This window comes from Haliotis rufescens, unplaced genomic scaffold, assembly GCF_023055435.1.
Source record: "Haliotis rufescens isolate VD_foot unplaced genomic scaffold, xgHalRufe1.0.p SCAF_43, whole genome shotgun sequence".
In the NCBI taxonomy this organism is placed as follows: domain Eukaryota; kingdom Metazoa; phylum Mollusca; class Gastropoda; order Lepetellida; family Haliotidae; genus Haliotis; species Haliotis rufescens.
The window spans coordinates 2,190,013-2,301,756 of record NW_025964146.1 but is presented as its reverse complement, the minus strand read 5'-3'; the positions used below and the strand labels follow the sequence as shown (position 1 = coordinate 2,301,756).

Here is a 111,744-nt window from a genome sequence, read left to right as displayed (position 1 = left end):
CTACACTGCCATTCTCACATTTCCAAAACATGAACATTGTTCAAAAGACTAAAAAAATAGCTGTGTAACTTATCTAAAAGTAATTCATGAAACATTTCCATAAATATTAGAAGAGTATTTGTATGAGATATGCAGACATGATCAATGTGTGTTATGAGCCATATTTTCATCAAGTCAAAATTGATATTGTTCTCATCCATTTGACCTCGCTCTGTCAGATAGGTTATTGCTCCAGGGAACACAAGTGACATGGTTGTATTCAGGTTCTGGTAACTCCCATGACAGAAATGACATTGAAAAAGAGTCCTTTTGGGAAAAAATAAAATCTTCTTAAAAAAATCAAAAAATGTATGTGTCCTCTTTAGCAATTTTTTAAATTCCCAGTTCAAGACCAGGAAGTCATTCTTTTAAATGCCAAATCTGTTAAATCTGCTGATCGAGGGCTGGTAAAAAAGTTCTAAGCCTGACAAACAAAATTAACAATTGTAAAAGTGTTTTTAATTTTATTTTTCAACATAATCTCCCTGCTTTTCAAAAAACTTCTCATATCGATAATGCCATATTTGTTAAATCTGCTGTATTAAGAGTACTTAGTTTTTTAAGATAGGTACTCTAATTTTTTCTCCTTTGGTCCTACTCTCCAAATGAAAAGGAGGTTAGTGTACATTTAGTTATGCTCACCACACTTGATAACTACTGCTCCAGATTGACACTGTACTACATATAGGGGGATGTACAGAAATAAACTGTGTTCAGTGTTACACATAACTAAATGGTTAATAGTATTAACTTTTCAATATATTTAATCACATATGTATAATTTGGTTTATGCATAAGAAGACATAATATGTATGTTAGGGCTGGGATGAGTCCAAATTTACGACCCGGGTACCCGACACCCTATTACCCGGCCCTACCCGGATACCCGCTACAGGTCTCAAGAGTTGGGTACAAAATGTCCGAATGGGAATTGTTTTACCGCAGCCCTGGCAAAAACTATTGATACATGATCATGTATACACTGCAGTTGATAGACCCTTTATCCTTACTCGAACATATAAAAGTCAGAACGAATGCCTGCATAGTGAGTAAGAAATGTGAACATGAGCTATACGCGTAGTGTAACCATTGAGTTTTATTGTTAATGTCATTAAACAGTATGTCACGTGCCTAACCACGGGTCCGGGTAGTCATGTGGGTACCCGGGTCCTACTCAAGACCCACCTGACCTGAGTACGCGAGTTACCCGTCTAAGCTCTAATGTATGTATATATGTAAGTGTTATTTTTATGATTTCCCTCAACTTCTAACAGGCAGTCATATCACATTCTATTTATAATGCCCATCAGTGGTATGGCACCCTCAACAGTGAGTGAGTGAGTATGGTTTTACGCCGCTTTTAGCAATATTCCAGCAATATCACGGCGGGGGACACCAGAAATGGGCTTCACACATTGTGCCCATGTCGGGAATCGAACCCGGGTCTTCGGCGTGACGAGCGAACACTTTAACCACTAGGCTACCCGACTGCCCCCACCCTCAACAAAGTTACAATGCAATGTTGTCATAGTTTAAAGAACAGTGTGGCACGTCTTTCATTTGTCTTTGCTGTGATTGTGTCGGCATCACAGCTTCACAGACTGTTTCGTTGTTAGAACACTCCCATACATAAGCATTAGGGCTGGGACGGGTAACTCTGTACCCGGTTCGGGTGGGTACTGAGTAGGACCCGGGTACCCACAGGACTACCCGGACCCGTGATTAGTCATGTGATATATTGTTTAATGACAAAGATGATCTATAACTCTATGGTTACACTAAAGTCGCTAATGTTCGCATTTCTTTTTGACTATCCACCCATTCCTTCTGATTTTTCCTATGGTTAATATGACTTAATTCAACTTCAGTGTATGAATGACCAGATTGTTTAGTACATGTATCTAAATACGTTTTGCCAGGGCTATGCTAAAAATGTTCCGAATCGGACATTTTGAGACATCCCCTGAGACCAACAGTGGGTACTCGGGTAGGGTAGGGTAATAGGGGGGTGGGTACCCGTGTAGGGTTGGGTTATAGGGGGGTGGGTACCCGGGTAGGGTCGGGTTATAGGGGGGTGGGTACCCGGGTAGGGTCAGGTAATAGGGGGATGGGTACCAGGGAAGGGTAGGGTTATAGGGTGGTGGGTACCTGGGTAGTAAATTTGGACTCGTCCCTGCCCTAATAAGCATCCAGCAGTGACTTCACCATCCATTCCAACATACATGAGTATAGATAGGTGATGTTTAGGCTTACACAGTGTATGTCCTGTATAGAGACTGGAATTGTTGTGTCAAGTACATTTAGTCAGACATTACAAACAAGACATCCGATTATCGATGTAGCACCCATGCTTGGTTTAAGAGGCGATTAAAGGGATCGGGTGGTCATACTTGTTGACTTAGTTGATGCATGTCAACTGAAGATCGATGCTGATGGTGGTAATCACTGGATTGCTTGGTCCAGACCCGATTATTTACAGACCGCTGCCATATAGCTGGAATATTTCTGAGTGTGGTGTTACCCAAAAAACAAACAATAATAATTCTTTGCTCTGAATCTCCTCAGATTTGTTCCAGTTTAATGATAAAACTGTGGTATTCCAAGATAGACATTAGAAACACTGATTGAGTTTAATGTGTATACATTTTGACTGAAAGCCACAGTTTGTCTGTACTGGTAGAATTTAACACAACTGAAATCCTTCACCAAGGTTACTTATCATTCCTACTCATGCCAGATTAATATATTTTTGTATTAAGTATTGTTCAAAGGATCCATACATTTTTTCTAGAAAATGTCTGACTGATAATACATGTATGTGTTTTTCAACATTTTGTGTTTGTATTTTTGTGAAATCTGTTGTTATTGTCTGTAAGAACTTTTAACACCTCCTTAAGTTTGGTGTGTTGACATGATTATCTGTAAAGACATTAGAAGACATAATGTGGCTGAGGCCTTGTATTAATACTGAAACACTTTAAAAGTATTGTGTCTATTTATGTAGATATACCGTATTCGACGTAATAAGCTCCCTCGGCGATATTTGCTCATATATTGGCTAATGAACAATCCCAATTAACACCCCTTCTGACTGATCAATGTACACAAGACTTATTTATGCACCCTTAATTATGGGCAATTAAATTCTGGAAAAATACATCGGTGGAATATAAACATTTCAGGCTGTCAGCGTACACCACGAAATTTATCTTTCAACTCAAAATTCTCTTTTCAACTCTTTTTTTAACCAAAATAATATTCTAATAAGAGCACCTTATTTCTAATTTTGAGAGCGCCCTGGGTGCTTATTACGTCGAATACGGTACATGTAACTTATAATAAGGTCTCATTTGTAACACAAGTGCCCCCAATCTTTATACTGTCTCTCCCTCTATTCATAACCATGTTTAGATAGAAATGTTCTTTAAAGTAATTTGTATATTTATATATTTAACTTATAATGTGGTCTCATTTGTAAAACAAGTGCCCCCAATCTTTATACTCTCTCTCCCTCTATTCATAACTATGTTTAGATAGAAATGTTCTTCTTTTAAGTAGTTTGTATATTTATATATTTAACTTATAATGTGGTCTCATTTGTAAAACAGGTGGTCCAGCAAAAAGGTGGCTGCTTGTTCTGCTTTCAAAATGAAATGGTTTTGGAGCACATTCCATATAAATGTTTGCACAAAGCAGCATACAGTTAACACTTGTTAGTCTGGAACCTGTTGTTTTGGTTCAGAGCATAAGTTCATGAAAGTACATCACTCAACATGCTCAATGATGAAATTGGTTTAGCTGGACGATGTGAATGATGGATTTGTGTTCACTCATCAGTTTGAGTCCATGTAACCATTTCACTATATACCATTTGTTATGTTGTTACAATCCAAATATACTAGCAGCACTTTGGAGCCAAGTATTTACTTCATTATCTTATACTCATTAAATCAATGTCATGTGTTACCATCTGCACAGATCTTCATTTCATTGGCACGACCGCCTCGTGGTCTAGTGGTAGAGTGTCCACCCTGAGAGCGGAACGTCCGGGGTTCGATCCCCGGCCACGTCATACCAAAAGATGTTAAAAGATGGTACTTGTTGTTACCCTGTCTGGTGCTCGGTGTTAAGGGGCTAAAACAAGGACTGGTCGGCTCGGAGTCAGTATACTGTGTCTGAGTGGGGTATTCATGTTAAAGTGCAGCATGGTATCTCAGTGTGCTAGCACTATAAATTGGCATCAGTCCGGACTAGTACAAGCAGCCACACACACACACACACACACGTACATGCACGTCGCTATATAAGAGCAATAATCTTGGATGCGATGTTAAACCTCATATCACCTCACCTCAACATTTCATTGGACAATCATTGTGACGTGTACATGTATATCTATCTACCAGATTCTATGATTCTATGGAGATTATTTGTTGTTTTTCATCACACAGGTTCTTGTTATCTCCTAAAGTGGTGGGTCATTTGATATTTTAAATAAATATTTTATATATTTTCTGCAAAGACCTATAAAAATTGTCATAGTTAATTGACTATTGACGTCATGAAATGAGATGTTTAACAAACGTGATTTTCATTTTAACAATTGACTTACAGTGTTCGAAATTATTCATAAGGTCAAAGTGTCTTTGCCATGGTTGAAATATGAAAAGTAAACGACAGGGGTCCCTAGATCCCGTTAACTTCGAACACTGGCTTAATTCAAATTATAGAGTGTTGAAAAACAGTGTCATACATTTGGTGTAGTTATTTGGGGAGGGTTAGTTTTTGTCGTGTGACAGGTGACACATACCATGATCACAGATCAGTTTCTAACAACATGTTAATGTTATCCCCCTGTCAGCTGAAGCTTATGAGAAAACATTCTGTGACAGCCCTATCATAAAATTCCTAAACATGAATTATTATTTTTTGTTTACATCCTCTTTAGCAAATGACAAACATAATATTTTATATTTTATATTTTTATAAATATCTCATATTTGCAAATGTGTTGAATAAATTGTTTGAGAAATGTTTACATGTTCCTCAAAATACATGAAAATCTGGTTTGGCATACTCCCATGTACCATCAACCAAAACAACTGAAAGGAACACAGTTTTATTTCCGAACTTTGATAACGCAAATAAAAAAAATATAAAAAAGTAGTATTTGTATCTTTTGTTTGCGTGTATTCTGTATTTCACTGAGTTTGTTTGTTGTTTAACGCAGCACTCAACGATATTCCAGCTGTATGACGGCAGTCTGTCAACAAACCGAGTCTGGACCAGACATTCCAGTGACTGACATCATGACCATCGATGATCTACGCAATATGTGTGAAATTAGTCTGGGATGTAATAGAAACTCATTTGGGGATTATTAACTAACAAACCTGATGGGTTTAACACTGAAGGGGCCCGCACAGAATCTACACGACTTTAATGTACTGTACAGGATCAGTCGCACTACTGGACGTGCGATGTACCCCTTGAACGTTCGATATTTTCTCGTGGCGTTGTTAAATTAAAACTTTGAAGCCTAAAATTTCATATTCATGTAACTCCCACATGAAAATATATTGAGCCTAACAAAACTCCCAGTACGTATTACAAGACATTACAATCTTACAATTATGACACGTGCAGGTGTTAGTTTGGGTTTTCTTGATACCAAGGATAATTCGTTAAAGGTAAGATTCTGGTAATCTTTATAAAACGAAACTTGATCAGTCATAACCCATTATACTGTAATGTAAGACAAATTATGCCGGTTAGAATTGGTCTTCAGTAACCCATGCTTGGTTGATGCGTGTCTATTTCCCAATTGCGTAGATAGATGCTCATGATGTCAGTCACTGGTTTGTCTGATCCAAACTGGATGATTTCACAGACCGCCGTCAGATAGCTGGAATATAGCTGAGTGCGGCGTTAGATAACAAACAAGCCTAAACATGGAGATAGCCCTCAAGTGAGTGAGGGAGCGCGTTCGTGAACGTTGTACGTTTGGGCTCCGCCCCCGCCACGATCACTGTCAGGAACGTCTACACATTCACAATGAACATAGCTCCGTAATTCGATCCCTCGTTAATCAGGACGGTGTCACTAGGAAGGGTAACCGGGGTGTCACTGTACCTCGAACAGTGAAGCAGTAGTGACGCGCCACTCAATGTGTGGTGTGGTATAAGGGAGGTAACTCCTGTCACCTTCCTTGTTTCCTGGCATCAGTTGGTACATGTTCCGTTCGAGTGCAGTTACAGATGTGTACAGCTGTTCGTGAAAACGTGCATATCTAGTAGTTGATAGTTACCAGATACCAAGAAAATTAATGTTCACCAAACTTCCCGAAAATGTTGTGGCATAAAGCCACTATTCTGTCGATTATATTTTGCAGTTATCACAACATTTTCATTGGTACCAGTGTAAATAGAGTATTCACACCCGCCCGTCGGAACTTTATATCTCGTAGTTTTATGCCACGGGAACCATTTTTACCTGAGAATGTTTTCAATAAAACTCATTTGCTGGTTAGATTTATGCCTGTCTAGACTAAATACTCAGCGGAACTGATTATCGTTTACATCAACTGCGTTCGTGATGCCAGGGTCCCCACTGCTGATAGCGTGAGAGGTTACTAGAATGGTTCTGGTCGCCAGGCGTGACATGGCTGTGTTATCGTGACGGATGGCGTGGATATTTGTCATGTTTTCAGCGACTATGGGCATGGCTTGCCTGGTCACTCCATTATGATTACATACAGGTCGCCGTGATGCCGATTGAAGATACCTGGCACCCATTACAAACTCATTCGTGACCACTCGTGTCATTCCGGGACAACCGTGGCATAATTCGTTACCACTCGCCTCTTTCCGTAACCACCATTCAGCTTGTCACGGAATGACACGAGTGGTCACGAATGGAAGGTTCTGAAAGACGGCATTGCGCATACACCACTGGTTTGTGAGGGCCAGGTTCGAACCTGTCTTGTCCAGGTGGTAATATTTCGAACGAATCCGCGTGAACCCACTTCACTGAATGAAATGTACATTCACAGTGCTAATGTTTGTTGGCGAAGTGAATGTTTGACAGTCAATGTCACAATGAAGCACCCACTTTGACATGAAATGAAAACATGGCCTAATTGACATGTCATCGTGAATAACATCAAAATGTGTTAACATAATTCATGAATAATTAGGATTATTGAAATTCATGAGTCAAGTATGAACATATATCAGTACTTAAAGATCATTTCTATACTCAACAACAAAAGTTCCTGTGACACCAATATTTTCATACAAGTAAAGTTTGGTTTTCAATATTGTAGTACATGTATGGAATCAAGTCACAAAAACGCAACTGCTACAGAAAAGCATCCATTCCATGCAAAAGTTGACTTTTATGCAAGCCCCATGCATTTCACTACCCAAAAATGGGTATAAAAACGTGCGTTAACGGGATTCCATATGCATTGTTTAGCATCGTGCTGACAACAACCACTCAGAAAACAACAAAATTACGCAATTATTCAACATTACGAAATGCCACGCCTGTCCGAAAATGAGCGTCTGCGAGCCATTGGTATGCTTGAAGCAGGATCGAGTCAACGTGATGTTGCAAGACAATTTAACGTCCACAGAAACACCATCTGGTGTTTATGGCAACGTTGGCAACAGACGAATGCAGTCAGAGACCATCCTCGGAGTGGCAGGCCACGCGTAACCAAAACTCGACAAAACAACTGGATTCGAACAACACACCTACGAAATCGATTCCAGCCAGCAACAGTGACTGCAAGAAGCATCCCTGGCCTTCGACGAATATCTTCACAAACCGTACGTCGTCGCCTCAGATGTGCAGGGATTGTCGCCAGAAGACCCACCAGACGTCCAATTAGGCTGGACGGCCATGCAGTGGGGACAAGTTCTATTCATTGACGAGTCTCGTTTTCACCTCAGCCACTGCGATGGACGGATTCGAGAGTACCGACGTCGAGGTGAACGTTACGTCAATCATTGTGTCATGGAAGAAGATCGGTTCGGGGGCGGTAGCGTTATGATATGTGGTGGGGTTACAGCAAGACAGAGGACCCGTTTGATAGTGGTAGAGGGAAGTCTCAATGGACAGCGCTACCGCGACGAGATCATCGGCCCTGTTGTTCTACCGTTCCCCTCCATATCAGTGTTTGCACAAAGCAGCATACAGTTAACACTTGTTAGTCTGGAACCTGTTGTTTTGGTTCAGAGCATAAGTTCATGAAAGTACATCACTCAACATGCTCAATGACGAAATTGGTTTAACTGGACGATGGATTTGTGTTCACTAATCAGTTTGAGTCCATGTAACCATTTCACTATATACCATTTGTTATGTTGTTACAATCCAAATATACTAGCAGCACTTTGGAGCCAAGTATTTACTTCATTATCTTATACTCATTAAATCAATGTCATGTGTTACCATTGCACAGATCTTCATTTCATTGGCACGACCGCCTCGTGGTCTAGTGGTAGAGTGTCCACCCTGAGAGCGGAACGTCCGGGGTTCGATCCCCGGCCGCGTCATACCAAAAGATGTTCAAAGATGGTACTTGTTTTCACTCTGTCTGGCACTCGGTATTAAGGGGCTAAAACAAGGACTGGTCGGCTTGGAGTCAGTATACTGTGTCTGAATGGGGGATTCATGTTAAACTGCAGCATGGTATCTCAGTGGGCTAGCACTATAAATTGGCATCAGTCTGGACTAGTACAAGCAGCCACACAAACACACACACACGTTGCTATATAAGTGCAATAAACATTAAACCCTATATCACCTCATCTCAACATTCATTGGACCATCACTGTGACATCTACATGTATATCTACCAGCTGGTGATTATTTGTTGTTTTTCATCACACAGGATCTTGTTATCTCCTAAAGTGGTGTGTCATTTGATGTTTTACAACTATTTTATATATTTTCTGCAAAGACCTATGAAAATTGCCATAGTCAATTGAAATGAGATGTTTTAACAACATGTGATATTCATTTTAACAAATGACTTACAGAGTTCGAAATTATTCATTGACTTCATGAAATGAGATTTATTACAGACATGTGATTTTCAGTTTAACAAATGGCTTACAGAGTTCGAAATTATTCATAAGGTCACAGTGTCCTTGCCATGGTGGAAATATGAAAAGTAAACGACAAGTAAAGGATAGGGGTCCCTAGATCCCGTTAACTTCGAACACTGCTTTAATTCAATTTATAGAGTGTTGAAAAACAATGTGTAGTTAATTGGGGAGGGTTAGTTTCTGTCATGTGACAGGTGACACGTACCATGATCCCAAATCAGTTTGGACGTCTGGGGTTACAGCAAGACAGAGGACCCGTTTGATAGTGGTAGAGGGAAGTCTCAATGGACAGCGCTACCGCGACGAGATCATCGGCCCTGTTGTTCTACCGTTTTTGAGTCGTCATAGCCCAGACACTACCTTTTAACATGACAACGCCCGGCCTCATATTGCTCGACTTGTTCAGGATTCTCTTCAACAAAACAAAGTGAATGTCATCCCCTGGCCGGCTCGCTCCCCTGATCTCTCACCAATCGAGCACATGTGGGATGAGATGGATCGGCGCCTTCGACGTCAACCACGTGTTCCACAGACTCCAGGAACTTCGAAACATGCTCCAGCAGATATGGACAGATATCCCACAGGACTTTGTGCGACGCCTGGTCCATTCCATGAGACGCAACCAGAGGTGGACACACACGCTACTGATTTGTAAATTGACATTTTGGCATGTTCATGTTTTTTTTTTATGAAATCACGCATTTTCTGAAGTCAGTATGGCAAATTAAACCATTTGAACACGCACAGGAGTCTTTTATCTATTGCAAACCGAAATTGTTACAGATTTGGTAAAAAACATAACTTTGCATTAAATCTTATTCAATGTCACAGGAACTTTTGTTGTTCAGTATAGATTGAGTAATACCGTCGACTGAGTATGGAGTACAGGTTAACCATCGCTACGTTACCAACAGACGGAGTGGTCAGAATCTGGTATATTCTGGTATAAAAAAGTTCAGGGTTAAGAGCAGGAGAACTAACACAATACTGGATGCCCAGCATCCACCATCACCACTGACTGCATCAACACCACCGACAACATATACACCACCGACAGCACCACTGACAGCATCATCACCACCGACAGCATCAACACCACCGACAGCATCAACACCACTGACAGCATCAACACCACCGACAGCATCAACACCACCGACAGCATCAACACCACTGACAGCATCAACACCACCGACAGCATCAACACCACCGACAGCATCAACACCACCGACGACATCAACACCACCGACGACAGCATCAACACCACCGACAGCATCAACACCACTGACAGCATCAACACCACTGACAGCATCAACACCACCGACAGCATCAACACCACCGACAACATCTACACCACCGACAGCATCAACACCACCAATAGCATCAACACCACCGACAACATCTACACCACCGACAGCATCAACACCACCGACAACATCTACACCACCGGCAGCATCAATACCACCGACAGCATCAACACCACCGACAGCATCAACACCACCGACAGCATCATCACCACCGACAGCATCAACACCACCGACAGCATCAACACCACCGACAGCATCAACACCATCGACAGCATCAACACCACCGACAACATCTACACCACCGGCAGCATCAATACCACCGACAGCATCATCACCACCGACAGCATCAACACCACCGACAGCATCAACACCACCGACAGCATCAACACCACCGGCACCATCAACACCACCGACAACATCAACACCACTGACAGCATCAACACCACCGACAACATCTACACCACCGGCAGCATCAATACCACCGACAGCATCAACAAAACAGACAGCATCAACACCACCGACAGCATCGACATCACTGACAGCATCAACACCACCGACATCGACATCACTGACGACATCAACACCACCGACGACAGCATCAACACCACCGACAGTATCAACTCAACCGACAGCAACAACACCGCCGACAACTTTGTCACCACCGACAGCATCAACACCACCGACAGCATCATCACCACCGACAGCATCGACATCACTGACAGCATCAACACCACCGACAGCATCAACACCACCGACAGCATCGACATCACTGACAGCATCATCACCACCGATAACATCGACATCAGTGACAACATCAACACCACCGACGACAGCATCAACACCACCGACAGTATCAACTCAACCGACAGCAACAACACCGCCGACAACTTTGTCACCACCGACAGCATCAACACAACCGACAGCAACAACACCGCTGACAACTTTGTCACCACCGACAGCATCAACACCACCGACAGCATCATCACCACCGACAGCATCATCACCACCGACAACGTCATCACCAGCTGTACAGGGACCCATAACCACTGTACTGAGGAGCATCAGATAAATGTTGACGAGTTTTTAGTCCTCATGAAGATGAAAGTCCGAGAAGAGTCCAGATCAGCCTCTGCTATTTACCAGGAGGAGATGCCAGGTGTGTCATACAAACAAAGCAGGCCTTATTAAATAATATTAAATGAGGTTATATGAAATAAACGTTATAGTAAAAAAAAATACTTTAGAAAAACGCGAAATTGGTTTATTCATGTGGAAATTAGTGTGTAATGCTGTTTTTTTATTTGTTTACCTTTACGATTCCCGACTTCCCTATCGTCATCGCCATGTATACAGTCCCCACTCGAGTATTTTCCGGCCCTGGGTCAGGAATCTGCCACCATTTCCTCAACGTCGTCACGCCACAAAAGGCTAACGTTTCATCTGAGTTTTCAAACTAAAAGCCCGGGGGCGGATTCGACCCTACCGTAAATGCTCGCATATAATCGCCAACATCTTCATCAACACCGAAGTTAGGAAGGATGTCGTAGACTTTGAGATGGGTGTCGTTTCGAGATAAGAGTCTAATCGTGATAACCGTCATTTCAAAATATTACATCGTTTCGAGATGAGCAGTGAAAGGGGCGTTCATTCGAGAAAACCGACACGGATAACCGTTATATCGAAATATGTCGCCTCAGACGACTGGGCCCCCCATGCTCCGTGTTGATTGGACGAAGCGTCATCTTATAAAGGTGACAAACTTTAATCTTCATCAAAATTGGTGCATTAAATTGTAGGAAAAAGTGTATGTCAACATCGTTCTAGAAAACTTGGTATACATTCCTGAGAAAAAGAAGAAAACTTAAATTTTGCGACAATCATTGTCCACGAGACTGAAGATAAATTCAGATCAAGGGACGCAACTCTGCACAGCGAATTGCGTCGTCGTCTTCCCATTATGCCTACTGTTTCAATACCTATACTTGATGGTTCAGTGACTGCTAATTACTAGTTATCACCCCTGTTTCGAGGTTATGTTGGGTACGGAGTGTAAACAGTCAAAATCGGAAAAAGACAACAACGATTCCTTGTAGTATTCCCTCGTTTCAACTTTAAATTCAAGTTACAAGTGCTGTTCAAGGTTCAATTTATTACTCGATAAACGCACCAACGGTGGTACATGGGGATACATCTACACATTCGATAAATAATACATGCAGGATGACATGCCTGGAAATTATGTTTCAGTGTTTTAAACAGTACAGTAACGTTTTAAGAAGATTTGGTTATTTTCTTTCGCTTTCTGGGATGAGAACATTCTTATAAATGTGTACGTATTTGGGTATTCATAGATTGATTTTGGAATTACAAACTTTGATGCTGCAGAGTTTTGTGTGAGAAGGGATCCTTTTCAAAAGATAAAGTTTCTTTACATTCATTGTAGTACAAATGCCTTAACTTTCCACAAAATAGTTTCGCCAGTTTTGAAGATATTCATCTTTATGTATTTCTACGTTTGAAGCAAGCCATTGTGTAGAATATATAGACGGGCTGTCAAACAATTCAGTAAGTCCACAATAATTAAGTTATTTTTTAACCAAAAACATCCTTGTGAGTTAATCAGCAATATGGATTCCATTAAGAGTGAAAAATTGGATTAAAATGTTTGTTCATTTGGGGATTGCCTTTTTTGTCGCTGTTCTATCCTAAAATATGATAATCTATTTATGCAGTGGTTCATTTTTCCAAATTCACCATAGACCATGACATGTGGTGTTGATTAAGACCAAATTTCAAATATACTCTATATAAAGTTCGTATTTTCAAATCCCCAAGTTTCCATAAATAAATCGAAAGGCTGGTTAATATTTCGTGCTACCGTAAATACTATAAAGAATACAAGAACAAATAACACGTCGAAAATAACATCTCTCATCAGACATTGTACCATGTACACATGGGCAGATGACGACTGGAGTAGTCCATTATTCTATAGGTAGGCTCCTTTCACCCTGTTCTTGTTTCAGTAGCCATAAAGGGAATGGTCATAATGGGAGTGAACCATTGCGGCGCCTTTGACGACATATAGCATACGCTTAAAACAAACATTATACGCTCAGAAACAGACATCCCACACTCAAAACTGACATCCCACACTCAAAACAGACACCATACATTCAAAACAGACGCTTAAAACAGACATCATACGCTCAAAACAGACATCATACGCTCAAAACTGACATCCCACACTCAAAACAGATATCTCACACTCAAAACAGACACCATACATTCAAAACAGACGCTTAAAACAGACATCATACACTCAAAACTGACATCCAACACTCAAACAAACATCATACACTCAAACATCATACACTCAAACATCATACACTCAAAACAGACATCATACGCTCAAACATATATCATACTTTCCAAACAGATACCATACACTCAAAACAGACACCATACATTCAAAACAGACACCATACGCTCGAAACAGATATCATACACTCAAAACAGAATGTGACTGAGCAGTGGGTGGAGAGAGATTCATGTGGAATCATTTCGACACTGTAGGTCCAAGGACAACAAACCATGTAGAAGGATGGCATTCGAAGTTGTCCAAACTTGCTGCTTGTCACCCCAACATATTTTAGTTTGTGAACCTGATCAAGTCCGAACAGAACTTTGCAGAGTTGACGGTGATGCAGCTGAATGCAGGTGGAAGTGTTAGACCCAAGAAGAAGGTGTACCGCCAGCTAGAGGAAAGGTTAGAGCAGCAAAAGAGACTACTTGTGACAGGTGTCACCACCCCCCTCATCTATGGAGACAATGTCTCACATCTTGTCGGACTATAAATTGGATGTTATGTTTCATATATTGTTTGACTTTGGAAGCTGTGTGAAATAAAATATGAATGTAAAATGTTGCAAATATCTGTGTGAAATAAAAGATAATTGTAAAACCTTTTTTGGTTAATATAACATATTGACTGTTGAATGTGTTGCAAATAATACTTGAACCTGACATTCTTAGGCTAGATATAGTTCATGGTTGTACACCCCGGATAGAATTACACGGGGAATAAATTGGACCTGCACGCTCAGTCAGGTGTAACCACTAATACCTTCTGTAAACATCAAGCTGCTGGCAAAGTGAGGGTAAACCATCGTACACTCAAACATAAAACATACAAACCGCCATCATACACCCAAACATATTTCATACACACAAACATTCATCCATCCTGTACCCAATTATAATCTTAGGCTAAAACATACACCTATATAGTGAATCATACATTCAAAAAGTAATCATGCAGTAAAACAAACACCATGCATGCAGTAAAAAAACATCATACACCCGAACGTGACCCACTCACAACCGTGTCAAGAACTCAAGCCACGTATTCCTCAATATATCTCCTGTTGCCATCATTTTGTGTATTCGGGAGGGGACAGACAAGAAAATGTTTTTAACATCCGCAAATCATGCACTAAAAAACCTTCAGGCTAAATGCATTTCCCGTTGTTGTGTGTCTAGCCCGAGAATCAATGCTCCCTTTGCAGTGTTATGTACGACGGACGTGTGGTGGTTAACATTTGTCTTTGTGTGGACAATATAATAAGTTATGTGGCATACATTTTCATTATGACTAATGTATCTGTTACATCACTTTGTCTGTTACTATGGCTACTTGGTAATTAGAAACCCATTTTATGTTTTCAGGACTCGTAACCCTGTTGCTAATGTAATCCAATCCGGCGACCCCACTAACTGAAACTGTCTGCGACACAGCCCAGTGCTTTCCCATGCTGCGGCGAGGCGTGGACCGATTTACCGTCAACTCTTATTGCCATCCCAATGTTCATTACGCGACAGAAAATAGTCCGCTAATCGACGCAGGGTCATTGAACCGATCAACGCCTCGCGGTGTATAGTGTGGCTGTAAGCTAACACATTTGATAAAAGGATTACGTCTTCATAGCCTGGTTACCATCGAGGAAGCAGCCTGTCACATATTATGTAATGCCACTTTGACATTTCACGTTGACCGGTGTTATCTTGGGATATGGGCGATTTACCTCGCCTCCAGCAAATGATCAGTTTACGGATATGGCGATTTTGATCACCATAAAGATAGATAATTACGACGGCCGGATGTATGGAGGTGCGGCAACTGGATGGAGTGGGGGGGGGGGGGGGGGGGGGGGGGGGTACCACCTCAGTAAGGTCCGCGTTTGAGGGGATGAGATCTACACACGAACATACGAAGAATCGGGAATTGGAATGAACGGCGAAGTTGAGCTCCTACAGTCGCAACACAAAACCAGAGACCAGATACGGTATAGTCTCTGACAATCCAGATATCATGCATATAACGGTCTGTGGTAAGGCGACAATTAAGTCGTAATGTGACACAGCCATGTCCATACACTTCACACAATGAGGGGATAATCGGTTTAGCCACAAATCCAATCATCGATTCTCCGGGGTATTATACCTCCGTTCTGTTGTGGTAAATACCCCGCACCCTTTCACGACATATACCTGAAATAGACGTTCAATCAAATTGCAGTCACGTGAGACGTTCTGGGCCGTGTTAGTGATGGGAAAACACACACACAGACACACACACACACACACAGAGACACACACACACACAGACACACACACACAGACACAGACACACACACACAGACAGACACACACACACACACACGTGCATGCACGTCGCGAAAAAGTGCAATATTCTTGGACGCGACGTTAAACCCAATTCCACCTCACCTTATAAACAGAATGAGTCTTTAAAATGTAAAAATAACATATAATCAGGGCATATTCCTTCATATTAACAATTAAACAAACGTCAATGACTAGAATGGAAATACAGAAAAATATTCGGAACACATCAGTGACAAAAAACAATTTTTCTGCATTTATTTTCGAAACGGGAACTTGTCCAGTCTAACATTCTTTATGCAAAACATCAAATTGGTAGTCTGTAAAACACACGTGCATACATAACATTCATGGCACTTGGGACTTCTCCCAGGAGCTCATCCAAAGCCTGTCTAACAGTCCCTCAATCATATTATTTCCCTTCAGCCTAGCCCTTTCTGTAATTCAAAATACAAATAAAGCAAGTCTAGAGTTCACACAGGTACTGGATCTCCCATCTCACTGGGGGACCATTTCAATTTAAATGTAGCTGCTATCAAAATTAACTATATACACACATCTTTACATGGCCTGCAACTTCTCTAAATCCCACGAAGCAACATGCAAATCTCACTGGAATCACAGATCTATCAAGACCCAAGGCTCGTTGCCTTACACTCGTGGAAACTCTAAAACAAACCTATTTTGGCAAGTCTAGATTCCTCCAGCTTAATCTTCTGAAAATGAGGAAATTATCTGGGCTCCTATAAATATGTTACATACCAAAAGACAATTTACACCCAGAAATCTTTAAAAAATACTGTTAGTGTAGCCCGTTTCATAAAGCGACGACTGTGGTCATTGGGATGCTGATTGGTTGTTGTCATGGCGCCCAGTTTGTCCAACTAAGTGTATGAAGCCGAAATGACGTTTTTTGAGAACGTAACTAAGGCCTTAGGTCACATACAGACCTTGAAACAAATATATGTAATAAAGCCCATGCAAGTCTATCAATTTTTTTCTGCCGAATCAGGCCCGTCTTCAGAGACGAAAATGAAGAGAGCCTCTGTGCTCCTTTTTTCATAACTATAATTTAGCAACTGTTTTTTATCTATAGAAAATCGTCATTTCCGGAACTAGATTTTAGTCTTACGCCATCAGAAGCCACTTGTCATGACGGTGACGTCGTTGCCGGTTGTTGTGTGACGGTGACGTCGTTGCCGGCTGTTGTAGTTTATGGCTCTGTGGAACATTACATCATTTCCGTGGGGAAACTAATGTGAGAGCTCATATACCGATTCCTACACGAATATAGTTATTGTATATTCTCTTCCACCAGATGTAGACCCGTGGAAATTCCGGGTTAGAAATTGTTCCCTAGCAACCTATGCATGTGACATGAGGAGACTGAGAGGATCGGCGGTCTGTGTCTCTGTTGTCGTATCCCTACTGCATAGGACTATGCTCATACTATCAATCACTGGTACGTCTGACCCAGACTGCATTGTTTATTTTATTCATATAGCTGGAATACTGAGTGTGGTGTTAAACAACAAACAACAAACAAAGAATTGCATTGATTCAATTCAATTCAATTCGTTATCTTCAAAACTCGATGTTCTTAAAAAGGATTGTACAATCTAATCGCGCACACATTCACACTTTTTGTCCAGGCTCTGAGGCGCTCAATTAGCTTGCAGAGTTGCGTCCCTTATGCGTGGCGGGATCCTGTGACAGTGGGTACGCCCTGATTATGATCCTTGGTTTTCCAGCACCACACTGATGCTCGTATGTTCACCGACGTCGTAAACGTAGACAATCTGCATCACTTTGGACTTCACATTAGGCTTAACAAACTAACGTACTGTCCATAACTGCGTTCAGCCAACTTGTTCACTCACCCGCTCACTCTCACACCTTTTGTAAACACTCTATACTGAAGATCATACCTGCAATACAGTCCCATATCGAAGACTTGTTTGTTTGTGTTTGTTGTTTACCGCCGCATATTCCAGCTATATGATCAATGATTCTATAAATAATCGAGTCTGGACCAGACAACCCAGTGATTAACATCATGAGCATCGATCCACGCAAAATGGGATACGATGACATGCATTAACCAATTTAGTGCGTGTGACCACCCTATCTCGTTAGTCGCCTCTTACGACAAGCACAGCCGCCTTTTACGGCAAGCATGGGTTGCTGAAAACCTATTCTACCCCGGAAGCTGCATTAAGACAAACAATTGGCATTAAGACAAATCCATTTCATTAAGAAAAAAAAAATCTTTTCTACTCCGGATGACGGTCCCCCCCCCCCTTATCTGAGAGCTGAGAGTGACGTGGATGGCGTGTGTGTAGCGATAACACCGGAAGTATGACGATAAGGGGGACATGTTCACCATGACAACCATACTTTATCCATTGTTTTCCTTAGCTGTACTCAAATAAGAATTAAGATTTTTATATAAGTCTAGTAATGAGTGACATGTTAAAAATAAGATCACATATATAATCCGTCAGTAGCGAAAATATGCTGCTCGCAGTTTGCTAAGAATCACCTCTTTAAAAGGTAATACAAATGTCAAATGTATGTCAAATTGTGTGCATCTGTTGAAATAGCCAAAGACAGTATTGCGTGACGACATGTTTAATAAACAAAAGTCTGTTGCCATGTGCCACACAACCAACATCGCCAGTTAGGTCACCCGTCAAAATGAGAGTATCTGACCAAAAGTGAAAAGTAAAAACAAATAACGAAAACAAATTCATTGTCCCCAAAAACAACTCCCAGTAGCGTATGTGATCCACGCGATGTGATCCAGCCTGGTGCCGTCTTCCCATGCTTTCAATAAGTGTCTGAATGCTTGCCAAACTACAATTCGACCACTCTTCAGTAAGAACATTGCCGAGTTCCCGGAAGGATTGGGCGTCATGAGAGCGCGATCTACAGCTTGTGCCACATGTGTTCCTTGGAATATTGAAATCTTTCTCCTTGTCAGCGCCCCATTCGGTCACGACGATCTGTGAAGTCTAGAGATTATCTCCATTCATCGGCACTGTCGGCCGGCCACCTGCATGTCGCTGGGCAACTGAACGAAACGTCTGGTATTGATTCCAAGCCCTGCTGATCACAGATCATAATTGCATTCAGTTGTTGCAATACTCAGTTGCAAACACAGGTTTTAACGCACATATTGTACATCGAGTCAAGATGCACCCCTCTGTCAATTCATTTGAGGCCCTATAGGGGTTACCCAATCGCTGTGTACCGGAACATTTCAATCTTTATTTGTTGGATGCTTTTTTGAGTGCGGCGTTAAACAACAAACAAACAAACATGGTGCGTTAAGGTGCAATGCCACGATATAGTACATGACTACGTGTACACCTCAACGATAGCTACATTAAAAAAATTAGTTCCCTTATTTTTGTCGGTAGTATATACATACGGAATAATTTCAATTAACTTTATTGGGGGCAGGAGTTATTTTTTTATTCTACAACCATAGACTTACCATATGGCATTTTTATTACCTGAAAAAAATCTATGACCTTTTAATAAAGAATATACACATTAGGTATTTCTTTTAAATATTAATGGCTATATTTTAGCTGCAGGTATAAAGTTAATATGTGTTTATATTTCATCTACGTCTATGACGCAAAATGCCAGAATAAACCACTGGAAATCCTTCTGTCTGTCTGCACAGCATCCATGAAATGATGGAAATGCATGAATCATGTGCTTGAAGATCTGAAGGCAATATTTCGAGGTCCCGTGATCCAATCGAGGGAATTGTGCAATACCCAGTTGCGACTTGGCCTCAGCCGTTATGCTGATTACCCCCTGGGGTCCCTGGAGGTAACCGTCCGTGGAAAATATTGTTGAAATGGGGCACGTTCGACCGTGGATTGTATTGATGAAATTGCGAATTTATATATATGAGAGGGGGGGGGGGGGGGGGGGGGGGGGGGGGGCAGGGAGGGAATATACTCACACGGTCGACCGTGGATTGTAATGATGAAATTGCAAAATTATATGAGAGAGAGAGAGAGAGAGAGAGAGAGAGAGAGAGAGAGAGAGAGAGAGAGAGAGAGAGCATACTCACAGTGTATGATAGACTAACATGTAGTGCTGGTAATAAAATAGAATTAAAGTCTCTTTAATAAAAGTATATGTATCTACAATTCTACATCATAACAAACAAAATTCAAAGGGTACCCAAAACTATAGTTAACTTGCCCAATCATCCTAGACTTGAGTTGCGTTTGTTTTTTAACTGTTAATAGATCGCGTGAGAGCTGCACGCACGCGTGTGGACATATTAAGTGCCTATGTTTTGTTCTCTGATCAGGTGGAGCTGTAATGTCAGTGAATCATCCCTGCGTCAGGTGGTGATTCACGACAGGCAATGAACTGAACGAGCTTTGCAACGGCGTTAAGCCGCTATCTCTGTGCAATAATCACGCAGGACGTACATGTCACAAAAACATTTAGTCTCCCAAGTTGATATATTTCAAGATTTAGGGTTTAACTTGTCTTTTAGATTGACTCAATAAATCTACCGGTATTCTGAATCTGTACCAGTAGGCATAGTCCTGCACCATGACCGTGGAATATATTTATTTTATGAAAAAAACATAATCTAGAAATGCATACAAAAGCAAGTCTAGCCCCTCCCCTCTGTTGTTGGCAGATTATCTGAGAAAGTATTTTTTATTATTTTGGACCCCTCCCTTTTACAAATGCTGGATCGGCCCTTGTGCACAGTCGCGTGAGAGTTGCGCTGTAATCTACAACAGTATCAGACGTGAAGCTACCAGCCGGGAGTATAGGGGTGTGTGCAGTCAAGATTTATCATTTATCACACCTATGACTGGGGGAATGGCAAAATGTTACATAAATGGGCGGGTGTAAAATATGATATAGCCCTAAATCCAACGCCACCCACCCACCCTATGGTAATGAACATGGGTAAAACTCGAGCTCATTTTTTAAGAAGCGGCGTAAAACCATACTCACTCGGTGACGTGAAATGAACAACTGGACCATGTCTGATTTAACCACATGAAGTACCAACTATTATCATTATAGATTACCTTCAACCTTTTCATTGTACACATCGCCTTTTTCGCAGTTAGGTAATTGAATAGCTAAGTATAATTACCAACAAACACCTGGAAATCGCGGTTGGTAACACAGACATTAAGACGAGTCGGTCCTCCTGACACTATCGATAGAATTATTCATCCAATCAGACAAAACCAATTAACGTCCGCGTATTGTTTCGTTATTTTTTCATGAGAAGTGTATCGGGTATTCTCTTTGTCTCGTGGTTTAAGATGAATCCGTGATTAAATCTCTTTGCCAGCCCGTTTATCACGTTTCCGTTCAGCCGTTTCTGCTTCTTAAAAATGTTCACTATATCCTTTCATTTATTCCGTAACGGTCGTTAAGGTAACGGTGAGTAATGCTTGAATTTAAATCCCACGTTGTGAAGCTGACCAGACAGATTTGACCAATGAGATTAATGTATCACTCCGCGGTGAGTCAGAGGGGTATAAAAGCCCATATCGCCCATGTGGATGACACAGTCCGCCTGCTCACTTCAGACCATCGACGTCAAAGTGTGAGACAAGTTCGACTAGCTTTTTCTTCCCCAAACAGTATTCTCGCACCAAGGAATCTTTTACAAAATGGTGAGTAGTTTGCTTAATCAGATTCAATTCACAAATACTTGATAAAATTCTTGCATTTATGTACTTTCTCAGAAAATGGCGGAACCGGCACTCCCATGTGCGAGCTGGACGGATGTGTCACAGACATTTCAAAATTACTCATCGCCCAATTTCACGTATTTCATAATATGGACGTATCATGAGTATTAAAAGAACAATGTAACTTTCCCGTGAACATACTAAGAGCGACCGCGATAGAGTCTGGCAACAGATCGGAGCTCGCTTCCAATTAATTGGCGCCAGTCTGGGTTTTCGGTAATTAACATAAATTATGGAAACGGAATTCGCTCTCAGAGAACCGTTTTTAACAACGATATTTTAGCGGTTAATATTTTAAAAGTTGATTTTTGTGTGGTTTCGAGGGATGCATTTCGCATTGAACTGTTGAATTTCGAGACTTACAATTTCCTGCCGTCTGAAGTGTAGCATGATTCATCATAGGGTCAAAGGTCAAACGTCAAACGTCAAGGCGATCGCTTGAAAGCGTTTTTTCCTGTTTTGTGGCAGGTCGTTATGCTATGTATGCCATAGCCTGACCATAATCGCCTGCTATGCAATGGGATATGTAACAATGTAGCAAAAAGACAAAGCTAAGTGTAGAAAGGTACTCTGCAGTAGACCGATCAAAGACCCATTGTAAGTATTCTACCATCTTTGCAACACACACTAACAACTACCTGCACAACGATACATGCCCCGCCCACCTACCCCGCCATACCCTACACACCCTACACACGTCCTCAAAATACGGTTGATACCATTTTAAAAAAAACAAAAAAACTTAGGTTACTATATTTTTACAGTAAACCAAATTCTTTTTTTCTTATATAAATTGCTTATTTTATTCTAACACTGAGAGGGGGCACGGGTGGCCCAGTCGCCTAAGGCGCCGCGATTCGCTGTGCAGAGTTGCGTCCCTTGGGTACGCCAGAAACCTATGATTGTGGGTTCGAATCCCGGTTCACCCCGATTATGTTTCTAGGTTTGTCAGCACCATACCCGTGCTCGTGGGTTTCACCGAAGTGGTAAACGTCTGAGACCTGCATCACTTCAGGCTTTCCTCCCACATTAAGCTGACACGCCGTGATATAACTGGAATACTGTTAAAAGCGGCGTTAAACCCAACTCACTCACTCACTAACACTGAGAATGATGAAATGAAAAATATTTGCACAGGATAACATTTTTTTACAGGTTTTAACAAATGTTTGAACACATTTTATTGAAATTCTAAGGGGAAAATGTTAAAGTAACAGACAACTAAAGTTGTTTTAATAATTGCTTGAGATTTATTTACTTTTGTACAGCTTTAGGCAGCAATTAGGAAAGACAAATTATTACATGTTTATATAGATCTAAATTCAAATTCTGAAGTTGATACCAAGTTATGTGTATTTTCATCTACATATTGTAAGTGATAGCTGTGATGTTCATGAATTACTAATAATATCCATACCTCATGTATATTTTGATTATATACATATCACATATTAAAGCTATGTAATAAATATTTATTTGTTTGCAGAGGGAGTGCATTTCAGTCCATGTCGGCCAGGCCGGAGTCCAGATCGGCAATGCATGCTGGGAGTTGTACTGTCTGGAGCACGGCATCCAGCCTGACGGTCAGATGCCCTCAGACAAGACCATTGGGGGTGGGGACGACTCCTTCAACACTTTCTTCAGCGAGACCGGGGCAGGGAAACACGTCCCCAGGGCCGTCTTTGTCGACCTCGAACCAACTGTAGTTGGTGAGTTGAATCTGTTTCTCTACGCAGTTAATTTGGAAAATGTTATCTTGGGGTTTGGATTGTAAGGTGCGATTGCTCAATTCAAAGGCTGAACTTTTCCATGAGAAATAAGGCATTTTAAAAAAATAATATTTCTTATATTATAATATATATATATATATATATATATATATATATATATATATATTCCATTTATATTATTACAAGTATATGATGGGGTAGCTGAATGGTTAAAGTCGTCACACATCACATTGAAGTCCTGTGTTCGATTCCCTGCATGGATATTGTTGGAATGTTGCTAAAAGCTGTGCAAAACATTACTCAAAGAAATTACACTGGAGTAGCGATTCATTTAATTCCTTTTATCTTCTCTCCACTTGGTGGGGAATATTTACTTGAAAAATGGATGTCCCAGAGAACGGTTGAATATTGAACTATAACAATGTTGATTCAAAAGAAAACATTTTTCCTCATTCTCAGTGTTTGCATTTGAAGATGCTCAAATTGCCACAACAGAAAAGTTTTAATTTCGTTTGGCTATGCTTTGAAACAAACTTGACCTCAAATCAATGTGCCAACAGTCCACTGCTCCAAGTGGGGCAAGATCCTTCTCTTCAGTGATGGCGACCACAGATGGTAGACTCCATTGGTCATATGACTTAAGTCTGCAGCTCATTTCAGACTTTTATGTTTTTGTAAAATAAAATAAAATATTTTGGGATAAAACAACTAGTCCATCTAGATTGTTATTTATCTGTTTTCTCCTGGACTCCCTTTGACATAAGGTTTGTGACAAGGACCTTGACTTAATATTTATTAACATTGCTTAGTAACTGCTCTTATTATAAATAATCTTAATAGTAATCCAAATACTGTTATGATTGACTATTTGCTAATCCATACTGCTTTTTGTTTTAGACGAGGTTCGTACCGGCACCTATCGCCAGTTGTTCCACCCGGAGCAGCTGATTACAGGAAAGGAAGATGCCGCAAACAACTACGCCCGCGGTCACTACACCATCGGCAAGGAGATCGTCGACCTCGTCCTTGACCGCATCAGGAAGTTGGCTGACCAGTGCACTGGACTCCAGGGCTTCCTCATCTTCCACAGCTTCGGTGGCGGCACTGGCTCCGGCTTCACCTCTCTGTTGATGGAGAGACTGTCCGTCGACTACGGCAAGAAGTCCAAGCTGGAGTTTGCCGTCTACCCTGCTCCTCAAGTTGCTACCGCTGTCGTTGAGCCCTACAACTCCATCCTGACCACCCACACCACCCTTGAGCACTCCGACTGTGCCTTCATGGTCGACAACGAGGCCATCTACGACATCTGCAGACGTAACCTTGATATTGAACGTCCCACCTACACCAACCTCAACCGTCTGATTGGTCAGATCGTCAGCTCCATCACTGCCTCCCTCCGTTTTGACGGAGCCCTGAACGTGGATCTGACAGAGTTCCAGACCAACTTGGTGCCCTACCCACGTATCCACTTCCCTCTTGCTACCTATGCACCAGTCATCTCTGCAGAGAAGGCCTACCATGAGCAACTGTCTGTTGCCGAGGTGACCAATGCATGCTTTGAGCCCGCCAACCAACTGGTCAAGTGTGACCCCCGTCACGGCAAGTACATGGCCTGCTGCATGTTGTACCGCGGGGACGTCGTCCCCAAGGACGTCAACGCTGCCATCGCCACCATCAAGACCAAGAGGACCATCCAGTTTGTCGACTGGTGTCCCACTGGGTTCAAGGTCGGCATCAATTACCAACCACCCACTGTTGTCCCTGGCGGTGACTTGGCCAAGGTCCAGAGAGCTGTCTGCATGTTGAGCAACACCACTGCCATCGCCGAGGCCTGGGCTCGTCTTGACCACAAGTTCGATCTGATGTACGCCAAGCGTGCCTTCGTCCACTGGTACGTGGGTGAGGGTATGGAGGAGGGAGAGTTCTCAGAGGCCCGTGAGGACTTGGCTGCCCTGGAGAAGGACTACGAGGAGGTTGGAGTCGACTCTGTTGAGGCCGAAGGAGAAGAGGAAGGGGAGGAATACTAAGTCAGTCTTAATCGACACACCTACAGCCCTGACAACCAAATGTGCAATCAAAACATTATGACAATTTAAAATGCATTCATGACCAAACAACATTAAAGCATTTTGAGAAGATCACATTTGTTGTGTGGTTTATAACATGGGTTTTCTGAGTGAGTGAAGGCCTTCTCATGGGTCTGTCAGTGGGGTAATTATTGAACCTGGACAAGGTAAACCATTTGTAGATTGTTATGATCTGTGCTGTTGGCCATAGCTCCACTCAATCCTCATTTAACCCTTAGGACAGTGGGCGTTGAGGTAGCCTTAGAAATTTGTAATTTTAATGACTAGTGTAGGCCTTATGTCACCAGACCTGAGTTTGTAGACGGCCTTGCTTGAACAAGACCATAATGTTTACTATGTTTACATTTTTGTCAGCTATTTCCAGTTTCAGTTTGAAGCAAAAAGCTTTGAGGACTGGTTCAGAATTGGAGCCCACCAATATTGCTACAGTCAATGAGGACTACATCACTGTGCTGAGGACAAGTAAAATTCAATCTAGTAGTCTTGGGGCAGTGAACAGTGTGAATTTTGAATGATGGCCTGGTTGTTAAGGGATTAGCTTGTCAAAGCTGTTTGCCTAGGTACTACGGGGAGGTGGGGTAGCCTTGTGGTTAAAGTGTTCGCTCGTCACACTGAAGAGCAGGGTTCTATTCCCTACATGGGTACTAGGTGTGACGTCCATTTCTAGAGTCTTTGGCCATGATAGCGCAGGAATATTGCTAAACATGGCGTAAAACAATCCTCACTAGCAGCTAGGATTACCTGGGTGTGCTAAGCTTATTTCCTAGGTTTCCATCCCCATACATATCTCTTAAAGATGTTTCTAATGCACATTTCAGACTGCTAGACTAACATGTAGTCTCTAGATTTATTTTATAAAAAAACAGTTGTATAATGATCTTAACATATAATACCCGCCGTGATATTGCTGGAATATTGCTAAGAGCGGCGTAAAACCATACTCACTAACATATAATAAAAAGGAGTCCAGAGACTTCCAGATACTGCAGTCATCTTGACTTGCTGACTATTATAGACTTGCAAGGGATGTATTTGATATGTTTTTAGCGTCTGTATAACTAACAGCTAGCTTGAATTGCATATTTACTTGAGGATCGTGACTTTTGAAACAAATGCAGGTATTCCAGTCATAACGCAGATCTATGCTTTGTTGTTTAACGCCGCACTCGGCAATATGACGGTTGTTGCGCAGGGCTATAGGGATGAGAAACAAATTACTACGGTCAAAGGGAGATAATCCTACACATTCTGTACGGAACGACAGCTTAGTGGCAAGCATTTTGTTTGACAATAATTTGAAGGAGCTGCTTGGGACCAGTTATCGAAAATATTTTATAAAGTGTTTGCAATCATAATTCATGATATCGGACAATATACATGTATCATACATACATGGAAGTATATACCTAGATTGCCGAAAATCAAACATTCACTAAGGGCCGACAGCCTAGAGGTGAGAAGGAGCCGGGTTCGATTCCCAACAAGGATGTAGACATACACACCCATGCTCATACATATCGTCGCCCCTTACATAGATGCGTGTTCGTGTTGGGGTGAATATGACTGAGGGGTATATAAAGGAATATGTCCAGTCTTTTGATGCCCGTCCTGATACTGATGCTACTCTTGTTCTTGGGTAGTGAGCGTTTTCACACGCCTAAATTTAAGTCAATTAAGTTACAAAGTATACTGGGCCGTAAAAGAAACGCGATTTCATGAAAATGCTTTTCACCTTTTGACCGTTAAATTTGGAAACAGAACAATGTCAATTAGGAGACCCCCCCCAAAAAAAAAAACAAAAAAAAAAAAAGAAAGAAAAGAAAAGAAAAAACACACACAAAAACAACAAAACAAAAAACCCATCCATTTTAGAATGGGAAACTTTCATGAAGTGACGTTTCTTTTGCGGTTCAGTATATATACTGAGGGGGGCGCCTCTTGCAACAAGCATGGGTCCCTGAAGACCAACTTAACCCGCACATTCGCGTGTGTCAGAATATGACTACCCTGGATCACTTCGGGCTTTCCTCCCACATTAGGCTGACACGCCGCGATATAACGGGAATACTGTTAAAAGCGGCGTTAAAACCAACTCACTCACCCACTAGATCCAGGCGTGTCCGGATCAGACAGAAATCGTTCTTTCCAACGAAAAGGTACTTTCGGTTTGGGTTTACCCAGAATCGTATGTTCGCCGCCATCTTGAGCTCTGCTTTCAAAGAGTCCCTGTTGGTTACGTTAACTATTCTTCATTTTCGCTGTCCTGTGCGTCTGTTACGCGGTGTATTTCCTGCATGGATATATATGTACGACAGAAGGATACGAGTGCGGAACATTTTGTGAGCATTTCCTGAGTACAGGGCGATAACTCGTGGTTCAATAATGACTGGATGTGATATGTGAGAGCTTCGGGAGAACTATTCTACACAGTAGCGATCCCTTGAATAAGGTAGGAGACGTCGGACATGTTTCATAATATGCCACTAGTTTGAGATAATGTTGGCATCAGGAGATTCAGCTTGAAGTTATTTGTTGTTGTAACGTCTCTTTAAATCTTAACACCAAACAAATTTAGCTGCGAAATCGTTTGCCTAGAGCCGCGATGGGGTCCCGGGCGTCCAGTCATGATGCACGAAATAGTATATTTAGATCTATTTACTCAGTCGCTCAACTTTAGATGTCTTAAAATTCGTGGGTCGCTAATTTAAGATTATTAGTGGAGATGATGAAAACAGATTAGTACATTGCCGCGATTTCTCAGCTGTAACCAAATGATACAGTGTTGTTTTAGATAATTCATCATTTAAAAAATAATTTGTTTCCATGGAAACAGATTTAGATGAAAAAATGTGTTGGGTTAATTTCTGGACTAACCAAAAACGAATTCTGACTGAGTCTCTTTGTAGCTTTGCACAGGCTCATTCACTTAAATATTACATATATAGTTTGATTTTGTATCCATGAAAAGTTGCCAAAGGAACCCGAAAAGAGAAAATAAATCCCCCCAAAGGTCCTATGTTAAATCTGGCATATATATGTATAGCAGTATTTTGCAACTGGACATGTAATATATCTCCTAAACTTGAACCAACAGCTAGATTAAGAGCTTCCCTTAGGAAGTTACAGTGTCATTTGTATTGCTGGGGTGGTCGGGTAGCCAAGTGGTTAAAGTGGTCGCTCGTCACACCAAAGACCCGGGTTCGATTCCTGACATGGATACAATGTGTGAAGCCCATTTTTGGTGTCCCCCCCACTGTGATATTGCTGGAATATTGCCAAAACCATTCTCTCACTCACTCACTCATTTGTATTGCTAATTATATTGTGCCTGTTTTCATGGAAACCAAACTATTTATATAGAAAAAATAGACTTGTTACTGAGAGTTTTGAAGTTTAGCAGGATTTGACTAAACTTGGTGTTTGCATATGTGGTTGGGAACAAATCAGAGGTGACACAAATGTTATTACTTGTATCATGGGACACAAATGTTATTACTTGTATCATGGGACACACATGATATTACTTGTATCATGGGACACACATGATATTACTTGTATCATGGGACACAAATGTTATTACTTGTATCATGGGACACAAATGATATTACTTGTATCATGGGACACAAATGTTATTACTTGTATCATGGGACACACATGATATTACTTGTATCATGGGACACACATGATATTACTTGTATCATGGGACACAAATGTTATTACTTGTATCATGGGACACAAATGTTATTACTTGTATCATGGGACACACATGATATTACTTGTATCATGGGACACAAATGTTATTACTTGTATCATGGGACACACATGATATTACTTGTATCATGGGACACAAATGTTATTACTTGTATCATGGGACACAAATGTTATTACTTGTATCATGGGACACAAATGTTATTACTTGTATCATGGGACACAAATGTTATTACTTGTATCATGGGACACACATGATATTACTTGTATCATGGGACACAAATGTTATTACTTGTATCATGGGACACAAATGTTATTACTTGTATCATGGGACACAAATGATATTACTTGTATCATGGGACACAAATGATATTACTTGTATCTTGGGACACAAATGTTATTACTTGTATCTTGGGACACAAATGTTATTACTTGTATCTTGGGACACAAATGTTATTACTTGTATCATGGGACACAAATGTTATTACTTGTATCATGGGACACAAATGTTATTACTTGTATCATGGGACACAAATGTTATTACTTGTATCATGGGACACACATGATATTACTTGTATCATGGGACACAAATGTTATTACTTGTATCATGGGACACAAATGTTATTACTTGTATCATGGGACACAAATGATATTACTTGTATCATGGGACACACATGATATTACTTGTATCATGGGACACAAATGTTATTACTTGTATCATGGGACACACATGATATTACTTGTATCATGGGACACAAATGTTATTACTTGTATCATGGGACACACATGATATTACTTGTATCATGGGACACAAATGATATTACTTGTATCATGGGACACAAATGATATTACTTGTATCATGGGACACAAATGTTATTACTTGTATCATGGGACACAAATGATATTACTTGTATCATGGGACACAAATGATATTACTTGTATCATGGGACACAAATGATATTACTTGTATCATGGGACACAAATGATATTACTTGTATCATGGGACACAAATGTTATTACTTGTATCTTGGGACACAAATGTTATTACTTGTATCATGGGACACAAAAAAGTTTGGCATTTTTATATGGTACAATTAATTTGTAAAATGCAAATATAAATTAATGACAAGAAATAGGTTGTTATAAAGGCAGGGTGTCGTTCTGTCCATCTGATTCTGTTGGGGCTTACTTCTTTTGAAGCCATAATTCTGATTAGGGTTTGGAAATGGTTTTAAAATCAAGATTGATAATTAGATCATTCCCACCTATTGATCATAAAAAACTAATCAGCTGGCATCATTTTACTGTTACAAATATTTTCGTTTTATTTTAGAATTAAAAAAAAGGCAGTGGCGTCACTGTTTCTCAGTTTTTGTCTTTGTAAATAGTAAGTAGAGAATAGGCCTTGTAAAACACTATTCATGGTTGAGAGGGAGTAAAATCGTTTGTGTTCCATTATGGAAAATTGTGTTCAATTGCCATTGCTGGGTTATATGGACCTTCTGATAAAATTTTGATTATTTCATCTTTGAATCACCACTAATACAGACTAGTGATATTTAAGTGTTGACTTCCAAGATTTGTTTGGCACTCACTGTAGTGGTAGAAGACATAAGTAGTTTGATCACATTTTCTGTGATCACAGTAGGTTAGAATGAAACCCCAGAGACTCCACCTCCATTTGGGGGGCACGGGTGGCCCAGTTGTCTAAGGCACCGCGATTTGATTTGCTACCCATGCTTGTGGGTTTAACTGAAGTGGTAAACATCTCAGACCTGCATCACTTCGGGCTTTCCTCCCACATTAAGCTGACATGCCGTGATATGTTAAAAGCGTTGTTATAACTCACTCACCACCTCCATTTTCATATAGATTAACTTTTGAGATCTTGTTTAACTGCAATTCTGCAATTCTGCAAAGAATATTATTAAAGTAATCTTTCAGTCTACCTTTTTATGAAGAAAACATTATTCCATATTTGTGAAATTTTGGGTTGGCAGACATGCAGAACATGTGATAACTATACACATTAGTGATTTTTGTTTCTCTTCATGTGCTCTTGTCAAAGGGAGATAACTATGGCAGAATCCCACCCATTGCAGCTATTCAAGCCAATTGTTTGTTTGTTGTTTAACGTGGCACTCGGCAATATTCCAGCTATATGACGGCGGTCTGTAAATAATCAAATCTGGACCAGACAATCCAGTGATTGACATCATGAGCATCGATCCACGCAATTGGGATTCGACCACATGCATCAACCAAGTCAGCGAGCCTGACCACCTGATCCCGTTATCCTCTTCTTACGACAAGCAAGTGTGGGTTGCTGAAGACCTATTCCATCCCCAAATTTCTGACCCCCAAAATGCCTACAATGTGTTAACTTCACCGCAGAAGCACACCGGACCCATCAAACCGTCGTTCCAACTTCAGAGTTACCTCCCTTCCCTGTGAAGTCTTAAAACTTGGATCGCAATCCGAAACAATCAAATCTTTCGGTAACAATGAGCATCATGAGCATCTTGTATAATCCAGTGTAGGGAGGTGTTGTATATATATATATATCACAGCTGGATGCTGGCAGGGACTCCACATCAGCTGTGTATTGTATGTTGTATCCACTCATGTGGTTTGAAGTACAGGGAGTCATCTTCACCTGCCGAGAGGCCAATATTCGGCCCAAAGTCTGCAGCAAATATAATGAAATATTCCCAAATTTAAATTTTTTTTTTTTTAATTCATCATCATTTGTTATGGGTTTGAATATGTGACTTGTACGAGGGGTGTTCATTAAAGATTTCCCCTAAACCACTTAGGGTTATCATATTTGGTTGAAATTTCACATGTGTAATGATACATGTATCTATGGGTTATGTCTGAATTTGCAGCACCGAACTATTAATCTTACCACTTTTACAGGTGTTATAATCGAGTAGGGTGTGACAATGGAGCCAGTAGAATACCGAGCAGTGATTAGGTTTTTATATTTGAAAGGTCGCACACCAAAAGAAACTTTTGATGAAATGAAAGCAACTTATGGGGAAGATGCCCCATCATATGACGTTGTTAAACACTGGCATCGCCAGTTCAAGTGTGGTCGGACATCTGTGGAAACAGCTGCCATTCCTGGTCGCCCCCATTCAGCCATTGATGAGGACACTATCCATCAAGTGGAGACCGCCATTTTGGCAGACCGACGTATAACTGTTGGCCAGTTAGCACAAGATGTCAAGATCAGTGTAGGGTCTGTGGAAAAAATCATCCATGACAATTTGAACATGCATAAGGTGTCTGCACGATGGATTCCCAGGTTGCTCACACCTTTCCAAAAGCAGGAACGAGTCAGTTGCTCAAAGGATCTTTTGGACATGTGCCAAAAAAAACAGGCAAACTTTTTTGACAGACTTATCACACAGGATGAAACATGGGTCCATCACTATGATCCTGAGACTAAAGTTCAGTCGATGCAATGGAAGCATGTGTAGTCACCACCCCCAAAGAAGGCACGTGTCCAACCCTCTGCAGGCAAGGTCATGCTCACGGTGTTTTGGGACAAGCACGGAGTAGTGATGATGGATTTCTTGGCAAAGGGTACCACAATTACAGGAGCTTATTATGCTTCACTGCTGCGGAAATTGCGGGACGCTATCAAGCTTAAGAGGCGTGGCATGCTGACCAAGGGTGTCCGTCTCCTTCAAGACAATGCTCCAGTACATAACTCTCATCTTGCCCAGATAGAAGCGCGGTCCTGTGGCTATGAAATCCTTCCACATCCTCCTTACTCTCCTGACCTTGCACCATCTGACTTCCACCTCTTTCCAACCATGAAGTCATTTTTGAAGGAAAAAGTTTCACAGATGATGAAACACTGATTTCTGAAGTCAAGTCCTGGTTTGAGACGCAAAATGAGGGCTTTACAAGCGAGGTCTCCATAGTTGCATAAAAAGATGGGAGAAGTGTGTAACTCTTGGTGGTTCCTATGTGGAGAAAGACTAATACCTATGCCAAGTTTCATTCCACTAGGTCCATCGGAAGTGGGTCAGGGGAAATCTTTAATGAACACCCCTCGTATATCACTGTAAATAGGACCAATAGAGAAAGGCTTAAGGCTCTGTTTTACATTATCGCATTGATAATGGAGTAGGATAGGGAGTACCCATTTGATTTTCTGGGAAATGGAATTTTGGTTTGAGATCAGCATTGTGCCAACAGAAATGGTAATGAAAACATGGTGATAACAAGGTGATGATAACATGGTGGTGATGATAACATGGTGGTGATAACATGGTGGTGATGATAACATGGTGATGATAACATGGTGGTGATGATAATATGGTGATGATAACATGGTGGTGATGATAACATGGTGGTGATGATAACAAGGTGGTGATGATAACATGGTGATGATGATAACATGGTGATGATAACATGGTGGTGATGATAATATGGTGATGATAACATGGTGGTGATGATAACATGGTGGTGATGATAACAAGGTGGTGATGATAACATGGTGATGATAACATGGTGGTGATGATAACATGGTGATGATAACAAGCTGGTGATGATAAAATGGTGATGATAACATGGTGGTGATGATACGATGGTGGTGATGACAGGGTGATGATGACATTGTGATAACATGGTGATGATAACATGGTGGTGATGATGTCAATGTGATAACATGGTGATGGTAACATGGTGGTGATGATAACATGGTGGTGATGATAACATGGTGGTGATAACATGGTGGGGATGATAACATGGTGGTGATGATAACATGGTGGGGACGATAACATGATGATAACATGATGGTGATGATAACATGGTGGTGATGATAACATGATGATAACATTGTGGTGATGATAACATGATGATAACATGGTGGTGATGATAACATGATGATAACATGGTGGTGATGATAACATGGTGGTGATGATAACATGATGATAACATGGTTGTGATGATAACATGGTGGTGATGACATTGTGATAACGATAACATGGTGGTTACGATAACATGGTGGTGATGATAACATGGTGGTGATGATAACTTGATGATAACATGGTGGTGATGATTACATGGTGGTGATGATGCCAATGTGATAACATGGTGGTGATAACATGGTGGTGATGATAACATTATGATAACATGGTGGTGATGATAACATGATGATAACATTGTGGTGATGGTAACATGGTGGTGATGATAACATGATGATAACATGGTGGTGATGATAACATGGTGGTGATGATAACATGATGATAACATGGTGGTGATGATAACATGGTGGTGATGATAACATGGTGGTGATGATAACATGATGATAACATGGTGGTGATGATAACATGGTGGTGATGATAACATGGTGGTGATGATAACATGATGATAACATGGTGGTGATGATAACATGGTGGGGATGATAACATGATGATAACATGGTGGTGATAACATTGTGGTTATGATAACATGGTGGTGATGATAACATAATGATAACATGGTGGTGATGACATTGTGATAACGATAACATGGTGGGGATAACATGGTGGGGATGATAACATGATGATAACATGGTGGTGATAACATGGTGGTGATAACATGGTGGTTATGATGACATGGTGGTGATGATAACATGATGATAACATGGTGGTGATGACATTGTGATAACGATAACATGGTGGTGATAACATGGTGGGGATGATAACATGATGATAACATGGTGGTGATGATAACATGGTGGTGATTACATGGTGATGATGATATGGTGATTATAACATGGCCGAACCTGTTTACCGTTATTGTATAGACTGTCCTGCCAATGAAAACAAAAGGAAATTAACTAAATATTTAATACGAAAAAAAACACCTTAATGTGTAATACAGGAAACATCTCAGAATATGAGATTCTTGGTATAAAAGCGTGACTGCTTTAGTCCAAGTATATTCTTTGAATTTACTGATGGTGCCAACAAACACTTTTGGTGCCACAGTACAACCTGACCAGTGTGATTCAGTGTTAATATTGAGTTTTGTTTGATTAGCTCACTAGACCAACAGACACTCTACTTGACCTAGACTAAGGCCTAAACTGCAAACATTGGATCTTGATGACCATCCTCGAGCGGCGATGTATACCGTTTGCCAAGGGCACCATCTGATTTACAGAGGAACAGAATTCTGATTTGAGATCAGCATTATATGGCATTAACTGTCTCTTTACTTTCTAGTTACAACATCATGTACATCATGAAATTTGTGGGGTAGAATATGTCTTCAGCAACCCATGCTTGCAGTAAAAGGTGACTGTGCTTGTCGCAAGAGGTGACTAACAGGATCAGGTGGTCAGGCTCGCTGACTTGGTTGATGCATGTCATTTCTGAGTGTGGAGTTAAACAAAAAACAAAAAAACAAACAAATATGAAATTAATAAGATTGCTGACCCCTCACCTAAAATTCATCGTGAAAATAATGGGACTACATCTACCATTGAAATTTTAGAACTAATCATTGAACACTGAGACTGTCAACTTAGAACTCCATCACATGGTATTAAGTCACAACAGTCCAGCTGCATAATACTCTGTGTGTTTATTTTCCTAAACACAACCAAATGTTTCCCCATAGATTTCTATAGTAACGTTGTGTTTTTTAAATAAATAATTAAGCATTCAACAGCTATTATCTGTACGTGTGTGCACAGTTTGACCTTAGAGCAGCAATAAAAAAAATGACTAGCTTAGCCAGCTCCTTTTCCAAGAACAGGAAGCTAAACACACCAACCCCAGTTTCGCACCAAATGTCACCTACTTGAAAATAGCTGTGGTCACATTCAGCATAAGTCATCATGTTGTAAAAAACAGTACTAAATATAGAAACACATGGTCAGTTTTAATAACTGGATGGATGTACATTTAAAAGACATAAAAATCTTACACAATATCATCCAATCACAGCCTGCAGATATCTCTCGATCTGCACTGAAGGGTCCTACGAAAACAGCAGTCACAACTGGTCTGGATTTAGTGTAGTAGAACCTTGACATGTGTTCTAAGTTCTTGAAAGTCAAGAGCATAAAATTCCAAAGAAGGTATTTTCAAATGTGATAGATCACATTGATTGATTGTAAGAGGCCCTATATCTGTTTGCCCTGCTGCAGACACTCGACACTAGACTTGGTGAGAGGCTTGATTACACTGTCATCCCGGATGAAGACAGCCATATCTGTTTGACTTGCTGCACACACTCGACACTAGACTTGGTGAGAGGCTTGATTACACTGTCACCCCGGATGAAGACAGCCATATCTGTTTGACTTGCTGCACACACTCGACACTAGACTTGGCGAGAGGCTTGATTACACTGTTATTGGGGTTTTGTTAAGCATGTCAATGTTTCCGTCCATGTACAGTGGACCCGACGTGACAGTTTACTCCAACATGTCCAGAAAACAGTGCTTCACTTTGTTAATGCGAGCAGACATTATTATTCACAGTATTTACAGTATTGATGTTGCTTAACATCAGCTTTAATACTTTAAAAACTCTAAACTGTTCTTTCATGGATCAGCAACTATTCTTGTGACCTTGAGTCAATGTGTTGTCTGCTGTTGTATGCATGCCTTGTGCAGAGTGTTTCATTCATCATTGAAACTTTGCAAATGATAGGCAGGTTAGGACTAGTGGATATCATTTATTTCCAAAGTAATCAAAATTCTATTTATGATTGTAAGCATGTATATGGGATATGGATGCTTGGGATATGGATGCTTAGCTGTATTTTGCTTTTAACCATTGAATGTAAAAACTGTCAAAGTGATCACATTGCAATGTTCTTGTTCATAGTTTGTACTTGCCTGTTGCCATTGACTAAATTTGATCTGTGCTTGTCCGTTTTTTTGTATGTTGTTGTGTAATCCCAAAAAATGGCAGTTAGACCACATTTGTGTCTTGTCTGTGCCATATTGCCTTGCCAGCTAAGTACAACTTGTCTGTGACTACAGAGCTCCAGATAAGATGCGTATCTGCGTAAAATATGCATCGGAAATGCAGTAATACGCAGTAAAATAAAGTCCAAGCGTATCAAATATGCAACGAACATTACAGATACGCTACAAAAATAAAACATGTGCGTATCATCAAAATATTGTGAAGTAACCCTGCATATTTGATTAGCAAATCAGCAACTTGTTTTGAAATTATAAAAGGGCATTCCGTCAACCTTGCCAAACTCCACGATGACAGTTACATCATGATCATTTGCCATCACACTTTCTTGTGGAAGAATCGTGGTATTTTTGAGTACTATAAAGCTATTTGGTATTTGTCTAAATCTGGCTGATAACTGGCCTCATGTTTGAGGCAAATGTTTGTAATAATTCCCAAATTGGAGTTATGATTTTTCCAACCAAATGATTTTGAGCCCCAACCCTGCCCCCAATTTTATGTGTTTGTGGTTATTTGGTTAAGTAATGACTTGATGATGTAATTTAAAAAAAAAAAAAAAAAATTGGGACAAGCTCATTTGCATGATAAACCAACACTGACCTGAATGTGACCATCTTAGTATTCTGGAGGAAAAACATAGTGTTTGTTTGTTTGTTTGTTTGTTGTTTAACGCCGCACTCAGCAATGTTCCAGCTATATGACGGCGGTCTGTAAAAAATTGAGTCTGGACCAGACAATCCAGTGATTGACATCATGAGCATTGATCCATGCAATTGGGATAGAATGACATGCATCAACCAAGTCAGCGAGCCTGACGTCCCAATCCCGTGAACGGCTCTCACGACAAGCATAGTCGCCCTTTACGGCAAGCATGGTTTGCTGAAGACCTATTCTACCCCAGATCTTCACGGGTCGAAAACATAGTGGTCTCCGGTACTTAAAATCAGCACTACATGAAAGTTGAGTGAAGTGACAAGCCCGCACCCACTCCGTGTTCAAGGGGAAGGGGCTTCATTCTCTGTTTAACATTATTGCATTGAATGCACTAGCAAAATACCTGGGTTTAAGAAAATCTGAAATTCTAATAAAATTAAAATTTTGACAAAGTGTTTTCCCAATTTGCCAGCCAAGGGTACTAGAATCTTTGATCAAAGTTACAGATAAGCAGCATATCTGCGTTAATTAAATACCCCCCACCCCCCCCCACCCCCAAATATTCAAAACCCAAATACTTTCAATTAACTTGCATACAGAAACGCATGCATTAAATGGAAAACTCAAATGTATAAAAACAGCATGCATGAATACCCAATGAAGGTTCACTAATTTAGGGAAAAATCCAATAGAGTGATGAATAGATGAGTGAAAAAATATTGGTTACCCAATGGAAAAATGTTATAACCCAATTAATATCGATATCCTTGAGTAAAAACTCAATTGCCCAAAAAGTTATCTGGAGCTCTGTTAGATAAATCACTGTTTAGCTAAATTCCTGGATAGAGTTTGTGACTGACTAAGATATAACAATACAGTTGTGGTTTTGTGTTGATATGTACTTCAATATTTCACTGAATTTTCACTAATTTTCACTGGTTGTTTGCAGATTCAACCCATCTGCTAGACTTGTTGGTAACCAAAGCAATGGCCAATGGATCTCATCTAAGCTGGCCCACGTTGCTGACTCGGGAGAAACTCAGGGAACTTGCTCAGTGGAATGTCTGGGTGTTTTTAACCAAGTCTGCATTGTCTCGAAAGACTTTCCATATTGATTTTATGAACATGTCCTGATAATTATACCAGTAAAATACCATCCTCTAAGTTTGGTTTCAAACAAGAAAATTGTAAATTACAGTAAGCTCATTGCTTCAGAGCATGTGTTGTGAAATGATGTCAAGAAAGTCAACATGGCATGTATTGCCAATCTGTAGGCATCAAACAGCTCCCAGTGATTAACCAGGGACCACAGAAAGTATCCCGGGGATTGCCAAAGACTCGCTGCATCATTGTTTCATCAACTACAAGAACTGATTTAGGGAGTTGGGACATGGCTCAGGACAGTGTCGACATGGAGGAGGAGGAGACTTTGCCACCAAGTGGCGACATTGAGCAAGAGTTGGTGCCACCTGGTGGTGACGTTGAGCATGAGGTGGCGGCACCAAGTGTTGACATTGAGCATGAGGTGGCGCCACCAAGTGGTGACATTGAGCAAGAGGTGGTGCCACCTGGTGGTGACGTTGAGCATGAGGTGGCGCCACCTGGTGGTGACAGTGAGCATGAGGTGGCGCCACCAAGTGGTGACATTGAGCATGAGGTGGCGCCACCAAGTGGTGACATGGAGGAAGAGGAGACTTTGCCACCTGGTGGTGACATTGAGCAAGAGGTGTTGCCACCTGGTGGTGACATTGAGCAAGAAATGGTGCAACCTGGTGGTGACATTGAGGCTGAGGTGGCGCCACCTGGTGAAGAAGAGTATCAGGGTCTGCCCGCCAGTAGGCATCTTGTCCCAGATGCACATTCCGCTCCAGCCATTCCTCTGGTGGTGTCAGAACAAGCTGAAGAAGACACTGTCCCGAACACTACTCAAGCCGACCAAACACACCTTGTATCACGACTGTGCGAAGAACCCAATAGTCTGTCAATCTATATGAGACACATCATTGAGCAAGAAGGTATAAATGTGTCCGAAAATTTAACAATATCAACATCAGAAGGTGAACGAGAAGCCCAAGATGAGGATGCAGAACAACAGCCACTTAACTTACTGTCACAAATCAGTGGGGGAGAAATATCACTGCATGAGCGAACTGATTTTAATCAGTATCATAACATGAGGCTGATAATGGACTCCACTTTGGGTCAGTCATTTATTGGTGGACAAACTCATCCTGCTGAAAGACTGTATCTCATGGAGAGAAACTTTAACATTGAACAGATTGTCACAATATGGGAAATGCCTGATATATATCAGCGAGACCAATTGCTTAGTAGCTTTTGCGAGAACTCAACGTACAGGCCAAACATTGTCCAGAGAGGTGGCTATCTAGCACTGTTACGCACGCTGAGCAACCTTGACGCTGTCATCAGCCAGATGCCACAAGAACTTCACGATGCTGTGGAAGGTGTTCTGTTGAATGTAAAGTATATGATAAGTATTTTTCTTTGTATGGTATAAGATAATATCGTGCCCTAGTTTTTAACATCTGCAAAAATTTTCTCCATAGAAAAAAAAGAACAATGCTGAAGGAACTCCCACGCTTGTTCCCACAAGCCTCTGTTTTTTTATGCTCTACGGTAATAAAAATAATCAAAATCTTATATATGCTTGTCGTATATTTGCAATACCCTCCCCATGTCCTTGTACACTTTTTTCATGACCCTCCTACAAATGTGTGTTTTATATTTTATGACCCTCCCCTAGAGACTGTCGTATGTTTTTTTGACCCCACTCTGATTCCTTTTGACCCCCGACCCCCCTATTATAAATGACCGGTTTGTTAAATGATTCCAATCTGGTTTTATATATCATTGCAAAAAAAACCCCAATTATCCTTCATTTCCGGAAAAAATTAATGACGATTGGCAAATCGTGTGAGGCATTTTGTTTCACTTAATGGATGGCAGCCAGGTGTAGTTTTGGTCATGGTTTCTGAAACTTTTTCATATGATGATATTTAGGGGTTTTGTTCATGGATCTGTTGATCCTAAAAATCAGGAAGCTTGAAAGGTGATTACTATTTTCATATTTGTTAATAAGCCCTCACTATTTATCATGATTTATGCCGAGATATATATGAATATGAATCATGTCAGCGACTTCTGACTACATATCACTCTCATATTATACATTTATTTACCTCACTTATCCAGATACTAGTATCTGCTCAAGTGGATCTGTATGGATTCTAGTTACCATTCTCAACTCCCTGGGGAGTATACAACCCAAGCTGTCATTTCCAGGTGAGCTTAAGTGCTATGAGATTATTATGATTTCTTATTTCAATTTTCGGTATTTAAAGGATGCTTGTTCTTCCAGAATCAGGATCTTCTGGAACCGTCAAACGGTCACTTTGAATATGGCCATGAATACGTCTGTGTACATCAATATAACCAAAGAACCCTCAGGTGCCGTCTACCAAATGGCCATTTCAACTTTATCAGAAAAACGGTAAACTTCAGTATTTTAATAGTCAATACAAACAATTAAGTATTTCTTTTTGGTTCACTTGACTGAAGGTAAATTTTGTCATAAAGACTACACACAGTAATAGGAGTATATGAATACTTGGATTTGTAGGTCGTGGATGTGGATGTAGATTGGTGCAACAAAGCAGCAGAAACAATGATGTCTGTATTCGTCTTGTGCCAATGTACAATAATATGATAAGATAGTATGTACTTTCGTCAATTTTACCCCTCATTTCACAACACATTTTACAATGGAACATCCCAATTCTCTGTTGAAACTGAACAGAATCAACCGCAGTCTACGAGTTAAGAACAGCGATCTGATTGGATATTGCATTTTCATTACAAGGGGCAAAACTCGTGATCTACGTGAGGTGGCGCCAGGGTCAAGCCAAGAAAAGTTGCCTTGATGTGGCAAGGGTAGAAACTAGGCTTTGATATAGGATAGTGAACACGCTTGCCTTGGGCAGATGGGATGTATGAGGAGAAACATGATCAAATCATTTGAAAATATAGAAATAAAAATGACATAAATAAATACATAATTCTAACATTTATCAGAAGTGTATACAAAGTGAACGCAAAGAAAATAAAAACAAATAAAATTTTTGCTCCATTTTCTTGGTATGATCAACAATGATGTCATTATTACCATATAAATCGAGGTTCTGTTGTAGGTATGCGGTAAAGTATATATTTTATGCCATGTGTAAGAAATAGATAACTTATCAGAAGTATCAGAATAACCAGCATGTCTACAAGTGGCCTGCTAAGATTACCAGGATCCTTGACGATTTCTGATATAGTATATGAATTCAGGGACTCACTAAGACTCTAAACCCATGAAAATCCCGGGTAGAATAGGTCTCCAGCAACCCATGCTTGCCGTAAAAGGCGACTATGCTTGTCATAAGAGGCGACTTACGGGATCGGGTGGTAAGCCTCGCTGACTTGGTTGATGTATGTCATCGTATCCCAATTTCTCAGATCGATGTTCATGATATCAATCACTGGATTATCTGATCCAGACTCGATTATTTACAGACTGCTGTCATATAGCTGGAATATTGCTGAGTGTGGCGTTAAACAACAAACAAACAAACTAAAACTCTATCTAACTTAGGGTTATGACAAGGAACCTTTGATTTTAATTCTTAAGTCACACGTGAAAGTGTCTTTTTATTTCACACAGTACTACTTCACTGAATGGTCCAAAGAGCAGATGATAGTTCCGTTCCTGTGTGGCACAAGTGTCGTCAAGCCCCTGGGGCTGACCTGGGGCCAGGGGAAGGTCCACGTCTTCCTGCCGGTCATCGAAGGTATCTACCTTCTTATGTCCTATACTTTTCTATGACTATATGTACTGTAAGTCTGGAAAGTTTTTTGAGCAGGAAAGTACTGTGAAAACTGCGAGTGACACTCACACACAATAGTTTCATGATGGAGTTATTTTTGCAGTTCAACAACAAACAAAACTTTCAGGACAAAGTTAAGGCTATTGTCAGCCACTGGCAAAAACTTCATGGTGCATAACTTTCAATATTTACAATAATCTGTAGACCAATTTTCCAATTTGCCTGACACATATTATGATCATGTTTTTCACGCGTTGCACGAAAGCTTTTATCACCATTTGAAAGCAGGGTTTCTAATGATTGACTGCAAATCACTGTTTTCACTGTTTTTCAAAGAAAAAACTAAAAGTGAAAAATCTACACAATCTACCTGACCTACCTACCCAATCTACCTACACAACCTCCCTAACCAATCTACATACCCAATCTACCTATACAGCCTACCTACCCAATCTACCTACACAATCTACCTACATGGCCTACCTACCCAACCTACCAACACAACCTAACTACCCAATCTACCTACACAACCTCCCCAACCAATCTACATACCCAGTCTACCTATACAACATACCTAACCAATCTACCTACACAACCTCCCTAACCAATCTACCTACCCAATCTACCTACCCAATCTACCTACACAATCTACCTACACAATCTACCTACACAACCTCCCTAACCAATCTACCTGCACAAGGTACCTACCCAATCTACCTACACTGTTAAACCAGCCTACCCAATCTATCTACATGTTAGACATTTTATGTATATTTGAAGTATTTTGTGTTGAAGGTGAAACTCTGACTGATCTGTTGAAACGGGTTGATCGAGGTTTGACGCCACCAGAGGTGATACTCCTGACATACGAGCTGCTGAACATCCTGTCCATATTTCAAGCACACAACTGTCTTCATAGAAACATTACTCGTGAGTTGCTTTCTATTCTGGTGCATGTTAGAATCATTCATAACATTTGTTCTCCTCAACAATCAAGCCTGGAGGATGATTTGACCATGATGTTGGTCCGGGCATGTAAGGGGTTACAATTTGCTGTGAAGAGTTGTCCCTTAGGTGTGAGTTTTTAAATCCTAGAATTACCCGGAGTCAGATGGTTTGGTTAAAATACTGAATGCAAGTATACCATATTTTCTTGTGTATGGTGAGCACCCATGTATAATGCGCACCCCCCACTAGCGGATTCAATATTTTGGAGAAAAAAAAATTTGAATACCAAGCACAGAATTTTTTTTACCTGTACCCCTTTAGCGAAGTCTGGCAAACGAACGGATGATGAGAAACTTGGTCAGTACAAATTCAAAATTTGAGATAAAAAATCACCAGACATGTTGATTTACCGTTTAAATTGTATTTATTGTTCTGCTAGGCATTGTTTTATATCCAGGGATTGAGATTACCTTGTGTATTTTCTTGTAAACTAAGCCGGACACAGCAATCAGCTGTACACACGTTTTCTTGGAATCTACCGGTGATTCGGTCAAGACACACCCAATGATATAACTTTACAGGATTTTAATGCAAGGATCGGCAAAAGTTGTATCTGAAACTATTTTTTTATCAGGAATAATATATTCCAATATCTTGTTAATTTAGATGCAGCTTTTACTAAACATATTTAAAATAATAATAACCCTAAGCGAAGCAGCTGATCGCTATTGCCGGGTATTATTTTTTACATGGAACCAGTCTGACCAGTCACCGTCAAGGCTCCCGTGCACGTGATCGCGAGAATTACGTGTTGACATAGAATCGTCCAACAAAAAGAAATATGACTTTTAACGAGTCACAGTATGGCATTTATGATATATGTATCCATTCTCTGTCAACTAAAGTTCGTTTCAAGGAGTCAATAGCGGTAATCTGACCATGGTTGCTGTTAATAACGGTGAATTGTGCGATCTTCCGATCGCTTCACACACGATTTCGCAGAAATTAATTAAAACAATATTAAAAGGAATTTTGAATAAAATTAATAATATAAGTTACAAACATAAGTCAAGATATACAAAGAACACTTTTTATAGCCAGACAGTGTAATTACATGACTAATTTGCGTACTTCAGTATGGATATTACATGACTAATTTGCGTACTTCAGTATGGATTTGTTGACATCGTATTTCCGGTGTTACGAACTTACGTGCCCGTGGTAATGTCTTTCCATGGGGGAAAAAACATCAAAACTCATTAATTTGTGTATAATGCGCACCCCCTTCTACACAGCTGTGTTTTTTTTTTTAAAAAGTGCGCACTATACTCAAGAAAATACGGTAGTCGGTCTGTTCCCTGTGTATGAACATCTGTCATCAGGATGCCGACAATCATTCTGTTAGTCATTGATCCAGTCAAGATGTCAAAGAAATGGTATTTGTTGTTACCGGGGCTTCCTGGCTCTCAGTATCCGAGGGATAAACCAAGGATTCAGTATAATGGATCTTCCCGAGGCAAGGGTGTTGACAGACTACTATAAGACTCAAGTTTCCTCCCTTGCTGAACTAGGCTGGAATTCAGAGTGATGTTTTGGCTGGACTAATGAGTCTATGCATAGTCCAATCAAAATCGCGAAATGAAATCGACTTCCGGTTTGTAAACTGCCTTACAGATGAAAGTCAATTGCAGGATTTGCGAATCATGTCTTCCGCCAACTCGGCATCAACAGATGTTTTCCAAATTTGTTCATGTTTTTAATCAAGGTGCTCACGTGATTTAATGCACTTTGCGAAATAAGGAATGTTTTATTACAATATAGATCTTTATCATCAATCAGATCGTCTTGACTGGGCACACCATTTTGTTTGAAGCAAATGCAAGTGATATGAGAAGTGGAATCTGATTAGTCAAGGTTGGAAATTGGACTTTTGCAGTCACTTAACTCCCTTGCCTCGGGAAGATGGTATAATGTGTCTGGGAGGAATATCCATGTTAAACTGTGGCATGGTATCTCCATGGGCAAACACAATCCTAAGTCTGGACAGCCATGAGCTGACACTCACAAGAGTGCCTGTGTAAGAATGAAACTCCCTCGGGATAATATTTAGGTAGGATATAATCCTTGCTTGCACATGCATGTTGCTCTAGGAGTGAATTAATCGTGAAAATGACGTTAAACACTAACATCTGAACTAGGGCTGTGATGGGTAACTCGGGTTCCCGGGACGGGTGGGTAACGAGTAGGACCCGGGTACCCACAGGACTACCCGGACCCGTGGTTAGTCACATGATATATTGTTTAATGACAAAAATTATCTAGAACTCTATGGTTACACTACAAGTCACTAATGTTCACATTTCTTTCTGTCTATGCACCCATTCCTTCTGACTTTTCATATGTTTGAATAAAGATACAACTTAATTCAGCTTCAGTGTATGAATGACCAGAGTGTTTAATACATGTATCTAAATACGTTTTGCCAGGGCTATGCTAAAAATGTACCCAATCAGACCTTTTGAGACATCCCCTGAGATCTTCAGTGGGTACCCGGGTAGGGTCGGGTTATAGGGAGGTGGGTACCCCGGTAGTAAATTTGGACTCTACTCTGAACCAATTTGTTATAACTTTACGTGGCATGTTAGAAGCTGTGAAACTGAAGCTGTGAAAATGAAGCTGTGAAAATGAAGCTGTGATAGCTGTGAAGCCAGCTGAGTGAACAACAGCTATCATGTCCTTGTTGATCTCTCAGAACATGCACTGAATTGTTGCATAGCAGTTGAAATCCTCAGTCAGCCCTTTCTACATCAATATTTTGAAAAACAAACAAGTTCAACACTAGTTATGATATTTATTGATTGTTATGTATGGTTTTTAAGAATATTATGTTTACCTGCTGCAGTTATAACAATGGAAACCAAATTTCTCTTTGGATAGGTTTGTTTGTTTGTTGTTTAACGCAGACTCAGTAATAATACAGCTGTATGACTGCTGTCTGTAAATAATTGAGTCAGAACCAGACAATCCAGTGATTGATGTCATGAGCATCAATCAACGCACTTGGGATAAGATGACATGCATCAACCAAGTAAGCAAGCTTGACCGCCTAATTTGTTATTTGCCTCTTACGACAAGCATAGTTGCCTGTTATGGCAAGCATGGGTTGCTGAAGACCTATTCTCCCCCGGATCACGGGGTCCCTTTGGATAAGAACTATAATTATATCCTTTGTCTTCCAGCGGACAACGTCATCATAAGCTGCTCCAATATGCGTGTGAACCTTGTCGGACTCGGAGCCATGTGTCGGCAACAGAATGCGTTGTCATGGATACCTCCAAACCTCAGTTTGTACTCTGCTCCAGAGTTGGCGAGAGGAGAAGGTAAGTAATAGGGCTGTTACGATTTACTCGCATATTCAGTGAATTGAACCGTATCCATTCATGAATTGAGTTCGTTATTCGTGGCAAATAGAATCGAATATTTATGAATATGCAATCATGTGCAGCAAAGTTACTAGACCAGATACTGGCAACATTACAAAGTTACTAGACCAGATACTGGCAACACTGCAATGCTACTAGATCAGATACTGGCAACATTACAAAGTTACTAGACCAGATACTGGCAACATTACAAGGCTACTAGACCAGATACTGGCAACATTACAAAGTTACTAGACCAGATACTGGTAACACTGCAAGGCTATTAGACCAGATACTGGCAACATTGCAAGGCTACTAGGCTACTAGACCAGATACAGGCAACATTGCAAGACTACTAGACCAGATACTGGCAACATTGCAAGGTTACTTGACCAGATACTGGCAAAACTGCAATGCTACTAGACCAGATACTGGCGACATTGCAAGGCTACTAGGCTACTAGACCAGATACTGGCAACATTGCAAGGTTACTAGACCAGATACTGGCAACATTACAAACATACTAGTCCAGATACTGGCAACACTGCAAGGCTACTAGACCAGATATTGGCAACATTGCAAGGCTACTAGGCTACTAGACCAGATACTGGCAACACTGCAAGGCTACTAGACCAGATACTGGCAACATTGCAAAGTTACTAGACCAGATACTGGCAACACTGCAAGGCTACTAGACCAGATACTGGCAACATTAAAAAATTACTAGACCAGATACTGGCAACATTGCAAGGCTACTAGACCAGATACTGGCAACATTGAAAAGTTACTAGACCAGATACTGGCAACATTGCAAAGTTACTAGACCAGATACTGGCAACATTGCCAATTTACTTGACCAGATGGTGGCAACATTACAAAGTTACTAGACCAGATACTGGCAACACTTCAAGGTTACTAGACCAGATACTGGCAACACTGCAAGGCTACTAGACCAGATACTGGCAACATTAAAACATTACTAGACCAGATACTGGCAACATTACAAAGTCACTAGACCAGATACAGGCAACACTGCAAGGCTACTAGACCAGATACTGGCAACATTTAAAAATTACTAGACCAGATACTGGCAACATTGCAAGGTTACTAGACCAGATACTGGCAACATTGCAAGGCTACTAGACCAGATACTGGCAACATTACAAAGTTACTAGACCATATACTGGCAACATTGCAAGGCCACTAGACCAGACACTGGCAACATTGCAAGGCTACTAGACCAGATATTGGCAACATTGCAAGGCTACTAGGCTACTAGACCAGATACTGGCAACACTGCAAGGCTACTAGACCAGATACTGGCAACATTGCAAAGTAACTAGACCAGATACTGGCAACACTGCAAGGCTACTAGACCAGATACTGGCAACATTAAAAAATTACTAGACCAGATACTGGCAACATTGCAAGGCTACTAGACCAGATACTGGCAACATTGCAAAGTTACTAGACCAGATACTGGCAACATTGCAAGGCTACTAGACCAGATACTGGCAACATTGCAAGGCTACTAGACCAGATACTGGCAACATTGCAAGGTTACTTGACCAGATACTGGCAACACTGCAAGGCTACCAGACCAGATATTGGCAACATTGCAAGGCTACTAGGCTACTAGACCAGATACTGGCAACACTGCAAGGCTACTAGACCAGATACTGGCAACATTGCAAAGTTACTAGACCAGATACTGGCAACACTGCAAGGCTACTAGACCAGATACTGGCAACATTAAAAAATTACTAGACCAGATACTGGCAACATTGCAAGGCTACTAGACCAGATACTGGCAACATTGAAAAGTTACTAGACCAGATACTGGCAACATTGCAAAGTTACTAGACCAGATACTGGCAACATTGCCAATTTACTTGACCAGATGGTGGCAACATTACAAAGTTACTAGACCAGATACTGGCAACACTTCAAGGTTACTAGACCAGATACTGGCAACACTGCGAGGCTACTAGACCAGATACTGGCAACATTAAAACATTACTAGACCAGATACTGGCAACATTACAAAGTCACTAGACCAGATACTGGCAACACTGCAAGGCTACTAGACCAGATACTGGCAACATTTAAAAATTACTAGACCAGATACTGGCAACATTGCAAGGTTACTAGACCAGATACTGGCAACATTGCAAAGTTACTAGACCAGATACTGGCAACATTGCAAGGCTACTAGACCAGATACTGGCAACATTACAAAGTTACTAGACCATATACTGGCAACATTGCAAGGCCACTAGACCAGACACTGGCAACATTGCAAGGCTACTAGGCTACTAGACCAGATACTGGCAATATTGCAAGGATACTAGACCAGATACTGGCAACATTGCAAAGCTACTAGACCAGATACTGGCAACATTGCAAGGTTACTAGACCAGATACTGGCAACATTGCAAGGCTACTAGACCAGATACTGGCAACATTACAAAGTTACTATACCAGATACTGGCAACATTACAAGGCTACTAGACCAGATACTGGCAACATTACAAAGTTACTAGACCAGATACTGGCAACATTGCAAAGTTACTAGACCAGATACTGGCAACATTACAAAGTAACTAGACCAGATACTGGCAACATTACAAAGTTACTAGACCAGATACTGGCAACATGACAAAGTTACTAGACCAGATACTGGCAAAACATTACAAAGTTACTAGACCAGATACTGGCAACATTACAAAGTTACTAGACCAGATACTGGCAACACTGCAAGGCTACTATACCAGATTCTGGCAACATTGAAAAGTTACTAGACCAGATACTGGCAACATTGCAAGGCTACTAGATCAGATACTGGCAACATTACAAAGTTACTAGACCAGATACTGGCAACATTACAAAGTTACTAGACCATATACTGGCAACATTGCAAGGCTACTAGACCAGACACTGGCAACATTGCAAGGCTACTAGGCTACTAGACCAGATACTGGCAATTTTGCAAGGATACTAGACCAGATACTGGCAACATTGCAAGGCTACTAGACCAGATACTGGCAACATTGCAAGGTTACTAGACCAGATACTGGCAACATTGCAAGGTTACTTGACCAGATACTGGCAGCACTGCAAGGCTACTAGGCTACTAGACCAGATACTGGCAACATTGCTAGGCTACTTGGCTACTAGACCAGATACTGGTAACATTGCAAGGCTACTTGACCAGATACTGGCAACATTGCTAGGCTACTTGGCTACTAGACCAGATACTGGTAACACTGCAAGGCTACTAGACCAGATACTGGCAACATTGCAAGGCTACTTGACCAGATACTGGCAACATTACAAAGTTACTAGACCAGATACTGGCAACAGTACAAGGTTACTAGACCAGATACTGGCAACATTGCAAGGCTACTAGACCAGATACTTGCAACATTACAAGGTTACTTGACCAGATACTGGCAGCACTGCAAGGCTACTAGACCAGATACTGGTAACATTGCAAGGCTACTTGACCAGATACTGGCAACACTGCAAGGCTACTAGACCAGATACTGGCAACATTGCAAAATTACTAGACCAGATACTGGCAACATTACAAAGTTACTAGACCAGATACTGGCAACATTGCAAGGCTATTAGACCAGATACTGGCAACATTGCAAGGCTACTTGACCAGATACTGGCAACATTACAAAGTTACTAGACCAGATACTGGCAACATTGCAATGTCACTAGAACAGATACTGGCAACATTGCAAAGTTACTAGACCAGATACTGGCAACACTGCAAAGTTACTAGACCAGATACTGGCAACACTGCAAGGCTACTAGAGCAGATACTGGCAACATTGCAAAGTTACTAGGCGAGATACTGGCAACACTGCAAGGCTACTAGACCAGATGCTGGCAACATTGCAAGGTTAATAGACCAGATACTGGCAACATTGCAAGGCTACTAGACCAGATACTGGCAACATTGCAAAGTTACTAGACCAGATACTGGCAACATTACAAAGTTACTAGAACAGATACTGGCAACATTGCAAAGTTACTAGACCAGATACTGGCAACATTACAAAGTTACTAGACCATATACTGGTAACATTACAAAGTCACTAGACCAGATACTTGCAACATAACAAAGTATCTGGACCAGATACTGGCAACATTGCAAGGCTACTAGACCAGATACTGGCAACATTGCAAGGTTACCAGACCAGATACTGGCAACATTGCAAGGTTAATAGACCAGATACTGGCAACATTGCAAGGCTACTAGACCAGATACTGGCAACATTGCAAAGTTACTAGACTAGAAACTGACAACACTGCAAGGTCACTAGACCAGATACTGGCAACATTACGAAGTTACTAGATCAGATACTGGCAACATTACAAAGTTACTAGACCAGATAACGGCAACATTGCAAAGTCACTAGACCAGATACTTGCAACAATACAAAGTTACTAGACCAGATACTGGCAACACTGCAAGGCTACTAGACCAGATACTGGCAACATTACAAAGTTACTAGACCAGATACTGGCAACATTACAAGGCTACTAGACCAGATACTGGCAACATTACAAAGTTACTAGACCAGATACTGGTAACACTGCAAGGCTACTAGACCAGATACTGGCAACATTACAAAGTTACTAGACCAGATACTGGCAACATTGCAAGGTTACTAGACCAGATACTGGCAACATTACAAAGCTACTAGACAAGATACTGGCAACATTACAAAGCTTCTAGGCCAGATACTGGCAACATTACAAAGTTACTAGACTAGAAACTGACAACACTGCAAGGTCACTAGACCAGATACTGGCAACATTACGAAGTTACTAGATCAGATACTGGCAACATTACAAAGTTATTAGACCAGATAACGGCAACATTGCAAAGTCACTAGACCAGATACTTGCAACAATACAAAGTTACTAGACCAGATACTGGCAACACTGCAAGGCTACTAGACCAGATACTGGCAACATTACAAAGTTACTAGACCAGATACTGGCAACATTACAAGGCTACTAGACCAGATACTGGCAACATTACAAAGTTACTAGACCAGATACTGGTAACACTGCAAGGCTACTAGACCAGATACTGGCAACATTACAAAGTTACTAGACCAGATACTGGCAACATTGCAAAGTTACTAGACCAGATACTGGCAACATTACAAAGCTACTAGACAAGATACTGGCAACATTACAAAGCTTCTAGGCCAGATACTGGCAACATTACAAAGTTACTAGACCAGTTACTGGCAACATTGCAAGGCTACTAGACCAGATACTGGCAACATTACAAAGCTACTAGACCAGATACTGGCAACATTACAAAGATACTAGACCAGATACTGGCAACATTGCAAGGCTACTAGACCAGATACTGGCAACATTGCAAGGCTGCTAGACTAGATACTGGCAACATTGCAAGGTAACTTGACCAGATACTGGCAACACTGCAATGCTACTAGACCAGATACTGGCAACATTGCAAGGCTACTAGGCTACTAGAACAGATACTGGCAACACTGCAAGGCTACTAGACCAGATACTGGCAACATTGCAAAGTTACTAGACCAGATACTGGCAACATTACAAAGTTACTAGACCATATACTGGTAACATTACAAAGTCACTCGACCAGATACTGGCAACATTACAAAGTTACTGGACGAGATACTGGCAACATTGCAAGGCTACTAGACCAGATACTGGCAACATTGCAAGGCTACTAGACCAGATACTGGCAACATTACAAAGTTACTAGACCAGATACTGGCAACATTACAAAGTTAGTAGACCAGATACTGGCAACATTACAAAGTTACTAGACCAGATACTGGCAACATTGCAAAGTTACTAGACCAGATACTGGCAGCATTGCAAAGTTACTTGACCAGATACTGGCAACATTGCAAAGTTACTTGACCAGATACTGGCAACATTGCAAAGTTACTAGACCAGATACTGGCAACATTGCAAAGTTACTTGACCAGATACTGGCAACATTACAAGGCTACTAGACCAGATACTGGCATCATTGCAAGGCTACTAGGCTACTAGACCAGATACTGGCAACATTGCAAGGCTACTAGACAAGATACTGGCAGCATTGCAAAGTTACTTGACCAGATACTGGCAACATTGCAAGGTTACTTGACCAGATACTGGCAACATTGCAAGGCTACTAGGCTACTAGACCAGATACTGGCAATATTGCAAGGATACTAGACCAGATACTGGCAACATTGCAAGGCTACTAGACCAGATACTGGCAACATTGCAAAATTACTAGACCAGATACTGGCAACATTGCAAGGTTACTTGACCAGATACTGGCAGCACTGCAAGGCTACTAGGCTACTAGACCAGATACTGGCAACATTGCTAGGCTACTTGGCTACTAGACCAGATACTGGTAACATTGCAAGGCTACTTGACCAGATACTGGCAACATTGCTAGGTTTACTTGGCTACTAGACCAGATACTGGTAACACTGCAAGGCTACTAGACCAGATACTGGCAACATTGCAAGGCTACTTGACCAGATACTGGCAACATTACAAAGTTACTAGACCAGATACTGGCAACATTGCAAGGCTACTAGACCAGATACTGGCAACAGTACAAGGTTACTAGACCAGATACTTGCAACATTACAAAGTTACTAGACCAGATACTTGCAACATTACAAGGTTACTTGACCAGATACTGGCAGCACTGCAAGGCTACTAGACCAGATACTGGCAACATTGCTAGGCTACTTGGCTACTAGACCAGATACTGGTAACATTGCAAGGCTACTTGACCAGATACTGGCAACACTGCAAGGCTACTAGACCAGATACTGGCAACATTGCAAAATTACTAGACCAGATACTGGCAACATTACAAAGTTACTAGACCAGATACTGGCAACATTGCAAGGCTATTAGACCAGATACTGGCAACATTGCAAGGCTACTAGACCAGATACTGGCAACATTACAAAGTTCCTAGACCAGATACTGGCAACATTGCAATGTCACTAGAACAGATACTGGCAACACTGCAAGGCTACTAGAGCAGATACTGGCAACATTGCAAAGTTACTAGGCGAGATACTGGCAACACTGCAAGGCTACTAGACCAGATGCTGGCAACATTGCAAGGTTAATAGACCAGATACTGGCAACATTGCAAGGCAACTAGACCAGATACTGGCAACATTGCAAAGTTACTAGACCAGATACTGGCAACATTACAAAGTTACTAGACCAGATACTGGCAACATTGCAAAGTTACTAGACCAGATACTGGCAACATTACAAAGTTACTAGACCAGATACTGGCAACATTACAAAGTTACTAGACCAGATACTGGCAACATTGCAAGGTTACTAGACCAGATACTGGCAACATTACAAAGTTACTAGACCATATACTGGTAACATTACAAAGTCACTAGACCAGATACTGGCAACATTACAAAGCTACTAGACAAGATACTGGCAACATTACAAAGCTTCTAGGCCAGATACTGGCAACATTGCAAGGTTAATAGACCAGATACTGGCAACATTGCAAGGCTACTAGACCAGATACTGGCAACATTGCAAAGTTACTAGACTAGAAACTGACAACACTGCAAGGTCACTAGACCAGATACTGGCAACATTACGAAGTTACTAGATCAGATACTGGAAACATTACAAAGTTACTAGACCAGATAACGGCAACATTGCAAAGTCACTAGACCAGATACTTGCAACAATACAAAGTTACTAGACCAGATACTGGCAACACTGCAAGGCTACTAGACCAGATACTGGCAACATTACAAAGTTACTAGACCAGATACTGGCAACATTACAAGGCTACTAGACCAGATACTTGCAACATTACAAAGTTACTAGACCAGATACTGGTAACACTGCAAGGCTACTAGACCAGATACTGGCAACATTACAAAGTTACTAGACCAGATACTGGCAACATTGCAAGGTTACTAGACCAGATACTGGCAACATTACAAAGCTACTAGACAAGATACTGGCAACATTACAAAGCTTCTAGGCCAGATACTGGCAACATTACAAAGTTACTAGACCAGTTACTGGCAACATTGCAAGGCTACTAGACCAGATACTGGCAACATTACAAAGCTACTAGGCCAGATACTGGCAACATTACAAAGTTACTAGACCAGTTACTGGCAACATTGCAAGGCTACTAGACCAGATACTGGCAACATTACAAAGCTACTAGACCAGATACTGGCAACATTACAAAGATACTAGACCAGATACTGGCAACATTGCAAGGCTACTAGACCAGATGCTGGCAACATTGCAAGGCTACTAGACTAGATACTGGCAACATTGCAAGGTAACTTGACCAGATACTGGCAACACTGCAATGCTACTAGACCAGATACTGGCAACATTGCAAGGCTACTAGGCTACTAGAACAGATACTGGCAACACTGCAAGGCTACTAGACCAGATACTGGCAACATTGCAAAGTTACTAGACCAGATACTGGCAACATTACAAAGTTACTAGACCATATACTGGTAACATTACAAAGTCACTAGACCAGATACTGGCAACATTACAAAGTTACTGGACGAGATACTGGCAACATTGCAAGGCTACTAGACCAGATACTGGCAACATTGCAAGGCTACTAGACCAGATACTGGCAACATTACAAAGTTAGTAGACCAGATACTGGCAACATTACAAAGTTACTAGACCAGATACTGGCAACATTGCAAAGTTACTAGACCAGATACTGGCAGCATTGCAAAGTTACTTGACCAGATACTGGCAACATTGCAAAGTTACTTGACCAGATACTGGCAACATTGCAAAGTTACTAGACCAGATACTGGCAACATTGCAAAGTTACTTGACCAGATACTGGCAACATTGCAAAGTTACTAGACCATACACTGGCAACATTGCAAGGCTACTAGACCAGATACTGGCAACATTACAAAGTTACTAGACCAGATACTGGCAACATTACAAAGTTAGTAGACCAGATACTGGCAACATTACAAAGTTACTAGACCAGATACTGGCAACATTGCAAAGTTACTAGACCAGATACTGGCAGCATTGCAAAGTTACTTGACCAGATACTGGCAACATTGCAAGGTTACTTGACCAGATACTGGCAACATTACAAAGTTACTTGACCAGATACTGGCAACATTGCAAAGTTACTAGACCAGATACTGGCAACTTTGCAAAGTTACTAGACCAGATACTGACAACACTTCAAGGTCACTAGACCAGATACTGGCAACATTGCAATGTTACTAGACCAGATACTGGCAACTTTGCAAAGTTACTAGACCAGATACTGACAACACTTCAAGGTCACTAGACCAGATACTGGCAACATTGCAATGTTACTAGACCAGATACTGGCAACTTTGCAAAGTTACTAGACCAGATACTGACAACACTTCAAGGTCACTAGACCAGATACTGGCAACACTTCAAGGTCACTAGACCAGATACTGGCAACATTGCAAAGTTACTAGACCAGATACTGACAACACTTCAAGGTCACTAGACCAGATACTGGCAACATTGCAAAGTTACTAGACCAGATACTGGCAACTTTGCAAAGTTACTAGACCAGATACTGACAACACTTCAAAGTCACTAGACCAGATACTGGCAACACTTCAAGGTCACTAGACCAGATACTGGCAACTTTGCAAAGTTACTAGACCAGATACTGACAACACTTCAAGGTCACTAGACCAGATACTGGCAACATTGCAAAGTTACTAGACCAGATACTGGCAACTTTGCAAAGTTACTAGACCAGATACTGACAACACTTCAAGGTCACTAGACCAGATACTGGCAACACTTCAAGGTCACTAGACCAGATACTGGCAACATTGCAAAGTTACTAGACCAGATACTGACAACACTTCAAGGTCACTAGACCAGATACTGGCAACATTGCAAAGTTACTAGACCAGATACTGACAACACTTCAAGGTCACTAGACCAGATACTGGCAACACTTCAAGGTCACTAGACCAGATACTGGCAACATTGCAAAGTTACTAGACCAGATACTGACAACACTTCAAGGTCACTAGACCAGATACTGGCAACATTGCAAAGTTACTAGACCAGATACTGGCAACTTTGCAAAGTTACTAGACCAGATACTGACAACACTTCAAGGTCACTAGACCAGATACTGGCAACACTTCAAGGTCACTAGACCAGATACTGGCAACATTACAAAGTTACTAGACCAGATACTGGCAGCATTGCAAAGTTACTAGACCAGATACTGGCAACATTACAAAGTTACTAGACCAGATACTGGCAACATTGCAAGGTTACTAGACCAGATACTGGCAACATTACAAAGTTACTAGACCAGATACTGGCAGCATTGCAAAGTTACTAGACCAGATACTTGCAACATTACAAAGTTACTAGACCAGATACTGGCAACTTTACAAAGTTACTAGACCAGATACTGGCAACATTACAAAGTTACTAGACCAGATACTGGCAACATTGCAAAGTTACTAGACCAGATACTGGCAACATTGCAAGGCTACTAGACCAGATACTGGCAACATTGCAAAGTCACTAGACCAGATAAAATGTCACCAGTCCAGAATTTCTGGACTAACAAACAAAAATAACAAAAGGGTAAACATAAGAACAGTACTGTTTAATGTTAGTTCTCAGAAAATAACTGTAAACTGTTTAATTGTCAACTTCGTAACCTTATTAAACACCCGACCATCGGGTGTGCAACTTTTACAAACTGACCATCCATCACCAAAATTGATCGTCTCGGAATGTCGGGCAAGTGGGTATTTTAAACACTGTTGGCACTATATCTTGATTTTATTAATGCAATATTCTTTGCATTTCCCGGCAGTATGGAAGCATATTTGTCTTACGCACAGTTGTGGATTGATTGTCATGTAATCTTTTCATCTAAAAACTAGCAGTTTAAAGTCATAGACCCAGAGCTTTAATCAAGGACAAAATCGGCATCACTGTCCCAGAATTTATTATGCACAACATATAAACAACAAACAACAAATACACAAATACCTGCTGTGACAACACAAACACAGTGATGAGCTCACTTTCCAGCTCAGGCATACATGAGGTGGGCGGTCCTCTAGCTCATCCTCGGGACGTTTCCTACAAGCGGCGCATCCTGCTCGAGATCGCCCTTACACCAGCCCTTGGAATACCAAGCTGACTAACAGTGTAATGACAACACATACATAGTAATGAACAACAATGGACAGACAAAGACGTTGCTCTGGACAGGGACTAATGGGGTTGGGGGGATGAACAATTAAAGCAATAAATGTCATACTATAAATAACAGTAATTAACGGGACGTGATACAGTAGCCCAGGTTGGCTGACAGCAATATGCAGTGAAATGTTGGTGAGGATTAACAATGGGGATTAGCGTATGGAGACATACACATGTCATGGCTACAGGGTAATTAGCCTTTGGAATCAAATGTTCTTCAGACAATGGTTGTCCCAAATCAGTCGTTATGAGAGTATATGTATGTAGATTTTTTCATTTCCTAAAAATGAAAGAGTCTTGATGTCTATTTCCTTCCCTGTTCACAGACCATACAGGTAGTGTGGACCAGTACAGTTCAGCGTGCATTATGATCAGTGCACTGACAAGAAGAATTCCCTTCTTTGAGGTCAATGGAACACAGAGGACCAGACAGAATTATTTGTTCAGGGTAGGTAAAACCATGACAAATTTCCATTTTCAGTATGCTTGAAAAGATTTGTTAATTCTTAGGTCCAAGTGAGCTTTTGACATTGTGTATTGCCTGTTGTCCAGTTATGTATGTCTGACCTTCAACCAGGTGAGGTGAGGTGAGGTGAGGTGAGGTGAGGTGAGGTGAGGTGAAATGGAATTGAGTGTCGCGTTCAAGATTATTGCACTTACATAGCGACGTGCATACACGTGTGTCTGTGTGTATATGTATGTCTGCTTGTACTAGTCTGGACTAATACCAATTTATAGTGCTAGCCCACTGAGATACCATGCCGCAGTTTAATATGAATATTCTCTCAGACACAGTACACTATCTCCGTGCCGACCAGTTCTTGTTTTAGCCCCTAAATGCCGAGCACCAGGCAGGGTATCAACAAGTACTAGACTTTATGACTAGACCACGGAGGTGGACCCGTTAACTAGGAATTGAAAACATTGATATGAAAGGTTTAGTGACAAATGTAAGTTCACATTTGCTTCCACCATATTTATAACCATTGTATTCAAACTGTTATAAAATTTGCCTTTTTTGACATAGAGCTGGCTAATGATACAGATCATAGAGATCGATAATTGTTAACTAAATATCGATCAATTATCGATAAATAACAGAAGTATTGTTGAGCAAATATCCAAACAAATCCTAAAGAAATCAACCTTTTACACTTCACTGGTGAGTGGTGGCACATTTATTCAGGGATTACTTTGTAGACATTTGAGATATAACAAGAACAGTTACTTTCCATCTTCAGCAATTAACATGATTGGCAATAACATGTCTGTTTTGGTAAATCTAAACTATATTTCATCACAAAAGTTTATGTATGATTTTATCGATGACACAGTTTCCAAATCGATAAACGTTATTATTTCTTCCCATCGATGATAATTCTGATTATCGATATTTTTTGCCTGCCCTAATATTTGAAGTGTGGTGAGGTGATTTTCTTATTGAAACGAGGGGGTAAACCAAGAAATCATTTGTTCAGAGTGAGTGAGTGAGTTTGGTTTTATGCTGCTCCTAGCAATATTCCAGCAATATCACGGCTACCACTAGGCTATCCTACCCCTCACCCCACCCCATTTGTTCAGAACTGGCAGGAAGTCACTATTTTTAAATAGATATCCCATCCACACTGAGCAAGCAGATAGGATGCAAGTTAGGCCTCCAATTGCCTTCATCTTGCCCTTAGGTAAAGCCAGCCCCCCAGAAACCACCACAACACAAAATTTCAGATCATGTTGTTCATTGAAACAAAGGGAAGTAGCTCTAAATCACTGGTTCCAGAGGCATACAGACCACTAAAATCTGACTCAACTATAAGCTGGCTATATTACAACCACTAGTAATCTACTACCACGTAACAGAAATTAGTGGTGGGACAAAACACATGTGTTCCTCTTTTTGCAATATTTCGTAGTTTGAACTTTGCTTTGACCATTGCACCTTTCACTTCTAACTTCTCCGAAAATTCTTCTCCTTGCACTGTAAACCTCATCTCAGCAATTGCCAGCCTTAGGAAGAAGCTGCTTGTATAATTCTTGTTTTATGACATAATGTTTTGTCCAAATCTATTTTCGTCAAGTGACACTCATTTCAATGTTGATGATATTTCAGATTGGCCAAGGTCTTTACCCGCCACCTGTAGACGACCTTGGCCTTGGCCTTGGCAACTGTCTCTTACGCCTTCTCAAAGCCATGATTCGCTCAGAAGGGGAAATTCTGCCAACTTATTTCTGGAATACAGGGAGAAGTACGTACGGATCTCAAGTGACGCTGCATAAGGCCACATTAAATTTCTTGATAATATTTTGTTTGCTCACCAGATCCAAAGTCACCAACAATAAACATTTAACTTTTACTCCTAATCAGTCGAAGGGATGTACCTTAAAACTGAAGGTATCAAAACTGAAGGTCCATGTGAGATTTCATGTTCCGTTTCTTGGGCCCGCTGCCCCTACAGAAAAGCAGCTTGTCCAAGATAGAAACTAATCATAAAAATATTTATTTTTGTTATGTCTCCCACGAGTAATATAGCCTCTCTTATTCAATATATGATGTTCTATATGAATTCCATGTATACATGTTTTTCAAGTAGGCAGTTACAGTTTTGCACTTCATGGCAGAATGATTTCATAGAAATATATAAATGATTGACATAGGTATTTACTTTTATTTTTGTTTCAACTGACATTGTGTGGAAAAGTTGGACAAATCTGTAAAACATAAAATTAACAAAGTGTGGTCTAAAGCCAATTTGTGGATTGGGTGGTCAGAGTTGGTCCCTTGGTTGACTGTGTGTCACCATACCCTGATGGCGTGAGCCATGGTTCATGAGTGTTATCTGTCGCTGGTTTGTCTCTCTCCTATAGCTCGAATATTGTTGAGTATCGTGTTAAACAAAAAACAAACCAAGTATTCTTTCATGGATTCTGTAATGTGTTGGCTCAAAGTTGAGCTTAACCATTGTCATCATTGGTTTTCTGAACCATGCACTTATGATAGATATTGGAGATGCCATCTATGCCTTCTATATGTCCCTGGGAATCTTTTATGAGCTATGATTCGATGACATTGATGGCCAAGGTCACTTAATACCGGGTATGTGTGCTTGATAAAAATGTGTATGTGAACTTCATAACGTGAGCATTTATGAAAGGAATTTTATGAAATGTAGTATACACGACCCCTCAGGCATGGTCTTGATTGTGAGTGACCTCCGTAAAAGGTCAAGATCACTAGAGATCAAATTAGTACAAATTTAGGATTGATTCAATTCATTTATGATGGATAATTACCTCAATAACTGTCCCATGTCATCCTGTCTGTCACTTTTGAAGGTCATCCTCTCATGAAATGGCTAGTTTTATTCAGGATATATTATCTATATTTTTAATTTTGTTAATAAGGTAGCGACTGGCATAGGATTTCTGTTTTGGGACATGTGTGAGAGCAACTGTCACATGATGGGTACAGTTAAACTGGTTCATGAAACATGTTTCTGATTCGAATTGGTGCAAATGGGTCTTCTGTTTTTGCATTTAATGCAAACGCCTTTCAAGTTACACTTGCCATGTACAAGGATTGGGCCCTTCTTTGAAAGGATTTTGGTCAAGATAAGTCAAAGGCCAAGGCCATTATGTCATATCTACAACTATTAAACTTTATGTGAATGTCAGATTTTAAAATCTTAAATTCATTGCCATTGTTTGTGTTACATTATAATTTTCTACCTTCACCCCCTTGAGTCGTGTGTTTGTACATAGAATACTTCTGTTTCAGGGCCACGGTGGAAAAACTCCTACTTTCAACCTTCTCCTCCGACCATGGCTGACATTACAAGAAGATTGATAGCAGTGTATCCACAGCAGCCTAACCTCAATATTCCCAGTGAAGAGATTCTGTCCTCAGCTTGTGAAGTGAGTGAGGTCACCGAGGAGCAAGAAACCACTGCCGTGAGGAAATATGACCGTGGCAATTCTCAAAATGATAGCGGTCAGTTCACAAGCACATCAAATGGTAAGTGAAATTACATTTACTCAACAATATGTACACCAAGCTCTGACCAGGCACTCTGAAAGTGTGTGAATGGTGTTTGTCGCTGATATCAGCCATCTGTGACATTTTTCACATCAGCCCGATCTGGACCAGGCAGGAGCGGTCGGGTAGCCTAGTGGTTAAAGTGTTCGTTGGTCACGCCGATGACCCGGGTTTGATTCCCGACATGGGTACAATATGTGAAGCCCATTTAAGATGTCCCCCGCCGTGATATCGCTGGAATATTGCTAAAAGAGGGGTTAAACCATACTCACTCACTCTGGACCAGGCAAGCCAAAGTCTGAAAACGTGAACCACTTTCTATCAAATTGTCATACCTCCATGAAGAATCGACCAATATCATTGCTTAGTCCATATCATGTGACAAAACACTTAATATCAATACTGACCTAAGAATCGATAAATGACCTGTAACGATTTCATCATGTGACTGATGCTGAACTCGAATACTGACTCGTCACATGATCTTTATTGACCTGACACATGATCAATACTGACTTCTTCTGCTACAAAACATTCTACAAGTTCTGAGGCTGCCGATGATTCAAAAGAAGATCTTGACTCAATTGTAATTGTATTAAAGCAGATGAATACCAAAACAGGAAGAAATTAAGGACTTTCATTAATTCAACATTATTTCAGTCCTCCTCAGTTTGGACATTTTGATTTTTTACAAAAGAAAACCAACACAGGACCCTTTTAGATTTAGATTCTATAGTTCGAAAAGGGGGCACCTGTTCCCCAGTCGTCTCAGGTGGCGTGATTCACTGTGCAGAGTTGTGCCCCTTGGGCACACCAGAAACCTATGATTGTGGGTTTGAATCCCAGTTTGCCCCGATTATGTTTCTAGGTTTATCAGCACCATACCCGTGCTTGTGGGTTTCACCGAAGTGGTAAACATCTGATACCTGCCTTACTTTGGGCTTTCCTCCCACATTAAGCTGACATGCCATGATATATCTAGAATACTGTTAAAAGCTGCGTTAAAACCAACTCACTGACTATAGTGCGAAAAAATGACAGAGTGTATAAAGTATCCACAAGGTTATTACCTTGCCTATATTATTTACATTCAGAAATGGTTGTTTTAAATCATTTTCGAGAAACAGAAATCTTATGGGCTGGCCAGGCGTAATCATGGAATGATATTGCTGCAGTATTGTTGAAAACCATAGTTGTTCACTCTCCCAGGTGAAGGTGATCAAATTAACGGAAAACTATTACTTGTTTTCACAGAATTCTGTACAGTTGTCGTGAAAGAAGATGGAGTGGAGGTAGTGACATTGTCTTTGCCATGGAATACGTTGACCCGCAGAGTGTATAGCCAACTAAGTGAGCAGGTAAGACTCTTCACTGCACATGTTACACACAGGTTTGACTGATGACTTTCAAATATTTGTACGTGTTGGAAATTAAGGGAGACCCTGGCTTGCTTGAAGTTTTCTCCTTTACTAACTCAGTCTTGGGTCCAACAAACCTTCAACATCTGGGTGATGACACAGACTGTTTGACGTTCATCTTAATTTAACTGCACTTGTACTTTTTATAGATTCTTTTTGCTGATTGGTCCATTGAAGCAAATGAGGTCATACAGGTGTTGGTTTGTTTGTTGTTTAACGCCACACTCAATAATTTTACAGTTATTTTGAGGCGGACTGTAAATAATCGAGTCTGGTCCAGACAATCCAGTGATTAACATCTTAAGTATCGATCTACGCAATTGGGTAACGACGACATGCATCAACCAAGAATGCCACCCAATCCCTTTGGTCGCCTCTTACGACAAGCATGGGTTGCTAAAGACTAATTCTATCCCTGAATCTCCGCGGGACAGGTCATACAGTTTCATTGTGGAGAAATAGTATGCTATGACACTATGCAAATTTCGATGTCACAGGGTGAGGTGACTTTAGTGTATTTTCAGGGATTTTTGGCATTTTATTAAATTTTCTTTATTACCCGGTATCCTCCGCCCCAACGAAGTGGTCGGGGGATACAGAAACGGGCTCCGTCCATCCATCTGTCATGTTTTGTTTCTGGAGCAGAACTCGGAAACCATAAAACTTGGTACACACATTCACCATATGGTGTAGATGTGTCTTTTATCCTATTGTCATAGTTTATATAAATTTTTGAAATTTGAACTGAATGGAACCAGTGGGTTTCATTTCCGGAGCAGAACTCAAAAACTATTGGAGATATCTTTATGAAACTTTTACACACATACACCATATAGTGTTGAGGTGCCTTTTGTTATTTATCATTCCCCAAAATGTCTTTTATTTTATATGAACTTTATCAATTTGGACTTAGTCCCTGAACTGAATGAAAGCAGTGGGCATCATTCCCGGAGCAGAACTTGAAAATGTCACATTTAATTGTCTGTGAAGATTGGACAATGGGCGGGGGCTATAGATGACTTTGTCCTCTTGTTTGCTTTCTAAATTGAAAACTGATAATATACTCCTAGGAAAATGTTAAGCAACAACGATTATTTCTTTGAAAATTTATTTATTGTTCATTTTGCTGGTTCATATATACTACTCAACATTTAGAAGGGATATTTGGAGTGTCAAGATTGGGATTGATTACTGGAAGTTTTCATGCCAATAGTATTTCATATTGCCATATTAGCAGCTTCTTTCCAAAGTAATATTAACATACGTACATACATTCTGTGTGTTTGTATTGTTATGTGTCAATTCCCAAATTGAAACAATATGTTATCCCAGAAACCTGTATGTAAAAGAATTTAGTGTGAAACCGACGAACAACCAAGAAATGGTACACAATCAACAAATGTATTACAAAATTAACTTGGTTTACAAATCAATAAAGATTACTGCACAGCAATTACAGACAGTATGCAATAGAGTGGTAGTACAATGTTCCACAAAACATAATGGTGCTCAGTGATAATAATATTCTCCTACCCGCAACAGTGGTCAAGCTTCCACAATAGGACTAGGCTGGGAATCCGGGGTGGTGAGTGATCTTCACATGAAAGTTGGTCTTGATGTTATGTCAGATGAAATGTGAGATGAACTAGAATATGCCCGCTCCACTTATAAAGTCAAACTCACTTTCAGCATTTTCCACACAGTGCTTGAGCAGTCCAGTGTCACTTTAACATCACAGGATATTCCATGTTTCTGTAATGCTTGACATCCATCCATGCTATTCCAGAAGTTTGAAGATAATTTTAGCATCTGAATATTATGACTTCCTCATCACCGTTTACATTAAATTGCGTGGGTCGATGCTCATGATATCAAGCACTGGTCTGTCTGGTCAAGACTTGATTATTTACCACCGTCATATAGCTGGAATATTTCTGAGTGTGGTGTATAACAACAAGCAAAAAAAAAACAACAAACAAAGCTCACATTAAATAGTACTACATTCCTGACAACTAATCATTGTCCAAATACAATCCAGTGAACATCAACTGAATCTCAATAGAACAATGTAATACAATTAAAGTCATTGTTCAACAAAAAATTACACTGCCATAGAACAGTATCCCTTTCAAATGTTGAGTAGTACGCTCTAGTGTTAGAGATACATGGTCACATGTATTGTGCTTCCTGGTACGTGTAATGTGTATTTTTGTCATTAGTTTTCCTCTAATTAATTTTTGTATTTTTCTACAGATAAAGATAACTGGTAAATATGTTCTGCTATACAATGGACAGATTGTGAGGTTTGACACACTTCTTAACGATTTGCCACAAACACATCTATCCATGCCAGTCCATCTGCGATTGCGAAGAGAAGACAGGGTAGAGGAGCCTGGGCCAGATGACTCAGGGTCAAGGTCAAATCAGAGGTCAGGGTCAAGGACAGTTGTAGAAGGGGCTGCCTACAATGGGGATGACCATGTTGTTTATGATGACTCTGTGCAAGCATGTGACCTCCCCTCAATGGCAGGGGAAAGTGACAGCCAGTGTGATGCTCCTGAAGGTGACAGAACTCAGAGGAGAGTTCCTTCAACACTTGCCTTTACTGGGGCATTTGATGGTGCTAAAACACTTTTTGTAGGACAAGCAGACTCCCAACGGAGGAACCGATCTCGGGGGACTTATACCTTTGAAGATGCAACAAATGATGAAGATGACAAGGATGACATAGCTGCAACTGCCATCTCTCATCAGGAATACAGACTTGATGAAGAAGATGATGAAGGAGACAGGCTGCAGGAGGAAGCAGAGGAAGGAAGGGAGGAAGTGAGTCCTGGAGACAACAGTGATGTACTTGATGAAGAGGAGTCACCAACTACAGATGAAGCAAACGATGTGGAACATGAGAATGAAGCTTGTGATGAAGATGCAGAAGGTCGAGCAAATTCCAGATCCACAAATATGGAAAGACTAATGTCATCTGAAGAGCAAGAGGATACTCTGTCTGATGGGGCTGGAGGCAGTGAGAAGGATGGAGAGGATGTAGGAAGGAACAGTGAAGATGATGAGTCAGTTTGTGGTGACTCACAGACATCTTCTGATGAAATCTTCAGTGAAGATGAAGAAGCAGATGATGAGAAAGGTGGATATGTTGCAGGTCATCCATCAAGAAATCAACAAAGGGTCAGTGTTGAGCCAGAAGCATCAGATTTTGACCCAGATGTCAATGTAGAAAACAATGTTGATTCTGAAGTAAACGTGAATGGTTCCGTGTCTCATGGAAGTGATGATGATGAGGAAAGTGATTCTGGGCTGACGGGGGATGCTCCTGACTCTAGCTCATTCTCTGAGGTTGGTGTGACTGTGACGAATGAGGCTTCAACGCCAATGAGTGAAGAGTGTGGTTCTCTGGAGGACGAAGACTGAAGCGTGTGGTCCTCTGGAGGACAAAGACTGACAATACACTGAACCTTCATCTTGTGCTAAAAAATCAGAAATTATGTCTTAATATTGGTTAAAGTATTTTATAGGTCCCTGGTTAAAGTGCTATTTTAGTATTGTTGATGTTCTGCATTCCATTTAGTATATTGTGTAGAGGAATATGAAGAATATGGAATGCAGAATATGGAAAACCAGGAGTAACCATGCTTTAAAGTGCTTTTTTATATACATATCTTGCTAATTTTTTTGAGCTTTTTTAATATTTTTACATTTACAGCTCTTGGAAACAGTTTGACTCACCAGACATTTTACCTCCCCCTGACCTTGGTCAATTGAACTGATGTTGCTCACTTGTCTGTCGTCTGTAAACATCTTCTTTGAAAACCTGTGCACCGATGAACCTGAAACTGACCGTGTCAATATGCTTGTTCCACCAATATCGGCAGCCCAGTTTGTTCAAGAGGTTCTGATGCAGTTATCAATATGGCCACTACGGTCATACTTATGGCTTTTTCTCAGCCATTATTTTCAGAATGTAATGAAACATATGTTAGTGAGACAAAACACATTTTCATTTTTTTTCAATTTCACAAAAAGTTTAAATCAATTACTGCACCACGATACGGTTCGGTGTCATAAAATTGACAAAATAACAAGTACATTTTTTTACTTTTTTATGGGGGGGGGGGGGGGGGGGGGGGGGGCGGAGTTCATACATTGTACCCATGTGGTGGGCTGGTTTCCGTTGTCGCTTAAATTAATAGTTTAAAAAGCAACTACACCACATATCACTGTTTGTATTGACAAGTGATGGAAGGACAATTCTGTAGTATGGGCGTGTATAAGAAATTGAGATGTTTAACTGTATCACTCTACTTATTGACAGTCCACACAGTAAACAGGCAGCACTGACTAGATTAGTGGACTACTTCACAGTCCTGGGCCAACTTGCACAAAGCGATCTTAGCGTTCCGAATATTGTAAGCCTATGTTAAAGTGTCAGAGGTACAATCACCTTAGCGCTAAGATCGCTTTGTGCAAGTTGGCCCTGTACATATCACTGATGTTCTATATCAGACTTGAGTCCTGAGTTGTGATCAATGGACGAAAGCTCATATTATCCCCCTGCCCCAACGAAGTTGGCCAGGGATATAGAAATTGGTTCCGTCCATGTGTGCGTGCGTGCGTCCCGAAATCGTTTCCGGAGCATAACTCAGAAACCGTTAAATATTTCTCTACAAAACTTTGCATGTGATTCAGACTCATGCTGAACTGGTGCCTTTTGCTATTTAGAAAAATTTTTAATTTTTATTTTTTACATTTCCATGGCAACAAGTTGGACTTAGGTTCTATAAGGGTGCTGTTCGTTTCCGGAGCGTAACTCAAAAACCATGAAATTCTTTCTTACCAAACTTTGCATGTCTACTAGGCACATACTGAACTGGTGCCTTTTGCTATTTAGAAATTTTATAAATTTTAATTTTTTATGTTTCCATGGCAACAAGTTGGACTTAGGTTCTATAAGGATGCTGTTCGTTTCCGGAGCGTAACTCAAAAACTGTTAAATAATTTCTTACAAAACTTTGCATGTTTACCAGACACATACTGAACTGGTGACTTTTGCTATTTAGGAGTTTTATAAATTTTTATGTTTTACGTTTCCATGGCAACAAGTTGGACTTAGGTTCTATAAGGGTGCTGTTCGTTTTCCGGAGCATAACTCAAAAACTGTTAAATATTTCCTTGTCAAACATTTGCATGTCTATATATAAAACACTTACTGAACTGTTGCCATTTGATATTAAGGAGTTTTATAAATGTTTAGTTTAGAATTTCCATTGCAGTTATTTTGACATGGCCTAAGAGAAATGTTGGTTCAGTTACCTGGTTTGGGACCATAACGTGTTACTTCGTCGACTATACGCTTGTTTATCTATTTGTTAAGAGTGTCACTATTCACTGATGCAACACAGATTTAGGCCTGACACTATGTTGCACAATATTCCTACCCAGGGTTCTATTTGTGTTATATATTTTATCTATATTTAAAATGCAATATTTACCATGTTTTACATTAACCCTGGCTGGTAACTACTTGGATTAGTGTAGCATCTGATTACGATACGTAAAACTATCAGAAAAATCCCAGGTAAACACAAACTACAATAAACTATGTTTATAACGAACATGTTTTTGATCCCGGCCATTTGATATATATTTTTTATCATGTAAAGTTGATGGCTATAACGAACACACTTATAACGAAATAATGCATATAGTGAACTCACCTTGTGGTCTCATGTGTACTCTGTCAACGATAATGTTTACCTGTATAACGAACTGTTAATCTCTGAGCTGAGCTCCTCACGTGTCGACAGTCTGCCTTTCAAAACATCCGCGGCCAAGCGCGGCTCTTCAAAGCGGCAATAATCAATTAAAGGCAACTGATTTACTCGTGAATAATGACACCTTGTCCTCAAACAGTGATTGAAGTGGATATCTTCTGTACATGGACAGTGCATACTTTTGTTATTTATCGAGTAACATGATGTCAATTGGCTTAAAAAGATGTCTGACGGTCGAAATGCGTGTAACAAATGACTGATATAACGAGCTAAAATTAGTGGTCACAGTGGTTCGTTATAACTGTGGTTTACTGTAGTTGCCATGGGTTTATTCTTGGAACATGATGCAAAATTGTATAAAAAAGTATATCTCTACATGTTGTGGCCTGTGTATCATGATACAATACTCACAGTTGTCAGGGGAGACGGTGGTGAAGTGATTGAAGGTGCCACGATTCGCTGTGCAGAGTTGTGTCCCTTAGAGATGGCAGAGGCCATGATCATGGGTACAAATTACAGATTATGTTTCTAGGTTTGTCAGTACATGTACCATATCCGTGCTCGTGGGTTTCAATACAGTGTTAAACAGCTAAGATCTGCATCACTTTGGGATTTGCTCTCACATCAAACTGATGCCGTCATATAACTGAAATACTGTCCAAATTAGCAACGTTAAACCAAACTCACGCACTGACAGTTGTCAATAGCTGGTCTTTGATGAAATCAGATGCAATCCATTCAACACGTGGTCAGATTATGATGAATACCTTTGACAAATTTGCCAACATAGGTTAGTTTTGAGCCCAAGGTGTTTGGCGCTATGATGAAAATGGCCATCAATACTCTCCTAAGCAAGAGGAATGCATTGCACAGTGAGAGTTCAAGGCGAAGTGGCTGGTGACATAAAGTGAAGCGGTGGTGGCGAATGAGTCCAGGGGATTTATCATATACAAGTAATACACTGGATAAACGAGGGGGTTAGCGTAATACGCATAATGCAGTAGTACACATAATGCAGTGTTTGCAGTAATACGCATAATGCAGTAGTACACATAATGCAGTGTTTGCAGTAATACGCATTATGCAGTAGTACACATAATGCAGTAATACACATAATGCAGTGTTTGCAGTAATACGCATTATGCAGTAATACACATTATGCAGTAATACACATAATGCAGTAATACACATAATGCCGTAATATGCATAATGCAGTTATATACATAATGCAGTAATACACTTAATGCAGTAAAAGGTATAATGCAGTGATAGGCATAATGCAGTAATATGCATAATGCAGTAATATACATAATGCAGTAATATGCATAATGCAGTAATATGCATAATGCAGTAATACACATTATGCAGTAATACACTTGATGCAATAATATTCATAATGCAGTAATATACATAATGCAGTAATACACTTGATGCAATAATATTCATAATGCAGTAATACACTTAATACAGTAATATGCATAATGCCGTAATATGCATAATGCAATGATAGGCTTAATGCATTAATATGCATAATACAGTAATATACATAATGCAGTAATATGCATAATGCCGTCATATGCATAATGCAATGATAGGCTTAATGCATTAATATGCATAATACAGTAATATACATAATGCATTAATACGCTTAATGCAGTAATAGGCATAATGCAGTAAAACACTAGTGCAGTAATATTCATAATGCAGTAATACACTTAATGCAGTAATATGCATAATGCCGTAATATGCATAATGCAATGATAGGCTTAATGCATTAATATGCATAATACAGTAATATACATAATGCATTAATACGCTTAATGCAGTAATAGGCATAATGCAGTAAAACACTAGTGCAGTAATATTCATAATGCAGTAATACACTTAATGCAGTAATATACATAATGCAGTAATATGCATAATGCAGTAATACACATAAGGCAGTAATACACTTGATGCAATAATATTCATAATGCAGTAATATACATAATGCAGTAATATACATAATGCAGTAATACACTTAATACAGTAATATGCATAATGCCGTAATATGCATAATGCAATGATAGGCTTAATGCATTAATATGCATAATACAGTAATATACATAATGCAGTAATATGCATAATGCCGTAATATGCATAATGCAATGATAGGCTTAATGCATTAATATGCATAATACAGTAATATACATAATGCAGTAATATGCTTAATGCAGTAATAGGCATAATGCAGTAATACACTTAATGCAATAATATTCATAATGCAGTAAATTACATAATGCAGTAATACACTTAATGCAGTAATATGCATAATGCCGTAATATGCATAATGCAATGATAGGCTTAATGCATTAATATGCATAATACAGTAATATACATAATGCAGTAATATGCATAATGCCGTAATATGCATAATGCAATGATAGGCTTAATGCATTAATATGCATAATACAGTAATATACATAATGCAGTAATACGCTTAATGCAGTAATAGGCATAATGCAGTAATACACTAGTGCAGTAATATTCATAATGCAGTAATACACTAGTGCAGTAATATTCATAATGCAGTAAATTACATAATGCAGTAATACACTTAATGCCGTAATATGCATAATGCAGTAATAGGCATAATTCATTGTGGGTATAATACATTTGTGAGTGAGTTGGGTTTAACGCCGCTTTGAACAGTATGTCCGCTTGATGTGGGAGGAAAGCCCGAAGTGATGCAGGTCTCAGACGTTTACCACTTTGGTGAAACCCACGAGCATGAGTATGGTGCTGACAAACCTAGAAACATAATCAGGGCAAACCTGGATTCGAACCCATTATCCTAGGTCTCCCCACATGTCCAAGAGTCACAGCACAGTAATGTATTTAGCAATTGATTTATTATCTTAAAATTGTTTTAGAAAATATTTTGGTCCTGCGTTCAAATATTTTGGGGATACAGGCCTGTAAAACTATTGATTAATTTAGTTGGTGGCCTTATGAAGAAATACTCCCATAGACTTTGACCAGCAATAATTTATGTTTCTCCTTATGCTTAAGATTAGAGAACCATAATTGGTCTTTATTAATATATAAAATTTAAACTACTTAAAAATCGCGAAGATAAGAGGATTTTTTAATACAAATAAGATGTTGATTCAGTGCAGGTTCTTCCGTTAAAAAATTAAATTATTGTGAAGATGTTGTACACTCAATCATCAAATCATGACAACATTCTTCTGTGATATGAAGGAACTAGCTCTGTTTTGTTTTTTGGAGTAAGTTATGTTTGTATTTATTGTTATGATTTTATTGCAATTGTATTATAAATTTTGTATTAAATAATATACATACCAACTTTCATGAAATGTTGGTGGCATCTGTACATTCATAGAGAGAAACATTATTGTGGATTATGTATTTTTAGAATTTATTATATTATCATCAAAGTGTTTATGCTTCTTGAGGTTCTCCTGGCCATATGATAAGTTAAGAAAATAGAATATCGAGCATCTCTAGTCTTGGGTAGGCACTGGCGCGTGTGTCTGTGCCTGTGAGTGTGTTAGTATGTGTGTGTGTTAGTATGTTTTCGTCTGTGTGCATGAGCGTGTGCCAATGTGTGTGTGCGTGAGCGTGTGCAGGTGTCACTTTTACTGTTAATTGGTATTATGTGCATCCCTGCTTTTTCAAGATCCTGGGTTCCAAATAATTATACAAAATAAGGGAACAATGAAAAATATCGGGAAATAATCTTTACTATCTGTATAACTGATATATTGCTTAGAAATTCAACACATGTCAGAAAGAAATGTTGAGGTCTGTGTGTGTGCATTGTTTTCAAAGCGTATTTGGTAGACAAGGCTGGGAACCTATGATGTGTCTAAAAAGTGAGTGTTCCCTTATTTATTTCCATAAGTATATATTCTTTGGAAGTGGGGGCCAAAATATGTTTTGGGACATATGAAATATTATAGCAGGTCCAGTGACATTTATTTTTCTTTCACATAACCCTCTTGCTTGACAACGGGAAAGAATCAATACCGAAATGTCACTATTACAGTATAATTAAGAAGTTGTTATTCATGACACATTCTTGTCTACTTTGTCTTCCGTCAACTTCTAAGAAATGCCGATCAAACAATTTATATTAACTGAAGTCAAATAATTTTTTCCAGTTTTTTCTCATACAAGTTATAATTTTATATAATTAATCCCAAGGCCGTTAATCACAATTGTGATACTACTGTACATTGTTTACATGTCCGCCATTGAATTGTTGATAGGCATTTCTTAGGAGTTGACGGATGACAAATATAGACACAATATATGGATATCAACATCTTCTTTTTGCCGTAATAGATCCTTATACACTTGTCAAGCATTTATAATGTATAAGGATCTGTACCGAATCATCACCATAACCGTAAAATAAAGAAGTTGTTATCCATTAATTGTGTCTACTCTGCCTGCCATTGCCTACGTTCAGCAGAAGGGGATTAAGGGAGGGAGTTGTGTTTGATATGAATTATAGAACTTATTTTAAAGGATACCAGGTCTCTTCATACAAGATGTATTTTGAATAAAATGGATCTGTTCATGATTAAGAATATGTTGTTATTATTTGTTCTCTTGATACTGCCAGTGGTATTTCACAGCGTCAGTGTTAACTATTTATGTTTATCCCCTACCAAACAAAGTTTTGGCGGATATAGAAACGTGCTCCGAAACACGTCTTTCTGCAACTTGCAGATCATCCATAGGCTCTATTGTTGCGACCAACTGACTATCATGCTGACTACAAGCCAAATCCGGAGAATGACAATCAAGACACTTCTCATAAGTACACTTCCGCTGAGAACAACGTGACATCGCATCCGCTTTCTGATGCTTTCTACCAGGCCTATACTGGATCTCGAAATCATTGGTTTCAACAACACTAAGCCACCTTGTTAATATTCCTTCTGGATCCTTGAAGTTTTGCCGCCAAATCAAAGGGGCATGATCACCATAGGAGAAGCGATATCCGAGAAGTTTGGTACAAACGGCCTGTAGTAACATACAAGACCTAAGAAACTGCGAATATCTGACCGGGTTTCCGGTCTAGGCCAACTTTTGACAGCTTCTACCTTTTCTGGACTACATCTAAGACCATCTGCTGAGACTATGTGTCCTTGAAAAGCAACTTCAGGTTGAAGGAGCGTAAACCCAGCTTTGATAAGTAAGGACACCTATCACGAAAATGACCTGGTTGATTGCAGACACAGCATGTATTGGGCCTAACACTACGTAAGTAACGTTTGAACCTTTCCAAGCGATCATCCATCAACTTGGCAACTACCTTACGTGTCACCAAGGTACTACCAACTGGTTGAACAGTTCGATTGATTCCTGCTACCCTGTCTAAAGTTTCAGGTTTCTATTTCCTGCTACCATCGACAGCTTCAAACTCCATGGCTTATTAAATAGCATTTTCTAGTGTTTGTGGATGGGCAATTGTGACATGTTTCCTCATGTCAAAGCTATGCAGGCCAGTTAAGAACTGATCAATTAAATGTACCTCTAGTGCTGAATAAGTGCTGGTAGGGTAAGCTAAATTTGCTAATCTACGGAGCTGATACCTATAATCCGAAACGGTTTCGGCACGACCTTGTCGACGATTTCGGAATTCACTTCTATAGGCTACATTACGTTCTTCTGGATTGATGTAAGAATATTTCCTGGTGACATTTCAACTTTCAGACAGGATACATGGCGCCACACACAATGTAGGAACATTTCCTGGTGACATTTCAACTTACAGACAGGATACATGGCGCCACACACAATGTAGGAACATTTCCTGGTGACATTTCAACTCACAGACAGGATACATGGCGCCACACACAATGTAGGAACATTCCCTGGTAACTTGTCAACTTACAGACAGGATACAAGGTTTCGAGGTATTTCGTGATCTGTCTGTTTTCCTCCATTGTTGAGCAAGATGTCCGTGCAGATGTTAGCATTTCTCTTTTGCATCTTTCCATTTTCCATTCCGTGTGATGACCTGGTAACACGAGCTGCCCAACTACACAACATTCTTCTGACAAGTCACCACTCCTGTATATGAGGAATGTGAACCCACGAATGAATTAAAATTCCAAAATTATATCGGCGTAATGATCTAAAGGCGAGATCGTTTACGTCACTTCTAAAAAAATGTTTGTTTGGGATGGTTTCATGTAGTCAACAAGTCTTTGTATCACTTTACAATCTCTCTCGTCACATCGCCCCTTTATCCCATCCCTGACAAAACTACCCAACTTACGAGCCGTGCACCACACACCATGGTGGATCTGATACAGCCAAGGGAGTTTATGATGAGAAACGAAGAACTCAAGGACCACTCCAATGACAATACAGTACTTAAGGGTAATATTTCCGTCATTATGTATCCAGATACGTTAAATACATTAAGATATTTCCATGAACCTTGCAATGCTAATGGTAAAAGTTTTTGGATTTGTATTCAAAATGTATTGATCGTGACAAAGTTCGTCAGTGTATAGATAGCTGGAATTATCGCGCATGGTCTGAACTTCTGCATGTGGGAAGTGATCAAATATCGTTTACTTTCACGTGTTAGTGTTCTATTTCCCGGTCTTCTGATGATTGTTCTTTTGTTTAACTCCGCACTCAGAAATATTACAGCTATATGACGGCGGTCTGTAAATAATCGAGTCTGGACCAGACAGTAGTGAATGATGTCTTGAGCATCGATCCACACAATTGGGATAGGATGACATGCATCACCCAAGTCAGCGAGCCTGACCACTCGTTCCCGTTTGTCGCCTCTTACGGCAATAATGGTTTACTGAAGACCTATTCTGACCCGGATGTTCACGGGGCCAGTCTTGTGATGTCGGAGCAGACTTCTGAATCTATGTTCTCCGTTGTTCAACACCACGCAAAGAAATATTTCAACTATATGACGGCACCATGTTAATATTTGCTTCGGGACCAGACAAGCCAGTGATTGATATTATTAACAACATTCCACGCCTGCGGGTGTGATAACACGCAAGTAACCAAGTCACCGAACAGGAACACCTATCAATCCAAGCATTCATGTTTTAATACTCTTCCTAACTTCTTTGAGAGGCATTTAGAAGTTGGAGTATTAAGTAAGGAAACGATATAAGGATAACGGTGTTAGAACCTACACTGAAACGTCGCTCCTAATTGTAATAGAGAAGTTGTTCGTCCATAGATCCTTTCTTACTCTCCCCATCTTGCATTTGCAGTGTTTCACCGACTGTTTTCACCCCTTTAACGTTATCATTATGTTTGTAATATTTTGGCAAAATCCAATTTCAAGTATATTCTTTCTTTTTTCCGACAATTTATGAAATGTAAAGACATTTCAGTCGGCTTTCCTCCAGGGCAATACACGATTTGTCGTCGGTTCGTTCACATCAATTTTTATATGATGCCAAATATTTGACAATTAATCCCCAACAAGTTGTTTGTCACATCTTGTTAAACTGCTTTGGAGAGAATGGACAATGGTATCTTCATCATCGTCTCTAGACCTGTTTGTTTCTGAGAACATGTTCTTCTAATGTTTCAAACTTCATTTTAGAAAAAGAAGTGATGATGGTAACTTGGTGGCAATGTTTTGGTTGACACGTATGAGCATAGACTTTATCAGAAACCCCTAAGGGAAATTAGACAGAGCTGTCTCTCCGGACATGATGATGATGATGATGATGATGATGATGATGAACATTTCATATTCAGTGTTCTGTATGCTTTTGTGATGAGGTGCTTGCAAACTGCACAAAAAACAACATAATTAAATGAACACACTGGTACTGTAAAATCAGTCTTTATTCATTCAGTGTAACTTAGGGATGTGACAACAAACGTCAAATAATTTGTCAATCGGTCACCAAGAGTATTGTTTACCGCCCATGACACACCCAAAGGGTATTTTGCATCAGTGAACTACACGAACAGGGAAGTGGTTAGAAGAGTTGGTTCGTTGGTTTGTTGTTTAACGCCGCACTCAGCAGTATTCCAGCTATATGACAGCGGTCTATAAATAATTGAGTCTGGACCAGACAATCCAGTGATTGATATCATGAGCGTCAATCTTAGCATTTGGGATCTATGACATGCATCAACCAAGTCAGCGATCCTGACCACACGATCCCGTTAGTCGCCTCTTAAGACAAGCATAGTCGCCTTTTACGGCAAGCATGGGTTGCTGAAGACCTATTCTACTCCGGATCTTCACGGGTCGGTTACAAGAGAAGCAGAGGAAACAAACTCACATATTAATTAAAAGTAACATGTGATCAAACAGGTTATATTGCAAAAACTAAACATAGTTACTATTTTAGGACAAGAAAATGCATTAAAAATTAAATTCATTTGATAAACGTCGCAAGGGATAATTTTTTTAGTGTAAAGCTGCAATTTTGGCAGACAAACAGATTTATTTAAGTCTAACATTAGGTACAGGTATATTATAAACAGGTTAAAACATTTACAAATGTAAGCAGCTAGAGACGAGTATATACCAAATAAAATAATACCTTTCTTTACAATAAAGTAAAACCATCTGTATAAAATATGCACGTAAAAAGATCACCAAGTATATAAGGCACCGATATACATTTCCATCAATAATATAATAATGCGCGACAGCGACACAACATATGCTAGAGAGTTTGGGCAACGTTGAAACACATGTTTCATTTGACGTAACAAAGACGTATTTCTGTTCATGTGTTTAAAAAATAAGCTAAATATTCAAGATTAGAAGATGGCATGTAGAAGGTTTGGTGAACGACGACAATGCTTGAATGAACACCCATATCTACGCTGTTCAAATAGTAACAATAAGCCTTTGTTATAAGAGACTGGAGCGTGTACGAGCCGGACGTTATATTTAGCTAAATATCTACCACTAAGCACATGCAAATCAAGTGCAAATAAGTACGTTTGTTTAAGAGCCTATCCGTTTGAATGTAACTGATGTCACACGTGAGGAGGCGTCTTAAGATCCTGACGCATATATAGATATCGTATCGGGGTTAAATGACATTGACATGTCTGATATTCAGTTGAAAGCAGTGCTAAGGTCACAGATCTGAGAACGTTAAAGAAACTCTGGTTGCGGGAAGGAGATGCATGGGTGACTGCAGTGGGCAACCTTGAGAGTTTCTAAGAACGAACCAAGTGGTAAAACCAGAAACCAAACCCTTTCCATAATCATAAACTAAACGTGACCAAACCCTTTCCATACTCATAAAATGAAAGTGACCAAACCCTTTCCATAATCATGAAATAAAAGTGACCAAACCCTTTCCATAATCATAAAATAAAAGTGACCAAACCCTTTCCATAATCATGAAATAAAAGTGACCAAACCCTTTCCATACTCATTAAGTAAAAGCGACCAAACCCTTTCCATAATCATAAAATAAAAGCGACCAAACCCTTTCCATAATCATGAAATAAAAGTGACCAAACCCTTTCCATGCTCATTAAGTAAAAGTGACCAAACCCTTTCCATAATCATGAAATAAAAGTGACCAAACCCTTTCCATAATCATGAAATAAAAGTGACCAAACCCTTTCCATAATCATGAAATAAAAGTGACCAAACCCTTTCCATAATTATGAAAAAAAAGTGACCGAACCCTTTCCATAGTCACAAGAAATTTCTGCTAAAAGCAGAATTCATTGTACATCTTCGACTATATCATAAGCAAAAGTGTTTATGAATCACTATCAAATAGTATCCTGTCCATCTTAACAAACACATGCAAAGGCATGTCCACTGAAAACACACGGGAACACATGGTACAAATCTTGTTCAGACTTGATTATTTACAGACCGTCGTCAAATAGCTGAATTATTGTTGATTGCGGCGTTATACAACAAAGAAAGAAAGAAACAAACAAACATGATACAAATCAGGGCCCTTACTACTCTGATAAATATAAAACGTCAACACCAGAGAATAACCAGTCCCGATTATCTGACGAAACAGACTCCACTGAGACTGAAAGTCAAAATAGTGGTGAACATACATGTGTATTGTAAATGGCTCACTACATACCAATCAATGCATGGTCGCAATATATCCCAGGATGCAAAGCTCACATAAGTTCAACACTACAGTAAACTACGGTTATAAAAAAACACGCTTATAACGAACTGACGGATATAACGAACCTACTTATTAAGTCCCGACTATTTGCTGTAGTTATGCTTTATATATGCTTATAACGAACTACGGTTATAACGAACTAAAATTAGTAGTCCCTATGAGTTCGTTATAACCGTAGTTTACTGTACATCATTTATCAACATAACCTAATTTCTTATATATACATCACACATCAGTGCATCACTCCGTACATCTCTACAGCTTGCATCACTTCACATGGTTTAATATCACAAAACCAAAGTGCTTACGCTACACTTGGAGGCACTTAGCAGATTGATGATAGTTTTTGTCCGTAATAACGCTGCAGGGGCGGTGGGGTAACATAGTGGTTTAAGCGTTCGCACGTTACGCTGAACAGCCGGGTTCTATTCCCATATAAGTACAACATGTGAAGCCTATTTCGGGCGTTCCTCGCCCCGATACTGCCCCGGTGTTGCTGACATTTTGCTAAAAACTCACTCACATTAACATTGCAGCATCGTTTTAGCAAATTTGGACCAAACACTCCAGTCTGTGGCAATCAAGAAAGTCAAGGTGCCTAACCACCTGATCCGCTTAGTCGCCTCTTACAGGAACATTTAACTCTAAATAGCTGCAGAACGTCAACTCACCATCTCATCAGCACCACCTGCACACATGGGTCACCCCAATCAAACCTCAACTGGTAGTTAATTTGATTTTATGAGTGTATCACTTACTGGAGGTTGTATATCCAGGCCAATACTGCTGAATTGGTCACGTAAAATCACAGTCTCTTTAGCACAGAGCTGTGTGTGGTTGAAGTGTTTGAAACAATCGTTCGTCATGTTGAAAACCCATTTCCCTCTGTCTGGGAATTGATCTGCGTTAGATCAATCACACTCAACGTCTCATCTGTTAAATTGATGAATTTTCTATGGCCCCCATCTTTATAACCAAGTGGCCCATAAAGAACTATTGTCTGAACTTTCCAACAATGTGTCTGTCTCAGGACAAAAGCACTTGATAGCTTCTTTCATAGAAGCAACTGATTGCAGCATTTAACCAGCGCATGTGTCCATATGGAGGAACGGTCTAAGTGCGGAGGATGAGTATTCGTGGTACATATCCTTCCTTTAGAAATACATGGGTTTTGTATCACTGACTTTTCTCGTCCTCGTCTCCCAAATGGATTTCCTTACCGTAACAAGGTGTTTTCAGTCACAGACTAAGCGTGACCTACCGTTATGATAGGTTATAGTATAAAATACCAAAAGCATCACACAATACGATAGCAGTCACACATGGTACCACAAATCGTGAAATATTCGCATTAATCATCCCACATTGTTGGTGAAGACTGCTTTCCAACTTCTCATCAAACTTTTCTGCTCTTTTAGTTTTTTTCTGTTGAACTTTGATCTCTTTGACAATGCTCCGATGTCTATTCGCATGAGCTAAGTCACACGCAGTTTTGTTGTCTTCATCTACCTTCTGAGTGGGAACGTTTTCCCTAAGAAAGAGTTTTACAATCTTTAAATGTCCTTCCTGGGCAGCAATATGAAGTGGTGTCCTCCCTTTCCTATCAGACAAACTAGGATCAGCTTTGTTTTTCAGAAGGGATTGTACTGTTTCTATGTGATCACCCTGAGTTGCTAAGTGCAATGCAGTTTCCGATTTCTCAGTCCTGAGGTTGATCTCACACATGTTCTGCAGAAGTCTTCCCAATACATATTCATAACCCCACATTGCTGCATAGTGAAGCGGTGCCATGCCGTGGATATCTTTAAGATCCACAGACATGCTCCTGATTATAGGCTTTCCATGTTTTCCAGAACTGGCTGACTTTCTTTCTATGCTGAGAAGAGGAGCCACAACTAAGTATTTTCCACTTCTCGCTGCCATATGGAGAGGCGTCATCTTGTCCACATTTACTTTTTGGATGTCAAAATCTTCTTTCAGGAGCAGTTCTATAGCATCTGTTTGACCTTTCATTGCTGCCAAATGTAAGGCAGTGTTTTCCATGTTATCACGATGATCTATATATCTGTGATCTGATTTCAGTAACCGTTTTAGAATAGGCACAGATCCGACAAGTGCTGCTATCAGAAAGCTTGTCCGACAATACCTATCTTTAAGCTGTGTATTGGCTCCAGCCTCTATCAGGGCTTCTGCCACCTGTTCATGCTTACAATACAAAGCCTTTGACAATGCTGATTCCTTTTTGTTATTCAGGAGATCAACATTAATCCCATCCTCATCCAAAAGGAGAGACAACAGTTCCAAGTTATCTGAGCTGGCAGCATAGTGGAGGCATGTGTTGCCACTCCTACTGACAGAGTTAACATCCGCATATTCCAGCATAGCCTTGCAACCTTCCGTATGATTCCACTTAGCACAGGTTATCAGTAAGTCTCCAACTTTGTTCTGTTGCTCTTGCAAAATGCGCGCCTTCTTCTCGAGAAGTAGTCTCATGAGTCTTACATTACCATATCTGCTACACATACGAAGGCATCGCATTGTGCAAACACCATCTAAGGGTATTTCCAACAATTTCTGTTCTAAGGTGGGTATGTGGCAAATAGGAATAAGGGATTGTATTTGTTCCCCTGACTGTGCGTCTCTAATTTTGAAGGTCTCTCTATATTGCAGCAATTGTTGTACTGCTCTGAACACGACTGGATGTTTCAGTGAAACATGGGACAAAACAAAATGAAGATGACCTTTCCGCATTTCGTTAGAGAGGCGTTCTGCAAGAACTTTTGCTGACTTATGGTTGACAATTATGGCATAGTCAAACTCTGCAAGTTCACTTGGCTCCAAACGTACATGCTCTAAATATTTGAGGCTGCAGCGGACTATAAAAATAGTTTCATCATGTTCAGCTAAGACTTTCGCAACTATCTCTGAGGTCCACGAGTGTGAAAAAATGAAACCATTTACTGTCGTTTTCAGGATGTAGGCCTCCATCTGAGCAAGTGCCTCTGAGAGTTGTTTACTTCTTATAGCAGATGCTCCTGCAGAAGTGCATAGTGTTGCTAGTTCAACATTCGAGAGCTCAGATGGATTTGGAATGTAGTCCTGATGGATACAGATTTGTAATGTAGACAGAATCCGTTCATTGAGTATCAACTCCTGAATCATCTCACGACAAATACTTTCCCTGTCTGTGGTCATAGTGTTAAATGTTTCATCTTTCCTTTCTTTCATCATACACAACTTGCGTAAGAGGGGCGACGATGTCGTTGAGCAGTCAGTGACAGAATCATTTAATATATCATTTCTCCTGTCAGTTGCTTGTGTTTTTTCTCTTTCTGCATCATAAACTGTTTCAAAGTCAATTCGCTGACGTTCAGAGAAAATTATGTTTTTGAAAGGAGTGATGTGTTTGATTGCTGTTTGAAAGACATTTGTCCTGAACAGAAATATTGAATATAACACTTGATATGTTGAATCAGACGCTTCAAGTTCTTGCGTTATGTCCTCCAAGACAGGAATCCATTTTTGGTACTCCTCAATTTTAAAGTTTGGAATACCAAAAATGTTGTTGAAAAGAATGATGTATTTTTCACTCTTTTGAATCTGAATATACTCCTGGGGCGTTTCCACAACATACACTTTCCATTTCTTTCTGTGCATTTGAGACAAGACTTGGTGGGCCAGAGTAGTTTTCCCATCACCAGGCTGACCAATGATTGTGGTACAAGAATGATCTTTCAGGCATTTTGTCACATGAGGCAACAAAGGTGAAGGCGCTGTCCCTGATATCCAGTCGTTGATGGTATGGCTGGTGCAAGCTGAAATTAGAGAGTCCATTTTGTACAATTATCATATTGATTTTTAGAGGAGATAGTGAAAATGTTAACCATGGTCTGTGTTAAGTGTGCTTAACACTAGTTACAATTACAGCCAATCTTTGAGATCTGTTTCTGAATACAATACCAGAGAATAACAAGTCTCAGTTATCCAGCGAAACATATTCCATTGGGAGTAAAGTGCAAAATAGCGGTACACATTATGCAGACGCAACAGAAGAGTTTCATTTTAGAGAAGTATATTTTTGCAGATATTTGGAATGTGTTATGTATGTCTAAATGTATCAGCAAAATATGATGGTGTTTAATCAGAAGTAGCAAGAGGTATACTTATACAGCGATGTACATACGAATTCCTTGTTTTATTCCTTTAGGATAACAGCAAGTGCCATCCTGCTACGTCTTGATGTATGACACAGCCATGCGATAACATATTTAGGACATTACGCTCCAGTTAGGTACAGTACAACACATATATGGAAATGGATTATGCCCTACCGAGTAGACGGCCAGTTGTGGTCTCATCTTGCAGCTGTATTTCATCAGCTTCTCTTCCATCATCGCTTGATTGTACTGCATCCTTTTCATCACCGTCAGAATCATTCCCTTCCGACCAGTAACCTTCCTCTTTTCTAGAACGGCTCATTTCATCAGCACTTCCATTTGAAGATGTGTCTCCCGAAAAAAGGAGTTCTGAAAGTAATTACATCAACAATAATAATACAAGTGACAAAACACTTTCCATGAGGACCTGGGACCTACCATTCTGGGGGTATTTTTAAATTAAAACTAAGAGTCTAAATATTATTTGATAAAAACGTCTTGTGGCTAACAAATTCAGTTTTTGAAAAGTTATTTTGGTCAGACTGTTTCTGGGACAACTTATTTATTTCAACAAAACTCCATACAGTCTGTCTTATGCAAAGTTTATGGTGTAAAAAACAGAATCATTATGTTTTGATCTAACATAGAACAAGGGAATGGGTTATTTGACCATTATGCATGCAGAGATGTAACTGTATCTATGTCATCAAGTGAAAAGTGCCCCATGGATCAAGGAATGAAGTTTGTGATGTGGGACAGTGGTGTACAAAATAAAGAAAAGTCAATTGTTTTGACATAATTGAACACAGCTCTTTTCTGAGATTCCTTTGAAATTCAAATCCTTTGAATTTTTAAGAATCCACACGGTAATATTTCCATTTGTCTCGAATACTTTCTGTGAGTATATAGAAAGTCCTTCCATGCTTTTATAATTCTTCATGATTAATATTCGAGATGGGGATTTGGTGGCACATATGCTGACCCTGCAATATATCTCTTTGTACGGATTGTTGTGGAGCATACGACAAAACATGAGGCACAAAATATCTTTCTTTTGACATTTTGAGAGGCCTTTTTTGAGTATTGATATATTTGTATTTTTTACAAATTAGTAGTGCAATGTGGCCTACATAAATTTGTTTGACTCACCACTATTCTCGTCACGAAATTCAACTTCAATCTCATGGTCAGGTGCTTCAGCGTGTATGACCTCTTCTGGAGCTGTTAAAACAAAATTGAATATATGAGTTGGATATGCATTTTAAACTCTCTGATTTATTGGGTTTTTTGTTTATTAATTGAATTATGAATGACTATAAGCATATCGAAATGTAGATAAGTTTTAGCATCCAATTTAGTTATGACCTTTACATAAATACCCTCAGAATTGCTGAAAAGCCAAATGACACTTTTCCCACTTCTTTCTCCTTTCGTGTGAAATTTCTTGATGTCATCGATGTGGATATTGGCTGCAACAATGTGTTGTATTTCAGGAAAGTCATCTCCAGAAACATCTTTTAGTTTATCAGAAGCAACTATATGAGACGGAAGACCTTTAGGTTGTTCTCTGAAAGAAACAAAGACATTTTATTTTATTTAGTGCCTGTTTTTTTATGATGAAAACGTCCAATCTTTACAGGTACACTTGGTGCAGTCTGGTAGCCTAGTGGTTAAGCGTGCGCTCGTCACATTGAAGACATCACAATTCATCCAACATAGTACATCCTCACTCACTCACTCACTCACTCACTCACTCACTCACTCACTCACTCACTCGAAGTATACATTAGTATTTGCCAGGTAAGCTATGGGACATGACTTACTGAAGCGTTTTCTGAAGGTCCTCATCTATAACAAGGATGGTTTGTCCCCTTTTCTCAAGCCACCTTGCAACCTCAATCATAAGCTCATACATCTCGGAACATTCTTGTGCACCAGTACATTTGGCAGTGTCAATCATTACTATGTCCTCGTCAATGTTTTCCACCAATATGCAGAACTGTTGTTTGGACAGTAAACGTAGTTCCTGTTTCATGTCGTGTCCTTCTGTGTGATCGGTAACTGCTACTGCAGCAAGGAAGGCACGAATTATATTAATACATTTTCCACTGTTCATGTTGAGTGCATGGAGACTGCATAAAGTGGAGGTTTTGTCTTCAATTAACCTCAAGGCATTTGTGAATAGGTCGTCTGATACTAAATCACTGGCGTCCAGAAGGCCATAGACCGCACTGAAATGTTCATCTGTGTACCTCCGGATTTGATTTATTACTCTCCGGGCAAGACGAAGAACATATTTCCCAAGATCTTCTCTTTTCTCACACACAAAGCAGAGAATCATTGATGGACGGTCAGGAAACACATAGAACACTTCTGATGTCACTCCGTTTGGTGTATCCATCTTTGGCAGATTCAGCATCACTGCTAGTGAACTTGTCACAAAGGATAATCCGCCTTGGAAATGTTTTCCATGAGATTTTATTCTTTTGCGTATGATGTTGTGCATCTTGTTTGCAATCATTGGTGGATATACTGCTAGCTTACCTGAAGGGACAAATCAATATAAACACCTGATGACAGATTAAATGCTTCTTTTGCTCAATCGTAATGATTATTTAATAAGTGATTGGAATGTTAATTTTTAGTAGATTCTTATGTACAAAATACTACTCTGGTATACAGGCTCTGCCTTCTTGACATCACAATAAAAATCACTTCACTTACATTCAGTTACTATATAACAAAATGCACATTCTAATCACTTTGACGAGATCCAATGCTATGAATACGTCACCTGGAGTCAGGACATGACTCTGAATTGCTTCAAATTGTCCGTCTTGTAGTCGGATCCTTGGAAGGAGTGGGGAGTTACTTGGCCATGAAACCACAACTTCTGAACTGCATGCATCTGAAGAGTGAGTGAGTGAGTGAGTGAGTGAGTGAGTGAGTGAGTGAGTGAGTGAGTGAGTGAGTGAGTGAGTGAGTGAGTGAGTGAGTTTAACACCATTGTGTTATAGTTATATCCCATCATTTTGATGTGGAGGAAAACACCCACATGCACGGGTAGGGAATGACAAACCAAGAAACTTAATCATGAAAGAAGTAACAAAGGTAATGTATTGTTTCTCAGGATAACACCATTAATATAAAATTTTCGATGAACACGTTTTCTTATTGATTACTATGCAAATAAATCTTGTTAGATTATTTATGCCTCTTTACTGATGATGTACGAATGTGTACGGCAGGTGGATAAGCGTTTACCTTTGGTATAAATAACACGGGCCATACTGCTTTCTCCTCTGTCACCTGGATGATACAACATCATTTATCAAATAGTGGAATATAAATGACATAATCATTTGGTATTAAACAAGTTTGGAAAGGAATTCGAGGGATCATTCCCAGGGAAACATGCAGTGAAGTGTGGTTCAAATGTTGGAGGAAGTAATATGGTCATGAGAGAGTTATAATCATTGCTTCTGACAAATGCCAATGAACTGTCTGTTTTGTTATATATATCTCGTGAGAGATGAAATCATCAATAAAATACACATAGCAATGTTAACAATAGTAAATACTAGTATACATAGATTGTTGTGTCAAGGGTAAACACATGTCCAATGCAGTGAGTGAGTATGGTTTTACGTCGCTTTTAGCATATTCCAGCAATATCACGGCGGGGGACACCAGAAAAGGGCTTCACACATAGTACCCATGTCGGGAATCGAACCCAGGTCTTCGCCGTGACGAGCGAACGCTTTAACCACTAGGCTACCCGACCGCCCCTACATGTTCAATGCAGTATGACGTCACTAAACCATAGACACAAAAGTTATGTGCTCTCTCTGTCTAAGGGCCTCGAACTACAATTTCAGCTAGTCACACACTAGAACAGTTTCAGTACTTCAACTGCATACAAACCCTTACAGTGACCTTGATCTCAAGCGAAGTTCACTAGGGAAGATATAGACAATGTTTCCCCTGTCTACATGTACAACCTCTTGGGTTATGAATGTTTTTCAGCTGTATCATAATTATCATATATTAGGAATATAAATTACCGCTGCAACATCTGTCTGGTATAATGTTTCCAAGAAGATATAGTATATATGATGGGACACACCCTTGAGTTCAGTTGCCACTTAAGTAGGTCGGGCTGTCAAATATGAAAATGTTTCTCCTGCCACTTTTATCTAATCTGCTTTACTTGACGCCTGGTGTTACTGAGTTGGATTGAGTGGCAGGTTGGAAAGTTTTCACTTTCTCAAGCCACTCAGAAAATGCTACTGTTTTAATGTTATTAGTCCCTTCATCCACGGTGTATACTTCTGGCCAATCATAGAAGACACATCCTGGCGTATACCCTACTGCCACCTCAAGGATGTATAAGGGGCCCTCGCCTTCGCCCTCGCCTTCCCCCTTGCCTTCGCCCTTGCTCGTGCCTTCGCCCTCGCCTTCGCCCTTGCCTTTGCCCTTGCCTTCGCCCCTGCCTTCGCCCTTGCTCTTGCCTTTGCCTTTGCCCTTGCCCTTGCCTTTGCCCTTGCCTTTGCCTTTGCCCTTGCTCTTGCCTTCGTCCTTGCTCGTGCCTTCGCCCTCGCCTTCGCCCTTGCCTTCACCCTTGCTCGTGCCTTCGCCCTCGCCTTCCCCCTTGCCTTCGCCCTTGCTCGTGCCTTCGCCCTCGCCTTCGCCCTGGCCTTCGCCCTTGCTCTCGCCTTCGCCCTTGCTCTCGCCTTCACCCTTGCCCTTGTCTTCGCCCTTGCCTTCACCCTCGCCTTCGCATGTGCCTTCGCCCTTGCTCGTGCCTTCGCCCTCGCCTTCGCCCTTGCCTTTGCCCTTGCCTTCGCCCCTGCCTTCGCCCTCGCCTTCGCCCTTGCCTTTGCTCGTGCCTTCGCCCCTGCCTTCGCCCTCGCCTTCGCCCTTGCCTTTGCTCGTGCCTTCGCCCCTGCCTTCGCCCTTGCTCGTGCCTTCGCCCTTGCCTTCACCCTTGCCTTCGCCCTTGCTCGTGCCTTCGCCCTTGCCTTCACCCTTGCCTTCGCCCTTGCTCGTGCCTTCGCCCTTGCCTTCACCCTTGCCTTCGCCCTTGCTCGTGCCTTCGCCCTTGCCTTCACCCTTGCCTTCGCCCTTGCTCGTGCCTTCGCCCCTGCCTTCGCCCTTGCCTTCACCCTTGCTCGTGCCTTCGCCCTTGCCTTCGCCCTTGCTCGTGCCTTCGCCCTTGCCTTCACCCTTGCCTTCGCCCTTGCTCGTGCCTTCGCCCCTGCCTTCGCCCTTGCCTTCACCCTTGCTCTTGCCTTTGCCTTTGCCCTTGCCTTTGCCCTTGCTCTTGCCTTCGTCCTCGTCCTCGTCTGTGTCCTTGTTCACTTTATGAAACTCTAATGTCACCAGTGAGCTCGCTTCACATGTGAAGGATGGATTTCCACTACGAACTATTATGCGCTCTTCGATTAACTCTCTCAAACCGTTTTTTACAGTTTCATGTAATGTCGGGTCAACTTGAATTCCTGAATAGATATTGGTCTTTGTTAGGTAATTGTAACCGTCAATCTGTATCACACTTTCCCCTATTCCTAGGAAATAGGAACCACCACCTTGAATTTTTGTGAAACACGAAATGTATTCTCTCAGTCTCAGATCCTTCCAAATGTATTCCACCACTTCTCTATGATTGGCAAGTGTTATGATTCCAGCAAATGGAGTCTTGTCAAATGACTTAAATTCAATGTCCCTACTTTCCTGGATGAAAGGAGTAGGGCGTCTTAGTGTAGGAGGTTGTACCTCTTGCTGTTGCTCGCTGAACAACAATTTTTGAATATTGAGGGTTGTTGGGCGAGTTAGGTTTTCATCGGATGTCACCTTAGTCTTGAAATCTGCTGTAGTCAAAGAAGGAGAAGACTTAACAACAAGCAGCAGAAACACTTTGTAATCTCCTCTCTCGGTGTGGTCACTCAACCAAATCTTGCGGTATGTGTCGACAAACAGAAATCCGTCTTCTATCAGTTTTGTTAAAGTGTCATCTACATATTCATTAAAGAATGCTAGACAGCGATCATTGGGTGACAGACCAACCAGATGAACAAACAAGGCCCCTCCTCCAGCGTTTCGCAAAGCCGAAACCTTTCTGGTCAGTTCTTCAATTTTAGCGTCCCTGGCAGCCTTCCTCTCGTACTTATTTTGCTTTTGGGACGGTTGGTTGACCAGTGTGGCTTTGATGTCGATTGTTAGGCGAAATTGCTCTTGTAAAGGAATGTCTTCATCATTAACAACTGTCGCACACAGATCACAGAATTCTGAAACCATGGCATTTCAATTATTCACAAAACAAGAAACGACCAGTGAGATAGCCAATGTACTTAAAGCCCCACCCTAACTATGAATAGCCCGCAAGGTGGCGGCGTTTCAGTTTCGAACAATGACTGACAATGTAAACACAACCGAGTGTCGGGAGGGTAACCTCCCAAAAACCCCTACATCCCATTTCCCCTACAGCTTAAGACACCAATGTTCACGGTCCATGGCACTGCTAATCCCTAGTCTGTTACCTATTTCATACAATGGAACAACCCAAGAAACTCGAATAGATTGAGATAAATATTTAATTACGATTACGATATTATTCAAAATTCACAATACATTATAATAAAATGTTCATTTTTCATAATTCATAATACATTATAACAAAATGTTCATTTTTCATCTCAACTGTAAATCGTCTCATCTCAGTTTCTCAGTGTAACAAGCGTATAGTTGACAAAGTCATCTATATCCCCCGCCCATTTTAACACGTTATGGTCCCAAACCAGGTAAATGACCCAACATTTCTCTTAGGCCATGTCAAAATAGCTGCAATGGAAATTCTATAATAAACATTTCTAAAACTCCTTAATATCAAATGACACTAGTTCAGTATGCGCTTTATATATAGACATGCAATGTTTGGCAAGGAAATATTTAACAGTTTATTTGTTATACTACTTAAGTAAACCAATCCTATATTAAAACTTAAATCCAACTTGTTGTCATGGAAACATAAAAAATAATAATTTCTAAAAGTGCTATATATCAAAAGGCACCAGTTCAGTAGACATGCAAAGTTTTGTAAGAAAGTATTTAACGGTTTTTGAGTTACACTCTGGCAACGAACACCCTCCCTGTAGAACCTAAGTCCAACTTATTGCCATGGAAACGTGAAAAATAAAATTTTCTAAAATTCCTAAATAGCAGGAGGCACCAGTCTAGTATGAGTCTGGTAAACATGCACAGTTTTTGTTGGAAAGTATTGAATGGGTTAAGAGTTATGCTCCGGAAACAAACTCTACCCTATAGAACCTAAGTCCAACTTGTTGCAATGGAAACGTAAAATATAAAAATTTATAAAATTCCTAAATAGCAAAAGGCACCAGTTCAGTATGTACCTAGTAGACATGCAAAGTTTTGTAAGAAAGGATTTAACAGTTTTCGAGTTATGCTCCGGAAACGAACAGCACCCTTATAGAACCTAAGTCCATCTTGTTGCAATGAAAACGTAAAAAATAAAAATTTAAAAAACTCCTAAATAGCAAAAGGCACCAGTTCAGCATGAGTCTGATATACATGCAAAGTTTCGTAGAGAAATATTTAACGGTTTCTGAGTTATGCTCCGGAAACGATTTCGGGACGCACACACGCACACACACACACACGCACGCACGCACGCACGCACGCACACACACACACACACACACGGACGGAACCCATTTCTATATCCCCCGCCATCTTCGTTGGGGCGGGGGATAATAATTGTTTCTTCCTATTGTTATTTTTGTAATTTCTAAAAATTGTCTTCTCATCATACAGGCATCTTTCATTACACTTACATTAATTTTTTTTTTTAAACTCTCCTTTAAGTCCCCTTATCCCCTAAAGCTCTACCCCTTTCATTTCTACTACCTCTACTCCAGACCTTAATCTCTCCTTTAGGTGAGTTTATAATGCCAGACAGGTAAATGCCGCGTGTTGTATTAACTAATTGTAGGGGAACTGGGTTGTAGGGGAAATGGGATGTAGGGGTTTGGGGAGATAACCGTCGGGAGAAGCCTTTTGAAAACCGTACGCAAACAAGATCACCATTGACCGTCAAACTTCATATCAACTTGGATGACAAACCCTGGATACCACAAATGGCTCCATATCTAGATATAGGTCAATAAAATTTATCTAGTTTTATCATAGAAAGTCGAATCGATCGTGTTTGGCGTCAGCATCAATCGAAGTGGGTGGAGCTTATTTACGGTGACACATTCAATGCATTTGTGGTCAAAGTGTATTGTGTTGTATATCTGTACGGCAGAACAGCAGCAGAACAACAGTTTCAGTAACAGTAACAGTAACGATATATAAATACGAAATTAACGACAAGATTATTTCAGTTCAATCCGAAAATTACATATATTTGTTTAGTTTTGGTCATTTGTATTCAACAGTTACCTCACAATAATCAGATTATATCTATAAAAGACCGCCTCCGTGGTCTAGTGGTAGAGCGTCCGCCCGGAGAGCGGAAGGTCCGGGGTTCGATCCCCGGCCGCGTCATACCAAAAGACGTTAAAAGATGGTACTTGTTGTTACCCTGTCTGGCGCTCGGCATTGAAGGGTTCAAGCAAGGACTGGTCGGCTCGGAGTCAGTATACTGTGTCTGAGTGGGGTATTCATGTTCAACTGTGGCATGGTATCTCAGTGAGCTAGCACTATAAATCGGCATCAGTCCGGACTAGTACAAGCAGCCACACACACACACACGTGCATGCACGTCGCTATATAAGTGCAATAATCTTGGACGCGACGTTAAACCCAATTTCACCTCACCTCACCTATAAAACTTAAATTATTAAACAGATTTTTCAACTAGTGTTTAGGAAGGGGCCTAATTTGAAGCACCAGAAGTTGCGTCAATATTGCTTAGCTTTGCTACAATAGATGGATATGTCACGTGTATCAACCTTACAATGCACATCAACAACTTATAAATAAGTAACGCAATATACTTGATGTTTTGACTTACATTAGTACTTCCGATAAACGAAAACTCCAATACACATATTCCAAGACAAATTTAATTATAAATTTCCTTTCCTTTCACAGAATTTTCACACACAAAACTGAGTTTGATCATTAGATCCACACTTGTCCCATGTATTTTTTGTTCGGGGGATTTGGATACACTTCGCGCACAATTTTTAAAAATAAATTCTGGGATCCCTTCCCCTCTTTGTCCACACCAATCCTCCATCTGCTGCAACGTTTAATATCCGTTTCTTCAAGTTCGAGTATCTACGATATCTCCAAAAGAATCGTCTTTTTAGTTCAGTCCAGAAGTATTTGGAAGCAGTGTTTTCGAGTTGACGAATTTCCGCAACATGGTGGCCGCACAATTCCCTAACTGCGATTGCCTGTGCTGTGTCACGCATGGTTGACAAAAGAAGCGTGAACATACATATTCGGATTCATCTGGTTCCACAATGAAATCTCGCTGTGACACTGATTCACTAATCCCAAGAATCGGCACAGAATTTGTCAAAGTTTCTGTTGCACTTGCAAGGGCGGGAAGAGAGGCGCCATCTTGTCGATTCGAGTTGACGATCGGAATGTCATCATCTTGAATTGGAACTTTCTCCACGACAAAGTCACCCATGTCATAATGGAAATGACCAAAGGCTCCCTGATTATCTCGAACAACCCTTCATCAAATTAGGCTCCACATGAAACTGTTTTATTGCTCATATTGAAGATAAGCGAACTTGCAAAGGTCTTTACGGTTGTAAGCGGATGCGCTCATGGGGCGTGGTTGCTAGGAGATCGCGTGGTCAGAAAGGGGAATAACAAAAAGTTTTAGAAAGTAATAAAAGAAATCCGCAGTGCAATCCAAAAGTACCATGTACAGGATGTTTTTTAATAAAAATACTCCTGCCAGAATGAATGTGAACAAATATTTATCTGAACATCGTTTCGAAGTATGTTAGGCTGTCCGTATTTTGATATTTTCATCGCCATTCCGACGTGAAATAATATAAAGTTTTTTCGTGTCTCAATTTTGCTGCCGCTGTGGAAAATTTCGCACCGATCAAATAAAAGAAATACTACTAGATCTACCATTGCACCGTCATAAAAGAACCAGGTCAACTTTATCTTTCTCCAGTTGTTTATTGAAAATTCGTTTCCGAAGCAAAGGACTCGATCTACATCATAAATTAATTCATAGACTAGATTCCAAGTGTTTAAACTGTTTTTAAATGTCATAAAATAACTTACACAATTATTGAAAGACATTTTTTGAAAAGTAATATATTCTATTTCGTCCGCCCGCTCTCTAGTTAGTTGAAGCTTGAGGGGAGAAACACATACAAAAGCATGGATGGCCTTATGCAAATGACATTTGGCAAGCCAATCAACTGGGAATCTGGGTCACTGTGACCCGCCAAGTTTCACGGATTGAGTTACTTGTGCAGCTTTCGGACAAGTGTGACTTGGCCAAAACACATTGCTACTGGGCAATGAAAACATGTCACGGAAACGACAAAAAAAACTTTCATCACTTGAAAATATGTTTGACCATTACCAGTTTATTTTACACGATCGTTATCATCCAGATTCCAGATGAAGGCAAGACGATCACAACGAAAAAAACCACACTGTTGAAATCACCGATTGCTGTATATATTGTGAGAAATGCTATGTTTCATAAACTGCAGATATACGTACACCACAGGATTACGATTGGATGCCGTGATACATATTATGTTTTGTTGTTGTTCAATTACACTGCTCTTATTCATCACGACAAACGTACGTATTTCATTCAAGTTTAGAGAATAGCGCAGAACTTTGATTTGTGTGTTGGATAAATCGTGGACATTCCACCGTATCATTTTATGAAGATGTGAAGACGACATGGCAGGTAGGTTTTGAAACCCAAGACCTACGCGTTTGTTGAAAAGTCTTGGAATCGTTTGATGGATATTTATTACCATTAAAAAGTCCATGTTGTCAAACATCCCAATATGTGTGTCATATTGACCTGTCAGATCACTCGAATAAGCTCCGCCCACTCAGGAGTACTGCTGTTAGGCTCCAGGTAATAAATACTTACTTTATTATGCCAATTGTATGAATAGCGGTTACTACCTGTAGGACGGGACATGCTTACCCTTTTCGCGCACCTGGTGTCATCACTGATTTTCAGTGGTCCATTCATATTATTTCCACAGCTATTTGCCCTTAACTTCAAGTGGAATCAGTTTCGGCAGAATATCTAGGTTGGTTATTCTCTTGCATGACAATTTATATTTCCATGAAAATCATTATCCTCACGCAAAACTCGTTACTAGGATCAAACGGTACTTGAATAGGTGCCAACATTATTGAGTAGATTATTGATTATTTTCAGACTGTTTTCCCCGTTGCTACATCACACCGGTGATTATGTCACTGTAGTCTATTATTACAGATATGCAGTCAAGCATTTGTTTTTGCCGTTACATATATTCCCCCTTTCAACATAACATACTTTCTTCGGCCCTATTCTCAGTATTTGCCTTCTCCGTGATATATCTGTAGTATGGGAAGTGGGCTAGGTCTGGGGTGAATTGACAGTCCTTGCAAGCTTTATTCAAGTCATCCCCTTTCGTTGTCTGTAAACTAAAATTGTATGATCTATACTCATCAACAAAAGTTCCTGTGACACCAATATTTTAGTGTATTTTTCAAACAAGTAAAGTTTGCTTTTTAATATTGTAGTACATGTATGGAATCAAGTCACAAAAACGCAACTAATACAGAAAAGCATGCATGCATTCCATGCAAAAGTTGACTTTTATGCAAGCCCCATGCATTTCACTACCCAAGAATGGGTATAAAAACATGTGCTTTAACGGGATTCCATATGCATTGTTTAGCATCGTGATGACAACAGCCACTCAGAAAAACAACAAAATTACGCAATTATTCAACATTACGAAATGCCACGCCTGTCCGAAAATGAGCGTCTGAGAGCCATTGGTATGCTTGAAGCAGGATCGAGTCAACGTGATGTTGCAAGACAATTTAACGTCCACAGAAACACCATTTGGTGTTTATGGCAAAGATGGTAACAGACGAATGCAGTCAGAGACCATCCTCGGAGTGGCAGGCCACGCGTAACCAATAATCGACAAGACAACTGGATTCGAACAACACACCTACGAAATCAATTCCAGCCAGCAACAGTGACTGCAAGAAGCATCCCTGGCCTTCGACGAATATCTTCACAAACCGTACGTCGTCGCCTCAGATGTGCAGAGATTGTCGCCAGAAGACCCGCCAGACGTCCCATTTTGACATGAAACCACCGTCAAGCACGAGTGGTGCAGAGAGCGTCTACGCTGGACGGCCATGCAGTGGGGACAAGTTCTATTCACTGACGAGTCTCGTTTTCACCTCAGCCACTGCGATGGACGGATTCGAGTGTACCGACGTTGAGGTGAACGTTACGTCAATCATTGTGTCATGGAAGACGATCGGTTCGGGGCGTTATGGTATGGGGTGGGATTACAGCAAGACAGAGGACCCGTTTGATAATGGTAGAAGGCAATCTCAATGGACAGCGCTACCGCGACGAGATAATCCACCCTGTTGTTCTACCGTTTTCTTATCGTCATGGCCCAGGCATTACCTTTCAACATGACAACACCCGGCCTCATATTGCTCGACTTGTTGAGGATTCTCTTCACCAAACCAACGTGAATGACATCCCCTGGCCGGCTCGCTCCCCCGATCTCTCACCAATCGAGCACACGTGGCATCACATGAATCGGCGCCTTCGACGTCAACCACGTGTTCCACAGACACCCCAGGAACTTCGAAACACGCTCCAGTAGATATGGACAGATATCCCACAGGACTTTGTGCGACACCTGGTCCATTCCATGAGACGAAGATGGGTTGCTTGCATCGCAACCAGAGGTGGACACACACGCTATTGATTTGTAAATTGACATTTTGGCATTTTCATGTTTTCTTTTATGAAATGACGCATTTTCTGAAGTCAGTATGGCAAATGAAACCATTTGTACACTTACAGGAGTCTTTTATCTGTTGCAAACAGAAACTGTTTCAGATTTGGTAAAAAACATAACTTTGCATTAAATAAGTTGCATTAAATCTTATTTAATGTCACAGGAACTTTTGTTGTTCAGTATATATCGGTCCAGCAGGTGATGACTATCCAAATTACACAAAACAGTGTCCCAGTTTGACACACATTCCGAAATTAACATCTGGAGTAAACACTGGCACAGGATCACAGAACACATTCACTCGTTCAGGTTTAACAGGGTTAAATTCCCAATATGGGCACAGTGTGTAAAGCAGTGTTATTGCTAAGTTTCTTAAGGACAACGTTTGAAAAGTATCGGTTTGATAGAAATTCACACTCACCTTCCGCCCCTGCCATTCACGTAGAACGTTCATCCGACAAGCCTGACTTTGCGTCCCTTACGTATCTGAGTATGCTCATGGAACTATGAGCTCATAGTTATTTACAATTGAGACGCGATGAATGTTGAATATCTATATATCGATTCGGGAGTGACAGGTTCCTCGGAGACCGCTCTCAACAATCATTGTTTGGCCAAGCACGCGTAGCTATTTTTACATCATAACGACCCGTGTGAAGTTACATAAACGCGTAACTTGCATTGTGGAGCTGAACGTCAATAATCAATCGATCGGTTATTGAAAGGCCATTGGCCCATATACAAGTGAGTTACATAGACATACAGTTATATTGACAAATATTGTAGTATACGGAGTATCAAGACAACAACAACCCTCATCAAATATATTTTTTTCAAACATCTCACAAGAAATGGCATAGAGTTAGGTAAAGAATATTTGATAATTTCCGATATAATTTTGTCGACACCGGCAGATTTTCCAGTCTTTAGGTGGAAAATGGCGTCTTCGATTTATGTAGGCGTGATCGGTGATTCTAGAATTAGTATATGTACATCTTCTTTATTGTGTTTGCCAACATCTTCAGGGCATAAGCAATCAGAATGACTGGTGCTTCATCAGATGAAAGTAGATTTTTAAAATGTGAGAGCCATTCATTTGCTGATATGTTTGGTTTATGAGTGTTCCGGTTTTGATATAAACGAATCTTTTTCCAAAACTTGGATGGGCTGTCTAACGTGCAATAGAGTTCTGTCAGTCTTGAACTTTTGATGTTAGATTTGAATTTGAATTTGAATGTGGATTTGTAGAAATTTCTTAATTTGCAATACTATTTCCTATTATAGTTCGTCCGTTGGCATCTGAATTTCCGTGAAGTCCTTCGAGCTGCACGTCTTGATACTCTACAGTCCTGATCGAGGGGTTGCTTATCATGGCGAGTTTTGTAACGCCGTGGTTTACATTTACATCATAACCATTTACCCAGTTGTGCTAAATAATATCTGCAACAAATGTTTCCAAGAGACATATAATATCATAATGCTTTAAAATATCCAATAAAGTCACGATCATAAAACCTCTTTTTCAAACCACTGATGTTCCATGACAATATGATATAGTTCTGACAGTCACTTGTTAAAATGTCCTCTGTCTCCTGTGTGAGAAGTTCTGGGCCTTGGCAAGATTGCTACAAAGGGGTGTTTCCATTTCGTTGTGTGTAACTCCTGAGTTGTCTCCTTGCTCCTTCTGGGACGTCTCTGTCGTGGTTTCGTCACCAGTTGGCCGTTGTTGAAGTAGCCCGCTAGTCCTTGATTTTTAACGTCCTGGAGTTGTTGGCGTTGTCTCATAGTAAGATCACTAGAAACGCCGTATCCACCATCCGTGAGAGAAGAGCGGGATTTCAGAATGTCCATCTTGTCATCTGAGGACCTCAATTTTGCTACTATTGGCCTTGGTTAGTAGCACCATCCTTGCGAACCCCAAGCCTGTGTGCACGAATAACATCTGCATCACGCCATGTCTTCACGTTGACGTTTTCGTTCAAGATAGATATTACGTTGGTTTTACAGTGCTCAAGAGAGTCACCACCTTCTTCTGACACGTTGTCCAGGATGACGTTATCACGCCAACTAAATGTTTCAAGTCTGTCTATCTCGCTGTCAAATTGTTCCATATTCCCCTCTACTATCTCCATCTTGGTAGTTAACAAACCGACATCTGCATGCGCAACATCTTGGATGTGGCGAACAGATTCCACATTTCGAGGTGGCTGAATTTTTCACTTAAGCTACGAACGTCACCACGGAGGGTGTTTATCTGGACGCTGAGGTCAGTTTTAACACTATGTAATTCCTATCATTTATTATTAAGTCTTTCAAATCATCAAGGGGAGTCTGTCCAGGGTTCATTTCCACATCGTTGGAGCATATTATTCTGTGGATGATCACCCCAGCGGGCACCGGGTTCCCACCTTGTAGGCACGAATGAATCGCACGTGCGTAACGGACGGGACATGACAACAAATCACATTCCAATGTCGTGACGTCATCTGTATACACGAATTCACAAATCTGATCTTTTGGTAGGTATGAATGGAAATTTGCATCGTTTAATATATCCACAAGAGTATAGGCCAGATAAACATGTAGGCTAAGCAACACACAGCAGATCAAGAGTCTAACGTGTGTATCTGATCCCGATACTGTAGGCGAGTACACGCCATGTTTGTCAAGTGACATTTGCTTCGTACTTTTTGGTTGAGAAAACAGTCCAATTCTCGCTCTGTATACTTCGATCGATCAAACGTAAATTTGCTACATACACCGCCAAACTTAAATACATAATATCAGGAAGAAAAGGATGCATTTTCATGTTACTGACTGGGTTTCTTTCATTAAACATTTTCTTTTCATTGAGGGCGGTGGGGTAGCCTAGTGGTTAAAGCGTTCGTTCGTCACGCCGAAAACCCGGGTTCGATTCCCCACATGCGCACAATGTGTGAAGCTCATTTTCTGGTGTCCCGAACCGTGATTATGCTAGAATATTGCTTAAGCGGCGTAAAATTAAACTCACTCATTCTTTTCAATGACACAGAATTCTCATGGATTTATTTCCATATGTCCGACTGTGATAGTAATCCATTGTCCTACATAAGAGATCCCTACATATATGTTTATTGTGTGTCTGTGTGATAACGCTACCTGAACACCATAAAGTATTCCAATACTTGTAACATCATGGCAATGAACAATTAAGAATAATACCAACAAGATTCTTGACACTGTCCCTAATGTGGGTTGTTAATTACGTCTGGCCATGAACCAGAACACACAAACATAGATGCTTAAAGTTTGATCAGGGCAAAAACACTCCTTGTGTCTAGTTATCCACTAAATCACAGTGGTCAATGAGTACAAGAGTTGGATAGATTACTTCGCGTCATCTAAAGTTCATGCTTCATGCAATGATACTTTGCTCTATTCAGTAATGTCCTCCATATGTCCATGCTTTACTGAAGCTCTTCAGTTTCAATTCTTCCATATCCAGAGACCATGTACAACATTCACTATCTCATTCACATACCGTGCGGCCACTCTATTAAGAGAGAAGAAATCCAAAGCGTACTAAAGAGGAATGGACATATTTTCAGGGTTTTGGGTCAAGCCAAAAGTTGACAGTACTGATTTAGGGTTTTGGCAGATTTCTACCTCAGTCAATATACTGGCCTCACATGAATAGGTGACATTATTTGATATGCCAATTTCTTTGATCAAAGAAGTGATGTAGTGACGCTTACACATAATGGTTATGTTATTTGAGGTCAGGGGGAACAACTGAAAAACTTCAGAGAAGCCAATGACAATTCGTTGTTTAGAAAGACGTCTTTTATTTTGTCTTTAAATCCATATGGCATTGCTGTACACCAGTCGAATCCAGTTATTTTCTATTGACAACCTATAAGAGCGACTGCACGTAAGGGCATGGGTCCTATAGTTCTCTAATTTTCTACCTTTCATGTAAAGGATGAAGTTATTTTCAGACTGAAATGTTGGTAGACACAATTGTAAACATCTGTTGACGTCCGATCTGTGCTGGATAACTCCTGTCGACAATTTCTGTTGCGTGTCCACGATCCACAAAGGGTACAATTCAGTGCCACAGATGGCGTTTTTAGTTGGACATGAAGGATCTTCAAAAGGTTTTGTTCTGTATGTTGTTGCCGTAACGTTAGACTGGAATTCAGGATCAGTTATCAAAATAGGACAAGTTTTGCAATGTAATGTGCCACATGACGAAATACTGCATGGGGATGAATTTGATAAAAATGTCCTCCAACTTGTCTAAATCTTTTGTAATGATGCCAGTAAATGAATCTTTGTTTTGAAATAGATGTTGCCTTATTTTGAACATAGGTGAGGATTGCAATCCGAACCATAATATGGCAGCAGTCCCGTTTTACTGTGTTGGCCCAAACATTTTCTTATTTTATTTCTGTTCGATGTTTTTGGTAAAATGCTACAAAGTGATAATAAGAAAGATGATATTTCCTAAAGATCTTGAAGATCGATGTTTATATGTTATACAAGTTGTATGTTTCGGGGAGATTTAAGAAAACAAACATTGGCGCCTTGTTTGTGTCATCACTTACTTTCAGTGGTCTATCCACATAATTTTAACCACTATTTTTCCTTTTACGGTGGAATCTGATTCTGCAGATAATCGAGAATGATTATTCTCTGGCGTTGGCTTTTATATTTAGATGAGGGCACCAAGACAAAACATTCACTCTTTGAGTGAGTGAGTGATTGAGTGATTGAGTGTTTGTTTGTTGTTTAACGACGCATTCAGCAATATTCCAGCTATATGACGGCAGTCGGTACATAATCGAGTCTGGACCAGACAATCCAGTGATTGATATCATGAACATTGATCCACACAGTTAGTATACGATAACATGCACCAACCAAGTCAGCGAGCCTGACCACCCGATCCTGTTAGTTGCCTCCTACGACAAGCATGGGTTGCTGAAGACCAATTCTAACCCGGATCTTCACTGGTCGGTTGAGTGAGTGGGTAAGTTAAGATTGACACCTCTTTTAACAGTATTCCAGTTATATCGCGGCGTGTCAGCCTTATGTGAGAGGAAATCCCGAAGAGGTGCAGGTCTCAAATGTTTACCGCTTAGGTGAAACCCATGAACATGGGTATGGTGCTGACAAACCTTGTAACATAATTGAGGCGAACCGGGATTGGAACCTAAAATCTTTTCAGGTTTCTGTCATGCCCAAGGAACGCGCCTCTGCAAAGCGACTTACGGCACCTTAGACGACTGTGCCACCGTGCCTTTTTCTCTCGAAGAAGCAGTGATAGTCTAAACTCCTTCCTTCAATAGCAGTGTATGCTTGATTTATGGAGGTACACAACTGTGACAGAAGGGGGTTCTTCAGAGCCCAAACGGTACATTGTGTTTAAGTTTTTCTATTGTCTGGAAACATTTCCACTGATGCCATGAACTGCTATGTCGAATAATGTAAGGTGGAAGTACCGCTTCTCATAACATACTCAAAATATTATCAGTTGAAGGAATTATAAGTGGTGTGGTAAAACTTGAAATGTCAATTTGAATAGTTTAAAAATATTACGCAGTAGAAATATGTTGAGTGAAAAAAGCTGATTACAACAAAAATTCAAAGGAAACTTGAAAATATAATTAATAATAGAAAACAGACATGCACCTTAAAAACTGTTTGATTCAGAAAGGACATGGGATGATTATGACAATAACGCTTGTTGGGGAAGATCAGAAGCAAAGTTTACGCTTGAATCTGATAGTTGAGCGCTTCTCTTTGAGTGACTTTGGAAAATTCAGAACAAGTTTTTTCAGTCACGAACAGATGGAGTTGGAACAATGTTACGTAATGCGGAGAAAATTGTAGATGCAGCTATTCATTTAATGTAAGGTTATATGCAGATGATAGGTCTCTGTGAGGTGATGAATGAAAGGGCAACTGTGATCTTCTCATTATTGAAGATCAAGTTACAAAGGCACTAAAGAACATGAAACAAAGACACCAGGTACAATTTACCTCAAGTTTTAGGAGATTTTATGTCTAAACACATATTATTTTTGAAGAGAAGGATTCATCTCGTTCTTCTGTTATCCGCTGTTATCAGTTTATTCTATAAAAAGAAGGGTGATAATAGAGAATACAAATGTGATCGACCTAATTCACCAATCAATGTTCATTGTTAATTCATATCACGCACATTGTCGCTCAGACTCAGGTTTGTAATACCAGCTATTATCTCCCCTGTACAATTCTTCTGTGTATCAGGAAGAGACATTGCACACAATTGACAGTCTGTAAGGGAGGTAGTTGATAGAGTAGAACTCGTCTTGACAAAGTACGGCAGAGCAGAAGCAAGGGCGCGTGCGCAACGGATGACTGAAAATCAACTTACAGAGGCGTAAAGGGGCATGAAACAGATCAAGCCCAGAAATGTTGAGTTCAACGTCAAGTTTTGGGAGATTTTACGTCCTCTCTTCTACAATATCAACACTGAGTTGATCAAATGTAAGCACGCTCTTCCTCAAGAAGATGGCTAATAATAACTACCCTGTGAAAAGTGAATATTTCTTGACAAAAAGTATTTCGTGCTTACTAAACTGTTTTAGAATCTAGAACGAAAACGTTTTAGGTTCTAAACATGTGCGTAATCTAAATCGTATATTATGGTATGCCTTGCTCCTCGATGGTAGCAGCATCAACATCAACATCCACATCAACATCAAGGGCTTCCAAGTTAAAACACGTGAGTTCAAATAAGTTAATACAATACGTCACTAGGGTACTCCGAGGACGGTCCTGGATACGTGAGGGTACCTAGTTAATACAATACGTCACAAGAGTACTCCGGGGACGGTCCTGGATACATGAGGGTGCCTAGTTAATACAATACGTCACTAGAGTACTCCGGGGACGGTCCTGGATACGTGAGGGTACCTAGTTAATACAATACGTCACAAGAGTACTCCGGGGACGGTCCTGTATACATGAGGGTGCCTAGTTAATACAATACGTCACTAGAGTACTCCGGGGACGGTCCTGGATACATGAGGGTGCCTAGTTAATACAATACGTGACTAGAGTACTCCGGGGACGGTCCTGGATACATGAGGGTCCCTAGTTAATACAATACGTCACTTGAGTACTCCGGGGACGGTCCTGGATACATTAGGGTACCTAGTTAATACAATACGTCACAAGAGTACTCCGGGGACGGTCCTGGATACATGAGGTTGCCTAGTTAATACAATACGTCACTAGAGTACTCCGGGGACGGTCCTGGATACGTGAGGGTACCTAGTTAATACAATACGTCACAAGAGTACTCCGGGGACGGTCCTGTATACATGAGGGTGCCTAGTTAATACAATACGTCACAAGAGTACTCCGGGGACGGTCCTGGATACATGAGGGTGCCTAGTTAATACAATACGTCACTAGAGTACTCCGGGGACGGTCCTGTATACATGAGGGTGCCTAGTTAATACAATACGTCACTAGAGTACTCCGGGGACGGTCCTGGATACATTAGGGTACCTAGTTAATACAATACGTCACTAGAGTACTCCGGGGACGGTCCTGGATACATGAGGGTGCCTAGTTAATACAATACGTCACTAGAGTACTCCGGGGACGGTCCTGGATACGTGAGGGTACCTAGTTAATACAATACGTCACAAGAGTACTCCGGGGACGGTCCTGGATACATGAGGGTGCCTAGTTAATACAATACGTCACTAGAGTACTCCGGGGACGGTCCTGTATACATGAGGGTGCCTAGTTAATACAATACGTCACTAGAGTACTCCGGGGACGGTCCTGTATACATTAGGGTACCTAGTTAATACAATACGTCACTAGAGTACTCCGGGGACGGTCCTGTATTCGTGAGAGTACCTAGATAAAACAATAAGTCACTTGAGTACTCCGGGGACGGTCCTGTATTCGTGAGAGTACTTAGATAAAACAATATGCCACTAGAGTACTCGGGGGACGGTCCTGTATTCGTGAGAGTACCTAGTTAATACAATACGTGACTAGAGTACTCCGGGGACGGTCCTGTATTCGTGAGAGTACCTAGTTAATACAATACGTCACAAGAGTACTCCGGGGACGGTCCTGTATTCATGAGGGTACCTAGAAAAAACAATAAGTCACTAGAGTATTCCGGGGACGTTCTTGGATACGTGAGGATACCTAGTTAATACAATACGTCACAAGAGTACTCCGGGGACGGTCCTGTATTCGTGAGGGTACCTAGTTAATGCAATACGTCACTAGAGTACTCCGGGGACGGTCCTGTATTCGTGAGAGTACCTAGTTAATACAATACGTCACTAGAGTACTCCGGGGACGGTCCTGTATTCGTGAGGGTACCTAGTTAATGCAATACGTCACTAGAGTACTCCGGGGACGGTCCTGTATTCGTGAGAGTACCTAGTTAATGCAATACGTCACTAGAGTACTCCGGGGACGGTCCTGTATTCGTGAGGGTACCTAGTTAATGCAATACGTCACTAGAGTACTCCGGGGACGGTCCTGTATTCGTGAGAGTACCTAGTTAATGCAATACGTCACTAGAGTACTCCGGGGACGGTCCTGTATTCGTGAGGGTACATAGTTAATACAATAAGTCACTAGAGTACTCCGGGGACGGTCTTGGATACGTGATGGTACATAGTTAATACAATACGTCACTAGAGTACTCCGGGGACGGTCCTGTATTCGTAAGAGTACCTAGTTAATACAATACGTCACTAGAGTACTCCGGGGACGGGCATGTATTCGTGAGAGTACCTAGTTAATACAATACGTCACTAGAGTACCCCGGGGACGGTCCTGTATTCGTGAGAGTACCTAGTTAATACAATACGTCACAAGAGTACTCCGGGGACGGTCCTGTATTCGTGAGAGTACCTAGTTAATACAATAAGTCACTAGAGTTCTCCGGGGACGGTCTTGGATACGTGATGGTACCTAGTTGATACAATACGTCACTAGAGTACTCCGGGGACGGTCCTGTATTCGTGAGAGTACCTACTTAATAAAATACGTGACTAGAGTACTCCGGGGACGGTCCTGTATTCGTGAGAGTACCTAGTTAACCATTGTCTGGCCTCCTGCACGTCACAAATCTCTTATGTGCTATTATTATGGCACGGCTGCAAATACCACCACTTGTCCAAGGCAGTTTGCAGAAACAAAAGGCATGTTTATCGTGACAATTCCATTAACGAACAGTTCGATGACAAACAATAAAACATACGTTCGAGCATGCCAGGATTCGAACCTGGAATCTTCTGATCGGAAGTCAGACGCGTTATCCGTTGCGCCACACGCCAAAGGTATTGTTCTTCTGTTCTTTGTCAGGAGGAGTTCTCAATTTACCAATGAATCGTAATCACAAGACAACTGTTACGAAGAGGCATACGTCATTGGTAAAGAAGCAAATCACAGGGAGAAAGAAGAGGTGTTTCCAAAGGTATCTTGGAAAAATAAGAGGTAGTTCATTACTCCAAACGTAAGACAGGGCAGTTGAATTTGCACATTCATAAGTAAACAATGATGACAATGCGATTCGACATAGATACTATTTTGTGTACCAGCAGCAGCTGATATCACCATTTTTTGTGAAGATTCCAGCTAGGGTACATAGTGTCCCAGGACCATAACACACTTCCGGAAATGGCTCCGAAATGTGTTTGGGACAAACAACACATACTCTTTGCTCTGGGGCGTTTTATCTACTCATTATATTAACCCGACACATGGCTCCACATTTTCATTCCAAAAGGCATCAGCACGGTGGCCGAGTGGTTAAGGCGTTGGACTTAAGATCCAATGGACGTATGTCCGCGTGGGTTCGAACCCCACCCGTGCTATGTTGAATACTTTTAATGTGTGAACATTGACATAATTTACTTGGCGTTTTTTATTGTAAATAAATTTCAGTCACTGGTACAAACGTCCTTCAACGTCTTATCAGCATTTGATTTATTTTTTTGAAAAATGCTAAAAAGATTTTCCGAGCGTGCCAGGATTCGAACCTGGAATCTTCTGATCCGTAGTCAGACGCTTTTTTTTTTTTTTTTTTTTTTTCTTGATAAAATTTATTCACAGGAATATAATACAAACGCAGACAGTGCTGACACTACCACCACAAAGATAAAAAGGGTATCACAGAAGTTGGGTGGCAGTGGTTAACATTTGAATTCTAAAGACAGAAATTTGAGAAATAGATTTTTACATTTGATTATGTACACACAACTTTGTAATTGCTTCATTTTTCAATAGTCAACAATCATTAAACTAAAAAGACACTTTATGAAAGATTTGAAAAAATCTTTCATGTGAAATGAAATAGTATAAGTAACTTATAATTGAGCTAATCAAGAGGATGTTTCAAAAGAATGTCATTCCCATCTAACTCGATGAGGTCATTAGACATTATGTATTTTTGAATAAAGACATGCAATCTTTTCATTTTTGTGTAATGATACAAAAGAAATGTGAGATGTCTTTTTACCAAGGATTTGAAAAATGTGTTTATGTGAAAAGAGACTGTACCTAGGCTTATAACAACTCTTCTCTTAAATACTGCCAACCGATAAATTGATAACAGTATATCTAACAATGGTTTTGCCGACACACTTCTCTCAGGAAGAAATCCAAACAAAAACCACAGCGAGAATTGTCCAAGAGTGAACCCAGTATCTTGACACACATCAGTGAGGATGTCAACAAATAGTGATTGTAAGAACGATAACTCTTTACAGAAGATGAACAAGTGCAGCACATCTTCTTTTTCATTTTGACAAACTGGACAAATATCTGTGTCTGTCAAACCAAATTGGCTGAGTCTGTCATATGTGTAAATAATGTTATGGACAATCTTAAAATCTAGTTGTATACATTCGGCTGATTTGTCATTTTGATACACATTAACCCAAACATCTTTCCAGTTGATGTCAAGAGATATATTATTCCACCAATTCATGGCAACTGTTTTTTAAAAATATTTTGTTCTGAAAATTTCATAACAATATTTCACCGTAAACAGCTGCACTGATACATCTTCGTTCGCTATAGGACAAAGTATTTCTTTACAAGGAGGATTTCTGACAGCATCAGACAATATGATCTGTTTCCAATCTGTTGGAAGCGTATATAAAATAACAGCATAACCATTCTTGATTGTGGCCACATCAACATCAGGTATTGTTTCTTGTACAATTTCAACAATACTATCAGGTGACAAAAATTGTGGTATAACTTCATAGCAAATATATTTTATGCACGTGATCCCACCGTCAATGAATGATTTAAACAACAAAGTTTTGTTCATATACAAAATTAGAGGGTTGTTGAATAAAGGCTGACACATTATATCCGGTAAAGTGGTAGGTTTGCTTCTCTTACCACTACTGATGTCCTCCCAGGCAAGCAACAACTCAGCATAAAAAGGATTTACATGCAACATATCTTTTTTGTCAAACTTTAAACATAGTATGTTTGATTGTAATCCCATATTTAAATATTTTGAAAAGAAGAAAGACATAGTTGCTTTCCATAATGAGTCTAATTTACAATCTAAGAAAGCTTTTAACAGTTTCAATCTTAAAGCATACTTTTTAAGGCACAAATTGGGTGTATTTAAACCACATTCTGTACATTTGCCCATGCATGTCACAGCTGCTATTTTTTGGCTTTTTATTTACCCATAAGAATTTTGAAAACATTTTGGAAAAGGCTACTTCTACCCAGTGTGGCACTGGTAACACTGTAAAAGAGTACCATAATCTAGAGGCAATGAGGATGTTTAAAACCGTGGCTCTGCCCTGCAGTGTGAGTTGACGTTGAATCCATGAATTAAGTAGGGATTGAATTTTATTGATCTTTTTCGTCCAATTTAGTGTCTCACAAGTGGCCAAGTCAGAGCCAAGATATATTCCCAGAAGTTCAACACAATCTTTTTTAACCTTCACGGGAAGACTAATGTTACATTTATTGAACTTGGCTTTACCAAGAAGTAACACCTCCGACTTTTGTAAATTGATCTTGGCTTGAGTTGCTTCGCAATAATATTTAATTGTTTCAAAAGTATTTTCCACTGACTGTGAGTTGCACACTGTAATAGTAGTGTCATCGGCATGTTGATATATTAAAGATGAAACATTGCCAATGTTGATGCCTTGAATATGTGGGTTCTCTTTTATTAACAAATTTAATGGTTCAGAAATAAGCACAAACAGCATGTAACTCATCGGGTCCCCTTGCCTTACTCCACGGGATAGTTTGAAATATGGACTTAAATGCCCATTACACTTGACAGAACTTTTAATGTCTGTATACAAAATTCTCATCCAGGATATAAAATTATTCCCAAAATTGAATTTTTGTAAAATATCCAACAAGTAATTATGTGAAACTCTATCGAAAGCTTTCTCTTGATCTACTTAAATTAAAAATGCATCTTTATCTTCACTATCCACTATATCAACAACATCCCTGACCGAATGTAAATTGTGTGCAATGTCTCTCCCTGGTACACAGCAGGATTGTTCAGGGGAGATAATATCTGACATTACAGACTTGAGTCTAAGAGACAATGTGCGTGATATTAATTTACAGTCAACATTGATCAGTGAAATAGGTCTGTAACATTTTAAACCTTTTTTATCACCTTTATTTTTATAGAATAAGCTGATAATACTGGTTTTCATAGAACGAAATAATTCCTTCTCTTCAAAGATACTCTGTGTAACATGATGGAAAAGAGGACATAAAATCTCCCAAAATTTGAGGTAGAATTCAACAGTTAAACCATCTGGACCTGGTGTTTTGTTATGTTTCATTCCTTTCAGTGCCTCTGTCAACTGTTTTTCAGAAATGGGAAGATCGCATTTAACTTTTTGTTCATCATTAATCGATTTCTGAATCATGTTAACAACTACTTGTTCTTTAACTTGATCAAATCCCTCATCTGTATATAACTTGGCATAAAATGATTGTGCTGTGTCTATAATGTCCTCTGTATTCCGCAACGTTGTTCCATCTTCAGTTATAAGTTCTTTGATTGAATTAGCTTGCTGTTTTGACTTTTCTAAATTCAAGAAATAAGAAGTGCATCTGTCAGATTCAAGAGTAAATTGTGCTTTTGATCTCAAGATAGCACCCCTACAGGTGTTGTTGTCATATTCTTCTAATTTATTTTCTAAATCACACAGTTGTGTAGATTGATACCCCGGTGTTGAAGCTAATTTTTGATATTCAATTCTAAGTTTATTTTGAATGTTGTAATAATCATTTTTTGCCAGTCTACTTTTTTTGCTTGAATAAGATTTTGAAAGCTTTTTAAATTGATATTTCAGGTTGTCCCACCACATAAGTGGCTCTGATGTAAAAAGTGGACATACTTTTGCTTCCTCAATAATATGACGAATTTTATTATTAAAGATGCCATCTTCTAACAGCTGATTATTAAAAATCCAAACTCCTGGACCCTTTTCTATGTTACTGAGATCAACCTTCAGTGAAACAATGTTGTGATCGCTCATTTTACAGTATTTGATATAACAATGTATAGCACTATGTAAAAGATGTCTGGATAAAAGAAAAAAGTCAATTCTGGATTGTTTTAAAACACCATTTACTGTTTGGGTTCTGGAGAACTCCTTTTGATCATAATTTTTGTGTCATCAACCATACAATATTTTTGAATTATGGAAATTAGGGTTACAGGCCGGCAACGCCACATTTCGAAAATAGATAGCCCAAATTGATGTGGCGCTCCCGGCAATGGTTATGGTTGCGTGATTGTATAATGTGGCTCTCACGGCTATGCTGTCAAAACATGCTTTGTGATTCTAACAGGTTACCGTATATAACAAAACAAGTCTTGTTTTCTCATTTCTTATTCAACAAGGATATATATTCATCAGAACTTTACATTGATGAATATGAAGAGCATATGAATATCATAATGGATCATAACTGCAGATGAAGGAGGTCGCCCACGTGGTCAGCATATTCCATCTCACTCAGGTGTTGGTTCAGGAGCTGGATCTTGAGGGACGCAACACGTGCATCGATTGCCTTGTACTTCTTTCTTCGTGAAGGTTCTGACCACTGGTGAGAGAGTCTCAGGACTGCAACCTCTTTGAGTGACTGCTCTCGCTGAAATAGCTTCACTACCTCGTAGATGTTCGGGTGGCACTTCTTGGCAAGTTTCTTTATCTTGTTGTGCCACCCTTCCAGGTGATTGTTGGTACGGTGGCCTTGGTTTTCGAAGTGATTCCAAATCTCTGGGATGAAGGCCTGTCCTTGAACCCAACTGGTTGTCACGTAGTCCATGAAAGCAGTCACTTTAGGGTCAGCAGGAGAGTCAGCAATGGCATCAAGCCACACATCATCCACTTTGTCACGAGGTACTAGAGGGAGGGCAGCAGCTCTTCTCACCAGCTTCTTCACCTCCTCATCTTCCTTATAGTCCATCACCAGACCTTCTTTCTGCACCCTCCTCCAGATACATTGGGTGAAGTGAAAGAAACACCCTCT

At 40.3% G+C, this 111,744-nt stretch overlaps 4 protein-coding genes and 1 non-coding gene across 7 annotated transcripts; 4 read left to right on the top strand and 1 right to left on the bottom strand.

Moving 5' to 3' along the window:
- The first annotated feature begins 9,213 nt into the window (after positions 1-9,213).
- On the top strand, positions 9,214-14,316 carry LOC125372573 (dentin sialophosphoprotein-like). The gene is made up of 6 exons (XM_048382988.1): positions 9,214-9,220; positions 10,155-10,925; positions 10,966-11,113; positions 11,146-11,615; positions 12,845-12,852; positions 14,116-14,316. The coding sequence occupies exons 1-6, from the start codon at positions 9,214-9,216 to the stop codon at positions 14,314-14,316; spliced, it is 1,605 nt and encodes a 534-aa protein (XP_048238945.1).
- A 7,353-nt stretch (positions 14,317-21,669) lies between these two features.
- LOC124151171 (tubulin alpha-1A chain-like) lies at positions 21,670-25,772 on the top strand. Its single transcript, XM_046523535.2, has 3 exons — positions 21,670-21,825; positions 23,390-23,612; positions 24,531-25,772. The coding sequence occupies exons 1-3, from the start codon at positions 21,823-21,825 to the stop codon at positions 25,658-25,660; spliced, it is 1,356 nt and encodes a 451-aa protein (XP_046379491.1). The 5' UTR covers positions 21,670-21,822; the 3' UTR covers positions 25,661-25,772.
- A 137-nt stretch (positions 25,773-25,909) lies between these two features.
- Positions 25,910-67,731, top strand: LOC124151172. Its single transcript, XM_048382976.1, has 11 exons — positions 25,910-28,169; positions 38,975-40,504; positions 41,405-41,536; positions 42,749-42,875; positions 43,707-43,841; positions 47,099-47,239; positions 58,939-59,060; positions 60,720-60,855; positions 62,385-62,621; positions 63,897-64,000; positions 66,314-67,731. The coding sequence occupies exons 2-11, from the start codon at positions 39,281-39,283 to the stop codon at positions 67,484-67,486; spliced, it is 3,531 nt and encodes a 1,176-aa protein (XP_048238933.1). The 5' UTR covers positions 25,910-28,169; positions 38,975-39,280; the 3' UTR covers positions 67,487-67,731.
- Positions 67,732-80,114: 12,383 nt separating this feature from the next.
- Positions 80,115-97,664, bottom strand: LOC124151187. 3 transcript variants are annotated; one of them, XM_048382999.1, is made up of 8 exons: positions 97,604-97,664; positions 87,422-87,466; positions 86,952-87,065; positions 85,981-86,701; positions 85,537-85,724; positions 85,307-85,378; positions 84,332-84,526; positions 80,115-83,815 (listed from the first exon to the last, which is right to left on the bottom strand). In XM_048382999.1, exons 1-8 carry the CDS (start codon positions 97,617-97,619, stop codon positions 81,264-81,266), a joined length of 3,903 nt encoding a protein of 1,300 aa, XP_048238956.1. In that variant the 5' UTR covers positions 97,620-97,664; the 3' UTR covers positions 80,115-81,263. The 3 variants fall into 3 exon arrangements, with proteins under 3 accessions (XP_048238956.1, XP_048238957.1, XP_048238958.1); XM_048383000.1 differs by having other exon boundaries at positions 85,307-85,372; XM_048383001.1 differs by lacking the exon at positions 97,604-97,664 and adding an exon at positions 88,222-88,638.
- A 9,322-nt stretch (positions 97,665-106,986) lies between these two features.
- Positions 106,987-107,069, top strand: Trnal-uaa. Its single transcript has one exon. It is a non-coding gene; the product is annotated as a tRNA-Leu (tRNA).
- Positions 107,070-111,744: the final 4,675 nt, after the last annotated feature.

Coding starts and splice junctions, on each gene's coding strand:
- LOC125372573 (XM_048382988.1), top strand. Junction 10,926..10,965: donor CGACAACATCTACACCACCG/GCAGCATCAATA, acceptor CAAAACAGACAG/CATCAACACCACCGACAGCA. Junction 11,114..11,145: donor ACAACACCGCCGACAACTTT/GTCACCACCGAC, acceptor CACCACCGACAG/CATCATCACCACCGACAGCA.
- LOC124151187 (XM_048382999.1), bottom strand. Junction 86,702..86,951: donor GAGTCATGTCCTGACTCCAG/GTGACGTATTCA, acceptor TTGTCCCTTCAG/GTAAGCTAGCAGTATATCCA. Junction 85,725..85,980: donor GACCTTCAGAAAACGCTTCA/GTAAGTCATGTC, acceptor TGTTTCTTTCAG/AGAACAACCTAAAGGTCTTC.
- LOC124151171 (XM_046523535.2), top strand. Junction 23,613..24,530: donor CCTCGAACCAACTGTAGTTG/GTGAGTTGAATC, acceptor TTTTTGTTTTAG/ACGAGGTTCGTACCGGCACC.
- LOC124151172 (XM_048382976.1), top strand. CDS start 39,281: ATGTATTGCCAATCTGTAGGCATCAAACAGCTCCCAGTGATTAACCAG. Junction 41,537..42,748: donor TCAACTTTATCAGAAAAACG/GTAAACTTCAGT, acceptor TATTTCACACAG/TACTACTTCACTGAATGGTC. Junction 42,876..43,706: donor CTTCCTGCCGGTCATCGAAG/GTATCTACCTTC, acceptor TTTGTGTTGAAG/GTGAAACTCTGACTGATCTG.